Source organism: Strongylocentrotus purpuratus, unplaced genomic scaffold, assembly GCF_000002235.5.
Source record: "Strongylocentrotus purpuratus isolate Spur 01 unplaced genomic scaffold, Spur_5.0 spur5_scaffold_12, whole genome shotgun sequence".
Lineage (NCBI taxonomy): Eukaryota > Metazoa > Echinodermata > Echinoidea > Camarodonta > Strongylocentrotidae > Strongylocentrotus > Strongylocentrotus purpuratus.
The window spans coordinates 19,173,492-19,317,670 of NW_022145597.1; the positions used below are offsets into that span (position 1 = coordinate 19,173,492).

Genomic DNA, 144,179 nt, shown 5'->3' on the forward strand with positions numbered 1-144,179 from the left:
AATATCTTTAGGCCCCTCGCTGCTAAACACAACGATACTAGGGTACCTTGTTGTCTTTGTATTTAAAAACTTTAAATTATCCTGTTTGTAGATAATAAGAGCAAAGAAGAAGTACAATTTTTATTGCTATTTCTTTGTGAAACAGCATACTCCAACAATTAATTTGCGATATGGACGTTACTCAAAAATAATGTGATATTCCTAAGAAATAAATTTCTATCGCGACACACCTGTTGGAGACATTGAATTGATCTTTCAAAATTAGTAACAAACGTGTAACAAAGAGTTTTCCCACTTTCGATTAAAATTTGTATTATAACAATCTTAGACCCAGTTTATAAGAATTCTCAATTAAAATCATGAATTAATCGATGTTATTCCAAAATAACCTTTTGATAAACTAATTTCTCTCAACAACAAAAAACGCTACCCTAAATTTTGATGTTTCATAGAAATCCCGCACAACGTTAGATTGATATCTCGATCTGTGATCAGGTATCCATTAGTTTTAAACGTGTAACACTTAGTTTTTTCCCATTTTCGATTTAATTTTGTATCATCACATTCTTGGACCCAGTCAGTGGTTAATAATTTTCCGCTTATATGAATTCTCGACGAGAAATATGAATAAATTGTTTTTTGGATTGAATTATTATATGCACTTTTCTTGTTAATGTTTTATGTTCAATAAAGAAACTTTAAAATATATTAGAAACCTTTAGTATGAGACATTTATTATTGTTTCAGTGAGAGTAATGAAGGTGAGATAGTCGTTCTTGTTATACATTGTTGGAGACTGGAGAGCATGTGATTTTTCACGATATCTGATTTTTTAATATAAATATAATATCTTGATTGATAGTTATCTGAAAAAAGTGTATAAGAGTAGAATTTGAATGCGTGGAGAAGCATTCGGAAGAAACTTGAAAGAGAGTAAGGATGGAAGGAATATAGCGAGCGTTTTAAAAGAGTAGTGTGTCATTATTATTAGACAGCCTAAGGAAGCATACAAGAAATAGACACGAAAGTGAAATATAACTTGCTTGGATTATAAAACATCTAATGTATATTAATCATGTTAGGGTGGAGGTAATCATTTCCGAATAAGGGAGGGAAGGTTGGTCACGGAAAGAAAAGTTGGAGGATATTATTTTTGAGGTAGTCGTGAGTAATGAGATGACACAGGGTTAAAACCAGGGGGGGGGGGGAGCTGTTTGTGCCCCTATATATATTCGACAGACAGGGAGACCATTGGATGAACGTCTACGTTTTAATACCATGTGAAATTTCAACTCCAGAACATCCTTAAATGTTAGAATAGCTCTTGTAGAGTGTGGGAAAAGACAAAACAAGCAAATAAAAAATAGCGCTGTAAGCAGATAGAAAATAGTCTCTTCCTTCTTTCTACCCTTTTGTTCATTGTAATTCAGTGTTATTTAATTTGTGGTGGGTGCAGATAATATACCCCATATGTTTCTGCTTTCGTCTCTCATTTTCTGTCTATAATGCTCTTTCTGTTTTATTTCATACTCTTTTGGTTCTCGTTCTCTCCCTTTCCACTCTCTGTATATCCGTCTGCCTCTCTCTCTCTCTCTGTTCTGTTGAGACTTCCCACTTTCATTTTCTTCTCATCATTTTTCTTTTTTTTTCCTTCTCATTCTTGAGTTCCTCCATGTGGCAAAGAACTGTCCATACAAAAAATTGAAGCAAAGGTATCTATTAGATAAGTCTCGTAAAAACAAAAATGGAACCAGTTAATGCAAAAAAGTTCCTGAAAAAACAACATGATTAAATTGTCAACAATTTCGATGAAGACTGTAATTTTTATTAATGCTTTATCCGTTAATCATATAGTAATTACTCAGTATTTGAAACTGAAAATACATTATAAGCCGATGTTCCTAAATATCAAGTAAGAAAACATTGAAACCAGAATTACACTACAGTCTAAAATCGTTAATACGAATTAAAAGGATTATCAAATTCCAGTGAGGGTTTTTATGAAACTCTAAAATACATGTATGCAGATAAAGAATAAAGCACTCACCGGGCATTCTCAACAGTGATTACATTATGAAACTTCTCAAAATTTCGTTGACTAGCAACCTGAGAAACCGTTGAGGGGCTGGTAGAAGGGTGTTAGCATGTATGAATGAAATAAAGCAAAATTTCTTGTAACCTGCTTCTGAGGGTTTAATTGCTCTATAATTATGTAAATGATACCTCCTATTCAATTATGAAAGAGATTTCTCTTCATATTGACTCTTAAAACAAGGTGATAAAATAGGTGAAAAATGGATGGAAAGTACGAGTAGTTTCGCATCAAATAAGCACATACATGTATGTTTGAAGTTATGGTATTTTATTGCCAACTACAATACCCTGACAGAAACTTAAGCTTGCAAAATTTGCTCGCAATCTTACAACAAACTTGCAGGCAAAGAGAGATATGCCTGCAAGCTTGCAAGGGCTTTAATTTGGGCCCCAGCAAGCTCTGCCAGCTTGCAGGCCAAGAAAACATGCCCTGCAAGCTTGCAGAAGCGCAATCTAAAGCCCGTGCCACCTTGCAGGCCGACATGGTATGCCCTGTTGCTTGGGCGCAAATTAAAGCTCTTGCAAGCTTGCAGGAAAGATGTGCCCTGCAAGCTTGCAGAAGCGCAATCTAAAGCCCTTGCCACCTTGCAAGCCGACATGGTATGCCTTGTAAGCTTGCTTGGGCGCAAATTAAAGCTCTATAGACTTGCAAGCTTGCAGGAAAGGAGGACGTGCCCTGCAAGCTTGCACTAGCGCAATTTAAAGCCCTATCAATCTTGCAGGCCGACAGTGTATGCCATGCAAACTTGCAGCAAGCTTGCAGGGGCGCAACCTCAAGTTCTTGATAGTGAGAGCCCTCCCCCTGGCGCTGAAGGGGGTTCAAGGTAGCGCTTCCACCCAGCATCTAGACAAAGAACTAGATTTATATTCCTCGGCACTACATCCTGACTTATGGATCCTGCTGAGTATCGTCGTAGAAGTAGAAGTAGAAGTGTGCAGGCTGGCCAACTTTTTACACAATCACATAAACATAATACAGATACATCAAATGTTTGATTTGATTAAGTTTTATATCAATACAAAAAAAATAATACATCTAAAAAATTCTTAAATTATTACAAAAAATGAAATGTTGCAATATTTAACAATTTTTTTCAAACTGTTGTCCAAGTATTTGTATAATCTCATTTGCATAGTACAGTGTACTTTTGTGTATGTCAAATGCTTTGGACAAACCCAATCTATGACCAAATTATTGTCACTGTAAAAAAACACGGCACAAAAGTTTATACATGTATGTACACTGTTGCTGAACAATAATTATCTCATAACCTTCAATTCACTACAAATGAGGTCTAAAATAGGGAATCATTTTTATAATCATATACACATACAATAATAATAATAATACAGATTAAGATCTGTATTGTAACCATACAGTTACCTTTCAAAAAGGTTCTAAACATGCTTTAATAGGGAAAAAAAGACATGAAACTTAGGAAAAAGCTGCAATTTGTAAAAATAAGCTTGCACGCTTCTCTTTCACTGATTGGCTGAAAAGGTGCCTCATTTGCATTTTACCCCCCAAATTATGAAAATTTAGACCATGCCCTTCGTTAATAATACTACTGTCGTGGGTGGGGGTTGGACCTTGCTAGGGACCGGATAGTATCAATGATGACAATGATGACAAGACAGCAGATATAAGGGCATTGATGTTTATTCTGTGTCGTAAACAAAAAACCCTGTAAAGATACAGAAAAGGCCAGTGATAAATCACTTGTACCACATTACAGATTCAAATAGTTCAATGTCATCGTTCACATACATATTCAACATGCATGTATTGTATAAAAACCAAACAGACTTCTAGTCATCGAATAATCATATATTGTTACAAACAATATGTGTGTCTCGTACTTAAGTTAGAGATTCCTCATATTCAGATGTTTATCTAAATATTCAAAGCATCTTAATCATCAAAACATCTTATTCATCAAAGCATCTTTATCATCAACCAGATATAAGTCAATAAAATTACACTTAACTCCATAAAGTGCATTATCTTATCAAACCCTCTGATAAAGAATCAATTCATTCCCTCGATAAATCATCCTTTATAATATTATTTGAAAGCATTTACACAACATGGTAAAGCATTAATCAGAAAGCTCATTAATATTACTATACTATACTGCATTATAAACATCAAAAGTATCACTGTTTGATTAAACATATCAAACCAATATCAAAAGATGCCTACCCAAGGTCAAACAAATGTCAAGCAACAAGCATCAACAACCAGACTGCAAACTCCACAGTCACTCACTACCCGTCACTGCTACGAGCAGAAATGCAGTCATCACCTACATGTAGGCCTGGACCAGCTGTAGTCCCATACCTCCCAGCTGTAAATGAGCTGTAATGAAGTCAATACACCCGTAACCATAGAAACCTACATTGAAAATACACCAAGTATTAAATATATACAATGTAACATGTTATCTACGGAAAAACTATATCAAAATTCAATATCTATGATTATATTACAAAAACACACTCTCATACCTTAAGTCGGTATCTACGATTCATAGGCGCCGCCATCTTTGTATACAAAATGCTGCCTTCTACGTTCACAACTACCAAGAGCTTAGCCAAAACTAACTAAGTTGATAATTCTTTTCAACTACTAAAAACAAGCAAGTTTCTGCACTTGTTATTATTGAACATGAAATAATTAACAAAGCAAATACAACAGTGATTTCACTGTCTATTTTCAATCTCAACAAATATCATTTGCAATTTCACTGATAGCTTTGAACTTGTTACATCGAAAGACGTTTCAAAAACGTTTACATACAACATAAGAATTGTGGCAAAAAGTCATCCATGCACTCCAATTAACCGAATGCAAAATACTATACAAACTCTGTTCCGATCGAATCCTAGGTAACTTCTTAATATCAATTAAGATTAAATTGCATTTATACAAGTATAAATTCACATACCCGAAAGATCTCCAAAACCAGAGTCTTGCCCGACCTAGCTACAACACGTCCGTGCACGTGGATGCTCAATTGGTGTCTGAGCTAACCACACCCAAGATAGAGCTACTTGCCCATACCGCGTACGTACGTACGTTAACATACGGACTAATTCATGCATACAATAAAAAAGGAATGACACTGCCACTTGGCCTAATGTCATTACGCAATCTAGCGTATATTAATAAACACCTGACTCAGCTATGCAGGTCACATCATACTAAGGAAGAGGACTTTTCCACGTGAAAAAACAGCAGATCTAGCCTCGATCCTTAACACTTAATTGAAAGCAGAATATAAATTTGTCTTAAACTTAAACATCATAAAATAAAGACTTTCACAAATTTCCAACTTCCGACACTACTAATAATATTCTAGGTTGATGATGCTTGAAACATCTGAGTTTAAGTTTGAGTTGAGTTTGAAGTTGATTATCCAAACAAAAAGTACATCAATATAACAATCAAATGTGAATGGTTAACATTGAAATGATAAATGGGACCAGAAAATAGCATTCAATGCTAATCTTGTCTGGTACCACTAATACAAAAGTATCACAGCAATGAATGAGCATGTAATGAATAAATATGAATAACTTTAAAATACATACTTAAGCTACAAGCTATTCTACATCTAGGGTAAATATGTTCTGTGATTAAATGCAAGGCTTTGGTATTTTACACTAAATAAAAGATAAAGAATTATATAACATAATATTTACACAATTTTTACAAAAGGCAAGAACCTTGGTTCAAAGTTAAAAACAATTATTCTATTAACATTTGTGATATTAGAGTTCTACGAAAGCAAGACACTGATGCTTTCTCCCGTACAGAAAGGGGTAAATCATTCCAATAGCGTGTGCCTCTGAATGACATTAAAAATTTACCCTGCGTTGTCCTTACTTTAGGCACACACAATTTCTTACTTTTTTCTTTGTCTAGTCTCATAGTTGTGCTCTATGAAACAGCAATACTGAATTAGAGACTGCAGCAATTTATCATTCAATAATTGATACATAAAAACACAAATAGATAGTTTATGGAGTTGATACACATTCAATAATTTTAGCTCCCGGAATATCGGTTGTGAATGAGTCCTAATCGGACTAAACGTTATAACTCTTAGTGCCATCTTTTTGCTTAATAATAAACACTTCATGTTCATTTCATCATTACTTCCCCATAAACCTCAATTCCGTAGGTCATATGCGGTTGAATTAACGTTTTATACAGTAACAACAAACACGCTTTGGCACAAACTGTCTTAAAGAGCTAGTCCACTCCGAAAATAACTTACTTTTAATAAAAGCAGAAGAATCAGACAAACCAATCAAAAAAAGTTTGAGAAAAATCGGATAACTAATAAGAAAGTTATGAATTTTTGTAATCACAACACAAATTGCCAAAGATGGTTATCAGTTTGTGACGTCATGTCCTCACAACTTATCAATTGCTTTACATAGTTTAATCCCATTAATTTCCCTTTATATCACATGAAACTTGATTTTCCCATGCCTTTGCCCAGGTTATATGATTTGCATCATATTGCGTGCATGACGTTCCCCCCAAACTTTTATGAATTTTGAAGAATTGATACTATTATCTGAATATTGTATCTCATAATTATTGATTTTTATATAAATAGTTTATTAAAATTCAATTTTTCGTGATTAAACTGGACAAAACTTACTCTTTATTTGTGCATCCACACAAAAGCATATTACTAACAATCTAACTTGGATGCTGGTGTGAAGAAATAAGATTCTTAGGGTGAAAATAGGAAATTTATGTTATCAATTATACAGAAAATAATTAGTGGATAGTGAGGACTCATAAGTGAGTTGCCAATTTGTGTAGTGATTTTCAAAGTTTTTCATGTCATTAAAAATTCATAACTTTCTTATTAGTTATCCGATTTTGCTCAAACTTATTTTGATTGGTTTGTCTGATTTTTCTGGTTCTATTGAAAGTAAGTTATTTTTGGAGTGGACTTGGGCTTTAATCTATATAAAACACCAATTTTTTTTCCTAATACAATTATTAACCCCTTGGATATGAGGTTTCCACGATCTATGATGTCTCTAATTGCTTTACAAAAATGTCCTTACTCTGGCCATCAATTTCAGGCTTGCCTGCACACAATGGTCCGAATTCACAAAGGAGGTTTGTCGACAAACCTTGGTTTTCGTACGTCATATGACGCGTTTTACGCGTTTTTTACAAACCTGGTTTGTAAAGAACAAAAGGAGGTTTGGCGAAACAAAAGAAGGTTTGAGCTCAAACCTTGGTCTGAGCTCAATTCTTGCTTTGTGAATTCGGGCCAATGTATCCACATTCTTGATTCCCGTCATTTCACAGTTCCTTTGTTGAACTGCGATTTGAACGAAAGCCTAAACACAGTGTCACGTTTAAGATTGACTAGAATACAGACCAAAGAGTTCATATTGCACCAGTTGGAAGCTTCGCATGATTACTTTATATACTTCACTAAATCTCCAACCTCTGCATCCTGTAGGATAGTCTCCAGCTCGTCCATATTACCACCAGTCAATGTCTTCCACTGTGCCAAGCAATCCCTTGTAGCTCTCTGGTAGTCCATGTTAAACCTGGCTAGGATGGCGTTAGCTTGGTCGTATCCGATGCCAAGATGTGTGCATAACATTGTGTAAGTCCCAGGAGGCATGTGTTTCGATAGTTTTTCAAGTTTTCTATCTGATTTCAGATTATCTCTGAGGAATGAAAGAACGATTGATGCAAATAATCTATGCAAACTGATGGTTTCACTTTATATTTACAGGTGTAAGTGGGAGCGCCATGAGTGTCAAGTTTGACAGACATGAGTGCTCGGAGGGCGAGCATGACAAGAAATGAGCCTGCCGCATACTCCTGCGGCAGACTTGCCGCAGATCTGCCGCAGACCTGCCACAGACAGTCTTCTTTTTCACATGCAAATTAGTTTTGCCGCATTACCAAACAGGAATACAAAATAAGTCTTCTGAATATATTCGCTTAATATTCAGAATACAAAATAAGTGGTATTTTAGTGGTTGCATGTATTCCTCCAATTTGAATACTAAAAATCTCATTGTCAGAACCACTAAAATCAATTTAAGTATTCAAATTGTTGTGCTTCGAATACTAAAATCCATTATAAGGAATGTTAGTCTTCGATTATTAGTATTCTGAATGTACTAGTATTCAAAACTGGTTGGTTTGAATACTAGTACAATTGAGTCTTTGATTATAAGTATTCCTCCAAATTGAATACTAAAAATCTGATGTTTGTTGTGGTACTATATTAACAACACCAATAGTTCATTGATGTGCGTAATGAGGCTGTGATTGGCGGAGGAATACCAGAATAAAGCACTTCCAAGATGGCCACTTATACATGAACAGTGTCTCCAGCAATGATCTTATTGATCTGTAGATCTGATCATTTAACATGGTGGCAGCGGTCAAAAGGATTGCCATATTTATTACTATTAAACTGCAAATTACATTGAGCCAGCAAAAATCTTGCATGACCTTGGATTCAAGCAACGTTTTTGAACTGCTGACAATCACAGCCAGTTGAGTAAATCTGCATGTGTCACCTGTGGACTGTATTATGTGGGGCATTAGGAGTATGACCGACGGGCACACAATGTATTGACTGTCAGATCGAGCCCTACAGTTACATTCAGGACCAGAACTGATGCAGAGGCAGAACCATGCAGAGCCTAGAGGCTCGCCATGACCAGAGCCTAGATCACCAGGACGAGAGCCTAGAGGCTTGACCAGGACCAGAACAGTATAGCACTGCAGTTTGGTTTTGGTTTTGGAACTGAGCCGCTCAGAGCGCGTCACGTTGCGATTAGAAATGAGTGGACCATGCAAGTAGATCCAGGACTAATTGCTGGACTTGATTGATCTGATTGTGGAGTGAAAACTAGATTAGACTCTATGTCCTAGTCTAAAAGGACTAGGTCTAGACTCTAGACCTAACAGGTTAATTACCTAAGACATAGGCCTAGCCTATAATGTTTCGAATTGGACTCAGTTAGGATGTGTTTAACATAATTATACAAGTAGCCTAAGTAGTAGATCTAGATAATAGATCTATAGGTTTAAGTCCAATTTCTACATGTGGACCCTGGATCTAAGTCTAGAAATGTCTAACTTTTGAGTATGTGCATGATGATACTGGTAGACCAAATACTGAAACAGTGGTCCGTGGTAACTTCATTCCTTTTGGTTGAGTCACGTACAGGATCGAAGGTCTATTCCCTCAAAGCTGGTCCAGGACCAGTTGTCTACATGTATAGGACCAACATTACACACGGGGGTATAATTGTCTATAGACTTGATGTATTTTTATGCATTTGAACCTACATTGTGAAGTTGTATAAAGTGTGCTATATAAGTCATGATACATTATACATTTGTAGTATGAACATGGGCTAATTAATACTTATCAAGTAATATCGCAGATTTTGACCCCAGTTTGTTTTCAGAAAGCACTATTAAAACTGCTATAAAACAGCACGCACTGAAATAAGAGTTAATATCTAGCATGAACATCCTAGTACTTCGGGTGAAACAGTGTAGGCGTGTATGTCAATTTAAAAATACAGCAGAAATACACACGTACTATAGTTGATGACTGTTAATTGGTATGTTATGTAGGGTCTACACTGCAATTTGTATGTTGTATGAGGTGATTATTATTGGGGTATAATTCTGCTGCATTGTGGGATTTTGGTGTTGGTCGGAATACTAATTCCAGCATTGCATATTTCAGATGACAAGTGGTCAGAATACTAATTTGTAGCTAGTATTCATCTTCTAATTTGCATACTAGTAGTACGAATACTTGTTTGTATTCCTCATTTAAATATTTCGGCCTATAGGAATACAAAGGAATACTAACAAAGTGGTTCGAATAATTTGAGCTGACAGGAATACTAAATATGTGGTTCGAATACTAATTTGTAGCTAGTATTCGTCTTTTAATTTGCATACTAGTGGTTTGAATACTTGTTTGTATTCCTCATTTACATATTTCGGCTTATAGGAATACAAAGGAATACTATTACAAGTGGTTTGAATACAATCATGTGTATTCAAACCACTAATTTTCATACAGAATAAGTGGTTGGTTGTATTCAGATACATGTCTTCGAATACAACAGGAATACATTCACGTTTGGTAAGGGGCGCGCAGACCTGCCGCAGACTTGCCGCATAATCTTTCAGTATGATGAAGAGTCTGTGGCAGGTCTGCTGCAGACCTGCCGCATACTCTTTCATATCCAGTACGTGGCAATTAAGTATGCAGTCTTGCAGGAAGGCTATGCTAGAGATCATGCATCATGCATGTGGTCATCCCCCGTGTGGTCAACAACTGGGGTGAAACCCAGTCTGGCTTGTCTTTGGTTGGTGCTTCCTATGGCCTTCCAGTAGGCGAGTTACCCAGCAACTCAAGGACCTGGTGTGTTTTGTATTTTGTTGAGCGACCTGCACTCATGCGAGTCCAAAATAATCATCTCAGTGTCAGAAATGAAATTATACCGTATTATTTTGTGTCATGTAGAAGTTAAAACTGGTCTTGCCTATTTATTATAGGCTGTTTAAATTCTATTCCATCAAATATGTTTCGGTAAAAATTATACATGAATATGCCTTGGTTTCATTTGCAGGGCCATAATGATTTTTTTTTTCTTTTTTCTTTCTTAATTAAAATCATATTGATAAATAAAAATGTAAATAAATAAATAAATAAAACAACTGCGAGAAATTACAATGCAGCTAACTTCACAGGTACATGCGCAAAGGAAATTGGGTACTGGGGCCAACGGAGGTGGTCATCCCCCGTGTGGTCAACAACTGGGGTGAAACCCAGTCTGGCTTGTCTGTGGTCGGTGCTTCCTATGGCCTTCCAGTAGGCAAGTTACCCAGCAACTCAAGGACCTGGTGTGTTTTGTATTTTGTTGAGCGACCTGCACTCATGCGAGCCCAAAATCAACAAATTAAATTATACCGTCCATACATTATGTCATGTAGATTAAAACTGGTCTTGCCTATTATAGTAGGCTATTTAATCATAATTTTTCAGCTATATGCCTCTATATATAGGTCGTAGGTAACGTATTGTACTTTATTAAGATTAAGGTATTACTAACTGCACCTTGCACAAGAAGCCCAAAATATCTGCATAATTTGAAATTTTCAAAAACTGTTTTTCAGTCTAATTAAATTATAATGGTTTTGTTTAATTTCTTTCTCGTTTTTTGTTTGCTTTTGTTTTTTCCCGGAAAGGAGACATCCCACCGAGAGACATCGCATAGCCCTTGGCCGGTATTGGAGGGGCCTAGGCTGCGCATGAACATGCAAGCCGAGAAGCCTGTTCAATGTACCGAACCGGGCTGGCCAGAAAATATGCACAAAACGGTTAAATGATTTTATGTCGACAGCCTGTCTGGAATCTTCCGCAAAATGCGAAAAATTGAACAGCGCCGATTTCTTTTTCCCTCCTTTTTTTTTGCTTCCATTTAAAATTATTTAAAATTATTAAAAAACTTGAATTTGGCGTAAATATTCATAATTGAATGACACACGCCCTTAAAACTAAAACATCAACAACAACAACATTGCATCATTACATTCTAGCACCCAATTAGTAGAAACAGCTAAAATAGCTGGAATTGCTTCAACAATTATACAAATATGGGTATAACACAATGCAGAAGTAGAGGTATAGGAATAGGAATACAATAACTGCATACACATAGCCATGCAAGAGTATTAGAGTCACAGATCCATGTGCTAGTTACAACAAAAAAGTGAGTTGGGCTGAAGATAAGATAACATCTGGCACAACAAAAAAGTTTGAAACAGTCCGTTAATTTCTCAGTCTCCTCTTATGTAATAAATTCCTCTTATGGTACCAGTTGAACTTGAAGCAAACTGTTGGTTTGACAGAATGATAAAAAGACAATTAGTGCTAATTAACACAGGAATTTACAAGATCATGGGCTCAGTCTGCAACCTCATGGCCCTGCATGTCCTCCAAAATGGCCACCTATAGCCTTGCTTCAGACTGTATAATTTCCCACTTTTCTATGGCAGACCTGCCACAGACTGTTCCTGTGGCAAACTGGTATGCGGCAAGTCTGGAGCAAAGTTTTGCCCTGCCGCAGATCTGCCGCAGACTGTTCCTGTGGCATACTTGTATGCAGCAACTCTGGAGCAAAGTTTCATCCTACTGCAGATGTGCCTGCATTGCATCATTACATATTCTAGTACCTAGAATTAGTAGAAACAGCTAAAATAGGCGGAATTGCTTCAACAATTCTACAAATATGGGTTTAACACAATACAGAAGTAGAGGTAGAGGAATAAGAATACATTAACTGCATACATATAGCCCAGAGTAGAGTCACAGATCTATGTGCTAGTTACAACAAAAAAGTGAGTTAGTATGGCTGAAGATAAGATCACATTTGGCACAACAAAAAAGTTTGAAACAGTCCGTTAATTCCTCTGTCTCCTCTTATGTAATAAATTCCTCTTATATGGTACCAGTTGAACTTGAAGCAAATTGTTTGGTTTGATAGAAGATAAAAAGACAATTAACAGTGCTAATTAACACAGGAATTTACAAGATCATGGGCTCAGCCTGCAACCTCATGGCCCTGCATGTTCCTCCAAAATGGCCGCCTATAGCCTTGCTTCAAACTGTATAATTTCCCACTTTTCTGTGGCAGACCTGCCGCCAGCGCTCAAAATACACGGGGGCGGTGGGCGATTCGCCCCCGTGAGCTACAAAATCGTCCCCGTCAGGTTGCTCACGGGGGCGATTGCAAAATTAGAAATCGCCCCGGTGGAATTATAAAATAAAGATAATCTTTTCTGTTATAACTTTATCATAATATTGAGTTTCAATTTTCAAACCTTAAACCAATGAAATGGAACTAAGATTAGCGTGCAAGATTTCTCGTTTTATGAGTAGGCCTATTATTATCGATTCAGCTCGCAGTGCATGCAGTGCCGCCGTCAGCAGTGGTTATAGGCCTACTGCGCCGTTAGTAGCGGTGCGTGTGCACGCTGCCGCGCCATTTCTGCTGGAGCTGGAGGCGATCGGACAAGGGCAGAAACATGGTCATGGCCTGGAGAAGTTTTTCGTTGTCAGCAAATAATGAACCTCGACCAGTAAATCAATATTAGGGACTTTTAGATTTGCACGATGAGAACGTGGACTTCAACGTGAGACCTTCTTTCAAGGCACTGCCAGTGCTTAAAAGGACGTAACACGTCCACGTCCACGCAAATCTAAAAGTCCCTTTTGAGGAGAAGAGGAAGACCAAAATGTCGTGGAATGATATGGTAACATGGGCAGATCTACGGCGGGGGGTGGGGGGGGGGGGGGGGGGGGTTAACCCCTCCTCCCACCCCCTGGCCCCCTTGGGCTGCCAAGTGAAAATGTGATATTAAAGCGGGGGGGGGGGGGGAGGGGGATTCTGGAGAGGAGGACTACTAATCTATTTTATTTTTTTCAGGGGGCGGGGGGAAGTGAAGCGCCGTTTTAGCATGACTTTCTTTTTAACTCCTACTTTCACCTATCTCAGATAACCCTAAGTTTTTGGTTGCTGCTTTATATGTAGTTGATAATGCATGATTAAAATAAAGAGAGAGAGAGAGAACCACCATCATTTTGCAATGGTTCAGGATTCATGTAATGTACATTTGAAACCATTTATTAGCGTCTCAACCCTAAAAAAATAGCAAAACTATTTTTGAGGAAAAGCATTATACTGAATAAAATAAAAAATAATAGCTTTATATTGGATCATACTAATATTGATACGGGCTAAAGAAAATGTGGTATTTGTATAGAGGTATTCCAAAATGAAATTCTGATAATCAACATTTGTTCTGGTATCATTATGTACATACGCATAATACAACCGATCTTTATGATTTCTTAACGTGACATAGCTTCTTCTCCCTCTGCAAACAAAACAGAAAACAAGGTTATTTAATAAAAGGACCATGAGACAAATAATCATTGTGATTCAAATTGATGCAAGGATTTTTTTTGAATAAGCAATGCTTTTCACCAGAATCTTCTTTGCAAAAACGACTTTGAGATTAGGAGAAGTGTATTATGTAATGGGTATTTTAAATTGAATGGAACGTCTCAACTCAGTAAGCATGGTTGAGATTTGTAAAAGTTGTTTTTACAAAGAAGATTCGGGTGAATAGCAGTGCTTATTCAAACAAATATTTGCATCAATTTGAATCACAATCATTATTTGTCGCTTAATCCCTTTTAATGACCATGTTTTCTTTTTCGTTTGCAAGAGGAGAAGAAGATATGTCACGTTAAAGACATTATAAAGATCAGTGTTGTATGCGTATATATTATATACACAGGCCAGTAACAGCTATGTAGCTTGTAAATTTGTAAGAGGGAAAATGCTGATTGAAATGATAATGATGAAATAGCAAATAATTGAGGAGTATCATAGGTACCAATTCAGTGGATATTTGTATAAAAAAAGAGCCCCCGTCAGTAATAAAAGAGCCCCGTGAGAAGGCTCACGGGGCTTTTTTTTCGGAGGAAGAGCCCCCGTGGACAAAAAAATTAATTGAGCCCTGCCTGCCGCAGACTGTTCCTGTGGCATACTGCGGCAAGTCTGGAGCAAACTTTCGCCCTGCCGCAGATCTGCCGCAGACTGTTCTTGTGGCATATTAGTGTGCAGCAAGTCTGGAGAAAAGTTTCATCCTGCCGCAGATCTGCCGCAGACTGTTCCTGTGGCATACTGCGGCAAGTCTGGAGCAAACTTTCGCCCTGCCGCAGATCTGCTGCAGACTGTTCTTGTGGCATACTAGTATGCAGCAAGTCTGGAGCAAAGTTTCATCCTGCCGCAGATCTGCCGCAGACTGTTCCTGTGGCATACTAGTATGCGGCAAGTCTGGAGCAAACTTTCGCCCTGCCGCAGATCTGCCGCAGACTGTTCTTGTGGCATACTGGTATGTGGCAAGTATGCAGCAAAATTTTTTTCTGCCGCATACTTCGGCATACTCTTTGCCGCAGACTAAAAGTCTGCCGCAGATCTGCGGCAGGTCTGCAGCATACTTTTCACTTTCCTATAAATCTTCTTTCACGGTGGTACGAATGCCAAGAAGTGTCAAAGGCAAATATTCGGTCCAATGTCTCGGATCTTCATGGACTTTCAAAGAACCCTTGAGCTGTCGGTGGAGCCTTTCCACCAACCCATTTGCAGCTGGGTGGTATGCGGATGCAGGTTGTTCCCAAAAGTTTGGTCAACTCCGCAAAGAGTCGAGATTCGAATTGACGGCCGCGGTCAGTGGTGATCGTGAAGGGCGCTCCGAACACTGCAAGGTTTCGGAATGATTAAAATCAAAAGATGGACTACTTTTTGCTGAATAACACTTGCACTACACATACATATTTGGTTCAAACATTCTGTTAGTGTAATACTCTAAAAAAGATGGAATTCAAAGAGCAATCCCATCCAGACCTGACTTCTGCTAGGATATTTTTCCCGAGAAAGCTAACAAAGTTTTTTTCCTCCAATTTTACCAGAGCACAGCAGTCTCATTAAAATATACATCTATTAAAGATTGGTTACATACTGTGATAGTGTTGACACCTCTGCTGCTTGTGCACCAGCATGCATGGGAGGGAATGTTGCTGCTGTTGTTGTTCTTATTGTTCCCATATCTTTATTTTAAAGAAAGACAAAAGGTAAAAAGATAGAAGACTGTAAATTGATAAAAAAGCCAAGTCCATTATGGTTTATGTCAGGAAAGCACAATATATAATCAGATTAAGGCTGGTCTTAAAGTCCAGTTTGGTGACATGGGTAATAATATTTCTGTAATGCACTTAGAGACATCGTAGATGTATTAAGCAGTATTATACCCAGAATATTCTTCTTACAATTATCTATTGTAGTACAAAATATAGGAAAAGAGATATATCTGTTGATATTTATTGCGTATTGTTTTTGTGATACTCTGCGGGTTACATATTATATTTCTCCGTATTAAATAGGGTAGGGGAAACCTATAGGTACGGGTTGACACTTACACATCCAAATCAGTTATACAGAAAATCAAGATCTCAGGCATGAGTGATAATAATATTAATAATGATGATGATAATGATAACAACAACAACGATAATAATAACAATAATGATGATAATGATAATAGTTATGATACACAAAGAATTACACAGAGTATATACATGTACATACCATCATATCGCAAGTAAAATTTCATCGAAGTAGGGTCAGAGAGAGACTCTTTTTGATTCAAGGTGAATTTGAGAAGCTTTTGGCACTCCTCCAGCTCGAGTGGCTTCACTTCAAAGGAGAATTGTTTCCAGTTAATGCGGTAGATCATATCCCTTTCACCTAGTATCTATTTTAAAAGAAGAAAGAATTCAAGGATATTATTCATTTTAAAATTTATTGCCATTAAAAAAGCAACTTTAATGTATGGTATAGCATGTAGTTAAAAATTTGGATCCAGGCTAACTCGGACCCAGGGACAACTCGGGCCTACTGCAAAAACGGGGCTGGATTGTCCCGACATGATTCATGGATCGAGATATACCAATGTGTATATGTCTGTGCTCATTGCTTGTTTATATAACCCTTTCTGACCAAAAATGTTAATGGAATTAATGTATGAAAAAATGATTACCGGTATGGAGATAAAAGTGACATTTCAGACCTTGAATTCACGGCTCGTAATCTGCGCGGCCTCTCAGTACTGCCCAAATGCAGCAGCCAGAGCTAAGTCAAGCCCGACGTTCCTGGCGGGGGAATGGAAGGAAAAGGCCTCCTCCCTTGTGACTAACCTTAACCCTTACCCTAACCCTAAAACTATGAACCCTTACGCTAACCCTATGGTCAGAAAGGGTATTACGAATGAGTAATGAGCAAACGCAGACCCATTGGCCGTTTTTGCAGTGGGCTGAGTTGTCCCCGGGTCCAAGTTAGCCAGACTGCAAAATGATATACCGGTACTTTACTGTAAGAATCTTTCCTAATCCCGTCACCTGATTGGTTGAAAGTGAAGTCGTCAGGGTGTTTTTAACTTGGCGGCAAAAATTTGCTGCGATGCCCATTGGTTTACATGTAAAATATTGCTTTGTGCGAGCTCGAGCGCGGATATGATAATCGCAGTGTGATACTTGTTTCGATAGGCTCTTGCGGACGTTACATGCTCCTATGACGTACCCCTCGGCGCGGTGCACCAAGGATTCATAGCAGGATGTAACTCCCCTTGAGCCTATAGAAACAACTCTGCCTCTCATAGCAGTCAATACTACACCATGCACTTAAATAAAACACCCATTTTCAAATGGTATATAAATCGCATAATCATGCATGGACAAGCAGGAATTAAAAATAAGAAGGCTAGAGAAAGATAGAGAGGGACAAAAGGGTGAAAGGCATTGAAATGCCCTGTCTGTTGGTCCCTCTTGAATCACTTTTCTTAGTTCTGTGATTTAAAGTAGGCAAAGTCAATGTCAATTACACATTTTTATGAAAATAAAATTGAAATCACGGATAAGAATTTACTAAATATTTTTTTATAGCAAAAGAATAAAATTAAGCAGAAATGAGTAGATACTCGAAATACACTGGACATCAGGCGCGTACGCAGGATTTTTTCAAGGGGGGGGTTTTAACATTTATAAATCGGTCCGAAAATTTCGCAACGACTCAGCCAGCCGCTGAATAAGCGGGGGGGGGGGGGGGGGGGGGGGGGGGGGGGGGGGGGGGGGGGGGGGGGGGGGGGGGTAAGAGGACACATTTTTTTTTTTTTTGGTCCCAAAAAAATCGCAACGACTCAGCCGACCGCTGAATAAGCGGGGGGGGGGGGGGGGGGGGGGGGGGGGGGGGGGGGTAAGAGGACACTTTTTTTTTTTTTTTGGTCTCGAAATTTGGAAATTTGACATTTTGCTCCGTTGGGGGGGGGGGGGGTAAGGTCACCTTTTTTAGGTCGGCCATGGAATAATTTTTTTTTTTTTTTTTTTTTAATAATTAAAAAAAAAAAAAAAAAAAAAAAAAAAAAAAAAATCCAAAAGGGGGGGGTTTCAGGTTTTTTTTAGGGGGGTTTACACACAAAAAATTTCCAAAGGGGGGGGTTTAACCCCCCAAACCCCCCCCCCTGCGTACGCGCCTGCTGGACATAACAAAAGATATATGAGAGTTGAGTTTTGACCCAGTGTAACTGTGCCCAGACTGTTTCTACTAACTTCATTACGTTCTCTAAATATCCTGTTTTTAAAAACCATTTACAGGGGAAATTCGGTATAACGAGACCGTAAGGACCAACTGACTTTCCTTGATTATCCGATATCTCATTACATTAGAACGTACATAAGAATGCACATATTGGACTGTATGACCATGTACCTGTACAATAATGATCAAACCAAGTTGTTTCTGCTCTTATAAAGGCTATATTTAATCATCAACAATGCCATTTGGTGATCTTTTCTGAATTTATTTGTTAATTAAATGGTGAATCCTATCGGCGAAGGCATTCAATGTATTATATTTAAAAAGTTAAATTTTGATGAACAGTTGCATCTTCTCCATCTCAATCACGCAATGTTCATTTTTGTGGGGGGGGGGGGGGTAGAAATGGCAAGATATAAAATGAGATCCTTGCAATTCATTTATTCATCCATACCTCTAGCTTTCAAATACAGAACATACCTGCTCGCCAATTTCCTTTTCGTTTTCCTTTAGGCCCTCAAACAACTTGATATTGATATCTCCATGCTTCCTTTCTATGAACATTTGCTGGGTCGGATGGAGCTCTGTGTACTTTTTCATTTCTTTATCTATTTTCTGTTAGAGGAAAAACAAATTATATATGGTCAAGAAGATCTCTCTCTCTATGTACCATATGTATATATACATGTATTATTTTCACTCCAAATTAGAATATATACCAACTTGGTACATTAACCGGACGTATATATATTTTACTTAAAGCGCTTCATTAGACAGACATTTGGAGTGAAAAAACTTTAAGGCCTCCCAAAAAAGAAAAGGTTTCATCATTAGGCATTAGTTTAATTAGTTTTATTGTCTTGAATTTATGGTTTTAATTTATTTGACACCAATGTTGAAAAATCCCTTTAAAGGTCAGTTTTAGGTAATCGTTTGACTTTAATGATTAGCTGGCATATGATCTTTAACGCACTATCAATGACAATGACAATGACAATTTATTCTCATGTCAACCTGCGCACAGTTATATTAACACGCATGTAGTGAGACGCGCTAATTGCGCATTACTTTTGATTGAACGTGTGATGTCACAATGCTTGTCTACCTGAAAATCTCAAAGAGAGCATGCGCAGTTCTGCCCAGGAAAAAATAGTGAAAATTTATCTACCGACGCCCCAATGCCCTAATCTCTGTCTCACATGAATAACATCCGAGAGATCGTCATAGATGCAAAGAAACACACAGTGGGAGAACTCTTTCCTAACAGGTGGTTTTACATATGGCGTGCAGTTGACCCTCTTTCCACCAAAGCACCATGTGAGCAGAGCCACAATCCACCAATCGGAGAAATGATCTACATAGAGATCCAAGTCTTTTCCTCTGACATCACAACGTGGGTAACTGCTGGTGGATGCAGGAATTCTTTCAAAAGATTTTGAGTCTATAAAAACAAGATTTATAACAGAAATATTTGTTTTACTTGCACATTATTAGATTTTTCTTTTCATTTGACAAATGCAAAATTATTATTGAATCTGGCAGTATAAATATATATCATCTAACAAGCATATAGATATCTCTCTTAAATCGAATCGAACTAGGAAGCTGAAAGTGACATGTATTTACCTATGTTGAGGTTTCACAAGACTTTTACTTATATTCATTGTTATATTTCTATGTAAAATATGGTGTTTGTTAGATGAAAAAGAAAGTTAAGCTGTGGCAAAGGTTATACGATACATCAACAATCACTCTGCATCAATTTCCCACACTAACCGAATCCTTAATTTCAACCCTGGACCTGACACTATACCTAACCCTAGCTCTAGAACTACGGGTAACCTGTAACCCACTTGCAACCCTAACCCTATACCTTTAAAGAAATAAAGCCCAGAGCAATTGTCACAGAGAACATGTCGGGTCACTGCTAAAAGTGTTGATCTAGTAGATACGCATAGGACGGTGAATGGATCATATATTGTTTGTGGTTCGAGCCCTGCCGTCGCACCAACGTCCTTGGGCAAGACATTAATCTGCATATACCACTCTACCCAGGTGGTGTAAATGGATACCCGGTAGGAAGAAATTCCTCAAATGCCATATAGCACCTTATGAGTGCACTCATTTAATGCCAGGATAATATAGTACTGTGCTTAGAAACAAAGGCATTCAGCACAATATACAGTAAACATTTACTTTATTATTTTCAAATCCTCCTGACCTTTTTTACGCGTGTAGAAGACGATTTCTGCACGTCTTGGATTGAAGAAGTGGGCATTATGGTCCAATGTGACCTTGATAGGTTTGCTCAGCTTGGCTCTAGAAGGCGAGAATCTGATGCCGCATGATATTACTGCTTCATTATCTTGGAGGGTAAGTTCTTGAGGACAGTCGGTCAGAAAATCCCAGTGGACTTGGTTGCCATCTAAAATATAGAGGTTGATAGGATGTACAATTTTTTTCCTTTTCGCAAATGTAAAAGATTGCATAATCTTCACGACTATAGCAGGTTCGCAAGATGATCCGACCACCGTCATCATCAATACTACACTTGATCACCATCATCATCATCACCACCACCACCAACATCATTATCATCACCACCATTGCCATCACCATCATCTACCACCACTACCCTAATTACTATCATCATCATCTTCATCCTTTGATCATACACACCCATGTGAGTGCGTGACTTTGTGCTGGCATATATTCCTGCTATATATGTTAAAACAAAATTACATAATTCCAGGTGGCCTTAAGCATGCATTATTTTTTCTGCAGGTTGGCAAATTGCTAGCATGCAAGTCGGCTGATTTTTTGAGGGAGAATTAAGAGGTATATATTTGTTTCTCGTGTCACTTTCAAACTAAAATTTGTATATTCCCTCTCAGACTCCCTACATCTGACACTTTTGTAGTGAATTTACACTTACCGTCTGTTGTGTCGAGGTGCAGCCATCTTGATTCTTGGCTGTGAATAAAACATACACATCACCGTTAAACTCCAAGTCGGTCGTTATCATTTTGATTCTTGTGTTAGCAACATTACATTGGTGACGTAAATGTTGAGTATCACTCTAACCGCTTCTCCACCATTTTAGGGGGGCACCAGGAGACCCTCTGGTGCCATGGGAACATTTTTCTAACTACCTTGTTGAGAGCTGTTTGGACAGCGACGTTTTACCCGACACACGCCTCACAGCGATCCTGCTCCATTGCCTCGGAGTACATATAGCGAAACCCAGACCGGTACATAAAGCACTCACCTTCTCAACAGTGATTACATTATGAAACTTTACATTTTTTCCAAATTTCTCAAAGAGAGAAAAAACGAAATTCCCCTTATTCATAACAAATTGTGTGAATCATTGTAGAGATAGTAGCACTGATCTTGAGATTACATTGGGAACAAAATTAAGAAGCAATTGAAAAGGCTGATTATGTAATACATACAAATCAATGTATATTGTGAGGTTTTGGAATGATCAAAGTCAAAAGATGGACTATTCTTGCTGAATATTTGGTTCAAACTTTCTGTTAGTGTAATACTGCAAAGAAGATGGAATTCAAAGAGCAATCCCATCCAGACCTGACATTTGCTGCTGCTGGTGCTTGTGAACCAGCATGCATGGGAGGGAACATTGCTCCTGCTGATTGTAAACTGGCACGTATGGGAGGGAATGTTGCTGATGCTGCTTGCGGACTGGCATACATGGAAGGGAATGTTGTTGCTGCTGTCGTTGCTGCTGCTGTTGTTGTTGCTGTTGTTGTTTTCCTCATATCTTTATTTCAAAGAAAGAGAAAAGATAAAAAGATGAAAAGATAGAAGATTGTAAATTCGTAAATTCATTAAAGGCCCAGTTCATTATGGTTTATGTTAGGAATATCATACTTGGGCTGGTCTTAAAGTCTAGATTTGATGACATGGGTATTAATATTTTTGTAATGCGCTTAGAGACATATCATAGATGTATTATTAAAGTATAAATACCCAGAATACCCTTCTATTATTAATTGAAAGAAATATATTGCTGATATTTACTGCTTTTTGTTTTAAAGACACTATGTGGGTTCCATTTTATTTCTCTATTTAAATAGGGTAGAGGAAACCCAGGTATGGGTTGACATCTGCACATCCAGATCAGTTATACAGGGAATTGAGATCCCAGGCATGAGTAATAATAATAATATTCTGTCATAATCTCAATGCTTGCACGCACTTTGCTTGTCGTGCCTATCACGCTTATTTTTTTGCCCCCCCCCCTCCTCGCCCCATCAAGATGAAATATGCTGAATGTTTCAGGGTTCATGAAAGCACCAAGAAATAATTTTAGGAGAGTGAAATAAAAATAGTATCACAAGAGACGTCAGGCAGGGAGCCCTGACACAAATAATTGTATCATATGATTTCAAAATAAATAATACTTGCCTCTGTATTTAAGAGAAAACTTACCACATGATAAACTATATGCATCAATATAAGCATCTTCTAAAGAGCAAATGCATCAAAATGTGAGGATTGGATGTCCATTCTGTCACGCTGGAGTTACCCATACTAATAAATGGAAAATTTTATGGAGCAGATAAGACATGATGACTATAAAAAGTAAATTAAAAAAGAAATTATATGGTCCTTTGACAAAATAATACATACTTAGAAGAGTAAATTAATCATGGAGGGCATAACAACACATAACATGAATCAATTACTAAAAATATACACTGTCGGTCATAAAGGTGGAATTATTTTTTTACCCCAATTTATGGAATGATTTTGACAATGATTTAGATCCAGATAATAGCAAACATTCTCAGATTTTATTGAATAATAATTTGTGAGTGTTTTTTTTTGCGTGATTGCTAAAGCATGTGTGTGCTACTATGCATATCAACTAGGGGACCTACGTCCTTACGTTATAACTTACAGTTATGAGGATTAATTCCTCACAAAAGGCACTAATATAGCACATCAACACGGTTTAGATCCTGGGGCCTTGCAGTTACGAGGCCATTGCTTTGCCACTGAATCATGACTGTTTGCAGCGGGAGCTAGGGTAGGGGGCAGCCCCCGCAAACTAAAAAAAAAAAGAAAATGCAATAAATTATCAATAATTCATTGCATTTTCCCCCGGTCCCCAACAAGAAAAATTCCTCTGTACGTTCATGCATTGTGGTTCAAGGCCTGGACATACAAAGGAATTTTTCCTCAAAAGAGAGCCCAGGAAGAACCAATGCTAGTAGTATCGTGGGCTCAGGCCTCGCCCTCCAGAGGGGCCGCAGGGCCTGCAGCCTGGAAGGTTTCGACAATCCATATGGAAATGGAACCTTGGACACAGGGGAGAAAGGTTCCCGGGTAACGAGGATGGGCTGGATGCCCTCACGAAAGACCCTTGGCCCTGACCATGTACCAATCAAATGCACTCACCGGGCACCAGACTAATTAGTCCTCCTCAATTTCTCAGTTGTTTCTTCATTTTTCGAAAGAGCATACCAAAAAATGTCCAAATGTCGAAACCAATTGAATGTGTTTAGTATTGGCTGAGATATGACCATCTGAATAAATAGATTTCCTATAGGAACTCAGTGTTATTTTGTTCATAACATTACGAACCAGAGCAAAAGAATCATTCATTTGCCGAGTGTTTGAAAATATCACCCACCGGTGACTATACGAAAAATACGAATGATTTCAATATAATCACTTCAACTAAGTTCAAGGTAAAATCTATGTGATTCCAACAGTTTTTCTATTTGCATTCAATCAGATGTAGAGAGTATCATGAATACATAAAAGAAGGTGTCAAATCCCTAGCAGCAGCTTGTGTTGAGTTAAAAAACAGTACACGCCGAAAATCTTTACGATTTGATTGCTTGTTGGAACCATGCCACAATTTTTTTTTACACGATTCGTCTTTTGCCAATTAAGCAAAATTTGAATGGTGTAAACGTGTATAGTGTAAAATTCAACAATTTCTCAATTCAGATCGATGGATATACAAATCGTGTAATCAGCCTGTGCGCGAACAAGCGAGGCATCCATCGCTAAGTTCATGACAATGAAACTGTATTGTTATGTTTTCAATAGGCACAGTTCATAATGAAATGTGCAAGAAACCATATCATGTCGGTAATGAAATGTTTTGACTGAATTTTTAATGAAAGCTTGCCATTGTTCTCAATTCCCCAGCCCCATAGAGAAAATAAGCAAACAACAATCATGTAAATATACACAATTGCACATGTGTTGCAGCTGGTCGAATCATCCCACCAATGCACTTAACTATTTACACGATTACACGATTCAGAGTGACAGTCTCCAATCGTGTAAGTCTACAAGTTTACACGATTTCACAATTAAGGTGAATCGTGTAGAACGTGTAATAAAAAAAATATATCGTTTAATCATGTTGCAGAGATTTTTGGCGTGTACTGTACACTCATAATGAGATCTGGTTTCAACAAGTTTATTTTGTAAAATGATGCAGTCACAACTCGATCTTTGGATTACAAGCTGTGTTTAGGGAAGTGAGCACGAGGTAAATTGTGCATATGGTGATTGGTTGTACAATAATTATTCAAGTATGTACTGTTTGGCCAGTGCAATGTTGCTTCCCTGCACCAACCTCACTGCTCTTTATTATATAGCCACACACTTTGAGAACTATTTTTTTTCTTCTTAAATTCAAAGTCGTTTTTACAACTTTTTGAGAATTACGTTATACCCGCAGACTTTCCGTCAATTATTTATTGCGTATTTTGTAAGATTGTGTAGATTTGTTAAAAATTGGGAACTAAATTGGGGCCTGGAGCGTAGAACACATGTATAGCTGACCAAAAGTGCAAAGCAGTTTCCACTCCCCATTGGAGCATAAAATCTATCATCTAGCTTGTTTGCCTGTACAGTCTGGAGTATCGATGGTGGTTAAATTCAAGATTAGACCTTCAAAGGGTCATTGATCTTATTTTGATCTGTAAAATTTCAAGCGTACAAAAGATTTAAAATTAATTTGAGAAAAGATACTATTAAGTTTCCTGCGGTAAGACAATAACAAGCACAGTTTAAGATGTGTTCATAGTGGGAGGCTGGGGGGCATGAATGTCTGGAATAACTAACAAATCAACCAATAAGATGTACACAGAAATAGTTCCTACCTCTTCCGCCTCTGCCTTCTGTCGTTTTTTGTACGTCTCTGGTTTCAGTTCTGCCTGGTGTTGCTCCAGAAGGTTCATTCACAGACATGCTTGATGTACCCTTAGGGAGCAACTGCTTCGCTTTGGTGTTAATTTCGGTCAACTGCAAAATTAAAGTGGAATTGGTTCACTCAAAATTATAGTTCTTCCTTTTCTTGGGTGTAGTCTGCATGCTTCCTTCAACCTTGAAGATACATGCAGAACTTTGAGAGTGTGTGCCATAATGGTAGGGTGCGGCATGTGCCAATAATTCACAAAGTGCAAGTGAAAATAGCCTTGGACCTAGCTGCTGCCAGACGGAGCTGTCACAATATTGGCTTGGAGGGTGTTCCATAGGTCTTCACAGTTCATATATACTTAAGTCTAGTACTTCTATAGTTAAGTCCATTCAAAAGTAGTGATTTGAACATTGCTTCTGAGAATGGATTCCATTAACTGTTTTAGAGTGGATTGCTACTCCAAAACAAAGTGATTTTATTCAATATGACTCCAAAAATAGTGGATCCCCACTCCTCTCTGTTTTGATAAACAGTCACTTGGAAAAACTTTCAAAACATATCATTAGAAAAATTCAATGACTAATTTGAGCCATCTTGTGAATAATGAAAATGCGATAGGCACTAGAAGAAATATGTTGAAAATTGCATTTAAAAATGTAATGGAGGGTGTACATGTGTATAATCTAGTAAGTTGTTGTATTTTCATGCAAATGCGCATAACTTGTAGATTCATGAAACATATATTGAGCCTTAATGTGTCATTAATATATATATATTTATATATATATAGAGAGAGAAAGAGAGAAATGTGTATATATAGTTGTGTGCCCTGCAGAACTATTAAGGTCACAAACGCAAATTTGGCAAAATTTTCAATTTTTGGAAACAAATAATAGAGATTTAAAAGGCTAGCTTCCAAATGATATGCTTCTTGACTATTAAGTGCAATTACGTAATCGTTGTGTAATACAAGAAAAATAAAAAATGGCGCGGACAGCCAAATATAAAAAATTCTTGGCAGCAGAATATCTTGATCATGCATGCAACCTAATTCAGTCATAGTACTTCTCTCCATGACATTTATATTAGGACACATATACCTTTATGGATGATGCCTTTGCTTTCAATGTATAGAAGAACTCCTTATTAAGATTCCTTCTAGACAGTATAAGGTCAGTCAGGTTTGGCATAGAACAAAGTGCTTCTGCTAGGTGACGGGATGAATCTTGTGTGGGACACTGGACATCTTCAAGCTTGAGAGTCTGGACCTGTATTGTTTGTTAATATGGTTTAGCAGCTCATCTATACATAAATAATTATGTTTTATTTACTAGTACTAATTTCTCATTGCATTCTCATATTTATCACTAACAGCTTGCATAACACAGCTGTATGCATCTTCACATTCTTAACAAAGACAATTCAACATAGTTTTATTTTTAAATTCAAATATTGTCTAACACTAAAGTTTTCATCAAAAGGATGACTAAGAATCCTACATGTATATGTATTCTTCGAAAGGCTTTCAACCTGTCTACATTGATAAGTCCTAATCCCAACAACTCTTTAAACAATAAAACCTAGGAATTTGCATCTGCTATTAATGTATTGAAGGTTTTAAAAAAAATGGTTTCATGCGCACAATAATCCTAATTCATGAGGTTTGTGGCTAAAGTAAATTTAGGTAAAATCAGGCCATTATTAAAATTGACTATATTTTTGATTTGATTTGATATACAACACAATAGACGATCAAAATATGAATGACTAAAACGTATGACTATAAATCATGCATAATGAAACAAAATGAAAATCAAATATTAAATCAAAATCTAAATATATTACAAATATAACATCAAAATTCAAATATTTTACAAATATCAAAAAACATTAAAAACCTTCTGTGTCATCAAAAATAGGAGAGAGAGAGAGAAAGCCGGGACTAGAAAGAGGAATAGAAGGAAGAAAAAATAAGAAAGAAAGGTTGATCAGTAAATATACAAAAGATTGGAGAAGAGGGGTAGAGAAAGACAGAGTAGAACAAGAAAAATAGAAAGAGAGGAGAATCGTACAGTCTTGAGGAATGTTTTCATCAAAACCGGAAAAAAAAAGGAAAAGCAAGTCTCTGCCAAGTGCTCCTAAAGTTGAAATATGATTTTAAAAAAGATTGAAAAATAAACTGTTTGAATATATAATATATCAACGTCATTTTAATAATTTGTTAAGGTCAAAAGCCTGAGAGTAAAGTAATGCCAATCCCACAACCCATCCAAATTCAATGCAAATAATTTTGTAACTCAAAAGGATGATTATATGTAGATTTAAAAAAATATTATATATTTTTCCTATCAATCAAACTTGGCATCGGTTGCCGGATATTGATCAAAACGATGTAAATCTTATTCGCTATATTTTTTGAAAGTGGAGCTAAATTGGTATGATCGTATCGGCTAAATTTCACACATTTTCAGGTCTAAAATTACTTTTATAGTTATTTAAGGTCCTAAATGAGCACTAGAAATGTCATAAATACGAAGAAGAGCAATGATAATGCACTTTGAAGGCATTTGTGGTCTGAAACAAGAACTCAAAAATCCCTTTAAGCAGCTCATCTATACATGCATGTGTTTTTATCTACAAGCACTAATTAAGGTCAATTTGAGCCTTTATCACAACTGACTGTTAAAAATACATGACATATTTTCCTTTTTAGTGTAACTTGGCAACGGTTGGATATTGATTATTGATCGAGATACTGTAAATCTTATACACACTGGAATTTCAACTGTATTAGAACCTGCACAGTTTGATTTCATTACAAGTTCCATGACTCTCCACTGTATCAAGTGAATTGCATTAAATTTGTCTTTTTTAAAATGAAAACTACATGGATATTAGAATGCATGCAGTCGAAAATGATGCCTCCGCCATAAAGCGATTTTTACAAAACAAAACAGAACCAATTTTTCAAATTCAAGTTTGATTGCAATCCATTAACAGGTTCTCAGAATATCATGATTACAAGATATTTTTTATATATATGTATGACCCTTTGAACTTTGACCTCATGACCCTAAAATCTAATCAGTTTATTGGCTCTGCAAGATACAAACATGTCCAGATTTTGATAGTAATCCATCTGTCAGTATTGACAATGCGCTCACGAGCTATTTTTGCATTCATAATGAGCCCCATGACCTCATGACCTCAAAATCTATTCAGTTCATTGGCTCTGCAAGATACATATATGACCAAAGTTTTGCAGTAATCCATGAATCGGTTCTTGAGACAATGTGATCACAAGCTTTTTTTGCATTCATAATAAGCCCTATGACCTTTGATCTTTTACCCCATGAATCCAAAATCTAATCAATTCATTAGCTTTAGCTTTGCAAAATAGATACATGACCCATGTTTGGTGGTAATCCATCAATTGGTTCTTGAGATAATGCGATCACAAGAACGGGACGGACGGACGGACAAGAAAACATAATGACTCCGGCTACCTTGTAGCGGAGGCATAACAATAATTTATACCGGAATACATGTGCACCATATAATCATTTCTGCTCTTTCTTTCTTTGAATGACCCTCTCAATTACATTTACATTAGGACACATACCTGTATGGACGATGCATTTGCCTTCAACGTAGAGTAGAACTCCTCATTGAGATCACTTTCAAATGTCAGGTCAGTCAGGTTTGGCATGGAACAAAGTGCCTCTGCTAAGTGCTGTGATGAGGCTGGTGTGGGACGCTGGACATAATGAAGCTTGAGAGTCTGGACCTACAGGGTTTGTTAATATAGTTAAGCAGCTCATCTATACATGCATACGTTTTATTTCCTAGTATAAATTTCTAATCGCATTCTCATATTTATCACACAGCAGTATGCATATTCATATTCGTAACAAAGATAACTGAACAGAGTTTTTTTCATAAATTCAATTATTGGCTAACACTAAAGTTTCCTAACCTTCGAAGGATGACTAAGATTTTTTTTTCCTAAAATTTTATATTTTCAAAAGGCTTTCAACCTCCTAACATTAATAAGTCCCAATCCTAATAACTCTAAAATAAATAATACCTAGAAATTTGCATATAGTATTAATGAATTGAAGGTAATCATGAATCTGGTTTCATGTGCACAAGAACCCTAAGTCGGGAGGTTGATGGAAATGGTTTGGTAAGTTCACGCCTTTATCAAATTGGCTGTAAAAAATGATACATGACATATATTCCCCAACAATCAAACCTGGACAAGGTAGGATATTGATTATTGATCAAACTAGTGTTAATCCTATACACACTGAAATTTCAACTGAATCAGAACATGCACGTTTTGCTTTCATTCCATGTTTCACGACTATTCTGATATATCAAGTGAATGGCCTTTAAAAAGGGAATTTGGAGAAGAATAAAAATATATACATGTGCACCATATAATCTTTACTGCTCTTTCTTTGTTTCAATGACCATCTCCACGAAATTAACCTTAGGACACACATACCTGTATGGATGATGCTTTTGCTTTCAATGTAGAGTAGAACTCCTCATTGAGATCCCTGATAGTCAGTGTCAGGTCAGTCAGGTTTGGCATGGAACACACTGCTTCTGCTAGGTGATGTGATGAGGCTGGTGTGGAACACTTGACGTAATGAAGCTTGAGAGTCTGGACCTGCAGGGTTTGTTGATATAGTTAAGCAGCTCATCTAAACATGCATACGTCTTATTTCCTAGTATAACCTTCTAATTGCATTCTCATATTTATCACACAGCAGTATGCATATTCATATTCTTAACAAAGATAACTGAACAGAGTTTTTTTTTCATAAATTCAATTATTGTCTAACACTAAAGATTCCATCGAAGGATGACTAAGATTTTTTTTCCTAAAATTTTATATTTTTCAAAAGGCTCTCAACCTCCTAACATTAATAAGTCCCAATCCTAATAACTCTAAAATAAATAATACCTAGAAATTTGCATATAGTATTAATGAATTGAAGGTACTCATAAATCTGGTTTCATGTGCACAAGAACCCTAAGTCGGGAGGTTGATGGATATGGTACAGTTTGGTAAGTTCACGCCTTTATCAAATTGGCTGTAAAAAATGATACATGACATATATTCCCCAACAATCAAACCTGGACAAGGTAGGATATTGATTATTGATCAAACTAGTGTTAATCCTATACACACTGAAATTTCAACAGAATCAGAACATGCACGTTTTGCTTTCATTCCATGTTTCACGACTATTCTGATATATCAAGTGAATGGCCTTTAAAAAGGGGATTTGGAGAAGAATAAAAATATAAACATGTGCACCATATACTTTTTACTGCTCTTTCTTTCTTTCAATGACCATCTCCACAAAATTAACCTTAGGACACACATACCTTTATGGATGATGCTTTTGCTTTCAATGTAGAGTAGAACTCCTCATTGAGATCCCTGATAGTCAGTGTCATGTCAGTCAGGTCTGGTTTAGAACAAAGTGCTTCTAGTAGATGATGTAATGAGGCTGTTGTGGGACACCGGACATAATCATGGATGAGAGTCTGGACCTGCATTGTTTGTTAATATAGTACAGCAGCTCATCTATACATGAATAATTATGTTTTATTTACTAGTACTTATTTCCCATTGCATTCTCATATTTATCACTAACTGCATGCATAACATAGCTGTATTCATATTCACATTCTTAAAGCCCAAGTCCACTCCAAAAATAACTTACTTTCAGTACAAGCAGAAAAATCAGACTAGCCAATCAAAAAAAGTCTGAGCACAATCGGATAACTAATAAGAAAGTTATGAATTTTTAATGACATTAAAAACTTTGAAAATCACTAGACAAATTTGCAACTCACTCATGAGTCTGTGACGTCATGTCATCACTATCCTCTGATTATTTTCTTTATATTGATGATATAAATTTCCTATTTTTTCCTTAAGAATCTTATTTCTTCACACCAGCATCCAAGTTAGATTAATAGTAATATGTTTTTGTGTGGATGCACTAATAATATAGAGTAATTTTTTCCAGTTAAATCATGAAAAATGTGAATTTTGATAAACTATTTATATAAAAATCAATAGTTATGAATGTACAATATTCAGAAGATAGTATAAATTCTTCAAAGTTCATAAAAGATTTTGTGAAATGTCATGCACGCAATATGATACAAATAATATAACCTGGGCAAAGGCATGGGAAAATCAAGTTTTGGGGAATAAAAAGGGAAATTAATGGGATTAAACCATATAGAGCAATTGATAAGTAGTGAGGACATGACGTCACAAACTGATAACCATCTTCGCAATTTGTGTTGTGATTTTCATTGTTCCATAGTTTTACATACTTTTTCAAAAATTCATAACTTTCTTATTAGTTATCCGAGTTTGCTCAAATTTTTTTTGATTGGTTTATCTGATTTTTACTGCTTTTATTGAAAGTCAGTTATTTTTCGAGTGGACTTGTCCTTTAACAAAGACAATTCAATATAGTTTTATTTTTAAATTCAATCATTGTCTAACGCTACAGGCTCCATCAGAAGGGTGATTACATATTACTTTTTTCCCCAAATATCCTATAAGTACTCTTTAAAAGAACTTGTAGTCTTTGTAGAGTTGTTCTGGTTGAGTGGAACCGTCACAAGGTTGATCACAACGTCCGCGGTTCAAGTCCCACGGAGGCACTTATGTCCTATGGCAAGACATCGATCTGTAGCTAACAGCATTGTCAGTGAAAACTGGCAGTGTTGTGATCATTTCCTTCAAGGTCTGGAAGGCTTGTTGCTGGCTTTGCTTCAACACCCATACAGGGCGCGTCTTTGAGTAGTAGCTTCTGTAGTGGTTCAGCCATTTCGGCGTAGCAGGGGAAGAATTTGCGATAACAATTTGTGCTGCCAAGGAATGAGCTCAACTCTTTCGCATTTGTTGGCAGTTGAAGCTTGCACATCACTTCCACATTGTCATGATTCGGTGTCACCCCTACTGCTGACACTATAATTGGTACCTGAGAAAATCAATATCCAAAGCTGTGAAGGTGCACTTTTTTTGTTAAGTGTCAGATTTTGTTTCGCTAGTTGCGACATCACTTCTTTGAGCCGTTGGTCGTGCTCGCTACTGTCTGCACCATAGATAACGACGTCATCAAGAAGATTCAGGACCCCCCCCCCCCCCCCTGTGATGCTGAACACAGAAGAGTCGATATTGAAAGACGCCCTCATGCGTAACAAATGCGGTCAAGTGGCGGCTACGTTTTGCAAGCGGGACCTGCAAACAACTAGTTGAGAGTTGGGAGTGGGTACTTATCTGGGATTACTGCTTTGTTGACTGCCTTGAGGTATACACACAACCTCAATTCGCCAGTCTTCCGGCGAGCAATGACTAGGTTGGATATCCACGGTGAAGAATCGATGCGCTCAATGATTCCTAATTCAGACTTGAGGCGTTCAAGTTCATGTGAAACTTCCTCGGGTACCGAGAAGGGAATGCGTGGTGAGTGGCAAAACCCTTTGAATTTTCCAAATCCTGTGAAGGCTGACGAATTTCGAGCCATGTAGTCCTTGTTGTCTACCACTTGGATTTATGTACCTTGAGGGTCTTTGTCTTTGAAGTGAACCCAAGTCAATCGAACAAGTTCACTCCCATCAAATTTGGTTCTTTTGTCACATAGAACAGGAATTTGTCAATGCAGTTCTCTTTGTCCTTCACTGGAATTGTGATGGTTCCCAGCACCTTGATTTGCGAAGGACCATATGCTTGGAGTTTGACATCTGATGTCAGAAATGGATACTGCAATAAGTTATCCTTGTAAAACCTTTCACTCAGAATGGAGACCTTCGCTCCAAAATCGATGAGAAGAGGGACTAACTTCGCTGCTATCTCCTTTGAGAGGCCTGGCGAGTGGGCGGCGTGCTGTCTGTCAATCAATTATTCAGGCTTGTTCCATTTTTATCTCTTTTAAATAATTTTTGATATGCTTTAAAAAAAAAGATTGCCAGTAAATTTCAGAGAAATCAAAAAATGTTAAATCATTTTTGTATTTTGACTAAAATCTGTGAGACTCTTTGTTTATTTAATTTTACACGGGTAATTTTGAAACATCGAAAAAAATACTTGCTTTGTTAGATTTATCGATCGGCTTAGTGGGCGGCGTGCTGTCTGTCAATCAATTATTCAGGCTTGTTCCATTTTTATCTCTTTTAAATAATTTTTGATATGCTTTAAAAAAAAAGATTGCCAGTAAATTTCAGAGAAATCAAAAAATGTTAAATCATTTTTGTATTTTGACTAAAATCTGTGAGACTCTTTGTTTATTTAATTTTACACGGGTAATTTTGAAACATCGAAAAAAATACTTGCTTTGTTAGATTTATCGATCGGCTTAACAAGATCAATATTGTCTGCATATGCATCTACTTGTAGATGGCCATAATAACCATTAAAATGGCCGCCAACGCCAACCTGTCTACAAAGACCACCTGTCTACAACCACCAATTGTTGTGTGTTTCCATTGGGCGGTCGCTATAGACAGGTTGACTGTAGTGGTAGTAGTAATAATAGTAGTAGGATAAACCAATACAATTTTGCTTTCTTCTTCTAATTCCTTTTATTATTATCATTTTCATTATCACCATCATTATCATAATCATTATCATAATGATGGTGATGATTACTTGTGTAAATAAATCAATTCCGTCAGGATTTATACAGCACTTTCAAGCTTGTCAAAGCAGAAATTTCTGAAAACTGGGGGTAAAAATATATCACCTTGAACTGGAGGCTGTATTGTTGCCATTCCCTCTTCTTATCGAGGATGTTGAATAGCCTCTCGATGTCCTCCTTGAGGTCACTATAATCCTCACTGCGTTGTTCATACCCAACGTTGAACTCGACGATGAGGGCTCTGTCAAAACACTCCCTTGCTTTCTTGTACTCCTCAATATCAACTGAAAAACAGAAAATTGTATTACCAAATAACTGTTTTCAAATTCAAACTTTGTCTGAAAAAAAGAGTAAACTTGATAATAATAATAATAATAATAGTTCGTCCTTATATAGCACATTTCAGGACCGCAGGCCCTCTCAATGTGCTTTACATATATATATTATTACCCCGGTCATCGGATTCATGTTTACCCGCACACAAGGTATGCACATTCTCCACTCCCTGGGGAAAATTCCAGCCAGTCGCCATTTAACAAGCGCCATTGCTAATCAAACCACATTAGCTTTCGCATCCTACCGGGTACCCATTTAACACCTGGGTGGAGAGTGGCAAATGTAGATCAATGTTTTGCCAAAGGACATTAGTGCCGCGGTGGGACTTGAACCGCGGACCTTGTGATCCACATTCCGCTGACATATCCACTCGACCATGACACCTCTACAATGAGAAAATACCATAAACATGAAGAAAAATTGTGAGCTTCTCATACTCTTTATTCCTACAAGTGAATTGATAACAGAGTAGCAATGTAGTATGAAAGAGTTCATCTTTAAATGCCCTTCTATGCCACGTAAAATCAGAAATATTTCAAAAGGGGGAAATCTATTTTTAACGAGACAATTCTATTGAGCTCAGAATGTGTCGAACCAAATGGGAAAAGGGGAAAAAATAATAACAAAAATTCCTGTCTTTTCTATCAGCTCTTGTCCCCCTCAAAGTTTATTGATCCTTCTGTTGTTACAATCATCTACAGAACTCACAAATATTATTGCCAGCCTTTCTCTCTTTGTCGCCAAGCGACATGTAGAGGGAGCCCACAAAGTAGTGTGCCCTGGCGACATCAGGATGATCGTCTCCTAGGGTCTTGACCCTTATACCGGTGGCCCGGTCCGCGTAATACAGGGCTGTCTTGTAGTCCTCCATCTCGCAGTACGTCATGGCCAAGTTCTTCAGCATGGTGCCCATGATGGAGGTTTCGTCCAGGCCAATCCCGCGAAGGGCCTCCTGGCCGTTTTTGTAGGTGCGGATGGCTTGCTCAAAGTACCTATTGAAGACATGTAAGCACAGGTTCTCATGGGGAATCTGACACATTTCGGGTATTCACCCAATAACAGACATTATCAATCACCTGGAGTGGCCTTCACATTTACAACCAACAGGTTCTTTGTAATTTATAAGCACTATACACCCTTCACAGAGAGTATTTCAAAAATTATCTAGATTAAAAATTTCACCTTGGTTTTAAGCTAGCCAAGTAGAAATCATGAATACAGTGCTGAATGCAGTTAAACATTTCACATTTCCTTTTATCGGTAGTTTAACCCTAATAAGGCCGGGAGGGGGGGGGGGGGACATTATTGCCCCTCCACGATTTTTCTGATTGTTCAGGAACGCATATGAATGGCGCCCCGCCGCTCGCTGACTTTTTCTTTCGAGTCTTGCGCATCTTTAAAAAAAAAAAAAAATTGGACCTACAATAATTTGATAATTTCTGATGTATTTCATTGTTTTTTTAATTCTATGATATATATATATTTTTTTTTAATTTCACTTATTTGCATATTTTGTCTTTGAATGTCAGCCTGAAAATCGCTCATTTTCGTGATTTGTGTACAAAACATATGGAGATGTCATTTTTCCTAAAAATAGATCAAACATTGGTTATTGGGCCTTGTTTAAAGTTTAGGTGGTAGTTTAGAGAGTCAAAATAGTTGAATTGTATAATAGAAATGAAATAAAACAACAAAGACAATAAAATACATAAGTTAAAAAAACAATGAAATACATCAGAAATTATCAAAATAAAAGATAACATAAGGAATAAGCTTGCTCTTCCCAATTTTTGGTTGTTTTATTATTCCAAATGGTCTAATGAATATACGTAGTGAAAAAGAATGCTTAAATATGAATAATATATGATTTATGGGTAAAAATGTGATTTATGACCTTATTTGCATAAATAAATAAAATATGCAAATAAGTGAAATTTATAAAAAAAAAATATATATATCATAGAATTAAAAAAACAATGAAATACATCAGAAATTATCAAAACAAAAGATAACATAAGGAATAAGCTTGCTCTTCACAATTTTTTGTTGTATTATTATTCCAAACGGTCTAATGAATATATGTAGTGAAAAAGAATGCTTAAATATGAATAATATATGATTTATGGGTAAAAATGTGATTTATGACCTTATTTGCATAAATAAATAAAATATGCAAATAAGTGAATTAAACAAAATATAAAACAAATATAGTATTTTATACACTTCACTGGACATGCGTGCAAATTTTCGCGGAGATCCGCCGTTTGACGGCCGAGATCTTAAGGGGGGGGGCATAATTTAGCAATTAGAGTGCATAAAAGACATATGACCTTTGACCATATGAAAGACGGAACAATGAGGGTAGCATTGCCCAAAAGTTTAGATGTGTAGATTGTACCAAGAAAGAAAGAAATCTGTTAAGAGATGATGCAGTAATTAGACCGCACACTAGATAGTACACACAAGACATCTTTAAAAATATGACCTTCGACCCTATAAAAGACGGAATAATGGAGGCAGCATCACCAAAATCCATAGGCTTGTAGATTATACCAAGATACACCTTCATTCTAAGAGAGAAGAGACGTGAAGAGAAGAGACGTGAGGTACCACGGCAGCTGCAGAGATACTGGGCCTTTCGAGATCAACTTGCAGTTGAGGATGGACTGATCCTAAATGGTGAACGAATCCTTATTCCACACTCCATGTACTGGGAATCGATCAATGACGATATCGAGGTCCTGGTGAAAGGCTGCTCAGTCTGCCAAGAGTACAAGCCCTCGCAGCCCCATGAGACTCTTCTCCAGCACGAGATACCTACACGATCCTGGCAAGTCTTAGGTACAGACTTATTTCACTTTGAAGGGAACAATTATCTCATCATTGCAGATTACTTCTCAAAGTTCCCTTTCATCCGGAAAATGCCTCAAGAGTGTACCAGTGCTGCAGTAGTCAATGCGACCCGTCAGGTGTTCGCAGAACAAGGAGTTCCAGAAAGAATCGTTAGCGACAACGGAAGACATTTTGACTCCTCAACATACAGAGACTTTGCTACACAGTGGGGATTCAGCCATGTTACATCCTCTCCCCACTACCCCAGGTCAAATGGCTTCATTGAGCGAATGATTCAAACTGTCAAGAATACGCTCAAGAAAGCTAAAGCGAGTGGTATCGACCCCAACATGGCTCTACTATGTATCCGTGCCACTCCCATTGACAGCCGCATACCAAGTCCAGCTGAGCTTCTTTACGGGAGGAAGATGAAGGACAACTTACCAACTCGAATCCGCAACAACTCCCCAGGTCGTGATGATGTTAACCCTCGCATGCAGCTTCGACAGCAGAGCCAGAAGTATCATCACGACAAATCAGCCCATGACCTAGCACCACTCTCACCTGGACAGCTTGTGAGAGTCCAAGACCAGACATCACGTCACTGGATAACAGCTACTGTTCGTGAGCAATGCCATGAGCCTAGGTCATACCTCGTCGAGACGCCTAATGGAAGGGTGCTACGCAGAAACCGGCAACACCTCGCTGATATTGAGCCCAGGCGTATCTATCATGATGAGGAGGTAACCAAGACACCCGATCCTCGTACACGCGAAGAGATGACGCTTGATCCAACGCCCGACATCGGAGGTCCTCCTGCCCCAACCCCTGCCCCAACCCCTGCCCCAAGCCCCAACCACCAGCAGACTACCCGCCGTGGCCGGGTAATATCAAGAAGCCAGAGAAATTGACTTATTGATAGGACTTCATCCTGGATATTTCAAGTTTGGACATTATGGACTCAGTTTATTTTTCTGTAAGGGGGATGTAATATGTGATCTTATACCTTGACTCAATGCTACATGCTATACACACATACACACAGTTAATGTACACTGTGGTGTATGGGCTCTTCGATACACAATATAACCAGGTATGCTGGATTGCAACCTAACTCTGATGTTTCTCTATGTGTCTTCATTTGAGTACTAACCATACAGCTAAACAACCCCACATTATAGGTAGCATTGCCCAAAAGTTTAGATGTGTAGATTGTACCAAGAAAGAAAGAAATCTGTTATGAAATGATGCAGTAATTAGACCGCACACTAGAGTACACACAAGACATCTTTAAAAATATGACCTTTGACCCTATAAAAGACGGAATAATGGAGGCAGCATTACCAAAATCCATAGGCTTGTAGATTATACCAAGATACACCTTCATTCTAAGAGAGAAGAGACGTGAAGAGAAGAGAAGAGACGTGAGGTACCACGGCAGCTGCAGAGATACTGGGCCTTTCGAGATCAACTTGCAGTTGAGGATGGACTGATCCTGAATGGTGAACGAATCCTTATTCCACACTCCATGAGGGAGTACATACTGAGCAAGCTTCACGAAGGTCATCAAGGTATCGAGAAGACACGACTTCGGGCTAATGCCTAGTTGACACTTTCACGATTTTTGGTCCCGCACTGCCCCGCATTGAATGCGTGCCAGTGCGTGACAGTGCGTGCCACTTCAGTGACACGCACTGTCACGCATAGTTCCCGCATTGTTCACGCATTGTTCACGCATAGTTCACGAATAGTTCACGCATAGTTCACGCATAGTTCACGACTATTCACAACTAGTTTGCGCATTGTGTTAACTATCACAAAAAACAAGGCAGACGTCTATTCGCTCTCGTGTTTTTCATTAATTCAGCATAACTATCGTCATTAAGATGTTGAATTCTGAAGAAGCTAATTTAGAACAGAGAAGGTGTTTATATGTAGCTGCAGGAGCATTAATAGTTTATCAACAAGAAAGAGATCTTGAAGAAAGACGAGAAGAGGAGAAAAAAGGAAAAAGAAAAAGGAGGACATTGTGGGTGAGAGATTGGCTGTCAAGACGCCACATCCACGGACATTTTGATCATTTACTGGCAGAGCTGCATAGGGAGGATCAAAAGAGCTATAAGAATTTCTTGAGAATCACTCCTGATCTGTTTGAGGAAATGGTTGGAAAGCTAACGCCTCATCTGGAGAAGAAAACAACGTTTATGCGAGAACCACTAGAAGTTGGACTGAAACTAGCCGTCACTCTCCGTTTCTTGGCAACAGGAAATTCTTATGCTACATTACAGTACAGCTTCCGAGTTGAGAAAAGCACCATATCGAGATTTATTCCCGAAGTATGTAATGCACTCATTGAAGTGTATAAAAAGGAAGTACTCAGCTGTCCAAAAACTGAAGATGGGTGGAAGGATGTGGCCAAGAAGTTCAGTTCCAGATGGAACTATCATAATTGCCTTGGTGCCGTCGATGGCAAACACGTGGCAATCAGGAAGCCGCCAAAGTCTGGGTCCTTGTACTTTAACTATAAAGGTTTCCATAGTATTGTTCTCATGGCTGTAGCAGATGCAGAATATAAGTTTCTGTATGTGGATGTTGGAGCTGAGGGTGGCTCTTCAGATGGTGGAACTTGGAAAAACTGCAACTTGTATGATGCCATAGAAGGGGAAAGAGCAGGGGTGCCGCCACCGGAACCAATGCCCAATGATGACATGCCCATACCTTTCCAATTTGTGGCTGACGATGCATTTGCGATGAAGCCCTGGCTAATGAAGCCCTTCTCACATAGGTCCCAAGTTCATGAGGAGATCATCTTCAGTTATAGACTAAGCCGAGCTAGGCGAGTAGTGGAAAACTCGTTTGGTATTTTGGCTCACAGGTAGGTCTCCCTTTCTTTCTGTATTCATTTCCATTCTCAGTGCATATTGCTTTAAAAGTTCAAACACATTGAATACAAATATTTAACTTCCCCCCAGAAAGGAGTTGTTATCATAATAACCCACTTTGTTTAAACCAGCATAACGTAGAATTTTTATATGGTGTTTATTTTATCAACACATGTTGCTATTTCTGCAGCTTACGCACAAAATACCATGCGAGACTGCAATTGCTAACAAATCTGAAATGATACACTAAGCAGATGCTCTCATTTTGTTTGTATTTATTATAGTGATCTTTTTCTTTAGTATTCAGTATATCTAGTTTCTCCAAATAACAAGTACAATATTTTGTTTTTACTCCAAATGAAGCGTGATTATTTTAAAATCAAGATTCATATGTACAGATCGTAAAAAATATATATATATTTCATATTGATGGGCTCTTGTTTTATGGTATTACTTGATTTAGGTTCAGATGTTTCCTGACTACACTTCCGCAGAAGCCCCAAACTACCAACTTAATCATCATGAGTGCCTGCGTCCTACATAATCTGATATTAACCAGGTACCCACTGGCATCAGGAGATGTAGACCATGAAGATCCATCTACGCATGCGATGATACCTGGTGCATGGAGAGACGACCCCGTGTTTCACGGTCTGAGAGCTCCGACAGGAAACACTTCTATCAAGGAAGCTAAGAGCCAACGTGCATATCTATCACATTATTACACCTCCCGCGCTGGAGCAGTTTCCTGGCAAGAAAAGATGATAACCTAAGCAGATTAACTATGACATTATTGTGATGCAGTATAGCACTAGCTCAATTCCACAAAAAATGCCAAATGACACTGACACAAATGACATTTTATTTCTTGAATGGTTATGTATTTCAACAAGGCCCGACATCGTTCCAATATCAACCGTCTGTTGTACATCTGATTTTAAACTTAGGATATGAGATCAGTGTTTTATAATGTGTTTGTCTTTATGTACACAAAAATTCTACAGTGTATCAGCAATTAATGTTGTCAGGAAATTAAGGGGTTTTGGTAAGCTTTGTTGTTGAACATAAACGTGATGCAGTTGGTGTCGGGGCATATGTAGAAGCTTGCACAAACCCCACTCCTCACACGCACGCACACACACACACACACACACATACACACGAACGCACATTTAAAGACTGGGTCCGCACCAGAAAAAAATCTTGTATTGATTAAACGCAGATAAATCAGACGAAAAACAAAACAATTAAAACAAAACCAAAAACGTTGAAGTAAATCGGACAATAAATAAGAAAGTTATGAATATAACGCAAAAGTTATTTATCATGCTAACTGGCAACGCTGGGTCACGTGGCATGAAGTATGCCATGCACTTCTCTGCAGGTATTTTATTATATCTTATTGTTTTTAAATCCCCCCTTTGCAACCCTTTAACGCAAGAAGAACAGTTTGGTTTTTTTGGGGGGTCGATATAAACACAGGTACAGATACATTTATTGATTCAACCTTTTGAATGTTTTGAAAAATAACCACTCATGGATTAAAACGGATTCTTACAAACAAAAAGTTATAATAAGCTATAGCAGACAGGAAGTGCATGACATACGTCATGACACGTGACCAAGAGTCACGTGTTAAGGCTGTGTCACACCTTTGCGTTTTTAGCCTGCGTCGGCCCAGCGTTTTTGAAAATTAAAAACGCTTCCTGAACGCGGATCAGACGGTAGACTGACGTTGGAGACGTTCAGCTTGCGCTTTATTAATGAATTATTGTATCCATTCATCAATCATATTTTACACAAAACATCTGTGAGAGATAGGAAAAACTGGGAAATTGAATATCATTTATTGATTCGATCATGCTTTTACATCGTTTAAGAAGATGCTATTAATATATTTATATATGTAATAGTCAAACAGTTGACGGTGTTATCTCGTATGAATAGGTGCACTTGAACGAATTGTGCGGAAACTTAACAATCATTTTTGAAATCCAATGAAAAATATCAAGTGCTTATAGTTACGCATTTTATTAAAGGCCTTGATATTCACCTATCTTTGCAGTCTTTGATTAGCCTTTGATTTGTCAATATGTTACTCTTAATATAAACAACTTTACATGTTTTGTTTTTTGTGTGTAATAAGAGACTTGTAATCAGAAGCAATCAGAATGCACGAATTGCGTGTTTTTTAATAAAAGAAACATAACCGAGTAGAAAACTTAGGCATTCTGGATATGCTCACATAAATGCAATTTAAATAACGTGTGATGAAGAAAAGAAAATAAGTCTGCAGGATAACGTTTAGTTTCATGGTGACTGACAACTGAATCTCCAATTTGAACTACCTTATAGACATGTTATAATTACCAAGATTTCTCAATGATATTTTGAACACTTTAAAGTTGTAACAAGTGAGTAACATGAACTAATCAACTACTAGAACAAATGTAAAAACGTAGGAACCAAAAAATCTTCCACTCAGTAAACCTTTCATTTTGTTTCTTGATAAAAGCATCATGCATGAGTATATGTCAAAATGTCTAAATCGAGAATATCCATCGAAGCTCTCCCTGGAACTCAGAACATTCAAAAATCTGGAATATATTTTCCGACTTTGATCAAACTGTCACATTTTACCCTTGCTCTTCAGTGTGTAGTTCTGGTTTACGTTTCAGAAAATATTATACCTCTGTTCCAAATGTATAAATAAATGGTTTTCTTGCCGAGTGGGTTTTTAATAAAATTCCTTGCAAAGGCAACAACAAATAACAATTTCTTTTTTACTTTTATTTTTTTTTACCATGTAAGAATTAAGGTAAGTACTGAAAGAGTGTCCCGATATGGAAGACGTTAGTTTTGCAACCAGTATTGCCTTTTCTTAATCACCGGCTGCTGTTGAACACATTATTTTTCTTCTCCAAGCTCTTCCAGAACCGAGGAAACCATCTCATTACTACGTCGGGAGGGTGGGGTCGAAGCAGTGGACTGCTGAGAAGACGTTGGTATCGGTACAGGCACAGCTGAAGGCGCGGCTGGCATCCCAACATTGTTGAAGGATGGACTTGTTGGAGACCATTGATTGAAATTGGACCAATGACTATTGATTGGCCACTGGTTTGACTGCCATGACGAGGGTTGCTGTTGACATGGTTGAGTTGGCCTGGTTGGCTGTTTGAAATTGTGAACGAGTTGCAGACATTCAATTTGGAAACTGTGCCACGATTCCTCTGGAATTTTCTGCATATGGCCCTCCAGAAGACAGGCAAAATCATGGACGATCTTTTTTTGACCTGTCAAAGCAGCTGTCTGGCCCAAATTATCCGCTCTTGAAAGAACCTGAAAGGCATAAACAATATAACCAAATGTAATTTAGTAAGGCAATTAAAGTCAGGGTCTGATTACTGTCATTTACTGCCATATACTCAACAAATTTAGATCGATTGTCGAAGAATTAATTTTCAATGATACTTTTTGTTGTGAATTAATTTCTATAGTTTCCAAATGGAACTATTGAAAGTGGATCCGGCTTAGGTAATGTATTCAATTGTTTAAAAAAAAAAAAAAAAAAAAGTTCTATAATGCCTACCTGACGGAGAGCATCGTCGAGGTTATTCTGCAAAACAGTACTTGATCGAGAAGCTGGAGTTCTACTGCCAGAAGTTCCAGAGGCTTCGGAGCGTGCCGACTTTGGGACCCGATCCTTCAACGGGATCAAGGTCTCATTATCCATATCTTCTGAAACTGACATGATAGAAACTTCATCATCTTCTCGTTCGTGCACTTCCCCTTCTCTATCAAACTGCAAGGTGAAGAAACATCAAAATGAAAATTATGAAAAGGGTTCTGAAGGTTATTTCAAGGTTATTCTAATATTTCAATATAAAAATTGTGAATTGGTCATTTATATACCTACCGTGTCACTTGCCGTTGTCTTGCCACGAACAATGTGTTGCTTCAGAAATCCCCACGTGTTCACTATCTCATCATCACGTGTCGTTCTGTTGGTTTGCCCAGATCCACTTTTTTTCTCCTTGTTCAATATCTTTCCCAGCCGAGTTCGCTTATTTTCGTACAACTTCTTACACTGGTCCCCTACATTAAAAACAAGGAAAACAATAAATAGGCTATTTGTGTGGTGAAGTTTAACCCTAAAAATAAAAAATAAAAACATTTAATTTCTATAAAGGAAAATATCAACAATTATTTTCCCAGTAAATTACTTTCTTATTAACTAGTAATGCAGACAACAAAAAACAAAAGGAGGATTTTTAAAACATGGGTATGGAACTTAACTAACCAACCATCAAAATTGAGAACTTACCAGTGGCAGGTGGATCCAATAATTTACCGCCATTCGCCCACATCCTTCCCTTCGTAGCAACATTCATGTAATCTTTCTGGGTCTTATCATATAGTGCTGAATTTTCCTTCACAAAATCGGCTATTAATTGAACAGCGTCTTCGGTCCACTTGTACTCTGGGACATCCCTTTTAGATGTACGTGCTCTTTTTGTTCGCTTAGTTTTCTCTTCATGCTCTGTGTTCTCTGTCCCATCATTATCTGATGAGGAGGATGAAGCCATGATTTTGCTGCTGGCTCAAACAAGAATATTTTGACAAAACGCATCACGTGACTGATATGCGCGATCCTTGCGTGAAAGTGCGCGAAGGATGCGCAACCACTGCGCAAATTATGCGGGACCATGTCGTGAACTAGTCGTGAAGTGCGTGCCACATTCCCGGGGGTGGGGTACCCACTGTTTTTACGCCACGCACTGGCACGCATTGGCACGACTTGTTTGCGCATAGTTTGCGCACAGTTCACGCACTGCTGCAATGCGGGAAGTGTGTGGCAAAATTTTCAACATGTTGAAATTTTTTTTCGCTCTTCACGCATTGCCGCGCATTGCCGCGCATCGTCCCGCCCCTTCCCGCAAGTGTCCACGCATTGGCACGCATGATGCAATTTCAGTGCGTGAACTATGCGGGAACCGAAAATCGTGAAAGTGTCAACTAGGCATAAGGCTTCTGTGTACTGGGAATCGATCAATGACGATATCGAGGTCCTGGTGAAAGGCTGCTCAGTCTGCCAAGAGTACAAGCCCTCGCAGCCCCATGAGACTCTTCTCCAGCACAAGATACCTACACGATCCTGGCAAGTCTTAGGTACAGACTTATTTCACTTTGAAGGGAACAATTATCTCATCATTGCAGATTACTTCTCAAAGTTCCCTTTCATCCGGAAAATGCCTCAAGAGTGTACCAGTGCTGCAGTAGTCAATGCGACCCGTCAGGTGTTCGCAGAACAAGGAGTTCCAGAAAGAATCGTTAGCGACAACGGAAGACATTTTGACTCCTCAACATACAGAGACTTTGCTACACAGTGGGGATTCAGCCATGTTACATCCTCTCCCCACTACCCCAGGTCAAATGGCTTCATTGAGCGAATGATTCAAACTGTCAAGAATACGCTCAAGAAAGCTAAAGCGAGTGGTATCGACCCCAACATGGCTCTACTATGTATCCGTGCCACTCCCATTGACAGCCGCATACCAAGTCCAGCTGAGCTTCTTTACGGGAGGAAGATGAAGGACAACTTACCAACCCGAATCCGCAACAACTCCCCAGGTCGTGATGATGTTAACCATCGCATGCAGCTTCGACAGCAGAGCCAGAAGTATCATCACGACAAATCAGCCCATGAACTAGCACCACTCTCACCTGGACAGCTTGTGAGAGTCCAAGACCAGACATCACGTCACTGGATAACAGCTACTGTTCGTGAGCAATGTCATGAGCCTAGGTCATACCTCGTCGAGACGCCTAATGGAAGGGTGCTACGCAGAAACCGGCAACACCTCGCTGATATTGAGCCCAGGCGTATCTATCATGATGAGGAGGTAACCAAGACACCCGATCCTCATACACGCGAAGAGATGACGCTTGATCCAACGCCCGACATCGGAGGTCCTCCTGCCCCAACCCCTGCCCCAACCCCTGCCCCAACCCCTGCCCCAACCCCTGCCCCAAGCCCCAACCACCAGCAGACTACCCGCAGTGGCCGGGTAATATCAAGAAGCCAGAGAAATTGACTTATTGATAGGACTTCATCCTGGATATTTCAAGTTTGGACATTATGGACTCAGTTTATTTTTCTGTAAGGGGGATGTAATATGTGATCTTATACCTTGACTCAATGCTACATGCTATACACACATACACACAGTTAATGTACACTGTGGTGTATGGGCTCTTCGATACACAATATAACCAGGTATGCTGGATTGCAACCTAACTCTGATGTTTCTCTATGTGTCTTCATTTGAGTACTAACCATACAGCTAAACAACCCCACATTATAGGTAGCATTGCCCAAAAGTTTAGATGTGTAGATTGTACCAAGAAAGAAAGAAATCTGTTATGAAATGATGCAGTAATTAGACCGCACACTAGAGTACACACAAGACATCTTTAAAAATATGACCTTTGACCCTATAAAAGACGGAATAATGGAGGCAGCATTACCAAAATCCATAGGCTTGTAGATTATACCAAGATACACCTTCATTCTCAGAGAGAAGAGACGTGAAGAGAAGAGAAGAGACGTGAGGTACCACGGCAGCTGCAGAGATACTGGGCCTTTCGAGATCAACTTGCAGTTGAGGATGGACTGATCCTGAATGGTGAACGAATCCTTATTCCACACTCCATGAGGGAGTACATACTGAGCAAGCTTCACGAAGGTCATCAAGGTATCGAGAAGACACGACTTCGGGCTAAGGCTTCTGTGTACTGGGAATCGATCAATGACGATATCGAGGTCCTGGTGAAAGGCTGCTCAGTCTGCCAAGAGTACAAGCCCTCGCAGCCCCATGAGACTCTTCTCCAGCACAAGATACCTACACGATCCTGGCAAGTCTTAGGTACAGACTTATTTCACTTTGAAGGGAACAATTATCTCATCATTGCAGATTACTTCTCAAAGTTCCCTTTCATCCGGAAAATGCCTCAAGAGTGTACCAGTGCTGCAGTAGTCAATGCGACCCGTCAGGTGTTCGCAGAACAAGGAGTTCCAGAAAGAATCGTTAGCGACAACGGAAGACATTTTGACTCCTCAACATACAGAGACTTTGCTACACAGTGGGGATTCAGCCATGTTACATCCTCTCCCCACTACCCCAGGTCAAATGGCTTCATTGAGCGAATGATTCAAACTGTCAAGAATACGCTCAAGAAAGCTAAAGCGAGTGGTATCGACCCCAACATGGCTCTACTATGTATCCGTGCCACTCCCATTGACAGCCGCATACCAAGTCCAGCTGAGCTTCTTTACGGGAGGAAGATGAAGGACAACTTACCAACCCGAATCCGCAACAACTCCCCAGGTCGTGATGATGTTAACCATCGCATGCAGCTTCGACAGCAGAGCCAGAAGTATCATCACGACAAATCAGCCCATGAACTAGCACCACTCTCACCTGGACAGCTTGTGAGAGTCCAAGACCAGACATCACGTCACTGGATAACAGCTACTGTTCGTGAGCAATGCCATGAGCCTAGGTCATACCTCGTCGAGACGCCTAATGGAAGGGTGCTACGCAGAAACCGGCAACACCTCGCTGATATTGAGCCCAGGCGTATCTATCACGATGAGGAGGTAACAAAGACACCCGATCCTCATACACGCGAAGAGATGACGCTTGATCCAACGCCCGACATCGGAGGTCCTCCTGCCCCAACCCCTGCCCCAACCCCTGCCCCAACCCCTGCCCCAACCCCTGCCCCAAGCCCCAACCACCAGCAGACTACCCGCAGTGGCCGGGTAATATCAAGAAGCCAGAGAAATTGACTTATTGATAGGACTTCATCCTGGATATTTCAAGTTTGGACATTATGGACTCAGTTTATTTTTCTGTAAGGGGGATGTAATATGTGATCTTATACCTTGACTCAATGCTACATGCTATACACACATACACACAGTTAATGTACACTGTGGTGTATGGGCTCTTCGATACACAATATAACCAGGTATGCTGGATTGCAACCTAACTCTGATGTTTCTCTATGTGTCTTCATTTGAGTACTAACCATACAGCTAAACAACCCCACATTATAGGTAGCATTGCCCAAAAGTTTAGATGTGTAGATTGTACCAAGAAAGAAAGAAATCTGTTAAGAAATGATGCAGTAATTAGACCGCACACTAGAGTACACACAAGACATCTTTAAAAATATGACCTTTGACCCTAAAAAAGACGGAATAATGGAGGCAGCATCACCAAAATCCATAGGCTTGTAGATTATACCAAGATTGATACACCTTCATTCTAAATTTGAACAAAGTCCCTTGAGAAATGTGGCATATAGAGCACACACAAACCATCCCCAAAAATATGGCCTTTCACCCTATAGAAGATGGAACACTAGGGGCAGCATCACCAAAAGGTGTATGTAGATTATACCAAGATACACCTCCATACAACATTTGAAAGAAATCCCTCAAGGAATGATGCAGTTAGACCACACACTATAGAGTGTACACAAGAAATTTATCAAAATATGACCTTTGACCCTATAAAAGACGGAACATCGGAGGCAGCATCACCAAAATCTATAGGCGTGTAGATTATACCAAGATACACCTTCTTTCAAAATTTGAACAAAATCCCTTCAGAAATGTGGCCTATAGAGAGCACACAAGCCATCCACAAAATCATGGCCTGTTACCCTATAGAAGACGGAACACTGGGGGCAGCATCACCAAAAGTTATAGGTGTGTAGATTATACCAAGATACACCTCCATACAAAATTTGAAAGAAATCCTTTAATGAATGTGGCAGTTAGAGCGCACACAAGAATATGACGCGGCGGTGGTGGACGCAGCGTCGTAATGCTGCCGAATCCAAAGTACCCCACCGGCATACTGCCGGGGGATACAATAATAATATTAACTAGCTGTTTGCGCCCGTTAAACGGGCGCTCTTTGCTGTGGCAGCCATTTTGCGGTTGCGTAGAGTTGCGTAGTGTGGCGTACCGACAACGCATACAGGCTGTGTATTAATTTTAAAAATGTTGCTTTGCTGCATACAGTGTGAGTCAAAAAAAAGTTTACACCTAGAAAATTGCTAATTATTTAAAAAAATCATTGATGAACATTAAATTGTTAAATGTCTTTAATATGAAAGAGTGTTTTATCCCAAATCATTTGGTACCATTTTTGTGTGGTATGTGTTCACGCTTGGATGAAAAGGAGACATTGTTTGCGAGAGTGCAAAAATCGACTTGCGCTAAAGTTGCCTATGTGATGTTAGAATAAAACAATTGGGATTTGGGTATTAATTCCGTCTATGCAGATCCAAATAACATCCCTAACAAAATTAGTCATGCCACACATATCAAATATCGAATATCAAATATCAACAAATATGTGTGCGCGTGTGTGTGGGTGTGTGTGACTTTGCCCTTTGCAAAAAACATATGCAATGCATTTCATTTGATACATTCGGTTCATTCTCTCACTCTGCTAATCCCAACATAATACATACTGTAGGCATCACTTTGGCGCAAGTCGATTTTTGCACTCTTGCAAACAATGCCACCTGTTCATCCAAGCGTGAAAACATACCACACAAAAATGATACCAAATGATTTGGGATAAAACACTCTTTCATAAGATGTATAATAATTTACTGTTCATAGATGATTTTAAAAATAATTAGCAATTTTCTAGGTGTAAACTTTTTTTTGACTCACACGGTATAGTCCCTGCGTAGGTTATGTGTAGGCTGGCATACAATGGCGTGTGGTTACGTGTCCGGTGCATAGGCACCACATACCTAAGGCGTATGCAATTTGCGGTGCTACGCATTAACATGTGAAAGCGCAAGCTTTTACTGCTTTGTCAATCTGGCGTAGGGTACCATACTGTGGCGTCCAGTAGCGTAGTGTTGCGTAAAAAAGGCGTACTTTCTGTGTCAGGTTTCTAGAAAAATATGAACATGTTTAATTGTTTGCGTCCATCTTGCGTACCCTCAGGGTATAGTAACTGTAACGTAGGCTAGCGTACGCTCAGCGTAGTTGGTACGCAACACTACGCAACTCTACGACCCTACGCTAATTAGTGATGTGCCAGTGTCACAAAATAAGGTATTAAAAATATGGTCGCTTTATTTCCTTTATGGGTTAATTTTCTTTCAAACATCAATTTATTCGCCCTTCAGGTGCTTTCAGCAGCTTCAGATCTGAGGGGGGACTTATGTAGCACTGCCGTTAACTGACGTCATTTTTAATGAATATTCATGTTTTGATTAAGAGGTGCTAATATTTGTTTAAGTATAATATTTCTGTTTACATGTATACATTTTTGATACAGAGTATTATAAACAAAATTATACTCTGAATCACCATTTATTAGAATATACTATGTTAAGGCATTAATGAGTATTTGATTTATGTTCTTGTTTATTTTCTAATTAGTAATGATAGTGCGTATAGAATGTAAAGAATAACCACGTTTTTAGATTCAATGCGTTTTTTGTGCATGTTTTTACCACACCGTCCATCTCTCGCCTATATAGTTGAGAGCCATAATGTTTTGTGCTCTTGGTCATAATTGACTACCGGTACTTTTTATGACTTTTTCAACTTATCAGTGCCCAAATTTCAGTTTACTACTTAAGTGAGGTGCATAGCAACTCTTGCTTGGGCCTGATACGAGATTTATTCAGTTGGACATTTGATCTTCATGTTTTCAACGCAACTTTTCGTCATAACGATTTCAACCAAGATTTTCATCTAAAAATCAGATTTCCATCTAAAAATCAAAAAGCCTTCGCTGACCAATATACAATACAAATAATGAGAATTATGCGATGTTTGATTTGATATGATTTTGTTGGTCAGTGTGATTTGAGCACAAAATTGAATACTGGCAATAATACTTACATATTTTGTTAATTTTCATTGATTTCTTTTATCTGTATAATTTCTTTGTCAGTTTTATGTAATAAGCAATATACACTTTCTTTCGTTTTTAGTTTATCTTTATTTAATTCAAAGAACATACGTGCAAGACAATCAAAACATGCGACAAACTTATAGGGCAAAAGCCATAGACTCCGTGTAGCTGGGTACAAGCTTTTGTTTGTTTTGGGGACATAACCAATCGCCTACGTCACATTATTTTGGGCGTTTTATTGGTGTCGTTTGGGCGAGAAAATGACTGATGAAAAATTCATGTTTTTCGGTTGTTGTGACTTAATTAAGTATTTAAAAAATCTGAAATATTCTCAAAAAAAGCTTTCCATTGATACATACAGTCAAACCTGTCTATAGCGTCCACCCAAGGGAAACACATAGTGGCCGTTGTAGACAGGTATGCGTTGGCGGCCGTTTTTTGATTTTGAATAATTGATTGACAGCACTCGCAAGGCCTCAGCCGGTGCGCAATCAATTCTCGGCTTTAAAAGGGCTCAGTCGGGCAAAAAAGGAGACAGAGAGCCGATCGATAATCTAACAAACGCAAGTTTATTTTGTTGGTGTTTAAAAATTCATAAACAAACACAGAGTGGTACGGTTTTTAGTTAAAGGGATAGTTGAGTTCTGTCGCAGAGGGCACTACTCAAAATATTTTTTTGGTGAGATAACGAAAAACTGAGTGTTAAATTTGAAAGAACAATTTGAATTTAAATGATAAAATCATCTTTGTTTGATAAAAATTCGGTTCAGAGACGGCTAAAATATCCATAAATATAACAATTTCTAATACTTGTGTACCACCACAAATATATGATAATTTGAAAAAGCCGTTGAAAAAAGGAAATGTTATATTACGCAAAACCAGCTGGCCCATGTTATTTAATGAGCTATGAACTTTGACCTACATACTCTGAAATCGAACTTAGGATGTGTTTTGATACCATGAACCTTCATATCAAAGTTATTTAAAAGAAATGATATGAACGAGCCTAAAAATTTGATTTACAGACACTCTCCACTCTCCACGACGAACAAGCGAGTCATCATTGCATGACAATGACTCTATATTGTTATGCACAGTCCATAATGAAATATGCGAGAAACAATATCCTGTCTGTAATTTAATGTTTTGATTGAAGTTTTAATAAAAGCTTAGGATTGAATAGTAATAATGACTGCTTTGAGAGAAATAGTATACAAATAGTGAATGGTCATGAGTGCAATGGTACAAGATTTTGCACGAGGTGAAAAATAAGAGACGCTATATTCAACGAGGCGCAGCCGAGTTGAATGGAGCGTCTCATCTTTCACCGAATGCAAAATATTGTTCCATTGCACGAATAAAGACCATTCACTATTTGTTTTATACAACACCTCGGACGTTAACGGGCTTAAAACAGTTTTCCTAGGCCTCAATCTCAGCGATTTTTGTTTGTTTTCAATTTATGAAATTGCTGATAGTGAGCGCGCACTATTAAGCAGGCAGCAAACCACGCGCGTACAAACCTTTATGTTTATTGTTACGCGGAGTGCAATTTCGTTTGATCCTTTCACACCATTGCACTCTGACGTCACTTAGCTCACCATATACTTTGTACATCGTTAGTGACGTCAGAGTGCAATGGTGCGAAAGGATCAAACGAAATTGCACTCCGCGTCAATGATGCAGTTCAATGGTTACTTTTAGCGCATGTCATGTGATCAAGAATTGACCAATGAGGTTGCAAGAATCTTAGTAGGCATTGTATAATTGTTTTTATACGCTCTCGGGAAGGTTACAATTGGGCTATTGCCCTCGGCATACGCTCTCGGGAAGGTTACAATAGCCCAATTGTAACCTTCCCGAGAGCGTATAAAAACAACTATTTCTCGAATATTAAAGCAATCATTAATACTTTTATATGCCAAAAAAAAAAGAGTCAACTTATGACACCACCTTGGCCTTTCTCTAGTTTATTTGCACGGTTGTTTTTTTATGAGTGTATCTTTGAGAGTAGACTAGATCTAGATTCTAGTCTAAGCAAGATATTTTTACAATTTTGGGGGTGGGCCAGCCATGTGGAGAATATGGAGAAAAACCTGCGTTTTCATATGACACCTCACTTATTGAGTATCACCTTCAGGATCACGAGCAATATTAGTTTGAATCTCTGGTAATTAAAACATCAACCAATTTAGTGCGCAATGGCCAATGCATAGGGATGTGTGCAATCTCTACCGGAAGGATTTTAGCACTACTAGACCTACTTACTAGAATCTAGGCCTACTAGATCTATTTTGAAAACAATTTATAGAGAAATTTAACGTACCCTTTTTGGTGTTCTTACTGTCAGCAAGTCTTGCATTTGATCATCATCAAGAAGTTGAAATCTTGGGAGAGTTTCTTCAGCCATTTTTGCCTTCGGTTTGGAATTTAGTACAATCGAGATTGCCATACTGAAATTACCCACCAATTCTTCGCACACGTACGGTATCCTCGATCGCACAAACCAGTTTTCAACATGTGAACCTATGGGTATTTCACCAAGACTGAACTATTTTCCCAGTAACCATGGTAACTGGAATTTTACCAGGAATTTTACAGGAATGGTTAAAGTTTATGACTGCAATTTCGACCAATCAGATGGCTGGATTTCTTAAGTGAGGTATATAATTAGATCTAGCTTCATAAGCTGTGCCGACGATCGCCCAGCTGTGAGATAAATTGTTCAAGTGCTGCTGTGGCTGGTCGCTACACGGCTGTTTTTGGTAACTATACGGCTGGCGATGGTGGTCATTGTGGCCAGCGGAAATAAAATGAGTGGCCGCTGGTCGCGTTAGACAGGTGGTCGTTGTGTACAGGTTCTTAACTAGGTACATGAAATCTCACAGGGGATTTTTAAAGTGGTTGTTATGGACAGGTGGTTGTTAACACAGGTTTGACTGTACTTATATTTTGTTAAGGGCTACTTTGAAAGTACTTTAAAGTGTCTGCAGTTCCTCATAAATGTCATGATGGATCACATGAATTTGCATGAGTATCTCCCATCCCGAATCAATCATAGAGGATATTTGTTCCCTTACCTCCTTCCCTTCTCCTTCTGGGTGATAGACTGGCTATAGCTGTAGCCCAGCTCATGGTAGCAGGTACCAATATTCATCAGATAGAAAGAGAAGTCTGGATGCATTTCTGGGTGGTTCTGGGTAACAGTCTTTAGCAACTCCAAGGCCAACTTGTGCTGCTCTAAGGCTTCTTCGTACTTCTTACCTCTAAAGATAAACAAATTGAAAAACAAAATCAATTGAATAATCATTAGACAGAAAGTGTAGTCTAGGTCTATCTAAGAGTGGATCTTCATTTCAGTCTTTAACCCCTACTGAATTGGGGGGGGGGGGGGGGAGGCCCCCCTCGACTTTTTCGGAGATTGCACCGCAACCGCTTGGAATTTTGAATCGCATATATTCATGTACAAGCATAAATGTGAATACAGGTTTAGCTGTATTTCTTCCTAAGTGGGAGATATGAATTGATATCAAATTGCTTTTTCATGTTTCTCAAAGTAACTTGATGTTTTCCAGAACAAAAGAATACATTAGAAATAAAACAATAGATATAATAAGAAATAAAAAACAATAAAATACATAAGAAAATAAGTATTTGAAAATGGCATAACATTTGCATAAGTTATCATTATTAATTACATCAAAATAACTATTTTGTGTTAGAAAAGAAGTTTCATATGAATATTGAGTTTCAACATTCAAAAATTGGAGTCTGACAATTTTTGTAATGATTTTAGTTCGCTGTATATTTCCAGATTTGATATTCATGAATGCGCAATTTGCGTATTCATAATCTATGCAAATTAACCTATGCATTTTCAAATATCATAAAAATAATGAAGCCTCTTGAATTTGAGATGAAGGAAACATTTATTCAAAACATTTTCAAGATTCTTCACGAGTCTACAGAAAAATATGTAGAGTTTTCTGTAAAATGCGTAAAATTTGCATTTTGCATAATTAATTAGGCTATAACGACGGCCAAGATCACAGGGGAGGGGGGGACCTCCCAGGTCCCCCCCCCCCCCCTCAGTCAGTGAGGTGCTCAAAACAGCCCAGTACAGTAAGGGTTAAGCACACCTACAGCCCCAGAGGCATCATTGTGTTTTCCACTCTTAAAGTTATTATTCATCAACAACATTTCTAATGATATTACGCTCTCATTGGCAGATAACAGTAAAATTAACTAGATGGAACTTCGACTGCGCGCAGTCTAAAATGATGCCTCCGCCATAGAGCCATTTTACAAACCAAAACAGACACAATTTTAAAAATTCAAGTTTGATTGTAAATCCATCTGTCGGTTTTAGTGATAATGCATGCACAAGCTTTTTATAGGCATACATAATGAGCCACATGACCTTTGACCTGATGAACTTAAAACTTAATCAGTTGATTGGCTCTGCAAGATACATAAGGCGCATTTATACTGTCAAATACCTCATTTTGAAAAGTCGCGATGTTTCGTGCACCCGGTTACACTTGTGCTGAAACATCACCGACGGAGCTGTTCAGCGATGTTTTGGCGTGTTTCGGTTGGTAATGCGCATGTGCAGTCTTCCCGACCTTTGACCCCGGCCTGCTATAAGATTTTTAGCGCGCGCAATTTCCAGCTAGCGCTATAGCTAGCTAAATAGCGATACATCCCATGCGCATGCATGCGATATGTTTTGTTTATCTCGCGTGTAGTATTTGAGGCAAGAGTGGATAAGTTACGAAGTACGGACTACGGCTGCTGATTCAGTTTTCCCAAATTCAATCGAAATCTAGTAGTAAAAACGATATGGGAAGGTTAAGAAAATCATCGTTGTTAATTGGAATTATGAGAATTCGCCGACGTCGTAGGGAAAGTGATCGTCGTGCTCGTTTTTTTAGGTACTTTATGAGGCGACAGCAAGAGCTCACCAACCTCATTTTGACCCTCGTTCTTCTGTACCCACAGAGCAGCCGGCTGCCAAGATCGGTGTGGGTACTTCCGAGATCAATGCATTTCTGGGAGAGCATTGTTATGACTTCATGGGATGATGATCTGTGGTTGGAGAATTTCTATAAATGCTATAAATATCACACGGGAAGAACGTGGTTTAAAAGAGCGCGGGTAACAATCCGGAAGTGCCGGAAGTCGCGTGCCTAACATCGCGATGTTACAACTGCGAGCGGTTATACTTGCCAAACACACCAAAACACGCCAAAACACGCCAAAAGATCACACTTCGTTTTGGAATGTTTGGGGCTTGGCATGTCTGCCGGTAAAGCGTAGTTGCCCTTGGTAACATCGCGGCCAGGCTCCGGTTTGGCATTTTTTGGCGTGTTTGGATGACAGTGTAACTGCCCCTATATACATGTCTTGAGTTTGATAGTAATCTGTCTATTGATTCTCATGATAATGTGATCACAAGCTATTTGTGGATACATAGTGAGCCCTGTGACCTTTGACCTTCAACCTGGTGACCCCAAAATCTACTTAGTTCATTGGCTTTGCAAGATACATACATGACCCAAGTTTGGCACAAATCCATCTATGGGGTCTTGAGATAATGCGATCACGAGAACGGGACGTACGTACAGACGGACGGACAACCCGAAAACATAATGCCTCCGGCTACTTTGTAGCGGAGGCATAAAAACAGGAATGATTCTACATTGTTTTGTCTCGCTACAATCACTTATACACGCTATTTCACCAAAGTCACAAATGCACTTATACTCAACTGCTTCTATTAGGTAAATTTTTCAGTTTGTACATTTTTAAAAAATTTTATTTGTATTTTTCCTCCACAGTAGGGCGTTTTATTAAATAATAATGCAGTATACATTTTTCTTCATTACAACAGCTATTGAGTGATGATAACAATGACTGGATGCAACATTGAACACATAGTAATACGACACATACTGTGTATATGCCACTGACAGTAAATTCACACTAAAAGATTGTAAGAGGACCTCAGGTAAGATGCCAATAATATGCATCACAATGTTCTAAATGTACTGTGTAGTTCATTGCAATATATCACTAGAGAGTCTATCTAGCAAATGAAGCTAATGCTTAATTTGTCTGTATATCTACAATAGACCATGTAAATAATATGAAAGACAGAAATGAACCTACTTGAAGTATGCTGAACCGAGAGCGTTGATACTGCGTGCCCTGACGAGGCTGTTTCCAAGGTGATGGTCCCTCACCTGGATGCACTCCTTGAGAACCTTGATACCTTCCTCCCTCCTCTTGTTCTGTATGTGGCTCGTAGCCTGGTTTTTTTGGACTAATAGATTACCTGAGAATGAGAACGAGGACAGAATGTGACAGCCCCTAGCATTATAGTGAATATACGGTAGCTAGCCGCAACAAAAAGATGTGTTTGGAATGCAAAATGCGTAATTATTGAAAATTAATATTTTAAGACCATTAATGTATAACCATGCCATTAGTTAACAGCGTTACAGAGATACATGTAAAGAGAGAGAAAATTCCTATCAAAATATTGAACAAAGGTAAACTTTTAAAGTATCTGAAACTAAATGAAAAATGACAGATGATCATAAACATGGAATGCAACAACAACAATAAAAGAAACAGAGAATGAGATAAGAATGGCATACGTACGTGGTATAAAATAGAAAGATTGGACTAATAAAGAGGATAATCATTGATTAAAGGACTTGATCATAAAGGTTTTATTGAAAAGGTTCTAAAATGTAGGAAATCTAATTACCGGTATTCAAATGACACCCCATGACCGTGCATCATTATCTCTTCTTCTACACAAAAAAGTTCTCATCATAGAGTGATAATGCACGGCTTATTTCTGACGCGTAGAAAATTAAGACGCGATGAAATGCATGTAGATGCAAATGCCAAGGACTTTGATGCGCGTTAGCACGTATACTGTGATGTCATTCAAAACAAATGGCGCCCCACATAACTGTGTATTACTTCGCATTTTGATTGGGTTTGTTGCTTATTTCTCGACTTTATATTCATAGTGCATGTGGACCAGGGCTCAAATTATTTTTTTGTCAACGGGGGCTCTTCATAAAAAAAAGAGCCCCTGTGAGCCTTCTCACGGGGGCTCTTTTAGTACTGACAGGGGCTTTTTTTTTTAATACAAATTTCCATTGAATTGGTACCCATGATACTCCTAAATTCTTTGCTATTTCATCTTTATCATTAATAGTCAGCATTATTTCCCTCTTACAAGTTATAACATGCAGCTAATGGTCAGATCTCCTCCCTCTGTACGAAGTTTCTGGTCCAAGCCCGTATACATTCGCCTCCCTGCCAACAGGTTTCCATTGACTAATTTTAGCTTTCAGTTGATTTACTGGTCGAGGTTCATTATTTGCTGATAAAAGGACTTGATCATAAAGGTTTTATTGAAAAGGTTCTAGAATGTAGGAAATCTAATTACCGGTAGTTGGAATCACGAAAAACTCCATGTTTCGGTCCTTGCGCGATCGCCTCTAGCTCCAGCAGATATGGGGCGGCAGTGTGCACACCAGTATACTACCGGCGCAGCTAGTATAGCCACTGCTGACGGCTGCAGTGCACTGCAAGCTTCCGTTGTTTGTATCCGTAATACCCATAGAGATGTGGAGATGTGAGATATAGCGCAATCTTGCGGCGAAAAAGCGTTTATTTTTTAACAATATGGCAGTCTCTAGACACTGACAAATTCTGCACGCTATTAAAATATAACTTCCATAGATTGGTTTAAGGTTTGAAAGTTGAAACTCAATATTGTGTGAAAGTTATAACAGAAAAGATTATATCTTTATTTTATAATTCCACAGGGGCAATTTTTAATTTTGCAATCGACCCCGTGACCACTCTGACTGAGGCTCCGTGTATTTTGAGTCTTGATGTGGACCCATTTTATAAAACAACTATACAGTGTGAGTCATAAAAAAAGTTTACACCTAGAAAATTGCTAATTATTTTTAAAAAATCATCTATGAACAGTAAATTATTATATATCTTATGAAAGAGTGTTTTATCCCAAATCATTTGGTATCATTTTTGTGTGGTATGTGTTCACGCTTGGATGAACAGGAGGCATTGTTTGCGAGAGCGCAAAAATCGACTTGCGCCAAAGTTGCTTATGTGATATTTGAATAAAACAATTGGGATTTGGGAATTAATTGGGATTTGGGATTTTGGGTATTAATTCGGTCTTTGCAGATTCAAAGAACATCCCTAACAAAATTAATCATGCCACACATATCAAATATCGAATATCAAATATAAACGAACATAGTTGCGCGTCTGTGTGTGAATTTGCTTCTGCAAAAAGCATTTGAATTGCATTTCATTTGATACATTCAATTCCTTCTCTCACTCCGCTAATCCCAACATAATACATGCCGTACGTAGGCATCACTTTGGCGCAAGTCGATTTTTCTACTCTCGCAAATATATATGCCTCCTGTTCATCCAAGCGTGAACACATTCAACACAAAAATGATACCAAATGATTTGGGATAAAACATTCTTTCATAAGATGTGTGATAATTTACTAATCATAGATGATTTTTTAAATAATTAGCAATTTTCTAGGTGTAAACTTTTTTTTGACTCACACGGTATACATGTGGTTCTCAACAACTGACCTTTGACATATAGACACTGACTGTAACCTTCCCTGAGGTCAGGGGTCATTGCAACCTGAGTCTCACAGTAGGAGAGAGGATTGGCGATTGCAGTCTCAGCTTCATGGTATCTGTGCAATTCATAAGAGATAAAGCCTCACTTATGAGTGAATGCAAAACACCTCGAATTAACCTACTGGAGACAAGCTATAAGAATCCTTGTTCAGATATGACGCAGTAAACCATCACAAAAAAGCATTTATTTACGTGTAAATTACGCGCGACAAACTTCTTAGCATATTTAATGAGCTTTGTATTATAAAATACAAAATGTGAAGTGTATTACACTTTACATCATCATGAAAAACACTGCGGTTTTGCAGCGTCGTATCTTGAACGAGGCTTTAGCAGCCCGAACCTTACCCCTCAACTGGTGTTCTAACAAAATCTCCAGTAACAATTGCTTTAGGCTTTATTTCATCAAAGACATAGGGTAAGGACCAGGGCTGTAACTGGGTTTTGGGTCAGGTTAGGGTTAGGTCTATAGTGTTTCCTCCAGGTGAAGTTCAGAATATTGGAAATAAGAACAGGTAATGCAGAGTTTTTGAGTACATACAGATCTAGATGGAATGTAATTATTTATTCAAGTGATACTGTACTGTGGAGCAAAGCCATGGACACAGTGAAATAAACAAAACAAATATTGCAAACAATATTTCGTAAATAGGGGTACAGGAGAGATATACTTTAGTAAACAGCTCTAATGTCACTGGAGCATGTGTCATATAGGCCTTAAAGTGAACCGATCACCTAAAAATTGTCAGTAGCTTCAAGTCATAATACTAAATTCAACAAAAAAAATTCAAACATTACTTCTGTAATGAGATTGGGCAAGTTTGAATACCGGTATATGCACTTTCAATTAACATAAAAGCGACTTTTGAGTAGACTACTCGACGCATCTAGGGGAAAATTAGGCCCGCATAGAAGCAAAGTCTGACTTGGGTTCCGTGTGCACAAATTTATGTTCTTATTTATTTACATACTAATTTATCCATTAGGCCATAGAATGCTAGGTGAATTTGTTTAGGTTGATTTTATACATTCTATACACAAATAATATTTCAAAGGTGTAACCTATAAAAGCAATGACAAAATAAAGCCCTTGGAGCAAATGTGGGATCACAATCTAACTCACCTGTGAAGCTGCAGCTCCTGATCGGCGTACCACCCCTGATGGTTGACCCATCCAGGCATGTCGCCAGATATCTTCGCAGCTTCCGCCCTTTGGACAAAGAATTTAGATCTCTCCTTGGTGAACATTAACCGATCCATGAACGTCAGGATGTCGCTCTCCCTGGCCATGTTGGATCGACGAAGGACCTGTTGGTACTCCGGGAGGTACTTGGTGAGGGGGTGAGGTTTCCCGCTGAAGGTCTTATGCATCTCAAGCTCCAGGTACTGAGTGATGTTGGCCTTCTCCTTCTCAAGACGCTGTAAACTTCCGCAGGCATCCTCGTCATCATAGGCAGTAAATTGCTGGAGGGTTTCGAGGTAGAAGATGAGGAATCATTAAAGCCATATCTCTTCCTGACTCTCACAGGTAGGTATACATTGGTCGAGTTGTATTTTTGCATATACCTTGGACTGAAATCTTCATACAAAGAAAATAATTCAGAGCTTGCCCTTCTTGATCCTTCACATGCTTCCTCTATAGATCCTAAAGTTGACATTATGCCATGATATTATGAAGGAACATTCGAGAGGCAATATAATTTAAACTACTGCAAATACAATGTTCAAGATTAGGTGGCTACCTTCCTCCTACACTGGGTGCAGATACAATACTGGAGAAGACGATAAGGTTTCTTCCGGCTTCCATAGAGAATGTACAGCAGTGTCAACTAATTCCCTATTCTATTAAACTATTGTTCAGGTTTCATGAAATCCCTCAGTGACTTGATGAGATCTTTGTAGGCACCATCATAATCTGCCACTTATAGTTTATTGGTTCCGAAATAATAAATTCTAGCAATTTTTCATTCGCTTTTGTCACTCCCAATCATTTTACATAATTGGGGGAAACAACATTGACTTATCTGTCATACCTGTAATAACATTTTAACTACACAACATATTTTTCTTTTACTTTGCCATACATGAAGATTTGTATGCTATGGTAGGATTGAACTGTTGTACTTACCCTGAGTATCTGAAAGCATTCATCGATGAAGGAAAGGAGACCGGAGTGAAAGGCCCTCTTCATTTTCTCATCTGCCTCCACCTTCATCAAACACAGGCATCTCACCAGGGGGTGCATGGAGTAGAACTTCTCTTTTGCCCTCGCATCTCTCCTACCCACAGACTGAAAGATATCCAGAGACTCTCGGAGAAGTAAACTCGTGTCTGCCACGTCATCGAGCTCAAACTCCAGCGTTTTGGACTGGGACTGGCGGCGGGAGCCTTCTTGGTCCACGTCGGAAAGGATTTTCAGACCCCAGGTTTGACTAAAGAGGCCAGGGAAGACGGCCAGACGAATGAGGTGCAGCTTGAGGTTAGGGTTCATGTCTTCAAACATCACACCAAGGCACTTGAGGACCTAGGTCACATAAGGCATATGGCAATTATAAGTTTAAGTACCTCTGAGACCTTAGAGTCACTTCCTTAGTAGTGGCATCTCTTCTCTCAATCAATGTCCCGCTCTTCCAATCCCCCTGTATTTCAACATCACTTTATCCCAAACTTCCTTTATACCAATCTCCTGTTCTACCATTCTCTCGACCAGCCTACACATCTCCACATTTGTTTACACCTAATCTACCAATATCCCTCTCCACCAATATCTCTCTCTATCAATATCCCTCTCTTTATTCTTTCTACCAATCCAATCCAAAAGGTATTTGATAAAGCATTTTTTCTACCCTTCTTACCTGATTGGATTCCCTGCCAGACTCTTGAGTAGTATCCGGGCCAAGACCCCACAGACTCTGATCATTGAGGACCAGTTCCATCTTCATCGGGTTGGCGAGAAGCTGGAGCACTGCCTCCGGGTCCTTCCCTGATCTAAGCTGGCTTGCAACGGCTTGTAGCGCATGAGGGTTATTGCCACAGTGCTCTGCCAGCCTCACGGCCTGCTCCTTGGTAATCAGCTGCTGACCTTTGACCGGTAAGTTACCACGGGGATCTTGCTGGACCGACTTGAAGAGGAGCTGAACAGCTTCCTCCATCTCTAGGGATTGCACTTCTATCTCCTTGAAGTTTGGATGGTTGTCCAGGTGAGGAAACTTCCCTGCATACCTGTGTCGATAGAAAATTATTTACTTAAGCCCCCATCACAGCAAACTGGTTCTCACTAAGTTCTAGAACCGTCCTAGTAAATCGTAAAAAGGGTTGTGGTCGGGGTAGAATGTGTAAATAATGTCTATAATACGATCCTAGCTCGTTCATAAACAGTCCTCAATGCGTCCATCTCGTCTGTACTCTGTCCACAGTCAGTTCATATCAAGTTTAGATCGGGTAAATTTGCCATTTCCAAGCAGTCCAAGCCCATCCGTAGGCAGTTTAAACCCATTCTTAACTAGTTCTACCTCGTTCCCAATACGTCAAAAGCCATTCTTACTAGTTCGCAACTTGTTTTAACTAGTTTGTAACTTGACCACCCTGTTCAGAGACAGTTCAACTCGTCTTCATCTCGTTCCTAGTGCTTTCGAACATGTTCCTAGAGTGTGTGCAATCCCGTCCTGGCTCGAGGGCTATACAGACCCAGCGCATTTGGTGTGATGGGGGCTTTACAAAATTTCATTGATTTCCTTACAGGTAATATGTCCCATTTGCAGGCCAAAAAAATGAAAAGGTTAAATTTTAACAGCATTTGAAAGACAATAATAATTAAGAACTTTACTCAAAACAAAAGTGCTTGAAAATGGCTTTTAGTGGGAAAGTAAAGACCATCACCTATTAGTCTGATTTTCAGACCCTTTTACTGAGTGGTTGTACGTTTTGTACTGCACAAAGATTCAATCCGTTTAATTTTGGCCATTACAAGGAGTTGGTTATTGATGTAGACAAATGCTCATTTTATGTATTAGTAGGAGACCAGCCTGTAGGTCCCGTGACCAATCTCTGGAAACAAAGGTTTGAAAGTGTTTTTGTGTTCCCTGACGAATACCGAACAATTTTGACTTGAGCTGCCCCCTCGAAAATCCCGGGCATTTTCGTGAGGGGCCAACAAAGGTCTAACAGGGGTCGAAATTCAAATATATTAAAATCGTGTAGATATGCATATTAGATTACTCGTCTGGTCATGAGGATTCCAAAACTGTATAGTTTGCTATACCTCCGACCTTAAATGAGGGCGCTATGGTAAAAAACGTTGAAAGGTCAACACACTTTTGACCGGTGGTCAAATTCACCAACACAGTTAACCTTATCAAATTGCATATCTAATTACTTGTCTGGTCATGAAGATTCCAAAAATGTATAGTTTGTTATACCTCCGACCTTAAATGAGGGCGCTTTGGTCAAGAAGGTCAATGCACTTTAGACTGGTGGTCAAATTCACCAACACGTCCGATTCTCATGATTTTAGTGTCTAATAATATGTTTTCTGACATAACAAATTCAACTAAGCAACTTTTAAAATCAAAAGTGGTTGCCATAACCTTGAAATTTCCCCCAAACCCATGGATAAGAAGTTGTTAAATGTTTGTCACCGAAACGGCAGCCATTTTGAATTTTCATGGTCAAGTTCATTTTGATGAAAGCAGAAAAATAAGAGAAAAAGAAGGCAACATTTTGAAATAAATCAAACCAATAATAAGTGTGTTATGAATGCTTGAAATATGAGATCACTAGATCTAGAGATATCCGAATCTCAAATTGACAATTTTGTCAGTGGATTGAGACATAGTGACGACAACTTTCCCCTTTGTAGTGCACAAAATTTCATTAAATTCTGCTTTTCTCCCAAATGCCTTTTCCAATCGGGCACTACACAAAATTAATTATGGCTATCATATTACTATAGGTCCTTTATAGACAAAAGACCCTCCAGAGTGTCATAAATTTTGAAAAATAAATGAAATTTCAGTCATTTTGTGTGTTGGAACAATTGACACAGTGACATTATCAATTAAAACAATTTCTTATTTTGTGTATGATGTCATTCAAAGTTTCACAAGTCTGCTTCTATGATTTGTCTGCTTTCTTTTAGAGTTGTTTGCTATTACAGTGTAGTTGGATTTCCCTTTAAGTCTTGTTTAGATATGAAGTGGTAAACAGCCACACACAAAAATGTAGCGTTTTATTTCATGTGTAAATGAATGCAACTGCGCGCAACAAAAGGTCTGGCAAGCACTCTCTTAACTCTGTGTTATAAGATACAGAATTAAGAAGCATGTTATACTTAACATCATCATTAAAAAAAACTGTGTGTGTTTTGTCACATCATATCTGAACGAGGATTAACCATTATATCAGCTTTAACCCCTAGAATAAAATTGAATTTTTCACATGAAAATTCATTTATATTTATTATAATACAAGTATATGGTCTTAAAAGAGTTCTATCAGGTAGTATTTGGAAAAAATCACATGGACAATATCCATGACTACATGAGTACTAGATGTCATTAACTTATTTCCAGTCTAACATTCAATTCAATTCAATCTAAAAATGATTTATAAGACATATTTTGCAGCAATAAGCTGAAATTGCATCTTACAAGGTAAAATTTAGCAGTTTAATTCAAATATTATATAGCTATAAATGTATACTGGAAAAAAAGTTGTCTAAAATATTTATTTTTAAATAGTTATACAGATAAAATATATTATTTAAATCTGAAAAAGTTATATACAAGTATTATCAACAGAATTGTATACCTATAAAAGTCAACTAATTAGACCTATTACTCCATAAAAATAAATAATTGTTAAACCGGTAAAAACCAGAAAGAAAGAAAAACATGAAATTTGATTTCATGGTTTTAGATATTTTAACATTTTTAGTAACATAACGAAATTGGATATTTTACTATTGACTATGAAAGTTAGTACTAGTTTTGTTCTCCATGAACCCCATTTTCCAGCATGCCATCTAAAATGATCATTCAACACATCAAATTCTTTCAATACCACATACATGTATAATACATACACACATATACAGTGTGAGTCAAAAAAAAGTTTACACCTAGAAAATTGCTAATTATTTTATAAATCATCTATGAACAGTATATTATTATACATCTTATGAAAGAGTGTTTTATCCTGAATCATTCAGTATCATTTGAGTGTGGTATGTGTTCACGCTTGGGTGAACAGGAGGCATTGTTTGCGAGAGTGCAAAAATCGACTTGCGCCAAAGTTGCCTATGTGATGTTTGAATAACACAATTGGGATTTGGGTATTAATTCGGTCTTTGCAGATCTAAATAACACCCCTAACAAAATTAATCATGCTACACATATCAAATATTGAATATCAAATATCAGGGAACATTTGTGCGCGTGTGTGTGGGTGTGTGTGACTTTGCCCTTTGCAAAAAACATATGCATATGCAATCCATTCTCTCACTCCACTAATCCCAACATAATACATACTGAAGGCATCACTTTGGCGCAAGTTGATTTTTGCACTCTCGCAAACAATGCCACCTGTTTATCCAAGCGTGAACACATACCACACAAAAATGGTATCAAATAATTTGGGATAAAACACTCTTTCATAAGATGTATAATAATTTACTGTTCATAGATGATTAAAAAAAATAATTAGCAATTTTCTAGGTGTAAACTTTTTTTTTGACTCACACGGTACATATATATATATATATATATATATATACATGTATATATAAATAGAGAGAGAGTTAAAGAGAAAAAGAAAGAGAGAGAGAGAGAGGGGGAACTGGCAGGCAAAAAAAAACAACCTTTTTTGGAAAGAAATGTTCATGGCTTATAGTACGCTCTTGTCCATGCATTATGATAACATTTCTTGCCAACCCTTATGGAATAATGATTACATTAAAATAGGCAATAGCTCAATATATAATTAAAAAAATTGTGTCAAAAGGGAGTTTGTTTTGTCAATGATATTTTAGACACAAATGCTGATATTTTTTTTCTCTCTGGAACACTTCCAAGAAAAGTATAATATTCAAATAAATTTTCTTTTTTATCGTGGATTATGCGATGCAATTAGACAAGGGTTTAACAATTGTACTATTTTTAACAAGGTGCCACAACCTCTTTTCCCAGATACAATGGCATTTTTTATGAAACGTATTAAAGGATGTTCACATATCTATGCAATTTTATTAAAGAGAAGAAAAGGACTAGGTAAAAGTTTTCTTATTAAAATGGAAATGCATTTTCGACCTGAATGATAAGAGTTGGGAAACATATTGTTCTATTGGATTTAATTGTACCATTGATGTGGGCTTACGATGGTTTCAGTTTAAAGTCTTGCAACGCATATTATATACGAACGATTTACTGTTTAAAATGAATTTAGTCCCAAGAAAAGAATGTACATTTTGTAATGAACAGATTGAAACAGTTATACATCTGCTATGTGATTGTACGCATGTTAAAAATATTTTGGGTAGGTTAGAACACTGGATTAATACTGGAACCGGAAACAAATTAACATTTTCATAACAAGATAAATTATTTGGTTTAAAAGGTTCAAATAATTATGCATTGAATTGTATACTGATTGTGGTGCGACGGATGGTGTATACTTGCAAAAAAAAGAAACAATTGCCCGACTTTGATAATATTAGAGTTTTGATTATAAATTACTTCAAAAACGAAAAGTATATTGCAAATTCGAATTGTAGAAATAATAAATTCACAAGAAAATGGTTTCAATTCAGGAATTTGTTTACCGGTACTTAAAATGATATTTTTTCTGTATTTGTTTTTCTTTCCATGAGTGTCAGAAATGAATTATTGATTTGTTAATTTTCTGTTAAGTCAACAGTTCAACAATACTTGTATCTTGAAAATCCAATTTTATTTATGTTATAAATGTTAATTACCTTGAATATATATTTGTGTATGTGTTTCAAATGAAAATCAATAAAATCCCTGTGGAGGGAAAAATATGGAGATTTTTTTTTCTTTCTGAATATTGTATACATTCATAATTATTGAATTTTAATTCACATTCTTCATGATTTAATTGGAAAAAAAATACTCTATGTTAGTGCATCCACACAAAAACATCAATCAAACTTGGAAGCTGGTCTGAACAAATAAGATTCTTAGGGGGAAAATAGAAAATTTATATTATTAATATAAAGAAAACAATTAGTGGATGGTGAGGACATGACGTCACAGACTCATGAGTGAGTTTCCAATTTGTCTTGTGATTTTCATTGGTTTTACATGGTTTTACATACTTTTTCAAAAATTCATAACTTTCTCATTAGTTATCCGATTCTGCTCAAACTTCTTTTGATTGGTTCGTCTGACTTTGCTTCTATTATAAGTAAGTTATTTTTGGAGTGGATTTGGCCTTTAATACCTTGATGTGATGATGATCTTAATATTGGAGTTTTGTTGCCACTCCAGAGTTTGTTTCAGCATGTTCTGGAAATGGTCTTTGGCCAGTGAGGTCGGCTTCAGCAGGTCGTCAGCGTTGTCAAACAGGAAGATATATTCTGATGGTAAAAAAATTCAAAAAGTTAAGATATCTTTCTGGGCCTCAAAGTCAAGTTGAACATATCTATATCCGATGATGATCTATTTACATTGAGTGTATTTTCCTATAATATTATTAGTTCTACTGGGCATCTCGCCAGGATTATGCTAAGATGCTCCACATTTGTTATTGTTCATTGCCTCGTTCGTTCGCTCTGTCTACGAGGACTTCTGTGGAATGTAGTCTCTACTTGAACTAATTTTCTTTCTCTCTTCAGTCTTTGTGTCCCCTTCTCTGTTGTATGTTGTCATTGTTCTGTTCTCTGTATTCACGTGTTTATGTATCTGTACTTGTCCACATGTAAAACTGTTTTTTCTGTGTATCCATGCAGGACGCTTCTATCGCCCAATTGCTTGCTTATTGCTACAAACCCAAAACCGAAAATGCAATATTATATTGAGATCTTGACTGTAGTACTTCAATGGCCCAGTTAGCTGATATGCCATTCTATTCTTCAAATGATGATGACCTTTTTCATTCATTTAACCCTTCATCAACAAATCTCGCGAATGATTATTCTTCAACTAATGTAGCGTATAACCAGTTTGTAGCAAATAATATAAACTCATCGACAGAAATTTTAGATTTTTTCCCTGATCATGACCAAATTCAAAGCCCTTCATTTGAATATGTAACCGAGTCCCAATTTAAAAACCTCGTTAAGGAATTCGCTATAGACACATTTTCTCTTTGCATTTAAACATTAGAAGCTTAAATAAACACTTTGAAGAATTGTTATTATTATTAGATAAACCATCCAAACAGTTATAATAGGACTTACGGAAACCTGGTTATCCAGTGAATCAAACTTACCATTTGCATTGGATGGTTATGATCTTGTTGTCAATAATAGAAAAAATAGACCCGGCGGGAGTGTTGCATTTTTCGTTTCACACAGTTACGACTATTCAATTCTAAATGAAATTAATGCAATGAACGAAACACTGGAGTCTCTTTTTATCGAAATCAATGTTCAGGATACCGGTACTAAAAATATAATCATGGGTATTATGTATAGACCTCCAAGTTCAAATTTAAATGATTTCATATTGTACCTTACAGATTTACTAAAGAATCCACTTTTTATAAACAAAGATGTTTTCATAATGGGAGATTTTAATATTGATATTTTAAAGCATAATAACAACAATATATCCCATGAATTTCTTGAAATATTTTTGACTGCCTCGTTTTTGCCTTTGATATTGAAACCCACCCGTATGGCAAATCACTCCGCCACCCTTATTGATAATGTTTTTTGCAATACTCTTCCTACCCCAGACTCTTCTATAATTCTATCTGATATAACGGATCATTTTCCTATTATGTCACATTTTACCCTTAAGCACTCATTAGTTAATCATCACAGACCATCAAGACGCAGACCTAACCATGAAAACATTGCCATTCTTGGAGCACTTTTAGACTCTGCTGACTGGTCGTGTGTTTACGATAATAATGACGTAAATTTATCTTTTAATAATTTCCTTAACATATTTCATGATCAATTAGATATTCACATTCCTAAAGTTAAAGACAAAGGAACTATACCTACAAAAAATCACAGAGACTTCAATGGATTTCTAAATCACTTTTACGTTCAATTAACAGAAAAAATAACTTATACTATAAATGTAAAATGAAAGGTACTGAACAGGCAAAAGCTAGATACACCAGTTATAAAAATATTTTAACTAAAACAATACGATTAGCAAAACAAAATTACTTTACGAACCAGTTAACTTTATATAAGAACGATATTCAAAACACATGGAAGATTTTAAAACAAGCAATGAATTTATCCAATAACAAATCAGATATAACTAAAATTAGGTATAATGATATTGTCGAAGATCCTGAAAACATAGCCAATACTTTCAACAATTTTTTTCCTCTATAGGGACAAACTTGGCTGAAGGTATTCCTCCTTCAGCCAAACATTTCTCTGATTACCTAGGCACACCCAACCCTAATACTATTTTTGTCACTCCTATAGTTAAAGAAGATATCATTGATATTGTATCTAATTTGAATAACAAAAAGAGTCACGGCTATGATGACATTAATAATTTTATTCTAAAAGGTGTAATATCTTCAATTGTAAATCCTTTAGTACACATTCTTAATCTATCGTTACTTAATGGACAAGTCCCAGATAATGTGTGTGAAAGTTGTAATTTTGTATTTGCTAGTTAAAGTTATTTTATTTAGTATTTATTGATTTAGCTTGACATTGCAATAATAGAACAACAGAGGGCGTTTGGTCAAAGATTACTTTGACAGTTCTTATTTAAAGTTTTTCTAGTTTGAAGGTCAGAAACTTGTTTGGTGCCACCTGTTGTTGGCTGATTTGGATTGATCATGTTTGCAACATGATTTCTGTTTTGTGAGGAAAATCTGTGGTTTTCTGGAGCATCCTTTGTTCCTGAGAGCTGTTTCTACAGTATTATGGAGGCACAGAGGTTAGTTAAACCACATATTTGAGCATTATGAAAATGAATGTCAAAAAGGTAGTTTTTAAGATGTTTTTTATATTTGTATGGCAAATGTATAACATGTGTATACTGTGTACCCACACATAGGATAGACTAGAGATATCTATTGCACATTTAATATGTCATTACATCTATAATTGATGTTTAGTTTTACTTAAAGTTGAAAGAAGTATAGTCAAGTAAAATATATGATGCAGAATAAGACATTCTATGATGAAAAGGGATGAGGAATGTGAGCATATTTGTGTGAATGACAGGTCAAGGTCATGACATTGTTATTGTATTCCTTGACTATGATAAAGTCATTCAAGCTCGTTAAATATGGTTACATTTTTAATTGAAACCGTGTTAAATCTGGTTTGGACATGATAGAGATGATATAAGTTTAATTGTGTGTTAGCTGTGACATTCTACATAAAGTTCAGATAGATTTGTCAAGACAGTGTCTGACTTATATAAGATTTACAAGCAAACATGAAAAGGAGTTATAATTCAGACAATGTTTTTGATTTAGTAGAATGCTATATCTGCTTTAATATTGTGGAACTTATATTCATGAACACATACTTATTATGCATTCCTGTTATGCTTTATCATGTACAGTTTTCACGGAGTGAAGGGAAGAAGAACGGAATAAAGCAGTGAAAGGAGAATAGATAAAAGATTCGTTCGTCAAAGACAGAGTTGCATTACCCTTGATGGTTATGACTCTTAAATAAACTGACACTCCCGTAAAAACCTGAGTCGTTGTAATTATTCAGCGTTTCGCCTCACAGACAGTCACAGTGAAAACTCTTTCTCAGAAGAGTGAAAAGAACTCAGGGAAATCGCCAACCTTTTCCTGAGTTAAACGGCCTCTCGGCTCTTCAAGTAAGCTCTCTCCAACGATCAGACAAGATGATAGAAGGAGAAGGAAAAGCTGAGGGACAAACAGCAGTTGCAACCGACAAGGTGTTGCAACCAAAAGCTGAGGGACAAACAGCAGTTGCAACCGACAAGGTGTTGCAACCATCAGCTGAGGGTCAAACAAGACCATCAAGAGAAGCAGTTGCAACCGACAAGGTGTTGCAACAATCAGCTGAGGGTCAAACAAGATCATCAGGAGAAGCAGTTGCAAGCGACAAGGTGTTGCAATACCAGCTTGGCGTTGCAACCAAGAACTGGAAGGATGCAATAATAACGTGGCAGAAAACAGCCAACAATTTGATGGAACTGTTAAGTGATGAAAACTCAGAATCATCAATAATTAGAGATGGTCGAAAAGGCACCCAACAAGCAATCGAGAACGCCATCGCAACTCAGGAAACGCTGGCAGAAGTCACAGCTGCCTTGTCAAAAGAGGACGACAGCGAGGACAAGCTTGAAGTGATGGAGGAAAAGCAATTCGGCTTGATGAAAGAAGCCGCAAAAACATTGATTCTCTTACGTGGTGATGTGGCCTCAGAGGCCTCCTCCACTGCCTCCTATCAATACAGGTGCAAAGAAAGGGTTGACAACGGACCGCCAGCTGTCACCAACAACGAAGATGGACCTTTCGGGACGCAGACCGATTTTGGTTGGAGTATCATCGGCACAGTGGACTCCAACTATCAAGGCAGTTCAGAGGATCTAATAGGCTCCACTGAATTACATGGTGTCAACAAACATCAGAAGTCCGATGCAGTGTTGGCACAGTCTATCGCCGTAAAGGAAGATATCAACCCGAGCCACATCGTGAAACCTATGGAAGCAGGTTTCAATGCAGACACGAATGAGAGGCCTTATTCGCAGCATGATGAAAGGTTTCTGAAAGTAATGGAAGATGGCATCCATGTTGCGGATAATGGGCACTACGAAATGCCACTACCACTCAAGATGGAGGAACCGTTGATGCCAAGCAATGTGTTCCAAGCCAAGATGAGGCTACAAGGCTTAAGACGGAAGTTCACAAAGGATGTAGTCTATCACGAACATTACACCAAGGTAATGGATGCTCTCATCAAGAATGAGTATTCAGAGTATGTACCAGAACCCATGGACTACAAGAAAACAGTCTGGTACATTCCACATCACGGCGTTCAACAACCGAACAAATTGAGAGACGTCTTTGACTGTAGTGTTCAGTATAAAGGAGAATCGTTGAACGAACATTTGATGACAGGACCGGAAATGACAAATGCACTGGCTGGCGTCTTGTGCAGATTCCGGATGGAAAGGCCAGCCTTCATGTGTGATGTGTGGTGGCCTGATGGTGATTACCAGCAACCAGTTCATCACTATAGAAGGAAGGCACACTTGTTTGGTGCTGCCTCATCACCAGGGTGTGCGAATTATGGACGAAAGAAAACTGTAACTGACCACAAAGACAAGTGTGTAGCTGCAGCAAACTTCGTACACAGTGACTTATACGTGGTCCATGGTTTGATCTCTGTTCCCACATCAGCAGAGTCAGTCGACTTGATCACACAGACTAGAGTGCTCTGCAAGGAAGGAAAACTGCACCTGCACAAGATAGTTTCCAACTCAAGAAAGGTAATGCAGGCAGTGCCTATGGAAGAACGAGCCAAGAGTGTGAAAGAACTCAATCTACTGCCTGATGAGCTGCCGATTGAACGATCCCTAGGTCTGCAGTGGTGCATAGGATCAGATTCCTTCAACTTTCGCATCACATTTGCCGACAAGCCATGCACCAAAAGAGGAGTGCTTTCAACAGTCATGTCACTCTACGATCCTCTTGGACTGATTGCTCCAGTGACATTGAGAGGCAGACAGAGTGTTAAGGAATTGTGCATAGAAGGTGCTGACTGGGATGATCCACTGACAGACAAGATGAAAATGCAAAGGGGAGTTCTACGAGTTGGAGGACGATTAAAGCGAGCAGAGGGTTCATTTGATGAGCCGACTCATCTAGAACCACTAACTCCAAATCACCTGTTGAATCAGAAATCAAGGGTGATATTACCGCCGCCAGGTAACTTTCCACAAGAAGATGTGTACGCCAAGAAACGATGGAGAAGAGTACAACACTTAGCCAACAAGTTCTGGTCTCGATGGAGGAAAGAATTCCTGAGCCAACTACAGTCATGGCAGAAATGGACGAAGCCACAGAGCAACATGAAGGTAGACGACATCGTGCCGACGAAGAATGTTAACATTCCTAGAAACTTGTGGCCCCTGAGAAGAATCGCTCAAGTGTTCGCATCTGAAGATGGCCATGTCCACAAGGTGAAGATCACAGTGGGTGATCCAGAACTGAATAGACAGGAAAAGCGAAACTCTCCACTGTCTATTACCTTGACCGCCCAATTCACAAATTGGTTTTACTAGTTCCGCAAGAAGACCAAGTGTAATTCCCAGCCAAGGAGCCAAGAACATTTATAGTAATTTACAAACAAGGGAATTTACATTTTGACAGTTTAAGTATGAGATTTGGAACTCATTTAAATGACCTCATTTGAACTCTAAGGAACTGGAGGTTTATGGAACTTTTGTTTATGGCACAAAGTCATAATCTAGACATTCATGGAATTTGTTAAGACTAACTATATTGAATTTAGGGTCTGAGTAAAAGACTAGCACACAGAAGAACATTTATTCATAGGGTCTAAAAGCAAGACTAACTTTATGTTCTTAATTTGATGGACAATTTGATTTTTTGAAGAAGACAAATTTATTTGGTAAAGTCTGAAACTGAGTCTAGTAACAAATTTGTAGGAAAGGACTGAAGCAAGACTAGTCGAGTATTATTGGTAAAGTCTAAAGTCAGAGTTTCTATGTACAACATGTTATGTGAACAAGTATGTTCAATTTATAGCACCAGGGAAATGGCGCAAAATTGGCTCGAAATATTTGTTCATTTCTTTGGTTGTTTAAAATAACAGACTTTTTCTGTATGAAAATAGCTGGGGTTTTCCTGGTAGAAACTGTTTTGTTAGCAATGATTTTAGGGAATCATTTTTGGACAAGTTTGAGTTTCATGCTATAAATTGATCATTTGATTGATATTGTAAATTTATATTGCATGTACAGTATATTGACGTTCTTATGCCTTGCTAGGTACTTGGGTATTTAGATATAATTGCATATATGCTTGCTTATTGTAATGGTAGTATAGTGACAAAAAGTTATGCATTAGATTTGAAAGGGTATAATAGTGTATGACGTAAATTATCCATTTTATGATTATAGCACTTAGTCCGCTAAACAGAGACTTAAAGGCACATTATAGTTCGGTAACGAAGAAAGTTAATTTACAACTCATACTGTTTGGTAAATTAGTATCTAATTTAAAGGAGCCATGTGAAAGTTGTAATTTTGTATTTGCTAGTTAAAGTTATTTTATTTAGTATTTATTGATTTAGCTTGACATTGCAATAATAGAACAACAGAGGGCGTTTGGTCAAAGATTACTTTGACAGTTCTTATTTAAAGTTTTTCTAGTTTGAAGGTCAGAAACTTGTTTGGCGCCACCTGTTGTTGGCTGATTTGGATTGATCATGTTTGCAACATGATTTCTGTTTTGTGAGGAAAATCTGTGGTTTTCTGGAGCATCCTTTGTTCCTGAGAGCTGTTTCTACAGTATTATGGAGGCACAGAGGTTAGTTAAACCACATATTTGAGCATTATGAAAATGAATGTCAAAAAGGTAGTTTTTAAGATGTTTACATTGTATGAAACTTACACAGTAGCACAGTAATTTGTATGGCAAATGTATAACATGTGTATACTGTGTACCCACACATAGGATAGACTAGAGATATCTATTGCACATTTAATATGTCATTACATCTATAATTGATGTTTAGTTTTACTTAAAGTTGAAAGAAGTATAGTCAAGTAAAATATATGATGCAGAATAAGACATTCTATGATGAAAAGGGATGAGGAATGTGAGCATACTTGTGTGAATGACAGGTCAAGGTCATGACATTGTTATTGTATTCCTTGACTATGATAAAGTCATTCAAGCTCGTTAAATATGGTTACATTTTTAATTGAAACCGTGTTAAATCTGGTTTGGACATGATAGAGATGATATAAGTTTAATTGTGTGTTAGCTGTGACATTCTACATAAAGTTCAGATAGATTTGTCAAGACAGTGTCTGACTTATATAAGATTTACAAGCAAACATGAAAAGGAGTTATAATTCAGACAATGTCTTTGATTTAGTAGAATGCTATATCTGCTTTAATATTGTGGAACTTATATTCATGAACACATACTTATTATGCATTCCTGTTATGCTTTATCATGTACAGTTTTCACGGAGTGAAGGGAAGAAGAACGGAATAAAGCAGTGAAAGGAGAATAGATAAAAGATTCGTTCATCAAAGACAAAGTTGCATTACCCTTGATGGTTATGACTCTTAAATAAACTGACACTCCCGTAAAAACCTGAGTCGTTGTAATTATTCAGCGTTTCGCCTCACAGACAGTCACAATGTGAAAATCGCAAAAGTCATACCCCTGTACAAAAAAGGTGACCAAACATGAATGTATTCCTGTTGTATTCGAAGACATGTATCTGAATACAACCAACCACTTATTCTGTATGAAAATTAGTGGTTTGAATACACATGATTGTATTCAAACCACTTGTAATAGTATTCCTTTGTATTCCTATAAGCCGAAATATGTAAATGAGGAATACAAACAAGTATTCAAACCACTAGTATGCAAATTAAAAGACGAATACTAGCTACAAATTAGTATTCGAACCACATATTTAGTATTCCTGTCAGCTCAAATTATTCGAACCACTTTGTTAGTATTCCTTTGTATTCCTATAGGCCGAAATATTTAAATGAGGAATACAAACAAGTATTCGTACTACTAGTATGCAAATTAGAAGATGAATACTAGCTACAAATTAGTATTCTGACCACTTGTCATCTGAAATATGCAATGCTGGAATTAGTATTCCGACCAACACCAAAATCCCACAATGCAGCAGAATTATACCCCAATAATAATCACCTCATACAACATACAAATTGCAGTGTAGACCCTACATAACATACCAGTTAACAGTCATCAACTACAGTACGTGTATATTTCTGCTGTATTTTTAAATTGACATACAGGCCTACACTGTTTCACCCGAAGTACTAGGATGTTCATGCTAGATATTAACTCTTATTTCAGTGCGTGCTGTTTAGCAGTTTTAATAGTGCTTTCTGAAAACAAACTGGGGTCAAAATCTGCGATATTACTTGATAGGTCTAAGTATTAATTAGCCCATGTTCATACTACAAATGTATAATGTATCGTGACTTATATAGCACACTTTATACAACTTCACAATGTAGGTTCAAATGCATAAAAATACATCAAGTCTATAGACAATTATACCCCCTTGTGTAATATTGGTCCTATACATGTAGACAACTGGTCCTGGACCAGCTTTGAGGGAATAGACCTTCGATCCTGTACGTGACTCAACCAAAAGAAATGAAGTTACCACGGACCACTGTTTCAGTATTTGGTCTACCAGTATCATCATGCACATACTCAAAAGTTAGACATTTCTAGACTTAGATCCAGGGTCCACATGTAGAAATTGGACTTAGGCCTATAGATCTATTATCTAGATCTACTTAGGCTACTTGTATAATTATGTTAAACACATCCTAACTAAGTCCAATTCAAAACATTATAGGCTATGTCTTGGGTAATTAACCTGTTAGGTCTAGAGTCTAGACCTAGTCCTTTTAGACTAGGACATAGAGTCTAATCTAGTTTTCACTCCACAATCAGATCAATCAAGTCCAGCAATTAGTCCTGGATCTACTTGCACGGTCCACTCATTTCTAATCGCAACGCGACGCGCTCTGAGCGGCTCAGTTCCAAAACCAAAACCAAACTGCAGTGCTATACTGTGCTGGTCCTGGTCAAGCCTCTAGGCTCTCGTCCTGGTGATCTAGGCTCTGGTCATGGCGAGCCTCTAGGCTCTGCATGGTTCTGCCTCTGCATCAGTTCTGGTCCTGAATGTAACTGTAGGGCTCGATCTGACAGTCAATACATTGTGTGCCCGTCGGTCATACTCCTAATGCCCCACATAATACAGTCCACAGGTGACACATGCAGATTTACTCAACTGGCTGTGATTGTCAGCAGTTCAAAAACGTTGCTTGAATCCAAGGTCATGCAAGATTTTTGCTGGCTCAATGTAATTTGCAGTTTAATAGTAATAAATATGGCAATCCTTTTGACCGCTGCCACCATGTTAAATGATCAGATCTACAGATCAATAAGATCATTGCTGGAGACACTGTTCATGTATAAGTGGCCATCTTGGAAGTGCTTTATTCTGGTATTCCTCCGCCAATCACAGCCTCATTACGCACATCAATGAACTATTGGTGTTGTTAATATAGTACCACAACAAACATCAGATTTTTAGTATTCAAATTGGAGGAATACTAATAATCAAAGACTCAATTCTACTAGTATTCAAACCAACTGCAGGTTTTGAATATTAGTATTTTCATGGAAAATGTTTGTATATTCAGAATACTAATGATCGAAGACTAAAATTCCTTTGTATGGATTTTAGTATTCGAACCACAACAATTTGAATACTTAAATTGATTTTAGTGGTTGTGACAATCAGATTTTTAGTATTCAATTTGGAGGAATACTTATAATCAAAGACTCAATTCTACTAGTATTCAAACCAACCAGTTTTGAATACTAGTACATTCAGAATACTAATAATCGAAGACTAACATTCCTTATAATGGATTTTAGTATTCAAAGCACAACAATTTGAATACTTCAATTGATTTTAGTGGTTCTGACAATGAGATTTTTAGTATTCAAATTGGAGGAATACATGCAACCACTAAAATACCACTTATTTTGTATTCTGAATATTAAGCGAATATATTCAGAAGACTTATTTTGTATTCCTGTTTGGATATCCTCCTTGTCAAAAATTCTAGAAAAAGTTGTTTATCGTAGAACTGTTAACTTTTTAAAAACTCATAGTATTTTTTCCAACTTTCAGTTTGGATTTAGAGAAAAACATAATACAGAACATGCCTTATTGAATTTTATTGACAAAGAAGCGCATGCTTTAGACAATTCTTCTCACCTGGTTGGCATCTTCCTGGACTTCTCCAAGGCCTTCGACACCATCAATCATGACATCTTATTATTCAAACTTTCTCATTATGGGGTGCGTGGGAAGGCCTTGGAGTGGTTCAGGAGTTACTTATCCAATAGACGACAATATGTATTCTTGAATGATCATACTTCCAATATGCAAAACGTAAATTGTGGAGTACCGCAGGGAAGTTTGTTGGGCCCTTTATTGTTTATTATTAATATAAATGACTTTTGTAAATCATCCGATGTCCTTTCATTTATACTTTTTGCAGACGATTCTAATTTATTTTATTCCCATAGAAATCCAAATTCCCTAGTCAATGTTGTAAATTCTGAACTTGTAAAAGTCACCCAATGGATAAAAGCAAACAAACTAGATCTATCCCTTAACCTCCCAAAAACCAAATATATGTTATTTAGTAATTCTATTGACACACTGCCCAAGAATATCATTATTGATGATACCCCCGGCCCCTTGGAAGATGTTTCATTCATTAAATTTTTAGGCATAACTGTTGATAACAAACTGTCGTGGAAATACCATATAGATAATACATGTAAGATCATTTCACGCAATATTGGCATAATAAATAAACTTAAATTTCATTTTCCGACATCATCCCTATTCATGCTTTATTCATCTTTAATTTTACCATATCTGAATTATGGAATACTTACTTGGGGCAACACGCAGCAAACTCTATTAAATAGACTGTTATTATTACAAAAGAAGTCTCTCCGTATTATTTACCATTCTGCTCCACTCTCACACACAGACCCGTTATTTGTTAATGGCAGACTATTAAAAACAAATGACCTGTATCTACTTCACTTAGGACAATTTATGTATAAGTATTCAAAAAAGACCCTTCCACATATATATTTCATGCCATGTTCCCCCTAAATCGGTCATTTGATGATTACCCAACTAGACGGTCAAACGAGTTTCACCTACCACTCTTTAGAACTTTATTAGCGAAGAAGTCTTTTATGTATGATGGTCCTAGATTTTGGAATTCTCTAAGTGAAAGTATTAAAAATAGTCCATCCCTAAATTCTTTCAAGAAAAATCTAAAAACAGTTTTGCTCAAATCTTATAGTAATATACAAGAATAATCTGATAACAGTTGGTAATCATCTTAATTTTTCATTTAGGTCTTCATCATCTGCTTGATTAATTTAATATTTATTTGGTCTTATGATTTGTCCTGCTCTTCTTCTTCCTTCCCCCTTTTCCCCCTTTCCTTCTTATCTGTTTTACTTCTCCTCGTTCGTTTCGTGTTTGTAAATTGTATGTTGTTTTGAAATATTGTCTTGTGTTTTCTAAGTCTTCGTAGGCAAAATTTGAAACATTTATATATTTTTTTTTCTGGGGGATCCACAAACTACAAGCACTGCTTTTTAGTGGATCCCCCCCATTTCCTCAGAAATTAAGAAATTCTTGTAATAATTTTATTATGTGCTAAGTTTATTTCTATAGTTTCTTGAAAAAATGAATTATGTATGAAATCAAATGTAATATCTTTGTTTACCTTTCTGTTGGAAATGAAATAAATATGAATATGAATATGAATATGAATATAACACTGGAAAGTGACCGGCCAGGAAAATATAACAATAACGATCCTCGCAATTGATATCATGTGACGAGCTCTGGACCAATCACATCTCGGTATCTGTCTAAGCTATCTAATATTACACCGTATCACACACACTGATAACATGTAGGGCCATGCATTTCAGATTTAACATTGGTATTTCCACCAAGTCTGGTGTCAGCAAATTATGAACTTCTGCACATGGGAGCTGATGATCCTCTCCCTGTAACGCCCATCTGGCTCCACACAGAAGATATAATTAATTTATTCAAAAATCATACCCCACCAAAGCTGCTTCAAGTAGATATAGATCGATCAAAGATACTGCCTGATAACATGTACTTTGGATAAAAATGATACTTACCTTCTCTGCATGATCTTATCCAATCGTAGACGAGATGGAGTTTGAACGCGTTTGCTTCGACTGGTTTTCCTACGGAACTCAAAAACGCCATGCCAACATCAGCAATGGAATCCTTCTTGTTCAGGTCTACCAACACTAGTCTGAGAAGGAAGTAAAACCAAATCATTTAGTCACATAATTAACATAACACATTCAGGACACACATTTTATAATGGGCTAAGTTGATCAGCTGTTCTTCTTCAAATCGGCTGCATTTGAATTTTTCTTTTATTGCTATACACTCCAACATAAAATAATGGATCTGAAAAGTAAGAGCATAATAAGAATTTGTTGAAAAGTTTGAAACTTACAAAAATTGACTTTCAAACATATAACAGGTTAAGACAGGCTTGTGGAACATGAACAGGATAAGTACTTTCATCATTATTCCAAATGGAAGGATACTACAATATAACTTTTATTTATGCATTATTTAAATATTCAAGTTAATTATTTATTATCATCATTTTCATGATTATAAACATTACAAACATTGTTTTAGCAGTAGCCTAAAAGTAAAACCCTAAAAAAAATAGGTTTGGAAACTCAAGTATGATCGATTATATATCTCTATTAATTGTCATGGTACCATAAAGGTATGTTTAGTATCATTATTGGAATGTGGATTTATTACTTTTTGAAATGAAACCCCTTTGCTATTTCGTTCATGGGATGTGCAGTAGATCAAATTTAATGGCAAGGTCAAAAACAAAAAGTTGCAAAATGCACTGCTATTGTTCGACTGTGCATTAAAATTGCCCAGGCCTTTTCAACAGTTAATACCCAGGCATGATGCTTCAGAAAATTGATGACCAAACATTAGCGAATATTGCCAGACATGTCACCATAGTGCATGAATGTCCATTTCAGATTCTTTAGAATTTGGCGTTTATGGATGACCGGTTGGATGACTCTCGTTTACAAAATTCACATTCTCTTATGTCAAAGAGAGAAGAGTGCTCTTCACAACAATACCAGTGCTTACTAGTTAATGATAAAGACCAGTACTGGTCATGCGATTGCATTGTGAAAAAAATGTTGTGGAATCGATCAGCAAAGGTTGATCATCTAGTATATAAGTATTGGTGTGTATTGCAAGATTCTGGAATCATCAAAATGATAAGAAATTGGCCCAGTCTTGGTAAAGTTACAAGCACTGTACACAGAAAGATGTATATGGGACTACACGGCACGTGCGCAATATCTATCCGGTCCAAATAGAAATAATAATTTAACAAATATATCAATTAGTAGGCATATTGCCCCCTACCTTGGTTTAGGGTTGTCCCACATTTCAGCATAGATGGTGCATGTTTCCGCCCCTAGCTTGGTCTTACCAGTCCCTGCCATCCCCCAGAGGCAGACACACCGCACCCCTGGATGCCGCGCCTCCTTGAAGAAGTCCAAGATGGTTCTAATGTAGGAGTCACGCCCAACGAACAGAGGATCACGCCTGCAGAATTGAAAATAAAAGTTTCAGTTCCATGACATTGGCGCCGAATCCTACTCTGCAGACACTCACTCTAATTTGACACTTAAACACAATTCCATGAAGTCTTAAGCAGAGACTAGCTCTGTCAGTTTCTGGCAGAGTCATGCATGATCGAGCAGTTGAAGCACAGCTAGCCTATGGTCGAGCACTATATGGTGTAGTCTAAATAGTCTCTTGATAGTGAGGACATTGTATTACGCACTACGACCGACAAGGGTTTGTGCCTAAAAACTAAAGCCATACATGTGTAGGCAGCGAATCTAGCCAATTAAAAGTGATCCATGGACGATGTGCTTTAATTCATAAGGAAAAGCAAGAATTTCTATATTTCATAACCATTTTAACTAGATGGATCTTTGATTGATGCCTCCGCCATATAAAGCGATTTTACAAACCAAAACAGAAGCAATTTTTCAAATTCAAGTTTGATTGATTGTAATCCATTAACAGGTTCTCAGAATATGGTGATTACAATTAACTATTTTTCATATACCCGTGTACATGTATGACACTTTGATCTTTGACCTTATGATCCTAAAATCTAATCAGTTCATTGCATGGCTCTGCAAGATATATATATGTCCCGAGTTTGATATTAATCTATCGGTCAGTTCTAATAAGAATGCATTCACAAGCTATTTGCATACATAATGAGCCCTGTGACCTCGTGACCCAAAAATCATATAACTTCATTAACTCTGCAAGACACATACATGACCCAAGTTTGGCAGGAATCCATCAATCGGTTCTTGAGATAACGGGATCACGAGAACGGGACGTACACACGTACGGACAACCCGTAAACATAATGCCTCTGGCTACTTTGTAACGGAGGCATAAAAATGAAACAAAACACCATAATTAAACAACAAAGTGAAACCTGTGTACAAACATCACTCATGGGAGACAAGAAAGGTGGTCTTTATATTATAGGCAGGTGGTATTTTTGTTCAGGTGCCTATAGTACATGTTCCAGTGAGAAATATCATTCCAAGGGGACATTTTTTAAATTTGTTCTTTACAGAAAGGGAGTCTTTCTATACCAGTGGTTGTCAAATTCCCTGAAGAATAAAAATAAAAATTGAAGGATCAATATTAATCTGCAAGCACAGACCCTAAATTGACACTTTGTTACAATAACTTTGTGTATTAAGAGAAGACTAGCCCAGTTCCTACTGGTTGTTGTCCCGAGCAGCTCAAGTACAGGGGTGGTATTTTGAAAACAATGTTATAGAGATATCGACTGCTTTGAGAGGCTTGGCTATTTTATAGGCTCAAGGGAACGTGCGCACATCCTAGCTGCCATGACCCCGAGGCGCGCCTGGGTGGTAGGATGTGCGCACTTTTCTGAGAGCCTAAACAGCCAGACCTCCAATATTAAAGCAGTCAATATGTCTTTTATATGCTGCATTGAAACAAAAATCTACCAAGAATTCTTACCTCATCCTTTTATTGAGTAAAGATTGGTTAAAACATCATGGAAAATCTGAGAAACTGTCTGTTAATCTTCGCTGCAAAAATGACTGAAAGTTTCAATCATTTGGGAATCGCAGACATAAGTGGTGTTCGCACTCGCACAAAGAAAATTTTAACACGTAAACCGAGGGGGATCTGAGCACCATTTATTTATGCGGCCTGTTACCAGGGGCAACGGGCATCTTTAAAAAGACTATTGACTGGTAGGCAGGTATGAGGGCACTTTTCAAAAGACTATTGACTGGAAGGCGGGAATGGCTAAAATCATGAATGCAATTTCGACCAATCAGATGGCTAGATTTGTAAAGAGAGGTTTATAATATATTCTATGTTAGTAAAGGGATGTTCATTGACAAAACAAATAAAAATTATGACAAGAGAAAAATCTGCGCAAGCACCAATGGTAAGTGTTTGATTCATGCAATTTGAGTGTGTTGTGAAAAATAACATCATTTTCTTAGCTACCATAAATGATAACATTGTTTTAATAATACGGCCCAAGTGCATGTAGTGCAGTATATGCCATCTGCCTAGTCTAAAAGTGCAGACACTGTTACACAAAGCAGAGGACAAGGGTTCATGCCTGCAAACTACATCAATATTTTCCCCATGGTACATGCACTGACTGGACATAAATCAATACATAGGACACTGGCTACTTTTTCGGGTCAATGAAATCCGCTTCCTTGACTGGAAAAAAGGAAATAATTTTCCAGGTAATTGTTCCTTATTTTCAGGATAGCTGGGACGCCCATCTTTAACAATTTCATTTTTGAGATGATATGTACACTATTGTTTGGTAATATTTTTCAAGTGTAATACTTTATCCCACAATAAAGGGGTACCGGTACATTTTTGTCTTAAGGAAACTTAGTGAAATATGAGGACACGTCTTGAACGCAAATGCATAACAGTAAGACATGTTGGTGAATATTGGTGCATTTGCGTCAAAGACACAAGTTCTGGAGGACATACCTGCCGGCCAACATGCTGACCTTCTCCAAGTACTTCTTCCTATTGGCTTCATACTCGTTGAGCCTTGGGATAAGTTCAGTATATTCTGCCTTTCTGAACAACTCTCGTAATAAAGCTGGACAGAAGAAGAAGCGGGAAGAAAAAGTCAAAATGGGTAAAGGTCAAAAAGGTAACAAGAAACACAAAGTACAGTTGTGTAAATGTTCAGCACTTTGGTCTGTATTTGCTTCATGATTCGTAAAGGTATAGACCAGTTCTGGTCATGCGATTGCATTGTGAAAGAAATGTTGTGGAATCGATCAGAAAAGGTTGATATGGTAGCATATAAGTATTCGTGTGTACTGCAAGTTTCTGGAATCATCAAAATGATAACAAATTTGGCCCAGTCTTGGGAAAGTTACAAGCACTGTACACAGAAAGATGTATATGGTACTACGCGATATCTATCTAGGCCGGATAGATATGATAATTTACCAAATATATTAATTAGCCGGCGGTTTCCTGGCAAAATGTGTATCATCACATTACCGGTAGTCAAAACATATTCTTTCACATGATTGGTAATAAGAGCTCCCATTTCTTTTTTTTTGAGAGGGGGACGTTTCCAAAACTGGTCTATACCTTTAAGCATGCTTATTGCTTTGAAAGTAATCATACTGATTAGTACTTATGTAGATCATACATGTCCCAGGTCCTGCAAACTACTGGAAATGCTAATGACTTTGAGATCCAATAGCTTCTTTTTTATTCTATTGCAATGTCATTTTACTATGAAAGAAATACCTCAAAATATTCACTATGGGGTATAATTTCTAATCATGGTCCTGCTTCGGAAGAACAGTTCTCTATTTAGGGAAATACATATCAAAATCGACATAGAGAGATTTAAAGGCAGTGTTCTTTTCTCCTCATAAAAATGTGGTATTGCCCTTTAGGTGCCAAACATGGGCCGGTCTTTCGGAAATCTTTTTTTTTTAATTAAATTTTTTTTTCTTCCTTTTTTTCCTCCCTCTTTGGGCTGATATTTCTCAGTTTTGGATGCTTCAAATATTTTTTTTATCTAAAAAAAACTGTAATTTTTTTTTTTTTTAAAGCCGACCTTAGATTTCAAGATTTTCGGGTCGGTCGCAAAGGGCACTACAGCATTTTTTTTTTAGGCCTAATGTTGAGATGCCATGGCACATTGATTGAATCACTTGATTTCAATTTAAAAGAGTTGACAGTCAAATCGAAGCCCGGCACAAACGTCTTTTGGCAAGACATTAATCCATGTTTGCCTCTCTCTTCCCCAAGGTGTAAATGGGTACGGATATACTAGAGTGCTACACATTTGGCCAGTTGTGTATGACTGGGGTGATTACGTTGGAGGCACAGGAGCGTCACAGCATGATGGACACAAGTACTTTACAAAAACCCTATATCAAACCTGTATCATCTTCGCTAATCAGTCCTTTATCCTCCAACAGTTCTAACAAATCGACTGGTTCACTGATCGAATCCCGGTCTCTTGCAGTAAGCTTGTTTCCAAGGATGAGCTTGATTTCTCTAAACTCCTCATTTTTAACCTTGGAAATATAAAAATGCAAATTGTATAGGATTACATAAAAATAGGAACGGTATGTAGGATCTATGTGTGTTGTATAATTGCGATATTTGTTTCTCCTCCTCCCTTCTTCTTCCTCTATTCCTCTTCTTTTTACTTCTTCTTCTTCTTCCTCCTCCTTTCCTCTTCTTTTTCCTTCTTCTTCCTCTTCTTCTGATCTTCTCCTTCTCCTTATACTCCATTTTTCTTTTTGTACTTCTTCCTGTTCTTCTGCTTCTCCTTTTTCTTCTTCTGCATCTTCAAAGGGGTACTTTGTAGATCCATACACATTTACAGCTTACCTCTTTAGCTATATCCTGGAGAAAGAGCCCCCATGGTCTGATGTTGTCCTCATCAAAAGCCATCCTTGTTTATCCAACCAACAAGGTGCTATGACAGACCCATCGCTTTCCTCAAGCAAGGTGGACGTGGTGACTAAAAATAAAAAACAATTGTATTGAAATAGAGAAAAGACAGTGGTCAATATTGTTATAATTTGTTTCAGCAGTGTTTGAGAGTCTTCTAAATGAAAATTTCAGAAAAATTTGTGTTTTTCGTAAACTAATTTCATCTATGCGATCTAGGCTGCATAGCCCTTTGAAGATGGGGATGAAGAAGCTCTAGGAAAAAGAAGGAGACGAAGAAAAAGAATAAGACAAAGACACAACTACATGTAAGAACATAAGCATACAAGAACTCGGACCTGCTCTTATTAACAGTGTTTATCATCACAAGATTCCTGGCTCCCAGCAAATAAAAAGCTGAGATATTAAATGAAACCGATCTTACAGAAACTGTGGCAATGCCAGTGACGCTAAAAATGGAGAGAAGCTTGAACATGAGTATTTCAACACTTACAGCGCACTCACAAAACAGACATTCGTCATTTCTCATGTAATTAAACCAATGGCTCTCGACCAGCCTCACTTTTCACTTCAAGCTATACAAAAATCATATAGCTATAATACATTTCATGTGTTACTTGACAAGTTGACAGATAGCCTGCATCATTTCTGAACACAAATCATGTCCTACACAACATACTGCCCCATCCCAAAATTACTCTTGATTTTGAGGGGGGTGGGGGTATTTCAATGGAGGGAATTAGGAGTATAGGGTGACAGTTCTGAACTGAACCACATCATGCATGCACTATTAACATGTTCAAGACGGCAAATTATGTCTGTCACTTGGAACAGCTAGGTCTAATTTTATTCATTATTTGACCAATAATATCCTGATTTGATTTCTGAGATCACATTATATATTTGGTTGCTAGAGTAAAGGAGCCCGTTTTCGGCCACTTAAGACAAAATCCTTTTTTAGGACCCTTTACTTCCTATTTATTATCATTTTTTGTTCAAATCATGAAGCAAATATTATTATTATTTAAACAAAAAAAGAATCCCAGAAAAAAATCACGAATTGCCATGACAATATTCATTTCAATTTTCACTGTTTTGGAGCCAGTTATCGGCCGAGCGTTTCAGTTTACGGCCGCATGTACAAAGTCAATAGGAAGCGCTCGCGCGCGCCGTGCGTTTCCGCGCTTGTGTACAGCACAAGCGGGCGGAGCAGGTATCCCACGCCGGAGCTCCCGAGTGCTCAGCGGTGATCGGAAGTTGGAATCTGAATTAGACAGAGATATCGTGTGTGCGTTGCGGTGTGCGGCTGCATTGATTTAATACATGCGATGAGATACTTTTGAGCTTGCGACTAGCACAAAATCGGGCTCTAAATCTGAAAAATACTTGAAATAAAGCTCATTTTATGGTACCCATATTTCTTACAGACACGCGTAAAATACTCGATTTTTCAGATTCGGGTAGCGGGACCGCCGATTACATCGCTAAAATGTGATATTTTAGGATATATTTTTCATTGCAAATGTGGTTCTTCAGTGACACTGGCATGGTATGGTATGTGTGGGATATGTGTTATGCTATTATGCGATGTATTTTAGAGTGATTTTACCTTGCATCCAACCAATCGGCCGAAAACTGGAGCTGGCCGATTACCGGCTCCTTTACTCTATATCCATATTCATGTAGTAACGGGAACTAAGCGATATGATTCAAACATGATGCAACTGCTTCATCTGACATATCATATCCTTCTTTGCAAAGAAGTCATCTGCTTCATGATGCATGCATCTAATTGCGATATATTTTATATTCACGTCACTATGTGACCGTTGCTAAGGAGAAGATCAACGGCCCTTAGCAACCAAATTTGCCATTTGGCCTTGGCTCACATCATATTTTTGGCTCAAAATTAGTACGTAAATTATCCCCAATGTGGTCTTGTAGAAAATTTATTTTTCTTTCATATGACGCCTTACACATTGTAAAATGAGGTACAGTTCAAAAGTAATCTCCAAAATGGCAAAATAGTTCAAAAGTATAGATCTAGGTACCATTACAAATACTCTATATTATTATTATGATATTGGTATGGCAACGAAATTGTGCAAGTCGGGAGCGCGAGGGCGAGCGCGAGCGGAGGCCCCCTGAACACTTTGATACCCAACCTTTACAACATATTTTATGTCTCAAGAACCTGCTTTGCACCCTGGGCCGGCCCTGGGAAATAATGGGTAGAGTGCCCAGTATTCGGTCACTTAAAGCCCAAGTCCACTCCAAAAATAACTTAGTTTCAATAGAACCAGAAAAATCAGACAAACCAATCAAAAAAAGTTTGAGCAAAATCGCATAACTAATAAGAAAGTTATGAATTTTTAATGACATGAAAAACTTTGAAAATCACTACACAAATTGGCAACTCACTCAGAAGTCTGTGACGTATGGTCCTCACTATCCACTAATTATTTTCTTTATATTGATAATATAAATTCCCTATTTTCACCCTAAGAATCTTATTTCTTCACACCAGCATCCAAGTTAGATTGTTAGTAATATTTTTATGTGTGGATGCACAAATAAAGAGTAATTTATGTCCAGTAAAATCATGAAAAATTGAATTTTGATAAACTATTTATATAAAAATCAATAATTATGAAAAACAATATTCAGAAAATAGTATCAATTCTTCAAAATTCATAAAAGTTTTTGGTAAATTTCATGCACGCAATATGATACAAATCATATAACCTGGCCGAAGGCTTGGGGCAATCAAGTTTTTGGGGATAAAAAGGGAAATTAATGGGATTAAACTATATAAAGCAATTGATAAGTTGTGAGGACATGACGTCACAAACTGATAACCATCTTGGCAAATTGTGTCGTGATTCTCATTGTTCCATAGTTTTAAATTCTTATTAAAAAAAATCATAACTTTCTTATTAGTTATCCGATTTTGCTCAAACTTTGTGTGATTGGTTTGTCTGATTTTTCTGCTTTTATTGAAAGTAAGTTATTTTTTGAGTGGACTTGTCCTTTAAGGGAAATCAATAATATTTTGAATTCTTACCTCTTTTATTTTGCAATCTACCCATCAAAAGAACGGAAAAATATTCCTCTAACAGGATTTTATAGTCACTTAAAATAAAGAATGATGATAAGAAAAATATTTCCGAAAGAAGACGGAGCATTTTTCTGCCCAGAATTCGGTCGCGCCGATTAGAATTCGGTCACGCGATTTGTGCGTGGAATCTCCGTTGCAAAGGAGCGAAGCGTATTTGCGCGCTATTTTCACACATTTGCGCGATAAAGCACTGATTGTCAATGCGTTGACCGAATACTGGACGAGCGATACCGCATGGCAAGGGTATCGTATAAATACCTCTTGCACATCGCCAAGTGCGTCATTTGCAAATTCGCTGCAATGAAGCGAACACGGAAGAACTCCTCTTCACACACATACTAAATTCATTGCGACAGCACACAAAGTTGTTTCGCAATAGACTTCTACATATGGCTATGCATGTTAGCGCATGTGCTAACAGAACGCGGAAGTGCAGAAAGTGGTGCGACACTGACCAATTTCGAGCTAAGTTGGAGATCTTTCCGGGCCAAAATTTTGAGAGTTAAGAAAAGTTGTTGAGCTGCCTGATTTGTGCAAGTTTCGCGGCTCATTAATTATTTTTTAAATTGTTACAGCTGTTGAAACGGCTGTCTGACCGAATACTGGGAATTGACCGAATACTGGGCGCGCTACCTAGATTCCGAAAAAACCAATCAACGGCAATAAACAAAAAAATTACCTCGTGTCAGGAAGAACTGCTCAGATTATCTTGAGAACTAGACCAAAGCTTCAGTCTCTCGTCGGTTGTTCCACTGAGACTACGTACTACGTCTGGCTCCACTAGACCTCCGATTATAGATGTCAACAAATGTCAGTTTTCATTAAAGAAATGACCTATATATCAGACGGTTATTTCTGTCTACTTGAGAACCTGCTCTGTGCATTGCAATACGTGCACGGCAAGTTGACGATTCGCGCAATTTACTAACGTCCAAGGTCGGTCATGCGTATATATTTGTCGGCAATCCACTAACGTACGCGTACGTATGATAAACACAATTTGGGGAAACCCCCGCGCGGGCTTCATGGCTGCGGTCTTGTCGATGGCCCTCGCGTTGTTGGAGTCCGTAAATTCTGGCGAGCTAGTGCTCGAGCTAGTGCTCGGTTTCTCTGGCGAGCTTCGATCGCTCGCCAGAATTTACGGACTCCAACAACGCGAGGGCCATCGACAAGAGGCTAGCTGCGAGCGGGATATTGGGTAAACCGAGCCAACAGTAGCTGTCGGGCTTTAAAAAACGGAGAAATTGAAAGAAATTAATACCGGCCAGGAGCGGCGCTCCCGGGGGCGTTATTTTTTTATGCGGCACAGATTGGGGCTTTTTTTTTAAAGGGGTCTTGATTTACAGACTAATAGTGGTCGTGTGCGTACTAGTAGTAGAGGTCTGTTTTTAATAGTGTTACAGGTAATTCACTACCGTATGGAAAATCATTACATCAACAATTAAAATGAAATTGGAAATTTGAAGAGGAGGCAGCACGTCAATAAGGAGAACATCACAATAATTAGTCAATAAAAAAAACGAAGAAGAATGTTATCTAAACACATAGTTCGCGATGGATATTCAAACTTCTTCGCAGCGCGATATGCGCTAGCGAACATGACTAGTCTCACGTACGTGCAGACACTATTCAGAAGGAAAAGAACGTACTTCTCATAGGCTCAACACGCACCATGCCCCAATCTGTGCCGCATAAAAAAATAACGCTCCCGGGGGAAGGGGGAGGGGGGGGGTGGGGGACGGGTGGGGGACGCGCGTCCCCCCTCAATGTTTTAGGGTGGATCGTCTCCCCCCCCCCCTCAAAATTCGAAAAAGTGCCAATAAAAATGTATAGCAAATACTGGGAGCAAATACTAAAGACTGCAACACACTTTTAGGCTCTGGAGGGCCCAAGAGTGCAGCGTTTAATATAGACAAATAAAAATACAAAAATCTTCTCACTCGGAAGCTACGCTCCCTCGCATTCTTCAAAATGTACAAGTAAATACCGAGAAAAGTGGAGTGTGAAAAAAGTATATCGCTTGTTTTTATACTATAATTTTTCTAATTAGGAATGTTATTTTGTAATACAACAAAACTTCAAAAACCTGTGAGGGGGTAGTCACTTCCGTCACCTTCACCCCTCTCATTCACTATTTTTAATAAATAAATAAATAAAATTCAATCGTGGTTATTCCTAATTCGATACCATGTGATTTAAAAATGTTGCTGAAATGGCATGATTTTTCCCTGAGCTTCGGGGGCTTTGCCCCCTGGACCCCACCAAGGGCCCTAAAGCGAGCCCATGGTTGCTCACCTGACCGTAATTAAATGCCTTAAACGCCTGAACTTCGAGTTTGTATTAACGCAGAGAAATGTTTCATTCCCCAAAATAACCTTGACTATACCTCAGTCAATGTCTGCACATAATTATCGCCTTGTAGCATTATAAAGTTTTAACAAATTCTACAACAAACAACAAATCAATGAGTGGAAATATAATAAAAATTCACTTCAGACAGTTAGATTAATTCATACTCTTTCCACTTTTATTTTTAGGGGTACTACAATAAGTGACAAAATGAAAACGTATCAAAAAATCAGAACATCATCTAACCTCATTTTTTCTACCCAAACCAAGATTGTGTTATACAAAGTTTTGAGAATTGAAAATTGGTTGGATAGTGGTTCTTCACCATTTTGATATATTTGGATGCCCCTGTGGATGTATTATAAGCATATTAGAAAATCTAGCCCCCTAAAACACTTATGCTTTTGAGAAAAAATTAAATATACAAATTTACCGGTGCTCCCGGTAAATTTTGATGAATTTCAAATGGCACCTACGGCCATACAATGGTAGCTGCGACCATGAAAATCTCAGAATATGTAGTTGTAATGTAGTTATAATCATGTTTGAATTAATCTTTACTTTTGGCAAGAGGAATACCAAGAAAAGCTTTATTTGAAGTTGAAATGATCCATGATTTAGGTAGTTTCAAACTAATATGTTCACATTCACATGTGGGACAATGACGTGCCACAAATGACGTGTACACAAACTAGTTTGTGGAAACATCCGAAACAAACCCATACAGTGCGTCCCAGAAAAACGAAACCGAGAATTATCGATGTTTTATCATAACTTAATCACATTTATAATTAATAAATGACACATATTTAGAAAGCTTAGACCCTCCTCTTTCAGGCGCGCCGGAAGCAGTTTGGGATTGGGGTGGCAAACATTCCAGGGGGCTCACCTTCCAGGGGCAGTGACGTAATGAGAAAAAACGTTCGGAAGGGGGGGGGGGGGGGCAGACGAAAAATCTGCATCACCACCAGTGTTCTAGGGGGAGGGAGAGCCCCCAGAAGCTTAGAGGTTTTAATATCTAACTACGGTCAGATGAGCATCCAGGGGCCCGCCTTAGAGCCCTTGGTGGGGTCCAGGGGGCAGAGCACCCGGAAGCTCAGGGGTTTTGGGTATTTAATTACGGTCAGATGAGCATCAAGGGGCCCGCCATAGGGCCCTTGGTGGGGTCCAGGGGGCAGAGCCCCCGGAAGCTCAGGGGTTTTTGGTATTTAATTACGGTCAGACGAGCATCCAGGGGCCCGCCTTAGGCCCTTGGTGGGGTCCAGGGGGCAGAGCCCCGGAAGCTCAGGGGTTTTGGGTATTTAATTACGGCCAGATGAGCATCCAGGGGCCCGCCTTAGGGCCCTTGGTGGGGTCCAGGGGGCAGAGCCCCCGGAAGCTCAGGGGTCTTGGGTATTTAATTACGGTCAGATGAGCATCCAGGGGCCCGCCATAGGGCCCTTGGTGGGGTCCAGGGGGCAGAGCCCCCGGAAGCTCAGGGGTTTTTGTTATTTAATTACGGTCAGATGAGCATTTTTTATACCTTATTTGTAACATTGGCAGGTCACTTATTTCTATCTCTGTCTTTCTTTCTCTTTCTCTTTAACATACTTTTTCAAAAAGTGAGGGGGGGGGGGGGGTCTCGAACCCAGCCACTTTGCAGACCATGACATAAAGGCTTCTAAATAAACGTATTTTTCGCCCGACTGTAATTTGGGAATTTCTTATTTTCCAACAAAGGCATAAGAAGGTATGACTTACAAACAAATGGAGAAAAAATACCGGAAAATCATGTCATAACAGCAACATTTGTAAATCACTGGTATCGAATAAGAAATACACCCCCCCCCCCCCCATCAGTACGCCAGCGTTCAGGGGCTCATGTCTTCTCACCCCTATAACAAAAAAACAGACACGCTTTCCCATTCTCGCACAATAATTGTCCACGACATGCGCGCATCGCTATTATAAAGACCTCCATTAATAAATACCGTATAGGTGGCATGCGCAATTCCTGTGAACTTTCCTTTTCTTTGAATGGAATTGTATATGTGATTTAATTCAGGTTTATCTTATTGTTATGTTCTTTTGGGTTAAAAATACAAACCATGTTTACTCTTTTACTGCTTTTTTTTTTTTTTTGAGGGGGGGGGGGGGGCGTTTTTGGGGGGCAAAAATGCGTTTTGCCCCCCCACTTTTTTGATTGGGGGGGGCAACTGCCCCCCCCCTGCCCCCCCACTTCCGGCGCCTATGTCCTCTTTCATTTGATGCAACTCATTATGATGCATATTTCACGCGTGAGTGATTAAAATCAATTTGAAGAGAGGAACCGAAAAGTCGTTTGGCGGTCGGTATCTGAATTTCAACAAGAAAATCACATTTCTAGAAAGTTGAGTTTCTGCCCTTTCATATACAGTGTAACACCTCAATCATGAAAAATGAGCAAGGAATGACAAAGTTCTGTTTGTTTAAAGTAGCCCTTACATTTTTATAATTTAAGCAAACAAATTCGTTTTCACCGGCTACCTGCCGTAGCAAAAAGCAGAATTGACAAAAGACTTATAAATATGGGGCCAGTCACCACGAAATGAGTCGAGTGTCGCATTAGGCTCAATCGTAGTGATAGCGATGTATAGTGTGTATGTACTGAAAATTGACCCACCTACCACATTTAAGATATTTCCAAAAATCGACTTATTATTTCTTTGTTTGTTGAAAGTTTCATTGAAATCGAATGATGGGAAGTGTGTTGTTGCTATGTTGTTGTTGACCAGACTATAATATGTTACGCATCATTAACTTTACACCTAATTATCTCAAAACTGGGTAATCCCATTGTTATAAAGTCCAATTAGGTTTTTGTTCATATTTCTGGATATAATTTATCAATTTTAATGTGTGACCCCTTAATTTAAAGCTTACTTAATGTAGATTCATATAATACTTAAAAACAGGAATAAAGTTTTTGACCAACTGGACTCATTTCGTGGTGACAGGCCCCATATGTTGCTGTGTCGGGTCAGCTGTGTTGGTATTCTTGCTCGATCCTTGTGTACTATATCAATGCAGAAGTTTGAAGTCGGTGAGATGTATTGTCGGTCGGCTGACAATTTTTTTTTCTCTACGAACTGTGACTTTTTATCCGCTGGGACGACTTCGGGAGTGACTACAACTACAATACTTATATTTTCTCGAAGTTTCATTTTCCTATAATATCAGCTAAAGAAATGAGAGGTTTAAAATTTTCGGGGAAACTAAATTCAAACAAGGTTTAAGAGTCAATAACGGTACGACGAATCGTCTTCCTTTCTCTATATTGTGATGAAACGCAAAAAATTCCGGAAGGGGGAAACTTCATTTAGACGAGTCGAGAACTTAGTTTAATATTGAGAGAGATTCCAGATAAGAGGGACACTTTGATTTCTTTAAATTGATTACTTGGAATTAACTACTGTTACAAAGGAAAAATCTCCACCAGTTGTTAATTTTCTTTGTTTATCTGACAATTGTTGCCTTTTGATCATGTATTTGATTATCATATACAGTAGCTAATTATGTATAAACCGTACATTTACATAATTATCCCGTACTACACATTCTTTTCAATATTTGTACATATTCAAAATAATTGGAAACATTGATTTTATTTTAAAACATAAAAACTAGTGATTTGGAGGTGATGTCTGATATAATACTGCGGAAATGCATTTTCCCTAAATTTTTCCTTAAAAATTCAACTATATACCTTGAAATACATTTCCGCAAACTTGAATGAAAAGACTTTTTAATGAAATTGTTCATTTGCATGACGTATATATTTACCAATTATGTGTGTTTATTCCTCTCTGTCTCTATCTCTCTTTCTTGCCCTCCCCCTCTCTCCTCTCTCTCATGTCACCCTCTCCCAATTCTCGCTCTCACGCTTTCTGTCAATCTCCTCTCTGTCCCTTCCTCTCCCACCCCTTCTCTCCCATAGTCACCCTCTCCCCATTCTCTCTCTCTCCCTCTTTTTTACTCTCTCTCTCTCTCTCTCTCTCTCTCTCTATCCATCTCTCTTTCTTGCCCTCTCCCTCTCTCCTCTCTCTCATGTCACCCTCTCCCGATTCTCACTCTCACGCTTTCTGTCACTCTCCTCTCTGTCTCTTCCTCTCCCACCCCTTCTCTCCCATAGTCACCCTCTCCCCATTCTCTCTCTCTCTCTCTCTTTCTCTCTCTCTCTCTCTCTATCTCTCTTTCTTGCCCTCTCCCTCTTTCCTTTCTCTCATGTCACCTTCTCCCAATTCTCACTCTTACGCTTTCTGTCACTCTCCTCTCTGTCTCTTCCTCTCCCACCCCTTCTCTCCCATAGTCACCCTCTCCCCATTCTCTCTCTCTCTCTCTCTCTCTCTCTCTTTTCCTCTCTCTCTCTCTCTCTCTCTCTCTCTCTCTCTCTCTCGCTCTCGCTCTCTGTCTCTCTACAATCTCTTTCCCTCATCTTGTATCCTCTTTTACCAGCCCCCAATTTTCTTAATATTTTTTTTAACTTCTTTCTTTGGTAGGCAAAATCGGACATGATAAGCTGAACACCAGCCACTTATGGATCCAAAGACACTTCCTATAAGGATATAGGCCTACTTTGCTGATGAAATACAGATAACACCTCCTACAAGAACAAGTATTTCACCTATCATCAACTCGGCATACACAATTTCACAATACTCAGACATAACACCACAAAATAATCAAAACTTTTGAAATTATCTTATCTGTATTTTTTTCATATGATAACAGTTATTTAGTATATATATTTTGCAAATTTTCTTAATTTCCCACAATTTGATTTCTTGAGACTACAATTTTCCCCATTAATACTACATGATATTAAATTAATTATTTGTAAATCATTTTACGACAGTCCGCAATTATTTACAAGCAAATTGATAAAGAGAGAGGGAAATGGATGGGGAGAGAGAGAGAGAGAGAGAGAGAAGAAAGCGATTTGTCACCAATATATTCCTCCTAACTACATGCTGTTTAAATGTTTAAACTGTATAAAATTCGCGTAAAATTATTCGTCATTACGGCTTCCGTTCTCGTAACAAGGAAAAGACCGTCTCGGAAAATGATATCTACTTTGCTACTTTTACGCCAATTTTCACCCCTAAGATTCAAAATAGTAAAAATCTAATTTATCCTGGTATAGCGACTTTGATTAATCTACTCATCTTTCATGTTATAACTTTACGGCAATAACGAACTACAAAGGTGAAAGTCTACGTCAAAAGCACAAGATTACTCGGGTATCGTATCTGTATGGAGAATGGCCAAATGGCTTCGTAAACAACGGTTTAACACTTAACCCATTGCCTACGGGAACCAGGTGGTCCCTGTGTTAAGTCTATGAAAGTGAGAGAATTCAGAAGTCAACGGGTTAAACGATTTCAAGTCGACAATTGGATACATCTTTATATATATGGAAAATTACAAAATTTCCCTTATAACAAAGATGCAATTGCATACTATGACATTTGTTTTTAAATGGTAAACGTTGATTAGAATAGTACGCTAATTAAATTCAGGATATTAGTTCCAAAATGAGTGGATCACATTTAGGGACCTTAAAAACATTGTATTAATATATACTTAGTCACAATTTAGTTTTAATTTGTTAAATACATACGATTTGTATGTAGTTTTAATTGAATTGGTTAAATACATACAATGTTTATGTAAAATAAATGAATTAATTCCTTGAATTTGCCTTAGATGGAGGCTAATTGACATAATATACAAATTATATCTATAATCAATCTGAAAATATGTTAATCATGTTTACAGGCCGCCAACATATTGGATTAAACACCTAGATTGTTGTCATCCTATACCAACAACATACCATTATATGGGGAAAATGTAAAATAGCCTTTATTTTCTATATAATCGGATACTAGTTTGCATAATTATACCACTTCTATTCATAATATCAATCTGCAGATGTGTTCATCATGTTCAGTGACCCCGATAATTTTGGTTTCAACACCCACATTATTGTAATCGGATACCTGTATGCAGTTTTATAGCGCTATCGTACATTTTTTTCATATAACAGCTGGTTTGCATAATACGCAAATGCAGGGGCGTACGCAGGGGGGGGGGGGGTTTGGGGGTTCAAACCCCCCCCTTTGGTATTTTTTTGTATGTAAACCCCCCTAAAAAAAACTAAAACCCCCCCCCCCTTTGGTTTTTTTTTTTTTTTTCAATAATAATAAAAAAAAAATAATAATTATGCCCACGGCTTACGTAAAGTGACCTTACCCCCCCCCCCCTCAACGAAAAAAATGTCAAATTTTCAAATTTCGAGACCAAAAAAAAAAAAAAAAAAAGTTTCCGCTTACCCCCCCCCCCTCCCCCCCCCCCCCCCCCCCCCCCCCCCCCACTGAGCGACTTTTCGGTTGGCTGAGTCTTTGCGATTTTTTGTCCGCTTACCCCCCCCCCCCCCCCCCCCACTGAGCGACTTTTCGGCCGGCGCGATTTTCAAATTTTCGGGAGCAAAATATTTTGGGCCAGATTTTAAACCCCCCCCCCCCTTGAAAAAATCCTGCGTACGCCCCTGCGCAAATGTCATAAATTCCCCATAGTTTGATTTCTTGAGACTTTTAATTTGTTGTTTAGGGGAGCTTACTGAAATGCATTGCATTGGAATAAATTATTTTGCAATAAGTGGTTGGATACCCCCTAAATATTGCTAGATTGACTGGACAACCTGCTTTTAAGTACTGTAAAGAAATAATCTAGATAAATAAAGGGAGAGAGAAATGCAATTAAATCAAATGCAACTTGAAAGCGGAATGCAACACAGTGTATATGGCTTCAAAATTCCTTTTGTACATTTTTTTTCCTAATCAGAATTATCCAGTTCTGGTCATACGATTACATTGTGAAAGAAACGTTATAGAATCGATCAGAAACGGTTGATCATCTGGTGTGTACTGCAAGGTTCTGGAATCATCAAAATAATAAGAAATTTGGCCCAGTCATGGTAAAGTTACAAGCACTGTACACAGAAAGATGTATATGGGACTACGCGACACGTGCGTGATATCTATCCGGTCAAAACATATTCTTTCACATGATTGGTAATAAGAGCTTCCATTTCATTTTTGAGAAAGGGGCGTTTCAAAAACTTGTCTATATCTTTAACATACCTTAATGTTATAGATTCCCAACGAATGTGTTAGTGACATGAATTCTCCCCCTTATTGTGATATAATGGTATCTTTTGAACTTTCATGCGACGTTTAAAAATATTGGTGTATTGTGGATCTCCCATATTCAATCGGTCACAAATCTTGGGGGCGTTCTTGTTCTTGGAAAACTTCTCTGCCCTCCGGTCAGTCTTTAGAACTCGGGTTTTATTCATACACATATCAAAGGTATCTGAGAGCATATTCTTTAAATTGACCAAGTCTTGGGAAAATGAAGGTCCGTATTCAAGAACTTTTCGCCAAAATGTTTCGTTAAAATGGTTGTAGAGCATTAAGTCGGCTTTGTTCCATTCTCGTATCTTATCTGCCAAGCTGTCGTTGTTCTTCTTCCGATAGTTTGCGGAGCGAACCCCATGCTTCAGATACACTACATCTTCCATGCGCCAGCAGAGTAGCTTTTGAAGCAAGAGAAGGGATTCGTCGAAGTACTCCGTGATCATCACCAGATCGAAAACCGACTCGAGCTCGCGAATTTTATTCATGACTTTCTCTTCGTCGTCCGTGTCATTGTGCTCCAAACCGAAGTCATAGAGTTGCTCGTTGTGCATGCTAACTTTGAAGTATTGTTTCTTCGACATGACATGCGCGAAGTACTTTTTCGGCTGAGAAAGAAAAAGATCCATGGGCGCTTTCGACTGGGGCATCGATTTCCAGACCTCAAAGTAGTTAAAGGCCGACTGCCATTGCGCTGCTGGCTCGCGAATAATCGTCACGTACCTGTGGAATAATGATATCAGTTATGATAATAATAATAATGATAACATCATTAAAATAATTATAGTACTACAAACAGTTAATAGTATTGGTAATAATTGATTACTTCACTGTCATACTTTGAACATTTTTGGAAATATAGAGTGTATGCACACGATCACAAGGACTTTTCAAAAAACAAAGTTAAAGGGCCACTCTAACCAAAACGGGCTAAAAAAAATGAGGAAAAAAAAGACATGTAGAATAGTCTTTGACGTATATTCCGAACATGACAATGATTTTTTTTTTAGAAATCATCAATAATTCTGGAATCTAGCTTTAAAAATGACGACTCAGAACGGTCAGAAAAAAAAGCAGCACGCGCGGAAAACATTACGCGAATGGGGTTAGAATCCGCCTCTTTCGGATCATTTTGAAGACAAAATAAGCACACTAGGCGGCACTCTCAATCTGATTGGATGTGAGCGTCATGAATATGTATTTTATCGATAGATAGATTTATCGTTACACCTTAAAACAATCTATGAAGTATGATTTTTTTTTTATAATCCAAGTGGATTAATTCTTGTTAAAATCAGTGGATGTCGGGACTCCGTTGGCTTACTCAGTGCCATTCGTTCACTCAGTTGCATCATCGGTGCAGTGCGTGTCAACTTTAGACCAAAATTATATTGTGGCCATTGATAATCAAACAACTTCAAACCCTATTTCATTTAGATGTAAAAACTGGAACTTATTTGTAAAAATATTCAGACAAAAACTGGGATTTGTTTATTTAATATTTAGATTTTGTGTGGGTCCAGCAAGCTTGTCAAGTTGTCATATATTAGAGTTTTTTCCTCTAAATTGTGCAGTTCATGTTGATAAATCTATTTATTTCTTTGTATATAAAAGAAGACCCGAGTCCACACTCGGGTCTTCTTTTATATACAAAGACATAAATAGATTTATCATTTATCATTTATCATTTATAATTATTATGTTAACTTATATGTAGTCCACCTTTTCTTGTTTAATAAACTAATTATTCTTAGTACTACTCCGAACTCATAGGCCATAGAAAGCACTGTTTGAGGCACAATTTAAATCTTCCATTAAGTTTTACTTTGTACTGTGCACGTGGTTCATTAAATACGAATATTGATTTCCTCACCATATTACGATTAAGGCCAACCATGACATTAAAATTAGCTATATACAAGATCTGTAATATTTTGTTAAGGAGAAAGGAACGCCTTGATTTTCATATTATTTTTTGTTTCTTCATTTTGTTCCAATAGATTGAAACTGAAGAGCTGGAGGGAGTTAACTGATGAGTAGACGTTACAACATCTCTTATATTTGCAAGATGAAGCAGAAAGTCCCATGCAGGTAAAAAAAATTGGGATATTTAGCACACATCTATTAAACGACCACCTATTATTTCACTAAACAAGAACTGGAACTAACTTTACGTCGCAAAAGTATTTAGTGGAGAGTATTTTATAGTTCTGCACTTAGCATACAAATATTTATATCTTTAATTCCTTTCTTTATTTACAAAGGAAATTTGTCTTTATTTACAGGAGGTCCTGTGTGTAGAAGAACCATATCTAATGCACATTCAAAGCACTACATGTAGGGTATACAACAGGACCCCTCATTACTTTTATTCTTGTAAGAGGTCCTTTCACTTCTTGAGCAATGAAGATGAGGACGAACGCACACTAAGATCGATGAAAGTCTGTTTATACGATGTATTATGGTTGGTGTGTATCCATTATTATCAGTTTTTAATTGAAGTAGGCCTACCTATATTGTTTTCTCTCATGTAGGATGACGCTTCTCCACAATGGATGGTGAAGGCATGCTGGTTTTACAAACTCGGGAGAGGAACAAAATAACAGATATTGACGGGCTCGTATCTAGAGATGCAGGCCTACTCAGGGGCGGCGCCACGTTATTATGTTAGGGGGCGAATGGGCGTGCCACGCAAGGGGTGTTTGAGGGGGGATGTGCCCCCCTCAGAAGTTGAAGATTTTTTTTTAATTGATGCATAAATGGCTCGCTTTGGTGCATTCTTTTTGCCAAATTAAAAACAAAACAGTCTTAAGTCAATGGTCTGTCTCCAGAATACCTCTCTGATCTTGTCTTAAAATATGTTCCATCAAAGTCTTTGCGTTCTGCATCTCAAAACCTCCTCGAAGCTAAGAGAGGCAGAACAAAAGCAAATGGTGATAGGGCTTTCACTGACTCATAAAGTACCATTTTTATGAAATTCCCTCCCAAACTAATTATATCCAATATTGAAACATTCATATCTGAACTCAAAACTCATCTTTTCAAATTATCACATCAATAGTATTAAGGATAGGTGATATTATAATTTTCTCTTTGTAAGCACTTCATTGTTTTCTATATATGTTTCTGTTTCATCTTCCTTTTATGATCGTGTTATACTTTGTATTTATTATGTACACTGTTGGTCATAATGATGGAATATTTATTTTTACCCCAGTTTAGGGAAGGATTTGAAAAAATTATTTATTTCTAATAGATCTAGATAATGGCATACATTCTCAGATTTTATTGAATATTAATTTGCGAGTGTTTGTTTTTGCGTGACTGCTAAATCATATGTGTGCTACTATGCTAATCAGCTAGGGAACCTACGTCCTTAAATCATAATTGACAGTAATGAGGATTAATGCCTCACAAAAGGGCACTAATATAGCTGATCGACACGATTTTTTATCCTGGGGCCTCACAGTAACAAGGCCATTGCTTAGCCCCTGAATCATGACTTTACGCAGTGTTTGCTAGGGTACGCGGCCCCTTCCACAAATCCCCCCCAAACGAAGAAAATGCAATACATTGTCAACAATTCATTGCATTTCCCCCCGGCCCCCAACAGGAAAAATTCCTCTATGTGGCCATGCCTTGAACCATAATGCACGGCCCTACCGAATATTATTTATGGTTATCACATTTTGGTCAATATAGAGATTTTCTGAAAAAATGGAGGCTGGAAGATTAATAAGTAGAGGTGTATTCATGTTTTGAAAGGCTATGTTTAGTTGGGTTAGAGTGGCCCTTAATTTAAGGCAATTTCACTAGCATTTTGCGTTACAAGTTGTAGTGTGAAAAAAATGACGATGACATTACATAAGCGGTGACAATCCCAACATGAGAAGTTGTGGTCTATTGAATAAGTCTCCTGACTGTAAACCACGGAGTTGAAACTTTGCCGCAGCACTAACGTCCTCACTCAAGACAATATACATTTTGCCACACGCGATCCAAGTGTAGAAAGTTGGTACTTGGTAGGATGTATTTCCTGCATACTCACCCATAGGAAAGAAATGAGCCTGCCGCATACTCCTGCGGCAGACTTGCCGCAGATCTGCAGCAGACCTGCCGCAGACAGTCATCTTTTTCACATGCAAACTAGTTTTGCCGCAGACTTGCCGCATACTCTTTCAGTATGATGAAGAGTCTGCGGCAGGTCTGCCGCAGACTTGCTGCAGACTTGCCGCATACTCTTTCAGTATGATGAAGAGTCTGCGGCAGGTCTGCCGCAGACTTGCCGCAGATTTGCCGCATACTCTTTCAGTATGATGAAGAGTCTGCAGCAGGTCTGCCGCAGACTTGCTGCAGACCTGCCGCATACTCTTTCAGTATGATGAAGAGTCTGCTGCAGACCTGCCGCAGACTCTTCATCATGAATATTCATATCTCATATAGACCTGCTGCAGACCTGCCGCATACTCTTTCATATCCAGTACGTGGCAATAAAGTATGCATGTAGAAGAACCAGTGATAAACTGATTGATACTTCATAATCGATAGTGGCAATATCGATATTACCAATTAGGTAATTTTTTTTTTTTTTTTATGGTCAGTTTTTATTCTTTTCTCTCTTGAAACAAATTATAATCATAGTACAAATTACAATCATCATATGTAACTCTCACTGCAAATGTGATGACATTATAAATCAGTATAAATTTTTGTCTTACAAACGGCTTCAAAAGAAACTTACATAGTTAGTTCCTATACATCATATTTGAAACAAAAATTCATATTTTCAAAGAAAACATATGCAGTTGTATAATCAAATTTTTTTTTGTTTTAACAATGTAGCAACGTATACTTCTTTTTATACTGTTGTCCTGAGAGAAAAGTTTTCTCTTTTTGTTAACCCTACCCTACCCGACCTCTCCCTTATCCCCCCCCCCCCCTCTTAACCGGTGGACGACTGGCTCTGGGTTCCAATTGTTTGTCTAATACTCAGGTTTTCCCATTTAGAAAAATGAATAGTGAGAGTTCCCCTCATTGCTGCCAATTTCCTTTCTTCTACTTTATCCCCTATTATACTATTCTTTATTTCATTAAAAGAGGGTGGTTTTTTAAGTTCTCTATTTCTATAAATCAGATATTTAACAAGAATTAAAACATGCTTCATTAATTGATATTTTCCTTTATTTCTCTCCTCTTTCCCATACAGAATTTCCTCCAAACTACAGTTATGTATTTCAAAGTCTAAAAAAAAAAAAAAGTAATAATGAATATGCATGAGATGATTGGTTTCAATTGGTTTCAATTGGCCCTATTAGACTTTAATAGGATTTCAATTGGACCAATCTGCCCCATTAGACTTTAAAAGGTTTTCAATTGGTTTCAATTGGACCAATTGAAGTCCAACTTCTGGCCAATTGGGGTCCCATTAAAGTCTAATGGGGCATATATAGGCCAATGGGGCCAATGGGCCCAATTGGTCCAATAGGGACAATCTGGACCAATTGAAACCATCTGAAGTCCTATTAAAGTCCCATTGAAACCTGTTAAAACCTATTGAGACCAATTGAAACCAATTGAAAATTCAATTGGCGTTCAATTGGTTTCAATTGGATTTTCGTCTTGGGTAGTTACAACAAAAAAGTGAGTTAGTGGGGCTGAAGATAAGATCACATATGGCACAACAAAAAAGTTTGAAACAGTCCGTTAATTCCTCAGTCTCCTCTTATGTAATAAATTCCTCTTATGGTATCAGTTGAACTTGAAGCAAATTGTTTGGTTTGACAGAAGCTAAAAAGACAATTAACAGTGCTAATCAACACAGGAATTAACAAGATCATGGGCTCAGCCTGCAACCTCATAAATTATGGTACTGCATGTCCTACAAAATGGCCGCCTATAAGCCTTGCTTCAGACTGTATAATTTCCCACTTTTCTGTGGCAGACCTTCCGCAGACTGTTCCTGTGGCGTACTGGTATGCGGCAAGTCTGGAGCAAAGTTTCATCCTGCCGCAGATCTGCCGCAGACTGTTCCTGTGGCATACTAGTATGCGGCAAGTCTGGAGCAAAATTTCATCCTGCCACAGATCTTCCGCAGACTGTTCCTGTGGCATACTGGTATGCGGCAAGTCTGCAGCAAAATTTCTTTCTGCCGCATACTTCGGCATACTCTTTGCGGCAGGTCTGCGGCATACTTTTCACTTTCCTATGGGCAGTCTGAGCGCTACTGTTGCTGTAGTTAAAACCAGGGGAATAATATGCAAAGTCCAACGTCCTTTGAAAACGCATCCGTACACACTGTATCATGATAAATATGCGCTGCAAAAGAATGGCATATTGTAATGAATATTACGACTTAAGCTATGGTCACAAATCAGAACAGCGACCGACCAATTAGTAGCCTGCTCAGTAGCCGCTGGAATTTAGGCATCGCCCTACGAATTTTTGGAGAAGTCGAGCAGGCTGTAGAGCCCCAGCGATGCATGGGCGGTGCCCTGTCGATTTCCCGTCGGTCGCCGGTCAATTTTTTCAGCAACGACCGAGCGAAGCCCTAAAAACAAGCGGTGCCCGGGTTGCCGCCGTTCGGCGCCTGGGCGAAATTGGCTCAAAACTCGCCGCCCTGGCGAGCAGGCTACTTTTAGGTGATGTGACCATAGCTTTAGAAACAGGAATTAAAAAAAAAAAAAAAAAAGAGCTTTAAAAGTTGTCAAAGCTTAAAGGTAAAGACCAGTATTGGCAACGCCCCAATTTCAAAAAATGAAATGGAAGCTCTCATTACCAATCATGTGAAAGAATATGTTTTGACTAATACATGATGATAAAAAATTTGCCGGGAAACCGCCTACTAATTCATATATTTGGTAAACTTATTTCTCTCATGGTCTGGTGAGAGAGATAGGGTAGTCCCATATACATCTTTCTGTGTATAGTGCTTGTAACTTTACGAAGAATGGGCCAAATTTCTTATCATTTTGATGATTCCAGAACCTTGCAGATGCTAGATGCTAGATGATCAACCTTTTCTGATCGATTCCACAACGTTTCTTTCACAATGCAATCGCATGACCATTACTGGTCTTTACCTTTAATATCTTGAAGCCCTTTGCGATCTTAATGTAGAAACAAAAATAAAATTGAATTAAATAACCTGGCATTATGGAACGCTTTGTCCATCTCCTTCTTGTCGAGCCGAGCGTGATTGGTCAGCATATCGTAGCCCGTTTCGAAACTCCAGTTCCCCTTCTTCGAATGATTGCCACCCCCTTCGGTGATTTGCTTGGTGTTGAAGAGTGTCCGGCAGTTCACGAAGTGCCCCAGATGCGGAACAAGGACTGTGAGGTTTCTGGTGAAGGCGTAGCGATTGAAGATGGAACCCATTGTTGTGGAACCAGTTTTGTGGGTCTTGAGGTAGACCACTTTGTGGTGAGGAAGACAAGGGGGCTCGGTGGGCCAGCGAGAAGGTACTGAAGCCATCAGTCTGGGAGAAAGAAAGGGATAGTCAAGAGATAACGGACAGATGGGGGTAAGGATTGGTGATAATTGATTATTACAGATGGTAGACAAGCGAGAAAATACGGAAGGCATTAATCAGGAAAAAATAAAGTGGGAGTCAAAAGAGAATGTAGAGAAATGGGTGAGGATTAGGTGCTGAGAATTTATTATAGATGTTTTATCAGGACTCATCTGGGCCAGCTAGAAGGTATTAATCTGTTAAAGAGAAAGCGATGGTTATAAGCAGATGAATACTGGACGAAAAGAAAGATGGAGGGGTACATGACCGATAATTAAGCGAGTTTCATCAGCATGATAATCTGATGATCAAATAATTAAACGAGGACGGTGATGTGTATTGTGTGTCTTTAGTAAAGTGTGGTAGGTACGAGGACTCGGCTAAGGTAAACTTATGTATGCATGATAATTAATTACCCTTTACACCGATTTAATTCTTTATAGACTTACAATCTGCGTCTAAGGCTAGGTTCATGATTGTGATTAATATCAATTACTTAACAACTGGTAAACTGAATGAAATCGAACGGTAATTAATCATTCATGGGTTTCACTTCTATCAATTCTGCGTTGTGATGAAGATGTGAAGTCATATATGGTAGCTTTAAATCAAAACAATATTAAAACGATGAACAATATTGAAACGACTGAAAGCAGTGGTGTAGAATGGGTCCAGCCAGGCGCGTACGCAGGGGGGGGGGGGTGGTTTTGGGGTTAAACCCCCCCCCCCCTCGAGTTTTTTTTTATGTTATTTTGGAAAACCCTCCCCTTTTGATTTTTTTTTAAAAAAAATTTAAAAAAAAAAAAAAAAAAAAATTGCCAATGGGTGACCTTAAAAAAGTGACCTTACCCCCCCCCCCAACTGGACAAAATGTCAAATTTTCAAATTTCGAGACCCATCCCCCCCCCCCCCCCCCCCCCCCGCCCCCAAATAAAAAAAATAAAAAAAATAAAAAATCTATATCTAACATCAAAGGGCGCCTGGCAGTCACTCCCCACCATTTAAATCATCTGGCAATGGGCATTTGTGTATCGTTGGCCTGTGGCGAATCTTTTCATATAGGTTCCATTTGGGTTTCCTTTCAAGCTGATCTAGCTCAATATTGAGGTTGGGGTATTTTAGGGACATCTGATAGACACCCCCACCAGGCGCGCCAGAAGCAGTTTGGGATTGGGGGAGGGGGCAAACATTCCAGGGGGCTCACCATTCAGGGGCAGTGGTGTAATGAGCAAAAACGTTTTTTGGGGGCAGAAGAAAAATCTGCACCACCGCCATACTTGCACGTTACATGCCGGCCCTGCTGAACGTTTTTCAAAGTGGAGTATTAACGATAAGGTAGAGCGGAGCGAGTGCAGCGTAAATTGGCGTGGGGTCCAATGTCTTTGCCCCGGCAGGGTCAGGGGGCGGGTAAAGCCCTCGGAAGCTGCAGGGGTACTTTTAGGCATTAAATTACGGTCAGATAAGCATATTTAGATACCTTATTTGTGACACTGGCAGGTCACTAATTGAAGTAGGGTCCAAGGGGCTGTGTCTCATGAAGCTCAGCGTTTAAGGCATTTAATTATGGTCAGATGAGCATTCAGGGACCCGTCTTAGGGCCCTTGGTGAGGTCCAGGGTGCGGAACCCGGCGGAAGCTCAGAGGTTTTATAGGTATTTAATTACGGTCAGAAGAGCATATTTTGATACCTCATTTGTGACACTGGCAGGTCACTCATTCTTTCTCTCTCTCTTTCTTTTTCTCTTTAACATACTTTTTCAAAAAAAGTGAGGGGGTGCTCGAGCCCTACCGTTCTGCAGGCCCTGACATGAAGGCTTCTAAATAAGCATATTTTTTTGCCTAACTGTAAATTTGGGAGACTTGTCATTTTCCAACAAAAGTATAATTTACCCCCCAAAATGAGAAAAATTCACAGAAAATCATGTCATTTCAGCAACATGTTCAAAAAGACCATATGATTTATGCAACGGGCATGATAGAACTCTAATGTAGACGGTGATGTGTTATCAAAATTATAAGCTGGTACCTAATGACATTTTCCAATCATCAAATTGTGAGATCCTTAGAAGTTCAAGGAGTTAGTAACGATTTTAAATTATTCATGGCTAAGCAGAAAAGATTTCAAATTGATCTCAATTGTAGTCGTGGAACCTTCTATTTGAAACACACAAAGACTTAAACTGAGATTCAATCGAATCAAGTAGTTTCATAATGTTCCTTTAATTTTTGTACCGAATTACTTGTAATCGAGAGAAAAAATAACTTTGCATACCTAGCCGAAACTATTTTATGAGAAAAGTTTATGTCATTCTAATCTAATCACAATAGGAATTATGCGGAGTACGGTTGCTTACAAGCATACACGTGTTTTCTTAGTAGTCTGGCAAAATAAACCATTAAACCAAATATGGCAATATTATATTATATTCATGTTGATCGATGCAATAACTTGTCTTGGGCATGGGCAAGATTATGACAAGCGGCTGGAAGGGGCGGGGTGGAGGTGGGGGGAGGGGAGAGGCAACTGCCAATGTCCACATTTCCTGAAACCTCCCAGAGTACAGAAGAAGAACTTATCAATTGCCCTCAACGCTCCAAACCCTTTGAACTTTCTGCACTACTAAATGTCTAATCACTTTTGTCCAGTTAATATACCGATATACTGGCCAAAATCAGAGGAATATCTACAATAAAGCACCTTTTTGGCTCAAAATTTATATTTCACACAATACATCACTCATTGAAATTGATATCAGAATGAAGGTATTTTAATTATCCATCTTTTGACACCAAATACATGGTGATTAGAGGTTTTAGATCAAAGTTATCTTTAAAACTCGATGTAAACACACTAAACAGGTCCTTAATACACTAATGCACGTATATTGCATACAGTTAATACACATGTGGGCGAAAATGTTGTTTTTGTGAAAATCAAATCAATAACTTTGGATTGCTATAAATTTTTATTGAAATGATATATCAACCTCTTCCTCGCACAGGATATTGTAGTTGTACATAAACGAATTCCTGGAAAGTTGTTAAAAAAAATTGATTTTTCAATTTTGGTATATGGAAAATAATGTTTTTTGATAAAATTCAATTTTTGTTATTATTTTTTTTTATTGAAATATATTTAATCAGGATAACAAGAATCAGATATACATTGTAGATACAAAATCTGTTTTACATCATGGTCCTGAACAGGATAAAAACACGGAAATATAAATAACGAATATCACCAAAGCTCAAGAAGAGAGATTATGTTTAGTTTTCCGGGACTAATTGATTTTAAGACGAAGGTATGTATACTTTCAGGGTGATTCCATGATAAATCGTGATTACTGAAAATTTCTGAAATCTTTTTACCAATATTTACAAAATAATCGTTCAATTTATTACTGTCAAAATCAGATGGTAAAACAGAGTCTTTTTTCCCCCTTCCAGTAATTTTGCTTAACTCCTTCCATAACCTCTTACTTTCATTACTGTATCTCTCAGATACTGAATCAAAATATTCTCTCTTCTCTTTTCGTTTGAGCTTGGTGACTGAATTCCTTAGATTTCGATATTCAGTCAATAGATATGGAATTTTTAGTCTATCATATTTTTTCTTTAAGTAGTCTCTTTTATAAATGAGTTTAATAATATTAGAATTTATCCATGGGCAGTGCCTAGTTTTAACCCGACATTCTTTGTTTGTTACAACAATTTAAAAAAGCCTGTTTCCATTCAACCCACTTTCCTCGTAGGGGAATACAAAAAGTACAATTATTATTAAGTACGTCAGAATGTTTTAAATCATCAATAAAAGCATTCTCATTAAAATTCTTATAGTCTCTAAATCGTACTACGTTATGAACATTCTTAGAAGTATTGTTGACATTTATACATGTGTATATAAAGTAATGATCACTTAAGGATATCTTAGCTACGTCACTTAGTATATGCTTATCTGGTACAGAAGTAAGAATATGGTCTAAACATTTAGAAGAGGTGCCTGTAACCCTGGTGGGTTTATGGATCAATTGTGTTAATGAGAAGAGATTTTCAATCATATAAACAGGATTATCACTAAAACTTGCAGCATCAAACTTATAATTATAATTAAAATCACTCAATATAACTAGGTCCTTATCTTCAGATGCTACTTTCTCAAAAATATCCAGCATATTATCAAAATAAGAAGAGTCAGAATTCGGTGGTCTATATAAACACCCAATGATAAGTTTATCAGATTTCAATGATAATTCAATCCAAGTAGCCTCTACGTTAATACTTAACAAGTTATATCTTTCTGAAAAAAACAATGGTATTACGAACATATATACAGACACCACCTCCTCTAGTGCTGTTATTCCTGTCTCTTCTTATTAAGTGATAACCATCAATTTTAACTACGCTATCATCTATCATGTCATGCAACCATGTCTCTGTAAGACATAATATATCAAGATTGATCTTAGAGGTCAGAAAACGAATTTCGTCTATCTTCCCATGTAGACTTCGAACATTTAGATGACCAATTTTTAATCCTTTTACTTTGGAGAGTTTACTAGCACACTTGTTATACTCATTAGGAAATGAAAGTAAATCACTTAGCTTCAAAGATACTTCGCTTTCAAAGGCACACTCTTCCTGGCCTGCAACCTAATAATGGCACATTTTTTCTTTGTGTCCGTATTGTAAGCATCGTCGGCATTGAAGCTGGACACCATGTTTGCATTTATTTTCACGATGGTTGAGTTCGCCGCAATAAGTGCAGCTCGCTGAAGCGTAGTTGTAAAAGGTGGGCGGGGCTGCTACCGAAGCGTAGGAGCGGCGTTGGCTCTGGTTGTATGGAGAGGGGAAAATGCGAAACCTTGATTCTGGTAGAGGTCATGGTTAAAGAATGTAGATGGTCTGGGATGATGTTGGTTGATTGTCGGTTCATTCAGAGGTGGTTGCATAGGACGCGAAGGGGGTTGTAGAGGCGGCTGGTAACGGGATTGGTCCAATTGTGGGTTCAGTCTACGTTGAGGGAGGGGTGCTGGGAAGTCTGAAGTGGGCGGGACAAACTGCATACGTTGATGAGGAGGAGGGTGTTGCGGTGGATACATGTATTGAGACTGAAAAGCGGCCGATGATATCTGATCTTGTTGACGATCTGACTTCTGGGCGGGTGGTGGGGTTCTCCGCTGCTTCTTGGGGAGGGGTTGGTCTTCACATTCTTAGGAGCATCGAGAATAGCTTCAACTGCATGTTGGACTTTCCTAAGATCTGATGACAGCTGGTCGATTCGTTGATTTATGCATTTACACTTCATGCAAATGCGTTCTTTCTCATCACATTTCAATCCACACAATTGGCATTCCTTTGTTTCGTCATCAGACAAATTGATGAATGACTCATCACAGGTAGAGTTATATAATACAGGTGATGTTGGTGACGGTGCTTGAAGATCTTCGGAAAATTCCGTAATTTCTCGGGTGGCAACAAAATGGCGACAAATTTCAAGATTGAGATGCGGGTAAATCATTGTAAGTTCACCTAGCATAAAATCTAGGTTAAAAAAAAATCAAGGTTCGAAAAAATCACAAAAATCATGTTTTTACTTAAATCTGCGATGTTAATTAATCCCAAATTCTTTGGAATTGGTATCAAAATGTAGATAATTTAACTCTCTTTCATATGACACCAAACTCATGGTGGTTCAAGGTTTCCTTAAAACATTAATTACAAAATACTATTTAGTCGTCAAAAGGGCCACTTTTTTGGTGGGGGCGTCCCCCTGGCCGCACCCACCACTTAGAACATGCCAGACGGTCAATTTGTTATGTGAAGCTATGCGATCTTTACATCTGTGCACATGAAAATTGGTTTCCTTCCCAGCTAGGTTGACCCCCCCCCCCCCTGGCTCCTGTACTAGCATGCCCGACAACGCATCGACCTCAACAGATGTCAGGATATTGGGGCTCAAAGTGTTATTGTCTTTGTCAAGAGACTTTTACCTCTCGTAAAAATACCCCTCCCCTGATAAATACTCCCCGAGGACAATTACCCCCCCCCCCAGGACAATTACCCCCACCCCGAGGACAATAACCGCCCGAGGACAACTACCCCCCCCCCCCCCTTACCGTGGACAATCAGGATTCAACAGCAAATACGAACTGACACATCGAGCCCATATAATGAACCCACATTTGTTCAAATTCTATAGCACGTTATCTTCCTCATTACTACACCTTTCCATTTAATTATAATTCATGCAACACCAGTGCGGTTGCTGTTTTCCACGAAGGGTGTAAGTTTCAAGTTATTGTTCAGCGCGTCTCAAAATGCATGGAAATACATTTTTCTGGAGTACCGTTACTTCAACTTCAACAAAGTTTCTCCTAATCCCAAATTCTTCACAGACTATTTATTTTGCATCACTCTGGTCCTCATCAAGTGCTATTTACACATATATGGGCACATTTGTTTCTTTATTTAGCGAGCGAGCAAGAATAAAAAAAGGAGAAGACATTTTCTAACTGGTAAAAAATTAGTTTGTAATCAACACACTAGAAACGATTTAAAGTACTGTATGCGGGCACCTCGCCGCCGAATGGGTGCCAGGTAAAAATGTCAGAGGAAAAAATGTCAGAGGTAAAAATGTCAGAGGTAAAAATGTCAGAGGTAAAAATGTCAGAGGTAAAAATGTCAGAGGAAAAAATGTCAGAGTTAAAAATGTCAGAGGAAAAAATGTCAGAGGTAAAAATGTCAGAGGTAAAAATGTCAGAGGTAAAAATGTCAGAGGTAAAAATGTCAGAGGAAAAAATGTCAGAGGTAAAAATGTCAAAGGCAAAAATGTCAGAGGAAAAAATGTCAGAGGTAAAAATGTCAAAGGTAAAAATGTCAGAGGTAAAAATGTCAGAGGTAAAAATGTCAGAGGTAAAAATGTCAAAGGTAAAAATGTCAGAGGTAAAAATGTCAGAGGTAAAAATGTCAGAGGTAAAAATGTCAGAGGTAAAAATGTCAGAGGAAAAAATGTCAGTGGTAAAGATGTCAGAGGTACAAGCAAAAAAAATGAGTGCCGTCATAATATCTCAACACTTTTATCACACAGAATGTCGAGACGTACTGCTACTGCATGGGCTAGTCTATTATATTCCTTTCTTCCATAATGTAAATTTTATAAATGGCTGTGTGTTGTATTTCGTACATGTCCTGAGGATAATACAATGTGGAAAATAGATTTTGAAATTTATTTTGTTGTGATCAGGCTTGCATATAATGAATGTCTAACATTTTGTGATATTTTGAATTGGTTGATGTGTTAATGTTTGTGAAACGGACCGGTTTGGCCTGTGGCAGCCTGCAACATAGCCCGTGTAACGTTCCAGAGACGAACAAAGTCCAAACGAAGAAATGAAAATTCTTGACAAAAGTCAAGTGTTAAGTGAGTAGTGCATTTAGTACAAAATAGTTACATAATCACGGGGAATCACGAAAAGTTACATATAAGGGCTGGGCGCCCCGAACTCTGCTAAAGCTTTAGCACCTCATGGCGGCAAAGGAAGTGGAGTAAGAATAAGAAAATCAAGAAGTCACTCCGAAAAGTAAAAACTCGCTCCGAAAACTAAAAACCCGCTCCAAAAAGTAAAAGACCGTCTCGATTCAGAAGCTCATCCCCATTTTAAACTCCGACCGACAATTATAAATAACGATGTACACTCTAAAAAAAAACTGCTCAATTTGAGTCAAAATGTTACTCTTTTGGGTGGTCAAAAGGAAACCACCCGACTTTTGAGTAAACTTTACTCAGCATGTGTTGAGTAACAAATCTACCCATCTGTTGAGTAAAAATATTACTCAATAAAAGACTAAATCTCTACTCAGTTTGAATGAGTCAACCTTTACACAATATTTACTCTTTGTTTAGCGGTTTCCTTTTTTACTCAGTACTGGGTAGAAACGTAATCAACTCATGTCGAGTAAGAAACTGCTCATGAGTTGAGCCAAATTTTACTCAATTAACGAGTACATGTTTTGACTCAAATTGTTTGAGCGATTTTTTTGCTCAATTATTGAGTATGTTTTCTGGGTAACGCTTAGTTGCTCAATCAATATTGAGTAAAAACATGTACTAAGTTAAGTACATGTTTTTACTCCATTAGGGGTGCAAACCGATGCAATAGCAGCACCTTTAGGGGTTCAATCCTGCACCCTTTAAAAGGTGCAATCCTGCACCCATCATCGAGGAATACTGGTAAAATTTGCTCGTACACAAATACATATTAAACATGCATGATGTTTCTTGGTTAGTAATCATATAATCAATATATCTATTGCTAAAACGTGAATGTAATTGTAACATGATCAGACAAAATAATATATTGGTTAATGATTGCCAAAGGAAAATACAAAATCAAAAATTGATGTGCATTGTCATAATTTGCTTAACAAATCATGATAAATGTATTTTTATGTGAACACGTGGAAAGTAATCATGAATATGCATGCAATATGCAAACTTTTATTTTGCACCCTCTTTTGGTCGATAGGGTTCATTTTTGTGGGAAGGGTGCAAAATCTTATATTGCACCCTTTTTTTTAACCCCTTTTCCTTCAATAGGGTTCATTTTTATGTAAAGGGTGCAAACTCTTATTTTGCACCCTTTTTTGCACCCTTTTTTCTAAGAGTGTATCTCAGTTCTTTCGCATCTTTCTGCACGCGCACATGCATGCACGAGACATGCACATGACGGACAATGAAAGAGTACAAAATATCCAGTTCCTTAGGTAGACAAAGGAACATACAGCTGCTATTATGTAAAAATGTGTAGAACAGGTGTCACATGCATATTGACAGCTAGTTGCACTTTCCATCGATCCAACTTTCACTCGCACCCGAGGTAAATTCGGGTAAGAGATCAATGTTGATTTATTTATCACCTGCCGCAGCGTAATACCCAACCGTAGTTTACTCAAAATTGATACAAACGAAATTCGTACTCAATGTTGAGTCATTGATTTACTCTTCATCGAAGGTAACAAATTACTCGGGTGACGAGTACCACTAAAATGAAGGTCTTACTCCAGCTTGAGTACTGAATTGCTCATTTTGTTACTCAACTTGTTTTACTCGGCACAATTTACTCGCTGACATTAAGAGTGTAATTTAAACCGAACCTCTGCAAAGCGCGCGCTTCTCTAAAATGTGATGGTGCGGTTGGCATTTAAAGATAAAGTTGAGTTCTGGTCTTGCGATTGCATTGTGAAAGAAACGGTGTGGAAGCAATCAGAAAAGGTTGATCATCTAGCGTAAACATGTAAGTATTGGTGTGTAGTGCAAGGTTTTAGAGTCATTAAAACGATAAAATCTTTGGCCCAGTCTTGGTAAAGTAACAAGCACTGTACACAGACAGATATTGATATGGGACTACACAAACACATGGCATACAAATCGGGCCTCATGTTAAAGCTGTTACTTGTCATATCTGGGATATGAAGTCATTTGAAATGGATTTTCAGGGAATAACTTTTTTCTTTGATGTTCTTCCACACTTGCATAATAAGAATGATAACAAACGCTCACACTTTATTGTTCACCTTTCCCCAGAACTCAACCTTCTCTTTAATTGATGTAACATGGGCGGCTTTCTGCTTTGTATCGGAGTAACAAAGCTGCTCATTGATTTTTTCCCCAGACTATTTTATACCGCAATAGTAATCGACAATATTTTATTGCAACGTGCGCACTTCGGGAATGTGATGGTGCGGTTAGCGCTGATAACATGGCTTTCTGCTTTGTTTCAGCATGGACCCTACTTTCAGAGTATCAAAATACAAGCCAAATATCAAGCCAAACAAGAAAGTGGAATTGTCGGAAATATGCATTTATTGGAAATTACATATAATAGTAGTCATTGCCACGCAGATGAAATGTCCAACAATCTTCAAAAGTGAAGGAGAAGTGGGGGGGGGGGGGAAGGTTCATAGATATCTGATCCTATTTTGTGGGCTGTTCTGACTTTTCTTTTTATTTAATGATTACACCATGGAGCGACAACTTAGCCTATAAAACATGGCCAAACTTCTCGATTTTAGAAATCTTTTCCCCCAGAAGTTTGCTCAGTGTACCAGTACCATTGCTTATACAAAAGCATAATATACCGGTATATAAATATTGAATTAGGCAGACTAATGGGACATGCATGGTTGCTACTCCGAGTTTCACGCCTTACCAGCGATCATCAGACAACTGATAGCATTCGTCAAAGTACATGATTCCTCTACAACCTTGGTACAAATACGCTCAAAATAAGAGCTATACAATACAATAAGACTACAACACCTGAATACAATACAATAAGAATACTCATGAGTAATTCCAATTGTATTTTATTAGTTAGGTCTTATTTTAGGGGTATTTGTACCAAGGTTGTAGGATAATCATGTACTTTTAAGAATGCTATCAGTTGCCTGATGACTGCTTGCAAGGCGCGAAACTCGGAGTAGAAATCATGTTCCATTAGTCTGCCTTCTCTGCCTAGGCATTGACCACTGTTCGGAAGGATATATAGCAAAGCATATAAGAGGAAGGGGGAGAGCAGCCGGGTCACCGTGCCCCAGAAGAAGAATACCCCCCCCCCCCCGTCTTCCTTCGGCAATAATCGGGCAAAAAGTCACAATTTGGGGCCGAAAGGTAAATAAATTTAAACTGGGAAAGTGGAAAGTAAAGCAGCGGGGAAATAACGACTGCAGAATATCCCTCGCTGTTCTTTTTCGATAAGCCTAATATATAACCCGGGTGTAACCATAACAAACTTGTCACATGCTTTTGTTTTTTATTTTATACCTCTAACATTTATACCTCTGACATTTTTACCTCTGACATTTTTACCTCTGACATTTTTACCACTGACATTTTTACCTCTGACATTTTTTCCTCTGACATTTTTACCTCTGACATTTTTACCTCTGACATTTTTTCCTCTGGCATTTTTACCTCTGACATTTTTACCTCTGACATTTTTTCCTCTGACATTTTTACACCGAGCCCCTTAATACACTAATGCACGTACAATGTATATGCATACAGTTAATACACATGTGGGCAAAAATGTTGTTTTTGTGGAAATCAAATCAATAACTTTGGATTGCTATAACTTTTTATTGAAATGATATATCAACCTCTTCCTCGCACAGGATAGTGTAGTTATACAAAAACAAATTCCTGGAAAGTTATTAAAAAAATTGATTTTTCAATTTTGGTATATGGAAAATAATGTTTTTTGATAAAATTCAATTTTTCGAAAAAAATCCCCAAAATCATGTTTTTACTTTAATTTGCGATGTTAATTAATCCCAAATTCTTTGGATTTGGTATCAAAATGTAGATAATTTAACTCTCTTCCATATGACACCAAACTCATGGTGGTTCAAGGTTTCCTTAAAACATTAATTACAAAATACTGTTTAGTCGTCAAAAGGGCCACTTTTTTGGTGGGGGCGTCTCCCTGGCCACACCCACCACTTAGAACATGCCAGACAGTCAATTTGTTATGTGAAGCTATACGATCTTTACATCTGTGCACATGAAAATTGGTTTCCTTCCCAGCTAGGTTGACCCCCCCCCCCCCCTGGCTCCTGTACTAGCATGCCCGACAACGCATCGACCTCAACAGATGTCAGGATATTGGGGCTCAAAGTGTTATTGTCTTTGTCAAGAGACCTCTCGTAAAAATACCCCTCCCCTGATAAATACTCCCCGAGGACAATTACCCCCCCCCAGGACAATTACCCCCACCCCGTGGACAATAACCGCCCGAGGACAATCAGGATTCAACAGCAAATACGAACTGACACATCGAGCCCATATAATCCCATGCATGAACCCACATTTGTTCAAATTCTATAGCACGTTTTCTTCCTCATTACTACACATTTCCATTTAATTATAATTCATGCAACACCAGTGCGGTTGCTGTTTTCCACAAAGGGTGTAAGTTTCAAGTTATTGTTCAGCGCGTCTCAAAATGCATGGAAATACATTTTTCTGGAGTACCGTTACTTCAACTTCAACAAAGTTTCTCCTAATCCCAAATTCTTCACAGACTATTTATTTTGCATCACTCTGGTCCTCATCAAGTGCTATTTACACATATATGGGCACATTTATTTCTTAATTTAGCGAGCGAGCAAGAATTAAAAAAAAGGAGAAGACATTTTCTAACTGGTAAAAAAATAGTTTGTAATCAACACACTAGAAACGATTTAAAGTGCTGTATGCGGGCACCTCGCCGCCGAATGTACATGAATAAAAAAAAATGATATATTCGGTCATGACCTTGATAAGCGAATATGAGGCTATTCGGACCTCTCATTACCCTTATTTATCATGTTCCTAAATTAGTGAGTTTGGTAACAATGTAATTTCGAGACAAAAAGATATAATATATATCCGGGCGCCTTGCTGCCATAAAGGTGTCTGCGAACGACGAAGAAAGACACTTCATTATCTTTAAACAATTATTTGCTCGTGTAATTACATACTCTAACCGTTTCTGATATTTGTTTTTCATAAAACCAACGTTCAACGCTGCTCTGGAGTTACACAATTAAATGAGATGAATGTACCAAAGAGCGCATATTTATTTTCTTTTGACATGGTACTGTCCCGGGCAACCATATTTTGTTTACACATTTTTTTTTTTTAATCATCGTATGAAGTAAAACCTGGCCATATGATCGTGAACTCACCCAGCTGGTCGAATGCTTCGTTGCTGAAAAATCGACGTCCATGCGATAAACAAGGTGACGACATACAAGCCCCCGAAGAGAACTAGTTTCAAGGAAATTCTCATGTTTTCACCCCTGCAATTCCTCCTGCTCCGCTGCTCGGGACCTGTTATGAAAATGATTTGTTTGCATCAGTGTTTGTATCAACTTGAAATTGGAAGCAAAATTATGAATGACCAAAGACGAAATTGACTCAGATGTGCAAATTAAGAAAGTGTTAAAATGGATGGGATATCGTATATTAAACTTGAAATGCTCGTTTGATAAATTATCATTATTTTAACAATAATAGCTATTTCTTATAGAGTGTTTTACCACTTATAAAGTAACCGAATTAAGCGCTTGTGCCGTTGTTAGATATCTCCTTTAGCATATCAAAGATTGTAGAAATTAGGTGACCCGGAGTTTTGGACGGGCAAATATGTCAGCAACATGCAAGCATACCATATCTCGGTCTACTCTCGAATGAGTGCGGTGTGTAATTGATCAGAAAAAAGTTGATAATGCAGCATATAAGTATTGATGTGTACTGCAAGGTTCTGGAATCATGAAAACGATGACAAAATTTGGCCCAGTCTTGGTTAAAGTAACAAGTACGGTACATAGAAAGATGTATATGGGATTACTCAAACATGCGGCGTAAAGAATGAGGCCCACATTTTTTGAGCTGTTACATGTCATATTTAGAATATGAGGCATTTGAAGAGCCTTGCTTTCCAGGAGAAAAAAAAATCCCTCTAATGTTCTTCCACACTTGCATAATAACAATGTAAACGCTCACAAATTATGTTTCATATCTCCCTAGAACTCAACCTTCTCTTTAACTCCTGAATCATACCATTTTCTATAATGTATAATTATATCGTCTACTTTAGGGCAGACTTCATCCATAGACGTTGTGACACAATATCCTTGAATTTAACCGGATTGTAGTACTTATAAGAAGACCATGCCGTTAAGACGTCTAAACAGAATTGATTTATTAAAGGAATGTACATGTATATCTGCCGCCTAAAAGTTACAGCAAAAAAAGGGGGTTTTAATTGGAAAAGCTGTTCAAGGGAAACACAAATTGTGATCCTTATAGACAGGGGGTCTTTCTATACAGGTGGTTGCTAAAGCAGGTTTGACTGTACAAGGTATATCCAGATTTGTCAATGTGCTCTCGATAATTATCAATGTTATTAGAAGTATTCAAGTTTTCATAGGATTGTTTTTCTTCAGTCAATATTTGAGATGGCTCCGTAGTAATAACATCACTTTTTACCAACTTTTATATATGTTTCTTTAATATCAAAATTCTCTTTTTCTACATTCAGAAAATAACGTGAATTCTTTGATCCCACATACATCCATGTTGCTCTTGAACGGACCATTATTCCGCGAACATATTCTTTATGTATTTTTTTAACTCTGCTTCTTTACAAATAATTTTTTCTTTTAACGTGTCATCACCTTGATTTTCTACCAACAATTCTTGGAGCTTCTCAATATATCTTAACAAACATCTACTCTAATTTTCTAAATTTGCTTTTACTTTAAACTTCAAATATTCCCATAATTTATTCTCTTTCATATTTTCATTTTCCTCAACAACAGAGAGTATAATTTACTGTATTTCACTCCTACTATGCAGTGACAATAATGAAGGTGTTTTTAGCTTCGCTTCATGAATTGTTTTGCAATGTATATTGTAATCAATCAGGAACATATTACATTATGAAGTACGAAAGTGTATGTCATTAATCATTCTTGTCATGGCTCTCTTCCGTGTAGCTAGCCATTCTGTGTAAGAGTTGCTACGAACCTCTGAAGAGAGTTGTAGACCATTATTATGTCACGTTTGCCAGAAATGTTACGAAGAAAAACAGGGAGTCTTCATGAAATTGTCTTTGTAATGAGGAGGCTCGAATTTGATAAGGCCTATAAAGATTTGCAAAGTTTCAGTAGCGGTAACAGGCGCGTACACAGGGGGGGTTTGGGGGAGGGGGGTTTGGGGGGTTAAACCCCCCTTTGGTATTTGTTTGTGTAACCCCCCCCCCCCCCCCCCCCCCATCATCCCCCTAAACCCCCCCCCCCCCCTTTTGGATTTTTTTTTTTTTTTTTTTTTTATTTTAATTAAAAAAAAAAGTCGTTGCGATTTTTTTTAGACCAACAAAAAAAGTGTCCTCTTACCCCCCCCCCCCCACTTATTCAGCGGTCGGCTAAATGGTTGTGATTTTTGGGGCACCAAAAAAAAAAATACAAGTGTCCTCTTACCCCCCCCCCCCCCCCCTTATTCAGCGGCTGCCTGAGTCGTTGTGAAATTTTCGGCCCGATTTATAAATGTTAAACCCCCCCCCCCCCCCTTGAAAAAATCCTGCGTACGCGCCTGAGCGGTAATAAATGCTGGCTTGAATGACAGGGGGATTTAGTAAGTTGAAATATCCATATTTTTCTGAAGGTTCCCCTATAAATGGCCTTCACGTTTGGACGGTACCCTTTTTGTCCTAGATTTTATTACAAGCAATGATTAAAACATAACAAAAACATAAATATAAACATAAAATTGTTGAGTTGTCAAGAGAAACATTTATCCAAGAAGTATAAATGAAATTAATATTGGGGTCATGTTGCTGCCTACACGTATATGGCGACCCTGTTACGACACTTGTCAACTAAAACGACATCTGTCAACTAAAGCAACACTTTGAAGTCTATCATCGCGATCTTATCGCCAGTACATCTCTAGTCAACATATATAAATATATAGTATAAATATATAGTATAAATATATGACCCCAATATGTTGGCTTAATAAGGATCTTCCTATCTAGATGATGTACTCCCTGATATTCTTTGCACGAACGAACGAACAAACGAAATGAAATTAATAAACCTGTCTATTTTACGCATAATATTAATCACTTGCCCCGGTTTTCCAATCAACAGTTTAAAAATATGTTTGGGGGATACTGAACCACTCGCTACTGCCGCTGTAGTATCGTTCTAATATAATGGCGAGTACATTTTCCAACTAAAAATATAGGATATAAATAAGTATAAATGAAATTAATAAACCTGTCTATTTTACGCATAATATTAATCACTTACCCGGGTCTTCCAATCAACAGTTTAAAAATGTTTGGGAGGTACTGGACCACTCGCTACTGTCGCTATAGTATCGTCCTAATGTAATGGCGAATACAGATTCCAACTAAAAATAATGTGTCTGTCGGGCAGAGCATTAAGACATTAATACATTGATTCTCGCTTTTGTCAATATATGAATAACCGAATATCACGTTCAAGCCCCATTCCAGATGTATTATGGGATAGTTTCGTGCACTGATGCATAGAGTTCAATGGGAATTCCTTTAGGGGATACACTAAATAAGGTGTAAAGAGAAAAGAGGGAAACAATTTGTCATTTACTGGATGAGTAGGGGAGGGGCACCTTTGCACCACTTAATTCTTATTTGAGTTATAACATACATTCCAATTTATAACTGAAATAGCAACAATAACAGTAATAATGATAATAAGAATAATAATTATAAAATTGATAATGACTATGACAATCATAATGTAAAAGATAATGATAAACTATCCTTAAGATTTGCAGAATCGCTTCGAAGAAACTTCAAAGACTGGTTGCCCGAAGCACAAACCCAACGTCTCCGACGTAGCAATAGACTGAGAGAGTTCAAATGCAGAACGGAAAGGTTCAGAAACAGTGCTCTGCCTTTTCTTTTAGGCTAATAAACCGTCATTCCGAGTGGATCGTTATTTGATGAAAGACTTAATTACGGTTATTGATTACACTCTAATTTAAATAGTTATTACAATGAAATGAATCTCAAAAGAAATGGACGGTATAAATAGCATGCAAGTTGTTTGTTTTTGAATTTCTACTGAAACGCTTTAATCTTTACACTTTAATCTCATCCTAATGTCCTCCTCCGCCTATTTCGGGACTTTCTATTCACTAGCCTCGAGTCTTTTTAATTTACTGTACGTTAAGCACGACTGATATCTTTGATCATACTTAATTTCAAAATTGTACTATGTTTGAATTTGACCACCTGGAGAAGTTTCATAACTACAATACTACAATACTTGATGTTTCCTGTCAAATGTTTAGTTTAATAATTTTTAATACATGTTTTATATATTGGTGGTTTGTACAAGCCATGAGGATCTGTACATTTTAAAGCTAATTAATAGAAAGCTCATTACACATGTTTTTCACCTCATCTTTCTTGATATATTCCTCTTACTTACCCTTCCTTTCTTTTCCTTTCATTCTTTTCTGACCTTTTGTTGATTCTTGCTCCTTGCTCATATTCCTCATTCATCCCTTCTTTCTTTCCATACTCATTGAATTTTGATATAGAGTTTTAATATGATATTTGTATATATATTATGTCATAGTCCTAAGACTATTGAACTTTTAACTTGTAAATACACCAATGGCAATTCAGTTGTAATACTGCGAAATAAAACCATTTCATATATTTGATAATGACAACGATAACAGATAATAAAAATGATAGTAATAATAACAATAATAAAGCATTAGCATTATCATCAGTATCATATTATCATCATCACCATTACTATTCATTAATAGCACAAGGAATTGCTTGGCTTTAAAACGACAAAGGATTCACACCCAGAGGTCTATATTATCAGGTATTTGAGTGTTTTCCACTATTCAACATGTGAAGATGGACGCGGTTAAAATATTGGTTCCATTATGGTGATATGACGCAAACCCTCAGATAGTCTTTGACTCTATTTTGACTGAGGTGCATTTTGAAATAACACGGGCCTTTAACCTTTAACGTCACTACCAATCTCTTCTCAGGAAGCAGTTTAAATTATGACTGAATTATATAAATATACTAGTTAAATATGATTGATTTTTAGCATAATGAGAACAAAAATTAAATAATACCAAATTGCACAAAATTGCATTTGTAGCTTCTCAGACGGTCTGGTCCTGCTGGTGGAGTTCAACATTATTATACGCTTTATTTGAAATCCAACAAGTAATAAGACTGACCCTCGCATTATACAAAACAGGATAAAGGTTTGTGCCATGGGCAACGGGTCACAGGGTAATTTGGTCTTACACAGTGCAACAAAACATGTGGATGACATTTGATATTGTGTCCCCCCCCCCCCCTTAAAAAAAAATGTCATGGACACGTCCCACTTCTTGTCCGCCCCATGATTGACGCCCAATAGTGGCCACTGATAGGAAGATGTCTACTAAAGAGAGATGGCCGCTAAGACAAGGATGACTGTATTTTTATCATTAATAATCGCATGTGCGCCCTCGTGGGAAAAAATAATTTGGCTGACCGGGTGGCGTCTTATTTTTTTCGTACGCAAGCGAGCTTACGAATTACGAATTCAACTTTTACGACTTTTAATTGCACTCTAGCTCCGCGCCTCAAAACTGTAAGGTATTCTAGTGAAACGCTGATTTGGGCAACACATTGACTTAAAGGGGGCGCTATAGCAATAGAGGAGTTAACTTAAGTTTATCATTTGTCCGGTTAATAGTTTGACATGTACTATCGTGACGATCTGCGTGCATGCGCTTGTATATACGTGAAATGCACTAGTCCAGATTCAGTCCTGATCAATGATTGGTCAACATTGCATTATGTGACCAAACATAACATCGCTATGATATTACCGATGAGGAAAATAGTACTATACCGTTACGTCATCCATTGTATAGTGCACTATACCATGGATGATGTCATAGATATTTTTCTTCCAAGACACTATTGTGCATGCATTCAGCGATCGTACAGAATTTCAAATGCCCTCCAGCGGGCAACTCCTGCGGTATCACGGCGATCACGCTGTGCAATTTACGCTGTGCAATTTACGCTAGGCCGCAGTAACTGCACATACGTACACAAGAGCCATATGTTTACACAGAGTTTGGTAAACTAGGTTTCACTGAGACACAACATGGCGTATTTTTTGTGGTTGCCCACCAAATCAGTAGTTGCCATGTTGTGTCTAAATAAGATCTGGCTATTTGTGTTGTCAGTCGATCAGTAGACTTCAACAATGATCACGGTCTGTAAACAAATAAGATAAAAGAAGATACCCTTAATTAAGATCAAACTATAACATAATCCTCTATCTCCCCCCCCCCCCCCCAAGTCTTTGGTGCAAAAAGAAACGAAAGGCTAACAGTGCGACAAAGTATTAAAATTCAACCCAACGACAAGTAAAAGTAAGAACAATAAACGTGAACGCGGACCAGGCTAAAACGAAACCTAACACATGACGGAATGTCATCAAAAACTAGCAAAACAAGAAATGCAATAGCCAAATATCAGTTAAAGAATTAAAGACATAAGGCAAACTGTTCGAGTGTCAATGTCACATGTCATAGTCTGAGTGCCAGACAGGTTTGGCTGGGCGACGGTTAGAGCCATGGGTGTCGATCCCGGGGGGATGGGGGGATATATCCCCCCCCCCCAATATTTCAGGTGGGGGGGGGGGTGGCCTGTACAATCTTCCCCCCCCCCCCCATTAATTCACCATCTAAAACAAAAAACAAAAAAATGAAGAGAAAAATTAATAATGAGAGCCCGATGAGGGTAGTTAATGGTTATTACTCGCAAGATGACCATCAATATACACATTTTGCTATCTCATTTTCATAATACATACGTAAATGAGACAACCGCTCATATGGCTTCATCAGGAATTGATGAATTTATTCAATTATTCAATCAACAGCATCATATAAATGCAGTGCGCCAAATGCAAAGCCGCAGCGTTAAAAAACCAACGAGCTAAATGTTAAGCGCGAAGCGCAAAAGTGCAAAAAAAGAAGTAGAGAGTGTGAGAGAGAGATAATGAGAGACAAAGAGGATACAGGCGCGTAGCCAGGTGGGGAGGCGGTGGGTGCGGTCGCCCATCCCCCCCCCCCCCAAAAAAATGCCGGCCAAAGAAAAGAGAGAGAGAGAGACAGAAAGAAGAAAGGAAAAGAACGTAGGAAAAAAAGATTAAGAGTCGAGAACGGTACAACAAATCGTTTATTTCTCTAATAATGTGATGAAACGTCAAAGCTTACGCGCTTTGCGCGGGAAGGGGGGGGGGGGCGGAATTCAGACAAGGATTAAGAGTCGAGAACGGTACAACGAATCGTCTTCTTTCTCTAATAATTTAATGAAACGTCAAAAGAAACTGCATTTAGACAAGGATTTAGAGTCGAGAACGGTAAAACGAATCGTCTTCTTTCTCTAATAATTTAATGAAACATCAAAGATTCCGCGCTTCGCGCGGGACGGGGGTGGAACTGAATTCAGACAATAATTAAGAGTTGAGAACGGTACAACGAATCGTCTTCTTTCTCTAATAATTTAATGAAACATCAAAGCGTCCGCGGAAGCTTTGATGTTTCATTAAATTATTAGAGGAACCCCCCCTCCCTGTACCCACCCCCTAGGGAGCGCGCTTCGCGCGCTAGGTAAGTGATTCGCACGCTTTGCGTGCTCACTACCGCCCCCTAAAATAAAATCCTTGCTACGCGCTTGAGAGGATAATAACCCAAGTTGCACGCCCATTTTGGACCCACATGGGTCCCATATTCTCTGAAATGTTATCTTTATTGAGGGTGACTTGAAGAAAGTTAATAACTTGTAAGGGAGGGGGTGCAACCTGCCACACGCTTCTTGGTTGCTTTGATCCATTGCCTAAAATATTTTGGCACCTATCATCCCCCCCAACCACGGATACAAATCGACACCGTTGGTTAGAGCGACGGCAACTGCATGTCGACCGACGAAGAGACAGGAACAACCACAGATGGGCGAAGAGGACGACGGGCCGGGCCATGTGACGTTCCAGAAGAAGCGACAGGGGTCGTTGGAGCTGCTTGGGCAGGGGGCATGACAGGTCCCGGCTGGCTGGTGGCAGGGGTGTCAGGGCATGTCAATGGTTGCACCAGGGGGAGGGCTGTTTCACTGGAACTTCCTGTTCCGTAGTGTAACTCTTTCGGAGCCGTCAACGCGGATCACGTATTGGTCGAACTGGCGAACCTCGACTACGACCCCAGTCTTGTCCCATTTAAGGGGGTGTGGTCACCAACTGTAAGAGGCGGAAGCCGCTTGGTGTGCTATGACCAGCGTTCAGCACTTCTCATGTGGCGATTGCGAAGTGCATCTTCCCGAGCCGCAATGGTCTCACGCCAAGTGCGGTGAGGCTCGTATCTGCCGGGCGCCACCGGAATGAAGTCCCGAATAGGATGGCCGAACACGCACATGGCGGGCGAGAGCTTGGTGTCCCTGCGCATGTTATGAAGCGCTACACTTGCCGAGTTGCAACAACTCGTCATCGTGTCTTCTTGTCCCAAACAAGTCGACTTTCCGATTTTCAATAACTCGTCATCTTGTTTTCTTGTCCCAAACAAGTCGACTTGCCGAGTTTCAACAACTCGTCATCTTGTTTTCTTGTCCCAAACAAGTCGACTTTCCGAATTTCAATAACTCGTCACCTTGTCTTCTTGTCCCAAACAAGTCGACTTGCCGAGGTTTAACACCTCGTCATCGTGTCTTCTTGTCCCAAACAAGTCGACTTGCCGAGTTTCAACAACTCGTCATCGTGTCTTTTTTCGCATTGATTCGCTTTTGAAATCGCTTAAAAGTGTTGATTAATTATTGTGATTACTGTTGGAAAATGAAACACAAACACACACACACACAAACGCGCGCGCACGCACACACAATCAACGTCGGGATGCACAGCACAAACGCGCGAAACTATCCCAGAATACATCTGAAATGGGGCCTGAACGTGATATTCGGTTATTTATATATTGACAAAAGCTAGAATCAGTGTAATCATATCTTAATGCTCTGCCTGACAGACGCATTATTTTTAGTTGGAAACTATTACATTAGGACGATACTATAGCGACAGTAGCGAGTGGTCCAGTATCTCCCCAACATTTTTAAACTGTTGATTGGAAAACCCGGGTAAGTGATTAATATTAGGCGTAAATTAGACAGGTTTATTAATTTCATTTATACTTATCTATATTTATATTTTTAGTTGGAAACTGTATTCGCCATTACATTAGGACGATACTATAGCGACAGTAGCGAGTGGTCCAGTATCTCCCAAACATTTTTAAACTGTTGATTGGAAAACCCGGGTAAGTGATTAATATTAGGCGTAAAATAGACAGGTTTATTAATGTCATTTATAATAATAATAATAATTATAATATTGGATTCTTATATAGCGTACGTATCGATCTTGTAAGGCCCTCAAGGCGCTCTAACATTACCCGGCTATGCTAGGCTGCCGATTTCGACGGTCACAGCATTTAAAGAACTCCTTCCTACCGGTACCCATTTAACACCTGGGTGGAGAGTGGCAAGTGTAGATTAATGTCTTGCCAAAGGACGTATAAGTGTAATACATCTCTCCAACATTTTTAAACTGTTGTTTGGAAGACCAGGGCAAGTGATTAATGTTATGCGTAAAATAGACAGGTTTATTAATTTCATTTATACTTCTTGGATAAATGTTTCTTTTGACAATTCAACAATTTTATGTTTATATTTATGTTTTTGTTATGTTTTAATCATAATGATTGCTTGTAAGGAAATCTATGACAAAAAGGGTACCGTCCAAACGTGAAGGCCATTTATAGGGGACCTTTCAGAAAAATATGGATATTTCAATTTACTAAATCCCCCTGCTAAGCCAGCATTTATTACCGCTACTGAAAATTTGCAAATATAGGCCTCATTAAATTCGAGCCTCCTCATTACACAGACAATTTCATTAATTTCATTTATACTTCTTGAATAAATGTTTCTCTTGACAACTCAACAATGTTATGTTTATATTTATGTTTTTGTTATGTTTTAATCATTGCTTGCAAGAAAATCTATGACAAACGTGAAGGCCTTTTATAGGGGGCCTTTCAGAACAATATGGATATTTCAACTTACTAAATCCCCCTGCCAAGCCAGCATTTATTACCGCTACTGAAAATTTGCAAATATAGGCCTTATTATATTCGAGCCTCCCCATTACAAAGACAATTTCATGAAGACTCCCTGTTTTTCTTTGTAACATTTCTGGCAAACGTGACATAATAATGGTCTACAACTCTCTTCAGAGGTTCGTAGCAACGCTTACACATAATGGCTAGCTACACGGAAGAGAGCCATGACAAGAATGATTAATGACATACACTTTCGTACTTCATATTGTAATATGTTCCTGATTGATTACAATATACATTGCAAAACAATTCATGAAGCGAAGCTAAAAACTTCTTCATTATTGTCACTGCATAGTAGGAGTGAAATACAGTAAATTATGCTCTCTGTTGTTGAGGAAAATTAAAATATGAAAGAGAATAAATTATGGGAATATTTGAAGTTTAAAGTAAAAGCAAAATGTCCTCTTTACACAGAAAAGGAAAGGAAACTAAGAGTAGATGTTTGTTAAGACATATTGAGAAGCTCCAAGAAAATCAAGATGATGACACGTTAAAAGAAAAAATTATTTGTAAAGAAGCAGAGTTAGACAAAATACATAAAGAATATGTTCGTGGAATAATGGTCCGTTCAAGAGCAACATGGATTTATGTGGGATCAAAGAATTCGAGTTATTTTCTGAATGTAGAAAAAAAGGGAATTTTTGTATTAAAGAAACTTATACAAAAGTTGGTAAAAGGTGATGTTATTACTACGGAGCCATCTCAAATATTGACTGAAGAAAAACAATCCTATGAAAACTTGTATACTTCTATTAACATTGATAATTATCGAGAGCACTTTGACATATCTGGAAATACCTTGTACAGTCAAACCTGCTTAAGCAACCACCTGTATATAAAGACCACAATTGAAACCCCCATTTTTTTGCTGTAACTTTCAGGCGGCAGATATACATGTACATTCCTTTAATAAATCAATTCTGTTTGGATGTGTTAACGGCTTGGTCTTCTTATAAATACTACAATCCGGTTAAATTCAAGGATATTGTGTTACAACGTATATGGATTAAGTCTGCCTGAAAGTAGACGATATAATTATATTTTATAGAAAATGGAATGATTCAGGCGGGGGCGTACGCAGGATTTTTTCAAGGGGGGTTTTAAAATCTGGCCCAAAATATTTTGCTCCCGAAAATTTGAAAATCGCGCCGGCCGAAAAGGGGGGGGTAAGCGGACACTTTTTTTTTTTTGGTAGTCAAAAAAAAATCGCAACGACTCAGCCAACCGAAAAGTCGCTTGACAAATTTGACATTTTTTTTCGTTGGGGGGGGGGGGGGGGGAAGGTCACTTTACGTTAGCCGTGGGCATAATTTTTTTTTTTTTTTTTTTTTAATTAAAAAAAAAAAAAAAAAAAAAAGGGGGGGGGGTTTAGTTTTTTTAGGGGGGTTTACACATATAAAAATACCAAGGGGGGGGGGGGGGTTGAACCCCCAACCCCCCCCCCCCCCTGCGTACGCCCCTGGATTCAGGGTTTAAAGAGAAGGTTGAGTTCTAGGGAGAGGTGAGGAATAATTTGTGAGCGTTTACATTGTTATGCAAGTGTGGAAGAACATTAGAGGGATTTTTTCCCCCCTGGAAAGCAAGGCTCTCCAAATGCCTCATATTCTAAATATGACATGTAACAGCTTAAAAATGTGGGCCTCATTCTTTACGCCGCATGTTTGTGTTATCCCATATACATCTTTCTATGTACAGTGCTTGTTACTATAACCAAGACTGGGCCAAATTTGTTCATCGTTTTCATGATTCCAGAACCTTGCAGTACACACCAATACTTATATGCTGCATTACTTTTTTCTGATCAATTCCACACCGTTTCTTTCACAATGCAATCGCATGACCAGAACTCAACTTTATCTTTAAATACAAACATGATATTTTGAAAGAAGATGTTAGCTTCAAACCCTTTTTAGAAATTCAACATGATTTTAAACTAAATTTAACTGAGTTTATGAATCATAGTGCTATTGTTTATGCAATCAGGTCAAGTTGGAAGAAAGTTTTTATTCAAAGAATCGGTAATCTTATTTTTAAAGATAATAAACTTAATACATTTTTGTCCAAAAAGAATCCTACTGAATTTTGTTAATTGGTATTTGTGAAAAAAATATCCTTGAGTTTGGAAAAGACAAATTGCTGACACATTTGCCCGTCAAAAACTCCGGGTCAAATTTTCTACATCCTTTGATATGCTACATGAGATATCTAACAACGCCACAAGCGCTTAATTAAGTTACTATGTAATTGGTAAAACACTTTATAAGAAATAGCTATTATTGTTGAAATAATGATAGTATTTAGTATTGGGTATCCCATCCATTTTAACACTTTTTCATTCAATTTCGTCCCCAAAACTTCATTAATTTGACCGTCTGAGTCAATTTCGGCTTTGGTCATTCATTTTCGAAATTTGTCCAATCAGTTCATAATTTTGCTTCCAATTTAAAGTTGGTACAAACACCGATGCAAACAAATAATTTTCATAACAGGTCCCGAGCAGCAGAGCAGGAGGAATTGCGGGGGTGAAAACATGAGAACTTCCTTGAAACTAGTTCTCTTCGGGGGCTTGTTCGTCGTCACCTTGATCATCGCATGGACGTCGATTTTTCAGAAACGAAGCATTCGACCAGCTGGGTGAGTTCATGATGTGGCCATGTTTCACTCCATACGATGATTTTTTTTTTTAAATTGCCACTCTCCATCCGGGATGGGGATGGATGGGGGAGGAGGTATCGGAGAAATACGGAGTATTAAATGGTAAAATGTATCCTGTATTGATTATTGTAATGGGCTTCTCTCTACCATTCCCTCGACTAAATTGGATCGTGTGCAACGGCTACAAAGAATCAACTTTAAATTACTCCTGTTTGTTTTCAAAATATCAAGCTCCACCATATTAAGATACCTGTTTGAATTTATATACTCCTGCCAGTGCATGAGGTCAGCCGGTGATCCTCTCCGTCTCACATAATAGTTACCCGCACATTAGCCGGTGATAGGAAAATTACTGTATCTGCTTCAAAATTCTGGAATTATCTACCAATTAGAATTAGGCAGTCTCCATCAGTTACTTCCATCAGAAAGGCTTTAAAAACACATTTTTTTTTTTTGCAGTTTGTAGTTGTGACATGTATTTTTCATGTATAAAAGCACAAAATCGAAAAAATGCATATTTCATTATGTTATTTAGATTGTAGGGTCAAAGGTCAAATAAACTGTACATGGTTTCTCAAAAGCCATGCATTTCATAGACTTGAAATTTGACACACTAATAAACCTGAATAAGAAGGTTAATTACAAAAATAAGAAATATAATGGATGTCACTTGACGTGATTTTTACATCTTTTTATTTTAATAAAAAGACGTCTTAAGGATATATAAATGTGTATCAATAGTTTAAATCGTACGGACATCTTAATATATGTTTTAACTCTTATTTGGTTAAAAAAGGACATCTTCGAGACGTAAACTTGTACCAATGGAAGACGTCATAGGGACACCATTTCAATGTCCTTTTTGTTGTATTGCTGGTCAGAGACTACATTGTTGGGACGTCTTTAAAATGTGGTTTAATACCAACAGAAAACGTCATAAAGATTTCACATCCTTACATGATCTTTACGTCTTTTTCTCCTCTAAATGACATCTATATGACCACCTGATACAGGCAGAAAGTGTCAAAATCACTTCATAAATACATTCTGAGAAATCACACAGTACAATCAAAGCGAAAAATATTGCATCACATAATATATACATGCCAGACAAGAAAGTAATTTTTATATTTTTAATGTACATGAGTATTGTACGAAAACGGACAACATAAAAATATATAATTCTTTTTTTCTATACCTCCTTCTTCTAATTTTCAATAAAAGATCGGATAGGAGGGTGATATTGATTTTAACATTGCAATATCTTCACTTTGTAAAATTGCTCGATTAAAGGGATAGTTGAGTTCTGTTGCAGAGGGCGCTACACAAAATAATTCTGTGCGTGAGATAAAGAAAAATTCAGTGTCAAATTTGAAAGAATATACAATTTAAATGACAAATTCAACTTTGTTTGATCAAAATCGGTTCAGAGACTGCTGAAATAGCCATAAATATAACGATTTCTAATACCTCATTAATCGTGAAAACGTGCAAGTTTTAAACGTGGCAACATTTCTACTTCAATTCACCACCAAATACACAAATTTTCAGGTGGAGCGAGAAGGTGGACAACGAAAATGAAGCCCTTTTTGCCAAACCATCCAAACCAATAAAATACAATAGCTAAACGTTCATGCTATACGTGTGATTGTTGTCCCGCTTTACTTCTGTATGCAGTGCTTGTGATTTCCATCATGCTCGGTCTTTAGAAATGTATTTACAGTTTTTTTTAAACTTTAATGCATCGCATAACGTAGACACTTCGATACAATTTACAATGTCATTAATATCACCCTTCATCATGACCATTCCACTACCTAACAGTACGTGTTATCGCTGTACTTAGTTCCCGTTTCTTTCATAATGTACTCGCATGAAACAGATATGCATTTCTCAGAAGTATCTTATTCCCGTTCCAATACCAATTATTGTTATGGTGTGTCGATACGGTTCGCGTTTCAGCTGTTTATGTATTTGTCATCAATGATTGATATGCAAATGGTTCTAATGCAAATGTTACGTTCTCTAACGAAGGATTTTTGTATCATATTCATTGCTAAGATATATATACAAAGTAAGGATACTGACGCTCAATATCCAACACCTGCTCAAAATAGATTGTGAAAGTCATTGTACTTTATTCTTTACAATAGCATTTTGGACCATTTCTAAATTGATTGTTAAACGAAATATAACTGGGATAGACAAGAGAAAAGTTGCTTCTAAACAAAATATCCATAGAGAAATTATGAAAAGAAAGGAAAGTAAATCATACTTAAAGGTGACCAGAAAGCTTTCACCAAAAGAACTGTTGGGTGCTATTTCAGAAAAGAAAAGAAAAGAAAAAAAAAGAGAGGAGAAACAAAACTATCAGTATAATTTTTATGTTAATTATGATTCAATTGCTTTGCAAAGCAAAATTTAATTTCAATTCTTTGTTATGACAATAATAATATTTTTGCGATTATGTAAATTTGATTTGTAGTATTGTATCTTTGAATGTAACCATGTATATATCATCGATAAATCCTCTGATGAGGCAAAGAAAAAAAAATTCATTGCTCTTGACGGTGAAAGTTATGTTTCGGCTATTGTTACATCTAGGCGCGTACGCAGGATTTTTTCAAGGGGGGGGGGGTTAACAATTTCAAATCGGGCCGAAAATTTCGCAACGTCTCAGCCAGCCGCTGAATAAGCGGGGGGGGGGGGGGGGTAAGACATTTTTTGTTTTGTTTTGTTATTCCAACAATAATATAAATATGCTGTTTAGGGGAATTAAAACTTCTTAATTAGCCCAGAGTCGATCACAAGTAAAATCAACGAAACAAAAGTATGAACTATCATAATAAATGGCCGTTCAATAAAGGTTTTCATGATGAAAAGTGAAATTCTACATAAACCTACCTTCGATACTACACTGGATGGGGTCAGAACAAATCGCGTAAGATGGTGATATAGATGATATGAATAGGACGGAGAAGAGAACGATAGAGCTGTCTATTTTCATTTTCGATAGAATTGACAATCACGGTCAGGAAAACCAAACTTAGAAAATTGCCTTGACGGAATTGCAAGTAAAGTGGCTCTGTAAATTGTATTCAATTACTTGAGCAATTCAGAGACTGCTGTGCTTGTACGACGTTGTAAGGTAAATGTTATCATGTCAGAAACTGGAGAGAAGGAGGGAGGGGATATCACGCTTTCGGGGAAGTCATTAATTTGTCAAAAGTCGTCCAACGTGATACCACCTAGAGTGGCGCGATGATACACAACTCTCGCTTACGTCTTGATTGGGCCTATTTATCAAGAGCTGAGAGTTACTGAAAAAAGAGTTACTTTCAAAAACTCAAAATAGAGTAAAAAGCTCCTTGAAAATTATCAACTGCCCACAAGAAGGTGATAGGAGCTATGTATTGTCAGTGGCAGTAACGGCCGCTTTGCGGGAGGCGACGAAAAGCTTGCCTCTATCATTAAGGGCAAGATATTTGAAGTCATGGCAACACCATAAACCTTGGACCTGAAACATAAACGTCGACTTGTATTCAGTCGTAAAATTCCATTGGATCTCCAATATTTTATATATTTAGGAAGATGAACTGGAGAGGTAAGGGACAGTGGAGACTGCAAAGTGAACAGAATATACCAAAAGTCTTCTATTATGTCATCCCTATGTCGTGTCCTTTCGCATTTCGTTAACATGCTGCCACCCTCTTGATAATACCAGTGCCACTTCCATTGCTGGACCCATTCTACGCCACTGCTCTCAGTCGTTTCAATATTGTTCATCGTTTTAATATTGTTTTGATTAAAAGCTACCATATATGACTTCACATCTTCATCACAACGTAGAATTGATAGAAGTGAAACTCATGAATGATTAATTACCGTTCGATATCATTCAGTTTATCAGTTGTTCAGTAATTGATATTAATCAAAATCATGAACCTAGCCTTAGACGCAGATTGTAAGTCTATAAAGGATTGATTCGATGTAAAGGGTAATTAATTACCATGCATACATAGGTTTACCTTGGCCGACTCCTCGCACCTACCACACTTTACTAAAGACGCACAAGACATCACCGTCCTCGTTTAATTATTTGATCATCAGATTATCATGCTGATGAAACTCGCTTAATTATCGGTCATGTACCCCTCCATCTTTCTTTTCGTCCAGTATTCATCTGCTTATAACCATCGCTTTCTCTTTAACAGATTGATACCTTCTAGCTGGCCCAAATGAGCCCTGATAAAACATCTTTAATAAATTCTCAGCACCTAATCCTCACCCATTTCTCTCCATTCTCTTTTGACTCCCACTTCATTTCTTCCTGATTAATGCCTTCCGTATCTTCTCGCTTGTCTACCATCTTTAATAATCAATTATCACCAATACTTACCCCTTCTGTCCGTTATCTCTTGACTATCACTTTATTTTGCCCAGACTGATGTCTTCAGTCCCTTCTCGCTGGCCCACCGAGCCCCCTTGTCTTCCTCACCACAAGGTGGTCTACCTCAAGACCCACAAAACTGGTTCCACAACAATGGGTTCCATCTTCAATCGCTACGCCTTCACCAGAAACCTCACAGTCCTTGTTCCGCATCTGGGGCACTTCGTGAACTGCCGGACACTCTTCAACACCAAGCAAATCATCGAAGGGGGTGGCAATCATGCGAAGGAGGGGAACTGGAGTTTCGAAACGGGCTACGATATGCTGACCAATCACGCTCGGCTCGACAAGAAGGAGATGGACAAAGCGTTCCATAATGCCAGGTTATTTAGTTGATCGCAAAGGCCTTCAAGATATTAAGCTTTGCCAACTTTTAAAGCTCCATGTTTTTCCTTCGAATTCCTGTGTCTAAAGCTATGGTCACATCACCTAAAAGTAGCCTGCTCGGCGGCCGGGCAGCGAGTTTTGAGCCAATTTCGCCCAGGCACCGAGCGGCGGCCGCCCGGGCACCGCTTGTTTTTAGGGCATCGCTCGGTCGTTGCTGAAGTCTAATGGAGCTCTCACACTCTGCCGTGTAGGCCTACCGTCCACCTGCCGGGCTATTAAAAAAACAACAGAGTCCAGAACGTTGGGTTTTGAGCGAACTTGTCCCCGGCCGCAAAAAAAAATTCATAAAATTAATTTTTTCACCGTTTCGTTGCCATCTTCTGACCGTTCTCACCGGGCGCATACCGGGTGTTGAAAGTGCTTCTACCGTCTTCACCGCCCAGATTGACTTTTGTTGAAAATTTTGGCAGTTTCCATACCGGGCCCATACCGGGTCTCGAACGTGTGCACCGGGTTTGTAGCAGCCACCTACCAGTCACTTAGCGTCCCCTCACCGCTCGGAGCGTCCTGTGAGCGAGTCCCCGGACTGCTGACGTCATGACACGACTGCCATAAATACCCCGATTTGAACGGCAACGGTCAGTCCGCTCTCCATTTTTCATCACCGTTCTGTAACGGGTTGTGAGCGTGTTGTGAACGTGTTCATACAGTGTGACCGTTTTCATAACGTATTCATACCGTCCTCATCCCGTTCAACACCGTCCTCTTGCCGCTTACTTGCGGCCGGTGCCAGCCGGCCAAAGTTTTGAACATGCCCAAAACTTTCGCCGGGTCCCACCGGGTGTAAATAAGCGCAAACGCCCTATTAACGTGTTGCCCGCTTTGATAACGAACCACCGTGTGCCCTCGCCGTTCTCCACCGTCCGCAGACATTTTCGCGCACGGAGTCACTTTAGCGCGGAGTGAAAATTCGGGCGGCGCCTGCTCACTTTCACTTTCACTTTTCACTTTGACCTAGCGGCTTTGATTTTTTACCTAAATCGCTCGAGGGCGAACGCTCGATCAGGTCGGTGTCCGGGCCGCGAACACCCGGGCAACGAGCGTATTTTGGCGCCCCGCCGATCACCGGCCGGCTGCCGGGCAATTTCCTTAAAATTAGCCGGTGGCCGGTGGGAAACCGCGCGGGTATCGGTGGGTCATCGGTTGGTCACGCCGCCCGGAGAAGCTCTCCGGTTTCGCCCAGATTTGACCAAAAATTGACCGGCGCCTGACAGGAAATCGACAGGGCACCGCCAATGCATCGCTGGGGCTCTACAGCCTGCTCGACTTCTCCAAAAAAAAAAATCCTTGGGCGATGCCTAAATTCCAGCGGCGACCGAGCAGGCTACTAATTGGTCGGTCGCTGCTCTGATTTGTGACCATAGCTTAAGTCGTAATATTCATTACAAAATGCCAGTCTTTTGCAGCGTGTAGAAGCGTTTTCAAAGGACGTTGGACTTTGCATATTATTCCCCTGGTTTTAACTACAGCAACAGTAGCGCTCAGACTGAGTATGCAGGGAATACATCCTACCAAGTACCAACTTTCTACACTTGGATCGCGTGTGGCAAAATGTATATTGTCTTGAGTGAGGACGTTAGTGCTGCGGCAAAGTTCCAACTCCGTGGTTTACATTCAGGAGACTTTTTCAATAGACCACAACTTCTCATGTTGGGATTGTCACCGCTTATGTAATGTCATCGTCATTTTTCCACATTACAACTTGAAACGCAAAATGCTAGTGAAATTGCCTTAAATTAAGGGCCACTCTAACCCAACTAAACACCCGGCCCCCCGCTCAGAGGTCGGAATGACCGCATGCGTGTTGCCAAAATGTCCGGTAAAGGGGTACTTTTCGTGCGACAAAGTCCGGCCCGAGAATTGTAAAAAAAGGGGTGTATTTGACTTTTCACCCGGAGATTTCTTTAAAAAGGGGGTGTTTTTCTTTTTTTCTCTCATCTCTTTGGACTCCTGAGAAATTATTCCGAATTTAGGGGGGTACATTGAGCATTTTTCCTGATTTAGGGGGGTCTCCAAGGCAGGAAAAGCACGCGAAAAGCCCGCGAAAGGGGGGTTCGGAAATGTTGGCAGTCCTCAGATAGGGGGTGCTTTCAAAAAAAGGGTACGAGCATATGCGTACCCTAAATAACACTGAGTGGGGGGGGGGGGGCCGGGACTAAACATAGCCTTTCAAAACATCAATACACCTCTACTTATTAATATTTCAGCCTCCATTTTTTTCAGAAAATCTCTGTATTGACCACAATGTGATAATAACCATCAATTTTTCACAGATCTCACGCTTTCTGGGCTACACCCCTCGAGAAAAGGTAAATACGGTCACGTGACTTGACGCATTTAACGTCATTGTGGGAATGTCCTTGTATTTTTTCTATAACTAAAGATCTTACAATCTCATTGTAATTCATAATTAGGAACGATGAAATGGCCACAAACGGTCTGGGGTTATCAACTGCATTTTTGAAAATTTAAATTGGTTTATTGTCACAAAATATGCACTGGACATGTAAGTGCAAGGACTGATATTATTCAATTTACAAAACGAAAAATACAAAATATCAACATGAAAATCGAGAGGTATATTTCACACGTATTTATGCCTCTATTAGATACATATTTCCCTTTATACAAGTCGTGTGCATTCAAACATTTTACTGTATGTATCTTTCATAATGAACTGAAAAGAGGATAATCCCAAGGCAGTAAAATAAATTGTATGCCCTTAAAACTGTCATGTATAGTTTATGGCTAGGCACTTGCTAAAGAAGAATGAATTTGAGTAAATAAACATTGGTTTACGATGAAAAACCTTTCACCAACTGAAGAAAATCAAATTAATCCCTTGTATCTCCTAAACCTTCTGGCTGATTGTTCAATGGAAACGACAAATTCGTCTATAACAACCCTTCTGAAAAATATGGTAGCAGCCCCCCCCCCCCCCCCCTGCGTTCCTGTTGTTAGTTGAACTTAAGAACTTTAATTTAGCAAAGAGTGTGCACCAAATCATGCCATTTATGCATCAATTTAAAAAAAAATCTTCAACTTCTGAGGGGGGCACATCCCCCTCAAAAAAACTTGCGTTTTTGTTCCTGTTAGTTGAATTTAAGACTGTTTTCTTTTTGTTGTTTAAAAGGTTTCCTAATTTTTAAACAACTAAGTGTTCAAAATGTAAACAACCTTAATTTGTTTAATTTTTAAACAAAAGTTTAGCGATTCACCGGTTAACTCGGGGTTGTTTAAAATTTTAAACAACTTGTTTAATTTTTTTCTAACAGTGAATTAAAAAAAAAAATCAACTTCAGAGGGGGCACATCCCCCTCAAACACTCCCTGCGTGGCACGCCCTCCCAACAAAATAACCTGGCGCCGCCCCTGAGTAGGCCTGCATCTCTAGATATGATCCCGTCAATATCTGTTATTTTGTTCCTCTCCCGAGTTTGTAAAACCAGCATGCCTTTACCATCCATTGCGGAGAAGCATCATCCTACATGAGAGAAAACAATATAGGTATAGGCCTACTTCAATTAAAAATTGATACACAGACTCTCATCGATCTTAGCTTGCCTTCGTCCTCATTTTCATTGCTCAAGAAGTGAAAGGACCCCTTACAAAAATAAAAGTAATGAGGGGTCCTGTTGTATACCCTACATGTAGTGCTTTGAATGTGCATTGGATATGGCTCTTCTACACACAGGACCTCCTGTAAATAAGGACAAATTTCCTTTGTAAACAAAGAAAGGAATTAAAGACATCAATATTTGTATGCTAAGCGCAGAACTATAATAAAATACCCTCCACTAAATACGCTTGCGACGTAAAGTTAGGGGGCAGTTTAATATTTTGTGCGCTAAATATCCTGAAAGTTTTACCTGCATGGGACTTCCTGCTTCATCTTGCAAATATAAGAGATGTTGTAATGTCTACTCATCAATTAACTCCCTCCAGCTCTTCAGTTTCAATCTATTGGAACAAAATGAAGACAACAAATCAATATGAAAATCAAGGCGTTCCTTTCTCCTTAACAAAATAAAATAGATCTAGTATATTAGCTAATTTTAATGTCATGGTTGGCCTTAATCGTTATATGGTGAGGAAATCAATATTCGTATTTAATGAACCACATGCACAGTACAAAGTAAAACTAAATGGAAGATTTAAATTTTGCCTCAAACAGTGCTATCTATGGCCTATGAGTTCGGAGTAGTACTAAGAATAATTAGTTTATTAAAACAAGAAAAGGTGGACTACATATAACTTAACATAATTGTGGACTAAGGGTCTTCTTTTATATACAAAGGCATAAATAGATTTATCAACATGAACTGCACAATTTAGAGGAAAAAACTCTAATATATGACAACTTGACAAGCTTGCTGGACCCACACAAAATCTAAACATTAAATAAACAAATCCTAGTTTTTTCTGAATATTTTTACTAATAAGTTCCAGGTTTTACATATAAATGAAATAGGGTTTGAAGTTGTTTGATTATCAATGGCCACAGTATAATTTTGGTCTAAAGTTGACACGCACTGCACCGATGATGCAACTGAGTGAACGAATGGCACTGAGCAAGCCAACGGAGTCCCAACATCCACTGAAGATTTTAACAAGAATTAATCCACTTGGATTATTAAAAAAATCACACTTCATAGATTATTTCAAGGTGTAACGTTAAATCTATCTATCGATAAAATACAAATTCATGACGCTCACATCCAATCAGAATGCCGCCTAGGGTGCTTATTTCGTCTTCAAATGATCCAAAAGAGGCGGAGCCTAATCCCATTCGTGTAATGGTTTCCGTGCGTGCTGCTTTCCGTCTAGTAATTATATTTAAACGTCTTTAATTTGGTACCGACGATAGGGTGCGGGTGTGCGCGCGTGTGTGAAGTAAGCGACCGTAATGATCATCATCAATTCATAAGGCCTAAAATAAAAACTTGTTGTATTGCCCTTTGGGTGCCAAAACATGGGTCGGTCGGTCGGAAATTTTTTTTTTTTTAACTTTTTTTTTTGGTCGCCCTCTTTGGGCCGATATTTGTTCAGATTTGAATGTTTTTGTTTGTTTTTTCCTCCCTTTTTATGGCTGATATTTCTCAGTTTTGAATGCTTTAATACATGTGTTTCAACGTCATCATTCCATTGATATCTTTTTCACCTCATAATTATCCATGGTTTGCACGAGTGAGAATTTTGGAATAATTTGATTTTATGCATTTATATCCCATTTAAACAAACAGAATACATATTTTTTAATTCATTAATAAAAAAAAAAATTAAAAAAACGGTTAAAAAAAAACTTTTTTAAAATGCCGACCGTAGATTTTCAGATTTTTGGGTCAGTCGCAAAGGGCAATACAACAAGTTTTTATTTTAGGCCTAATGTGAATTACTTGCATGAATTTAATGAGGAACTGAGATAACAGTCGCTTATTTCACACACGCGCTTGCGCCCGCACCCCATCTATGTTATGCACTTGTATTGTGCAGCGGTTTGCCGTGAAACCTGTGAGAAAGTGCATGTATTTTGTCTTCGTTTTTAGGAAAAATACTCCAAAAAATATAAGAAATTTGACACGAAACAGGTAAAAAAAAAAAAGATAACGACTTCTAAATCATGACCATTATTTAAACAATTGTTGAAGACTTAGTTGATTTTTGGAATTTTATAGAACTTATAGGAGGGTATCTTCATTCAAGTGCTATGTTATGTTGAGTATAATGTCAATGTTGTCTCCTGCAGTGACGTCATATGCTATTGCGCAATACAGCTCCGAAACTGGGATATTTCTGACCGTTCTGAGTCGTCATTTTTAAAGCTAGATTCCAGAATTATTGATGATTTCTAAAAAAAATCATTGTCATGTTCGGAATCTACGTCAAAGACTATTCTACATGTCTTTTTTTTCCTCATTTTTTTTAGCCCGTTTTGGTTAGAGTGGCCCTTTAACTTTGTTTTTTGAAAGGTCCTTGTGATCGTGTGCATACACTATATATTTCCAAAACTGTTCAAAGTATGACAGTGAAGTAATCAATTATTACCAATACTATTAACTGCTTGTAGTACTATAATTATTATGCCTCCGTTACGAAGTAGCCGGAGGCATTATGTTTTCGGGTTGTCCGTCCGTCCGTCCGTACGTCTGTACGTCTGTACGTACGTACGTCCCGTTCTTGTGATCGCGTTATCTGAAGAACCGATCGATGGATTCCTGCCAAACTTTGGTCATGTATGTATCTTGCAGAGCCGATGAACTGATTAGATTTTGGGGTCACGAGGTCAAAGGTCAAAGGTCACAGGGCTCATTAGGTATGCAAAAACAGCTCGTGATCGCGTTATCTGAAGAACCGATTGATGGATTGCTGCCAAACTTTGGTCATGTATGTATCTTGCAGAGCCAATGAACTGATTAGATTTTGGGGTCATGAGGTTAAAGGTCAAAGGTCACAGGGCTCATTATGTATGCATAAACAGCTTGTGATCGCGTTATCTGAAGAACCGATTAATGGATTGCTGCCAAACTTAGGTCATGTATGTTACTTGTAGAGCCAATGAACTGATTAGATTTAGTGGTCATGAGGTCAAAGGTCAAAGGCCACAGCACACATTATGTATG

The 144,179-nt window shown here is 38.1% G+C and overlaps 4 protein-coding genes and 1 long non-coding RNA gene across 5 annotated transcripts; 1 reads left to right on the forward strand and 4 right to left on the reverse strand.

Moving 5' to 3' along the window:
- Nucleotides 1-7,408: 7,408 nt before the first annotated feature.
- On the reverse strand, nucleotides 7,409-26,920 carry LOC105443177. The gene is made up of 10 exons (XM_030982014.1): nucleotides 26,644-26,920; nucleotides 25,506-25,647; nucleotides 21,943-22,135; nucleotides 21,287-21,324; nucleotides 20,573-20,776; nucleotides 19,551-19,792; nucleotides 18,832-18,966; nucleotides 16,351-16,516; nucleotides 15,725-15,812; nucleotides 7,409-7,809 (listed from the first exon to the last, which is right to left on the reverse strand). Exons 1-10 carry the CDS (start codon nucleotides 26,731-26,733, stop codon nucleotides 7,551-7,553), a joined length of 1,557 nt encoding a protein of 518 aa, XP_030837874.1. The 5' UTR covers nucleotides 26,734-26,920; the 3' UTR covers nucleotides 7,409-7,550.
- A 2,227-nt stretch (nucleotides 26,921-29,147) lies between these two features.
- On the reverse strand, nucleotides 29,148-87,074 carry LOC100889611. Its single transcript, XM_030981409.1, has 16 exons — nucleotides 87,012-87,074; nucleotides 86,554-86,692; nucleotides 85,128-85,242; nucleotides 82,455-82,637; nucleotides 81,146-81,285; nucleotides 68,422-68,557; nucleotides 62,820-63,186; nucleotides 62,093-62,488; nucleotides 61,088-61,428; nucleotides 59,911-60,020; nucleotides 57,413-57,578; nucleotides 54,322-54,507; nucleotides 35,269-35,552; nucleotides 34,330-34,508; nucleotides 30,947-31,114; nucleotides 29,148-29,330 (listed from the first exon to the last, which is right to left on the reverse strand). The coding sequence occupies exons 1-16, from the start codon at nucleotides 87,072-87,074 to the stop codon at nucleotides 29,148-29,150; spliced, it is 3,156 nt and encodes a 1,051-aa protein (XP_030837269.1).
- LOC115922674 lies at nucleotides 40,000-43,042 on the forward strand. Its single transcript, XR_004063550.1, has 2 exons — nucleotides 40,000-40,267; nucleotides 40,738-43,042. It is a non-coding gene; the product is annotated as an uncharacterized LOC115922674 (long non-coding RNA).
- On the reverse strand, nucleotides 43,067-45,290 carry LOC115922673. Its single transcript, XM_030982016.1, has 3 exons — nucleotides 44,191-45,290; nucleotides 43,864-44,076; nucleotides 43,067-43,613 (listed from the first exon to the last, which is right to left on the reverse strand). Exons 1-3 carry the CDS (start codon nucleotides 44,446-44,448, stop codon nucleotides 43,182-43,184), a joined length of 903 nt encoding a protein of 300 aa, XP_030837876.1. The 5' UTR covers nucleotides 44,449-45,290; the 3' UTR covers nucleotides 43,067-43,181.
- Nucleotides 87,075-99,733: 12,659 nt separating the features above from the next.
- LOC115922485 (galactose-3-O-sulfotransferase 3-like) lies at nucleotides 99,734-112,363 on the reverse strand. The gene is made up of 3 exons (XM_030981410.1): nucleotides 112,071-112,363; nucleotides 106,903-107,232; nucleotides 99,734-100,481 (listed from the first exon to the last, which is right to left on the reverse strand). The coding sequence occupies exons 1-3, from the start codon at nucleotides 112,361-112,363 to the stop codon at nucleotides 99,734-99,736; spliced, it is 1,371 nt and encodes a 456-aa protein (XP_030837270.1).
- Nucleotides 112,364-144,179: the final 31,816 nt, after the last annotated feature.

Bases quoted from the DNA above. Each gene is read 5' to 3' on its own strand.
- LOC105443177 (XM_030982014.1), bottom strand. From the start codon at position 26,733: ATGCCAAACCTGACTGACCTTATACTGTCTAGAAGGAATCTTAATAAG. The intron at 20,777-21,286 runs GTAAGTGTAAAT...TCTATATTTTAG, and splicing joins GCACCTCGACACAACAGACG to ATGGCAACCAAGTCCACTGG. The intron at 19,793-20,572 runs GTCAGGAGGATT...TTGTTTTTATAG, and splicing joins CTTCTACACGCGTAAAAAAG to ACTCAAAATCTTTTGAAAGA.
- LOC115922485 (XM_030981410.1), bottom strand. From the start codon at position 112,363: ATGTATCCACCGCAACACCCTCCTCCTCATCAACGTATGCAGTTTGTC. The intron at 107,233-112,070 runs GTAGCAGCCCCG...TCTTTCTCCCAG, and splicing joins AACGCCGCTCCTACGCTTCG to ACTGATGGCTTCAGTACCTT. The intron at 100,482-106,902 runs GTTATTTAATTC...ATTATTCCACAG, and splicing joins AAAGCGTTCCATAATGCCAG to GTACGTGACGATTATTCGCG.
- LOC115922673 (XM_030982016.1), bottom strand. From the start codon at position 44,448: ATGTTTTTATTTTTTATTTTTAGGGTTAAACTTCACCACACAAATAGC. The intron at 44,077-44,190 runs GTAGGTATATAA...TTCACCTTGCAG, and splicing joins AGACAACGGCAAGTGACACG to TTTGATAGAGAAGGGGAAGT. The intron at 43,614-43,863 runs GTAGGCATTATA...TATGCCTTTCAG, and splicing joins TCGACGATGCTCTCCGTCAG to GTTCTTTCAAGAGCGGATAA.
- LOC100889611 (XM_030981409.1), bottom strand. From the start codon at position 87,074: ATGGCTTTTGATGAGGACAACATCAGACCATGGGGGCTCTTTCTCCAG. The intron at 82,638-85,127 runs GTATGTCCTCCA...TCAATTCTGCAG, and splicing joins GTCAGCATGTTGGCCGGCAG to GCGTGATCCTCTGTTCGTTG. The intron at 60,021-61,087 runs GTGAGTTAGATT...TGAATTGCACAG, and splicing joins CAGGAGCTGCAGCTTCACAG to ATACCATGAAGCTGAGACTG.